Genomic DNA, 127,547 nt, shown 5'->3' with positions numbered 1-127,547 from the left:
TTCATTCAATTTTAATCAATGAGCGACAGGAGTGGGTGCTCATTGACATCCGCCGATCGAGCATCGACGCGAGTTTACACAGGCGCTCGCTGGCCGGCTTACTGCGATAGCATTAGTTTTAGAGCGAGATAGAACACATAATATTATTCTCAATTCTTATTGAATTAAACGTTTAACTATTGGTCAAAATGTAAGCAAAAAAGCATGTCAAAAAGTAAATATTTTTTAAGTAACAATTGTAATTGGTTAACTAGTTTTAAGGATTTTGTATATATATCGTGTAACTAAAGTAAAACATATATTCCACATATTCCTCCCATTCTTGATACTACTCAAGCAGTCGTTTTATTTAATCTCCAAACGCTCAGTCTCTAAAAAAGTATTGGAACTGAGACATTATCAAATGCCTTAGACAGATCCAATAATACGCCAACACATCGATGTACACTGTCCATGTACCGGTGGATCAATTCTGTTACCAGTAAACATGCATCCTCTGTGGATTTTGTTCGACGAAAACCAAATTGACGATCACAGCGTAGGCCCTTAGATTCAAGATATGAAGTGAGTCGGGAATTGACTACCTTCTCCAAAACTTTTGATACGACACTGATCAATGAGAATGGTCTATAGTTTCATTTATAAGATAAGCCTATTTGTTCAAAAACATATGTCTGATTTCTATACAAAAAAAAACCAGAAGGTTTTAAACACAAGCCCTTCTGTAGAACTGCATCTTTTAGTAGAAATTGTTACAGCATGTCTGTGAAAATATATATTAAATTGCCCAATGAATTTAAAGAATTACCTTTCAAAGTTTTTAAAAGAAGACTGCATCAGTCAAATGAATTATTAAGTTATTTACGTCTCATATTATAATATCTTAAAATTATAATTTTATAAATGATAATGATAGCATTGTGAAATCCGACATGTTTCAGTATAACAGTAGTGTTTAGACAATTTTGTAACATATTTTGCATGTCATTTGACGAAACATATTGGATTATCAATAATATTATGTTAACATCTTAAGAACAATGTTTCCTGCAAATAAAATTTTATTTCATTTAATTTCATTTTTCCGTTATCAAAAACAGGTGGGGCGCATACACTATTTATATCTGAAGTGCTTGAGTATTTCTTTGTAACTGCTTTTTTACACAGTTTGTACACGCTCCCCTTACCAGTGACAGGTAACACATCATATAAACTTTTTATCTTTTAAGAATCCAGCCTACACACTCCAATAACTAGATATTGTTTTAGGGACTCCAAATAATCATGGCGTTTAGAGCAAAACTGACAATAAATCATAATCCAGCGGATTAGTATCGGGACTAAACGGCGGCCAGTCTTCAGCTTTGATGAAGTCCGAAACGTTCGTTTACAACCAAGACTGCGTAGATACTTTAGTAGCTTTATGACCCGGCGCCGAGTCTTGCTTGAAGGACTTTTCTTGGTGAACATGGTGTTGTTAAGGGGCTTCACTACCTTCTCTCTGGTATCTTGATACACTTGTGCCGATGTTTTGATACCTTTTTCACAAAAGTATGGCTCAGTCACTCCTTCATAGTTACCCCACCAAACCATCACTAAAGTCGGATAGTGCCTACTTCGCAATCTGTCGAGTAATTGGGAAGCCTAGAGATTTGAGAATAAATACGGTCATTATGTTTGTTAAAATGTTGCCCAATTGTAAAAAAATCTCATCCGTAAATAATTTTTTTTACCTATTCTTTTTTAAATTATCAGTTAAGAAATCACCAGTACGTCTCCCTTAGGCCCTTTTCATACGTCCCGGTTGCCGGGTAGCCGGCGCCGACTGTCCGGTAACACATTCAGCTTTCACACGACCCGATTTTGTATCCAGTAGCGTTTTAAGTCCTTACCATCCACGCTAGTACAGTCGCGTAGTGACTACGTATTCATTTAATTTTCAATCTTCTCTTAAAAGGAAGTCAATAAATTATTCGGTTCATCTGATTAACATGAAAAGAGTACACTGTGGACTGGATTCAACACCTTATACGCAGACCTACTAAATGCTGAAACCAGGTTTTTCACGTACTTTTGGATTTATACTCTTTTAAATAATTACATCACAGTTTGAAAAACCATCAACAGCGTTTCTATATACGTCTACATACCTCTCCATTTAGCAATTTTCGCATAAATAATGACGAAAAAATCTGGGCGACTCACCGCCGGTACCCGGTGCGTATGAAAGCTTTTTACATGTCCTATACACCACTGTGGCTCCGGCGCCGGCTAACAGATATCCGGCCACACCGGGCGCATAGTGGTAGATCCGGCGACCGCCTTCCCGGTAATTTATGGCGGTACATGTTTAAGCTATCGTACTTGGCCCAATACTTCGCCGCCGGATATATAACCGGGCCGTATGAAAAGGCACTTAGGCTGCAAGTAATAAGTAATTTTTTTAAATACGCAACATGGTTCTAGGTGCTATCTTCATCTCCCGAGATAAAATCTTTTGCTTTCGGACAGGATTTCTTCGAATTATTTTCCTTACTGCTTTGACCACCTTTTTCGTATGAACACTACGTGGACGGTGAGATCTTTTTCTGTCACACACAGAGGTCTCATTGTATCAAACATTTTACTAATACCGAGCGTATAGACAGTTTTAAAAATTGCATTTGGCTCCATACTTAGTTTGTGTAATGCAATCACAGCGATTCGGTTCTCTTTATCACCCCACTCCATTTTAATATTGTATAATGTACGTATAGGCGCCAAACTGAGAAAACTCAATGAACAATCGTATATAAATGACACATTCCAAATTCAAATGTAATATTTTGTTTATTTTTAACAGTATTTACGGCTAGACTAAGTATTTTCTCCAACTATCAAAGCACCACTGCAAGTGGTTTGACATTAAAAGTTGTTTTTTTTTGTACACCTTAATATTGATGTGACTGATGGACCGAGAGTACATCAATTATTACTTACAAGAATGCGGGCGAAATTTTTGTAGGAAAATCCATTTCTAACGCATTTATTTGTTTTGTATTGACTTAAAATATACTAACTTATAGACGACCTGACAGCTCGATAATGCGTAACCAAATTTGTTTTACCAATGTGTGCGTTACCTAGTGATAGATAGCAAAACACTAGGTTATTCCTAGGCGTGGCTGACTGTTTCCACCACTCAATCTAAATCGCTAACAGGAACAATATATTTGTGTTCCTAATTTCTCTCACTGTATCTCCGTTAGAGATGTACTTTTCTGTTGCATCTGTGAGCTAGTATATTTTAAGTCTATGGTTTGTATAAAAATATTTTGATATAGATATTTGCAATTGGTCTGCTTCAATTAATTTGTTTCCATCTTCCTCGTAGGAGTAGTATAAAGTACTGTGTATCACTCGGAGAACGTGAGATTCTACTTCTCGGGTGAATTGAGACGCTCGACTTCGGGTCGTGCCGACATATTTCACCTTCGTTAGGAACTTCCCTTGCAGAATAATGCACTTTTTTCGGTACATAACTTCTGTCACAAGTACGTAGTCATAAACGTAAATCATTTAAGAACATTTAAAAGAATTGAGTCTTAGATAAATTGCATCCACAATAAAATATATGTCTAAAATCACAATTAATAACATTATCATATCCGAGGTAAAAGAGTATAAAAATGCAACTTATTTTGTGAGGTAAAATATATTTATTTAATCAAAGTTATCTATAATTTATATTTCTGCTATTTCACATGAAGGTTTTTATGCCTTTGCGGTTGGTCTTTTGGGTTGAACGGTAGGTACGTATGCTTCTTGAGAAGTGTTTTACCTTAATTATATATTTATTTAAAAAAAATATTCGTTTAAAGCCAGGTCTGGCAAGTAAAATTGTCAAAGGGTTTCTTTAGAAACATTAATGTTAGGTCCTGTAGATTTATAACGGTTCCTCGGGCCTTGCGTTTTCATAGAGCAATAATGTCGAAGATCGGTTCTGTCTCACTGCGAGTTTGTACAATAGACAACTACTATTATTACTACACCGGATATAAGGAAGCTGCTAATGGCTTAGAGAATGTATACCTACTTCTAGATAGAGCCTCTTGCTGCTAGACAACCAATGAAAACAGGCAAGGTTTATTACCTACTTTAGGGTGTGTGACAAGGTACGTATTACACTGGCGATTTATCACTTTATTAGTATGTGTGCATTGCTCAAATTAGAGGTTAACTGTCAACCTCAGTAGAGGTTACCGTGCCTTTTTTCTGTTGCACTCACACTTACTTGGAGATACGTTTATTGATATTACGGTAACCTCTTACTTGCAACCAACCATGCATTATGGTAAACAGTAAATATAAAACTTCAATTGTGTATTTGAATTAAACAAAAACAGGTAACTGTAAATAAAAAACAATAATATACCTGTTTAGACCTGGCAACCCTTACGTTGCGGCTAATTGAGAACTGGCATTCATTATTTTTCAATTTTTATTTACATGATTTCCTTTAAAATGACGTAAAATTTTATTAAAAAAACATAATATAGTTGCAATTTATATCAATAAATTAAGTACAGGTAATGAATCAGGAATGTTCACACATTTTATTTTTAGATTTTTGTATTCTCTATAGAAAATTTAAAAATTGTGTGTAAAATTATTTCGATAATTAAATTACTTTCCGAGATATGGAATTGTAAACATATGCGCATGGTGCTAGTTTTGACCGGCCTGTGTTCGCTACGCGCGAATATTCAAAAAATCATTTGTCTTCCGAGCCGTAGGTATGGGAGCTCGCATTATCGTGATGTAAGATGATGCGACGTTTCGAGTATTTTTTTCGGAGTTCGGCTATCATTTCTGGCAAACAAACCATGATATACCACTCAGCGGTAACCATTCTGCGTTCCTGTAAAGGAATTGTAGCAACATGCCCCTTTTTCGAGACAAACGTAGCGACCATTTTCTTTGACACGCTGCGGGAGCGAACCACTTTCGTTGGTTTGACCTCGTCTTCGAATACCCAAACTGCTGACTGATGTTTTCCGTCAGGTTCGTATGAATAAATCCATGATTCGTCACCTGAGACGATATTATAAACAGCATTTGACTTCCCTCCGTTAAAGCGTTGCACAGTATTCCGGCACCAATCGACACGAACCGCCATTTGCTCTTCGGACAAATTGTGGGGAACCCAGCGGGAAACTAGCTTTCTTACACACAGCTTATTATGTTATATCGACTGAATTGCACTCATTTCGATACTGATAACAGCCTGAATCTGCTTGTATGTCTCATGACGGTCATCTAATATATAGTTCGCACAGTTGCGATGTTTTCAGGCGTGACCGCTGTTCTTGGTCGACCTGCAGAAGAAACAGTTCTGAGCGACACACGACCGCGTCGGAACTCGACATACCAACGGTATATTGTCGTTTGACTCGGTGCTTCAACATCATAAATCGAAACAAGTTCGCTGAGACATTTATCTTGAGATAAGCCGCGACGAAAATTGTGATAAATTATGGCACGGAAACGCGTGAGCTCCATTTCTGTTAACGACATGTCAACTTTAAACCAACATAGGTTTTGAACTTTTTTTTTTTAATTATATGAATGTCATTAAGGGTATGTTCCGATATGCACTGCGACCACTGTACAACAGTAGACACATGTAGCAGTACGGAAACTACCTACAAATGTTCGAAATGACACACTCACACAAACATGCGCTTCGAAGAGGCACCTAAGCAGTTTTCGCGGTCAATACGAGACGAGTGTCACACTCACGTTGTTATTTTTTTACGCGATCTTTTTAAAAATGCCAGCGTGTTGCGTGGTAGACGGCTGTTTGAACTTCCTTGTTTTTTAAAAATACATTTTTGAAAAATACACACATTGTGTATTTTTTAGGATTGTACCATAAGAATATTTTCAGTTTCCAGGATAGTTATATTAAATATTTTGATAGAAGCTCTTTAGCCTTGAAGATGGACTGTTCTTTAAACATACATAGCTGGACCAGTTTATCCATACTAATATTATAAAGCTGCAGTGTTTGTTTGTTTGTTTGAACGCGCTAATCTCTGGTACTACTGGTCCGATTTGAATGATTCTTTCAGTGTCGGGTAGTCCATTTATCGAGGAAGGCTATGTTTTTTTTTTAAATTAGGGATCCGTAATTAAATTGCTATTTTGTAACACAAGGTGTAAAATCTAAAACCTATTTTTGCGTGAGCTGCAAAAACTATTGACATTAGAACAAAATAATGTACAGGCTTTAATATAGGCAATATTTTATTACTTATAAAACTATCGCGTGAATTATACTTTATATGGCAAAACAACGTTTGCCGGGTCAGCTAGTTATAAAATATACTGGTTACTATTTAAAACAGAACGCAATCCCGTATACTGTCAGCCGCATTTTTTAACGCAGCATTCAAATGAGTGTGTTAAAGTTTTCTATTTCTTTAAAAAAAACTGTACCCCTAGTACTGTCAAATTAAAAATATTTTAATTAATATTAATTGTAAAAAAACAATCCTGCGTAACTTTCAGCTCGTATTGAACATTTTTAATACAGTCTAATAAGGTTAATTTTTGCAATTCTTTCATTTATTTATTTATCCAAACTAATTACAGAAGTTTACAACTTTGGGATTAAACTGTAGGTATTGTTTATAAAACGTTAGGAACTCGAGTGGTTTAGACTGATCACGTGATCAAAGTACTTCGATCAAAGTGCTCACAATAGAATATGGCGACGATTTATGACGTCATATATTTCCCTAGGGTACTGCGGCAGTATACTAGCAGTCCATAACGGAACGAATCTTTCTACAGTGAAAGCACTGTGCAGTGCTCGCAGTGCATATCGGGACATACTCCTAAGATTCCAAGAGGCCAGTATTCAAATTCTATAAAAGGTTTTATTGTAACTCAATCCGAAATATTCAATTACCGATCATTTCAGTGTGCCCCTCGTATAATATTATTTTAAAATAAAAAACAAATAAGGGATCGGGAGATTTCCATCAGGAGCGAAGTTCGTTATTCCGATCATTAAAAAACTGTTCAGCTTACTGAATACGAATATACGAATTGTTTATAATTACAATATCAAAATGATTAAAAAAATACATGTAAGCTTACCTATCAAAAGAATTAAACTCATACCAAAGAATTACCAACCCAGTTATGAGTTACTACTTACTTTGTATTTTAAAAAAACTCGTTTAGTGTATTAATTATTGAAAGCTGTCATTTTGTTATTGTATTCGTTGTTACACCCATTCTCAGTAATAACCACAATATATTCCTCCGGATAATTATCTTAATCGGACATAAAGTACCTAATCTATTTATGTTTTAGGCTACCTATCATTCATGCTATCAAACGTTCTTCACGATATTTCACTGTCTCACAAGAACGTGAAGTAGAGTTTCCAACAACGAGTCATTTCTTAGTTTTCAGAGTCATTTCCTTTTTTCCGCTCCCGTTTCTTGGGATTGTATATTGCGAGAAGCGCGACACCTTTCGCAGACTTACCCAAAGCTACTTAAAAAATGACTATTTCATATATGACATTAAAAAGCAATGAAATGTAGTTTACCTGATTTATCTTGAAAAATCCTACTGTAGTTATAGAACAACCTATTGAAGATCCTAATTAGTAAAAAATAAAAAACCGACTTAAAACCAAATAGTTATACTATTTTAATAACGTAATAAAGATTTAATTTAATACACTCATATTTTTTCACTTTCACGGCCTTACAAATAAAATTGGTATAAAGTTATAACTGATGATAAACAAAGAAAATGCAAAATGTTCACAATATCGTTGACAACACTGTCTATACTGGTCTATACAATGATAATTCTGAAGTTTTCCGAATGACAAGCTGCCATGCAAATAAACGCGGGAAACGTTATACTACTTACGTCCGAACAAACCATTCGTAAGGAAAATGTCTATTTGTAAACATTTTGCATATTCTTGGTTTATACTTAGTTATAACTTTATGCCAATTTTATTTGTAAGACCGTTTATGTTTATTCTATTATTATTGATAGGTTTGAAACCGGTGTCAAGCCCTAAACAAAATAAATGTTCAGTTTCCATTCTCCATAATTCATTCTAAATGTACCAACCATCTCTATAGCCAAACGTCAAAATCTTATGTTGATATGTTATCTGTGAAAGTTTGTCATTTTTTCAATTTTAGCAAAAATAATGAATTTAAAACATTATGCGCTCCGGTACTCACTAGGCGATTACGTAAATATTGTTTGAAATTTTTAATTTAAATATAAGAAAGTCATGTGTTGTGCCGAAATGTGAAAACAACCACAAAATAAGGTAATAAAAGAGTGAGTGTTGATGACCTGTGACGTCATACAGCGGCTGCGCGCCAAATAAATATTTATGTGGACTTAAGATGTGTGTAAAATATACACTAATTGGTAGTTCGGAATGAAACAAAGACCAGTGTATTTATATACATATAGGCTCTATTGTGACGAGAGTAAGAGTGTAAGTTTCAAGATATTTCCATACCCAGTAACATTCTTTATTGTGGCAAGTTTTATAGGCAACCTATCGCTAATGGGTACATTGTATACAAGGTAGTATTCAGCGTTCATTTAAAATCCGTTTTTCAAACAGATACCTGCAGAACAGCAATGGCATCTTGTACTATATGTAGTAATATGTCTGCCAATTCATATTTTTTCCAAATCACATTCGATCAGCAATCAAGCAAGCGAGCTCGATAAAAATTTAATACTTAATAATATATTATCTAAAATAGGATAAATTGTAATATTACGTACATTACTGAATATATATATATGGATTAATAAGTATTTAATAATATCTTTAAAAAAAACAAATATCTACCTACTCTACTTGAACCAGCAGAAATAACGGTGACAGTGTTACGCGACGAGAAGAAAACTTGTTATAAAAAAATATTTATCATAATGATTCACAATTTACAACTTATATCTAAGACATTGAAGTATCGACTAACTGCTATAGCTCTAGCAAGAGCTTATATTATGCTAAGGAGTGTACTTAACTAATATAGATAACTAAACATGGGAACAGTAAACAATATATTAAACAATGCTAAGGGTCGTTACTAATTACGTACTGATTATGATTTGGGAAAAATACATAAACAGAGTCATTACGATATAAATATTGAATATAATTAAGTACTAAGAGTAAATAATAAGTGTAGAAGAAATATTATGTATTAAGAGTAAATAATAGGAATGATCAATGTATAACTATCGTAAGGCTACAACTATCGTAAGGCAATACATAACATCGTAAGGCAATACATAATGATCTTTGCGATGGAGTCGTCATATGGATGTCGTCTTCGTCTTCAGAGATGCATGATGTTGTTGGTTGAGCTAGCGTAGACAACGGGATTGCAGCGTTTATATGTGTTGCACGACGTCGGGAAGCAGTTATTGAAGATCTGTATACAATTGCTGGAGTTGCGGCGGCGACGTAGATTTGTTCTAATAAAACCATTGGGCCATCGTTGACAGCATTTGAAAGTTATAAATGTTAGCATTATTATGCCGATAATGAAATAAATCCATGAGAGACTCGATTGATGCTTTTGTAGAAAATTTTGGGATCTTATTTTTTCTAATTAATCGGAGTTCTTGTCGAGATGGTGTTTAATTTGCTTTAGTGAATCTAATGGTAAATCACTGATTGATATTGGAAGCAGAGTTGGAGTTTTTAGATTCTTCATTTCTTCAAAGCAGTCCTCTGTTCTAATATCAGGAATGATGATTGGGCTGGTGATGTTTTCTTCAGTTGAATGGAATGCTGATAGAGTGCTGTAACCAGTATGCAATTTGCATCGATCAGGTAGCGTTAAGATTCCAGCTCCATGAAGCTTGTGATGGCTGAGTTCTTTCTCACATTGCAGAACACATTGAGTATCATTCGACAATATGTATAACCATTTGTTGTTGTTTAATGCTTGGAAAATATTGATGTTGGCAGCGAATGTCGTTGTGGTGCATATACTTGGAATTGTGGTTGTAACACTGTATAGAATTTGTGCTTCACATAAGGGTCTTGCGGCTGAATCATAGACGACAAGCTTAGTACAGACGCTTTTTCCTGTAGCATACGTCTTGCATGTGTCCAGTGAGCTCGTAGAGATGTACTGTTGTCCATTAGGGTTAGTGGCTAGGTATGTATGCTCTGGGATGATGGTGGTATGGTATGAGGAATTAGGATGTTGGATTGGAATAGAGTATATATGATATAATGTATAAGGTTCATTTTGGACTAATGGAAATTCTAGTATATAAACTAACCGATTTGAATAGACATATGCAGATAATCTGGAGGAATCTAAAATTGTATGAATGTTTTCTATGATTACAGGGGCTACTAGACGTCTGTTAGTTCTTAAGTTGCTTGTTAGTAGAAGTTCTGTATAAAGTTTTTGAAGATATATTATTGAAGGGTAAATCGTATTAGATTTTGCAAATAGTATACTAGAGAGACAATCATTAATTTCGCTATCTAAATTTGTAACTAATTCTAAAATTTGTAGAGAGATTGAAGATATATCTTCACTGAATTTAATATCAAATAAAATAGTTTCAGTGGAATTTATGTACTCGTTCAGTCGATTTATGTTTTCATTTATAATTTGTTCATCGATTGCAATTTTAAAAATAGTTTCGTTAAAATTTAGGATCGTTGATGATGTTATTTGAATCTGATTTTGCATGAGTGTTGATAAGTCTAGTTCACGTTTCTCAAGTGCATCGATGCATTCGTTGTATCTTTGCGCATCACTTGCATCTGGTGTTCCTATAAGCCATTTAAGAAAAAATTTAATACTTAATAATATATTATCTATCTACCTAGGGCATCAAACAACTCTTTTTTGTCTCGAATTTTTACCTAAATACATATTTAATTCTGATAATCGGTTTTCGATTTTTCCTAAGTTTGTTTTTAGATATGATTTTGTTGATTGCACATTGGGGAAGTTGGGGTGTTTATTTGATATAGATTGGAATTTATTAGATAATCGGAGCAGAGATTCATGAGCGATAAATAGTGGTTTAAGATCTAGATATAAGACAAGTTTCCATGACTCGTCTGAAGGAAAAATTGAACCTTCTTCTAGAAAGAATAAACTTGAATGAGATGGTAAAGGTTGGGTAATTTTTATATTGGTTTCGGCAGCGGCGATTGCCCTGAAAGAGACGAAACAGTCTCGTTAAATTTATTTGATTTAAGCCTATATTGTATAATAAAAGATTTTATAAATTTGTACGTTTTGTATAAAATAATATATAATATAAATTTTATAATAGAACCGATGGTGAAACTGATATAAGGATTATTAATAAATTCGTTAAATGAATTGGATTTTGGGGGAAGGTTTTGGGCTGTTGCGAGATGGCTGGCCCTGCAACGTATATGTTGTAATTAATTTAATTATGATAAGATATAACTTTTATTAGTCTAAAATTTATAAACAAAAATAAAAATATGAATTAATTTCTAATTGTTTCTTGGGTAGCAAAGGGTCTTAATCTATTTGCATGAACTAGCTGATTTTTGCCAGCTTTTCGAATAACATAGTTTTCATTAAAACCTACACGTATCATTTCGTACGGGCCGTCCCATTTAGCATCCAGATTGTTAGGATTTGGATTTCTGAGCATTATTTGGCTACCAATTTGGAAGTTAATTATATTTTTGATTTGACTGTCATAACGCTCTTTGACTTTTTCCTTCATAGATTGAACATTACGTAAGGCGGAGTCTCTCGCAACCTTCAGGCGTTCATTTAAGTCCTTTAAGTAGTCACATGCTGTATATTCTGGAATAGATTTTATTGAATAAAATTGACGAGGTTTAAATCCGAATAGAAGTTCGTGTGGGGTAAAGCCTGTAGAATTATTAACAGAAGTGTTATGACACATGATTGCAAAGGGTATGATTTGATCCCAGTTTCTAAGATTTCTGTTGTGATACATGCGAATATGATCACGTAATGTGGCGTGAAACCTTTCCAGAGCACCGTTGGTTTGTGGGTGATAGGCTGTATTAAACGTGTGGTTGGACCCCAAGAATTTCTTGAGTTGTTTCATTACATTATTCATGTATTCAGAGCCTTGGTCAGAGTGGAAGCGTTTAGGTACACCGTAGTGTTGGCAAAAATGTATTAATTGTTTGGCAACGGTAAGAGCTTCTTTATCTGGAAGTGGATATGCTTGGTCATATTTTGTAAGTTCGCCCTGTAGCGTGAGAACATACTTATTATTGCTATTGCTTATGTCGGAATAAGAAACTAGGTCCATAGAAACTCTTTCGAAAGGTTCAGTTGATTGAGAGGTTATAACCATAGGAGCTTGAAAGGATTTTCTTTGAATTTTATTTCGTTGGCAGATAAGACATGAGTCAATATAGTTTTTAATATTGTTCGTCATTCCTTTCCAAAAATAGTCATCACGGATTTTCCGTGTAGTTTCAATGACACCGCGGTGTCCTGAAAGAGGTTCATCATGGTACATTTTAAGAATGTTCGAAATTTCGTCGGGACTTGGAATACGGACTCTATTCTCACATATTGTTATATGACAATCGAAATATTCGGCTAGATATGCCGTTATGTGTAATTGTTCATTTCCGTTGAGTTTACATGTCTTATCATTTTTGAGATCTGGTACATAAAGTACTTTTATATCGTTTCCTTGAAGGCATGACATTAAAGATTTAAAATAGCTTTCTGAGTTCCAAGGATCAAAATGTGTAGGTCGTGTGCAAGAAAAGTATATGTTCTGGTTTTCATTTGAGATTAAGAGATCGGTGTCATAAAGAGATCTAGATTTTTCGAGATATGGGTTTATTTGTGAACATGAGTTTATAGCTTCTTTATAGATCTCGTTTAAGTCGGAGAGTTCACAGGATATGGGAACAAAGGTGTTTTTGTGTCGGGGGTCTAGGAGTCTATCTGGTGAAAGTTTCAGTTTTGGGGTATCGAGATTATGAGATGAGATTTCGGAGAAACGTTCGTAATTAGTTTGTAGATAATCTTCAGAAGTGATTTTGGATCTGAAGTATTGATCTTGTGGTCAATTGTGTTGGTGTTAAAAATTGGTGGTCGTGAGAGCGCGTCAGCATTGGTATTGATTCTACCAGCTTTATTGATGATTTCATAATCGTACTCTTCTAATTTCAGTCTCCAGCAAACAAGACGGCTACCTGGGTCTTTGATTGAAAAAAGCCAGGTAAGAGGTTTATGATCAGTCACAATTTTGAATCTTCTACCAAACAAATAGGGGCGAAAGTGTTTTACTGCCCATACGATTGCTAGTAATTCGCGTTCAATTGTTGAATAGTTGGATTCTGCTTTGTTGAGAGTACGTGAAGCATACGCGATTGGCAAATCTTTACCAATTTCACCTTGAGAAAGTATTGCTCCAATTGCATGAATAGAGGCATCGGTTGTTAATACGAATTCCTTGCTAAAATCTGGATATTGCAAAACAGGAACGGTAGTGAGTATATCTTTGCAAGTGTCAAAAGCCTGCTGTTGTTCTACACTCCAAATGAAAGGAACGTCCTTTTTTAGAAGACCCGTCATAGGTTTAGTGATTTTACTAAAATTTGGTATAAATCTGCGGTAATAACCTGCAAGACCGAGGAAGGATGAATTATGTCTTTGCATGATTTTGGGATTGGAAAATCTTTGACGGCCTTAACCTTTTCAGGATTAGGCTTTACGCCTTCACTCGAGACGATGTGACCGAGATAAGCAACTTCTTTTCTCAGGAACTCGCATTTATCTGGTTGAACCTTTAACCCATGTTGTCTCAAGCGACCAAAGACTTCGTTAAGTTTCTGCTCATGTTCTTGGAGGCTAGATGCAAAAACTACAATGTCATCAAGGTAAACAAAACATCGTTCACCTTGAAGACCATAAAGAACGCTATCCATTGCCCTTTGGAACGTGGCAGGGGCATTCTTCAAGCCAAATGGCATTCTTAAAAACTCGTAATGTCCGTAAGGTGTGTTAAATGCGGTTTTAGGGATATCTGTAGGGTTAAGCTCTATTTGATGAAAACCTGAAGCAAGATCTAGAGTCGTAAAATATACTGAGTGTCCTAATTTATCTAATATATCTGTAATATTAGGCAAGGGATATGAATCTCCTTTTGTAATGTCATTGAGCTTACGATAATCTATAACAACTCTCCATTTTTGTTTTCCAGAGGCATCTAGCTTTTTGGGCACTACCCAAATAGGGCTACTCCAAGCTGATGTACTAGGTCGTATTATGTTTTGATCTAACATTTTGTCTATCTGTGATTTTACTTCTTGTTGGTGTACAAAGGGAAATCTATACGTTTTTGTATTAATGGGTGTCTCTGATGTTGTGGGAATTGAATGCTTGGTGTGATTCGTGAATGTTAGGGGGTCGCCCTCAGTGTAAAATATGTCTGCATAGTTGGAAACAATCTTATCTAATGATTCACATTCTTCGTCGTTTAAGTGATCACGTCTAATAAGTTTATTACTCTTTTCTTTTGATGAGAAATTGTTATTGTTTCCTGTGTTCATGGAGTTTACAGAGTAACTAATTAGGTTTGTTTGTTCATTAAATGAACTGACATTGATATAAGGAACGGAAATGAATTTGCTTTGATTGCTGGAGTTTACACAAGTAATTAGGAATTTGTTATCTTTAATGTTGACGAGTGCATTAGGGATAGTCAAATCGTCGCCAATTGTTTGTTTTTCAACAATAGCAGGACCGTCTCGAAGATGATTAGCATAGCAATTGATAACTGTTTCTGATCTTTGTTCTATAAATTGTTTAGTGTCTTCCTTCTTTGGTATTTCATCAAGGAAAAAGAGTTTAAAAGACTTATTACGTATTCGCATAGTTTTTGATTGGACATAGATGTTAACATTGAATTGAGACATGAAGTCATTCCCTAGGATACCGTCAGCTATTATATTGAGATCGGCTATATGAAATTTATGTTTAGGGAAATCATCAAGAGAAATTTCGGAAGTGCCGTAAGTTTGTATTGTAGATTTTGAGTTAGAGATGCCAATAATTGAAACTTTATTAGAAGGATTGATCGTGTTGTTTCCGATCTTATCTCTCTTAATGATAGATATAGCGGCACCGGTATCAACTAATAATGTTACTGGTACGCCATGGATATGAAATTTGCAATGTAAAAGATTTTCTGGAGGAACGTTTAGCGAGGAAATATTGTATGATTCAGGTGAAATTTCTTTGTTTATTTTTAATTTAGATATTCTCTTTGATTTTGGATTTTGACTTGATTTAGATTTGAGTGTATTGGATTTAGGAGTTTCATGAGGTAGTAAGTTATGAGAGATATTATTTTTAGAATTTGTTTCAGAGTTAGTGAGTTCGGTATTGAATTGGATTGATTTAGTGCATTCAGATTTAGTATTTTGAAACCGGCTAGTCAAGTCATCTGTTTGTGTGCATGCATCACGAAACTGTCTCCGATAGACTGAATTTGTTTGTGAATATACATTACTTTGTGACTTATCTGTTTCGGTCAAGATGATTTTCGTTTGTCCCCGATGGACTGGATTTGAAGGGTATTTTAGTTTGTTTGATAACTGAACCTTCTTTAAAGTTGTAGGTTTTCCAGGTTGTTGTTCAGTTCCTGTTGGATTACAGGGTTCCAAGACTGTGTTTGGGCATTGGAGCAGGGTACTAAAGCGGTTTCCAAGGATAAGCCCATCTCCTCGGCCGCTTGTGAGTTTAAATGATTGATATGTTTTGAATGTTTGTTATTTTCTTGTGATTGTGTAGGTAATGTACGGTGACTAAATGTTGAGGGATGTATGTGGTTCTTTTTTAAATTGTTATTGTAAGCTCTTTTTTCGACATTCAGCGATTAGATGGCCAGGTTTTTTGCAATAATTGCAAATTTTTATATTACTTATTTGGAACTGAGATGTGGGTGTGTTATAACTATATTGTGAGTTTTTGTTAGGTGAAGGTATGGAAATAGCAGGCCTAGATACATTTCTATATAAAGACTGTCTAGCAAGATTCATTTTCCGAATTTTGTCTTCTTGTGTAGCGAAGTTACCCGCGTCTGATAGGTTGGTAAAAGCCCTAGTTCGTAGCATTATACCTATATCGGAGCTAAGACCATTTACAAACACATTTAAGGCTATCTCTTCGGTAGTTGTCTTACGACCCTCCAGGGTATTATCTAAAATTTCCGTTGTTAGTTTTTCAATTATTTTACTTCTACATAGGTCAACGCGAAGGAAATAATCCGTTACTGATTCATTGGGTTTTTGAAATAAGGATTGGAGTTCTAGGGTCAAGTGACCTAACGTTTTTGTTTGGGAATATTTTTGAATTAAAAATGCTTTTAAGTCGTCCCAAGTAACATATTGTTTAACATGGACGTCAGAGGAACCGGGACCTTTAATTTTATTTAATGTGTAAATTAAAAGAAGTTGTTGCTGCTGAATTGAGGCTAACAAGAATGCGGCGTCGCAAGAACGAATGAATCGATACACTTCTGAACTTTGTGACGTGTCGAAATCAGGAATTAATTGTAGTAGCACCTTAAGATCTACTTCTGCATTGATTTTGATTTCTGGTTTACTCATTTTGAAATGTTTTGTTAGTGATATAACAAAAATTTATAAATCGTTTAAGTTTGAAGTAGTAAGTAAGAGTATGCCTAGATTTAAACAATAATATACGTAGATAATATTATTAATAGGAATAGGAAACAATAGGATATGGAATCAGAAAATAGAGCAACAAGTTAAGCCACTCACCACAATAACAGTAAAATCAGGAGCTGCATGGTCCGGCGAAACGTTTAAAAGCCTGTGGCTACCGTACGTTTTCTGCGATGGGCGATGTGTGTCCCGCTGCGTTTGTACGTTGGTTTCGTCTTCCGTGTTTCACGAAGTGGATCACGCGAGATCCTACCGACTGCGCCAAATTTGTTACGCGACGAGAAGAAAACTTGTTATAAAAAATATTTATTATAATGATTCACAATTTACAACTTATATCTAAGACATTGAAGTATCGACTAACTGCTATAGCTCTAGCAAGAGCTTATATTATGCTAAGGAGTGTACTTAACTAATATAGATAACTAAACATGGGAACAGTAAACAATATATTAAACAATGCTAAGGGTCGTTACTAATTACGTACTGATTATGATTTGGGAAAAATACATAAACAGAGTCATTACGATATAAATATTGAATATAATTAAGTACTAAGAGTAAATAATAGGAATGATCAATGTATAACTATCGTAAGGCTACAACTATCGTAAGGCAATACATAACATCGTAAGGCAATACATAACAACAGTACATTAAGGTTTGTTTATTCTATACTATGTATGAATATTAAAGTGATTTAACGAATAACCCTTGATACTGAATTACTTCTTGCCCTGAGAAATAAATTATAGTAAGAATAGTTATACAAATGATTTAAGTTTTCTTTAGTGTTAATTCCGCAGTCTCGTGCCAGATTTTGGCGAGACAACACGTCCTGAGGATGCCTCGTGTAGAGGCGAAACACATGTCGAATTGTTTAAAAACAAATATTGGCGGAATTAACACTAAAGAAAACTTAAATCATTTGTATAATTATGGATTTCCGCAAAGTAACGCCTAATTCAATAGTAAGAATAGTACTTGCACGATACGTTGATGATACCTGATTACGTTGGATGGGAACCAAAGCGCTTTTTTTTCAGCTAGAATAAGCGTGTAGACTATTTTTGCTTCGGTTTAATTATTTTTTAATTTATTTCATGAAAATTGATGCTAGTCCTTCAGTCGGAATAATAAAATGGTAAGTAGTAGCGTGCAGACTATTTTTGCTTCGGGTTTGAAAGGCGCCGTAGCTTGAATGACTGGTAGGTAACTCACATCTTACTGGTTTTAAGTTTGTTTTACAAGAATCCTGATTGGCTGCATTGAGTTCAGCATCACTTAACATTAGGTGAATATTCTTCTTGTCATAAAAAACGGAGGCATCACACGTGTTGTTGTTTGAACGGCAGTACTATTATGTTCGTGTGTGGGATTGCTTCCACTGTGGTCTAAACTTATTACAAATTTTATGTGTAATAATTTTTTTGTAAACAATTTATTATTATTATTAAACCCATCACTGTCCTAGAAATTTGTGTAATAGATAAAAATATTAGCAGTAAGATATAATGACAATGAATAATAGGTACTAAGTATTTATAAACTTATTTTTCAGATTGGCATATTTCGTTGTTTAATTTGTTTGTGTAATAAATAAAAAGGAATAAGAGATAAGTTTTTTATTTATCCAACGATTATGTAACATGTTGCAAGAAAATAGGTAGGTATATTGATATAGGAAAATAATTCATCTAATAGTAGGTATGTCATATAATGGAGTCTATTCTTGTTTAGCTTCCATTTTGTTCTGCCTCCATTTCTGGTCCTGCAATCATTTAATTTAGTTTTTGTAAACTATAAACTGATGAATACATAACAGATTTACATCGTAAACACAACATTGCCAAAATCTATGTAGGATAAGAGGCACTGTGTACGTACAAGAAAATTATAGCAGTTTAGTGAAAAACATAGCCTTTTATAATAATGATAAAAAGCAATTAAGAGCCATTTACAACTACCCACATCAAACATGAATAACGAACTACGGTACATTACATTTTTTATAGTAAAATAATTTTGTTTTAATCTGCATTCATTGATTATAAATTATTTTGAATTATGTAAGTAAAATCTATTTTTTTATGTCATTAGTTTCTGTTGTATTGAAATGATTAGTGACTGGCGATCAAAGATTTGTAAATAGCGATATCGACATCTCGACACACGTCTCGAGCTAAAACTTTAATCTAGATGTTTATCTCTAAACTGTTTTTATAATTATAGTAATAAACATTTGGCGCTTAAAATGAAGACAGGCACACAACTAAAAAAATAAAAAGCACCTACTTTCCGTAATGTCTACACGTCGTCTCGCCGCTCATAATAAATGACCACAGCACAAATTACCAGCTGATGAAGATAAAACAAATTCGTGCATGAATCATGATAAGAAAATCCTAGAATTTCGAGCTTATGACACACCTGTTGATGACGGCACAGTATTCAGAAACGTAAGGCCCCTTATGAATGGCGGTAATAAATTATTTGAAAATGAATTTACCCCCAATTAAAAAACAAATATTTCCCAAGACGTCACAACCCATGTACAGGAGTATACCATGGCACGTACCAACATAGCCAAGTCGTTCGACAGTCGATACGAAATCGCCCTCAACCGATAGCGGAACTTCAAGGCGCCTTGATTTTTCTTGCGCATTATTTTAAGTATCGTGTACATATTGCAAACGTGCAAGCAAAAGAATAAAGCCGCTAAGTAAGGCACCTGTAGATAAAAAAATATTAAATTTAGTAAATTAAAATGCAATACGCGGGCAACTGAAATAGAAAATTTATTCAGCGAACACAAAAAATACAACCATATACCAATCTACAAGACATTAAGTACAAGAATACGATATTAGATGGTAGCGATTTAACAGACGTTAATAATTATGATTGATATTACGCTAATTGCGAGAGGCTTTTTGTTCCGTTAATTCTCTCTTATGTTGCTAAGTTATAATATCAAGTGTATAACAATCTTTTATTATTGCCGAATATGAAGCCTCGATGTTATACAATCTTTAGTCATATCAAACCGCCGATACACCTTCTCAGAGACTTGCCGGCGGCTATGTATAAGATTCGTTTGCAAATTAATTCCGTGAGAGTACAGTTATTTTTAAATATCGATGTAATCGCTAGCGTTTTCACAGCAGTAAACTAGAAGAATTGTTCACGAAGCAGATATAAATGATCGACTCAACATAATGTCATCTATTCGTCTCGTTCGCAACAGGTGATTGCGTCAATTCATCTGTGCTCCTGTGTTCCTCTACAGTGACAGAACAAGATCCAAAAAACCATCTCGTATGTTGTAAAACCAGACCATTAAAATAAAATTGCCACATTGTAGACTTCATCTTCAAACTAACTTCATCATCCATTGAGAAGTCAAAAATAAAATCTCGCTGGCCGGAGGGCGCGGAAGGGAACGTGCAGCTCGCACAATCAGCGTACATTGCGCTTTAGTGTGTATTAAGGGCCCATTTCCTGTACTACGAACGCTCCTGGCCACACGCAAGACAAGTTCCCACCTACAACCAATCCGCGTTCAGTGCAAGTGCAGCACTCGCGATAACACATGTATAAAATAATCACGTTGCGCCGACCAGATCTGTACGTGACAGGAAAAGGGCCCAAATTCCCTGCGCCAAAGTATAAATACCGGTTTAATTATTTTGACAGTACGAGAATGTTGGGAAATTTTATTTTAATTTTCAGATTTTTTATCAACATGACAGTGGCTATATAGTTGACTAGTCTATAAAACAAATGCACAGCAAATAATAAATACTGATGGAAGATTGGTCTAAGATAGACGGAGCGAGCACGAGCCGAGAATTTAAATGGTAGATTAAACTTTAAAAATGACGTCACTTCAATTCTGCGTATTTATCGATATCTTCAGACACATTTCGGGGCGTGACGCAATGACACTAGACCGCACGAAAGGGCAACTAGGGCGGACTGAATGACTGCATCCAGTAGAGCTCTAACAGATAGATGTGATGAGCTATTGTGTTACTATCTCTGAAATCAACCTGCACGACCTCACACAATAGTGTATCAAGGATTCGCTTATATTCGCGCAAAGTCGTGCTCGATTCATCCAGCGTAGACTAACCGTTATGCGTTGAGATTCTTAACAATAACTTTGCGCATTAGTCTTAATGTTTAATTTATCTACTATTTGTGTGAACAACGTACATAAAATCACAAGCGTGGAACATGTTATCATAAAACAAGTTGTCCAGTCAGAATTAACTTTGTCCGCCTTCAACTGATGGTAGGCGATACTCCCCAATATTTTGAATTTAGTTTAACTTCGAGCAATGGAGTGATTCACATTATTTAGCAGTTTAAAAAAATCTACTCACCCAATTGAGAGAGATAGTAGTGGCGCTCAGGGTTCTTAAATATCTAAAATTCTGAGCGGAACAATTACCTTTTAGCCTTTGACATATTATGATGTTAAGTCATTTATTTTAGCGCGCCCTTACAGGCCGCAGCAATAGGAAGGAGAAAAAGGGTCTTAATAAGATAAAATTTCTATCCCACGCGAATTTATTCATTCCTATTAACCGAAAAATGCTCAAAGTACATTACTGGCATGAAGCCGTTTATCCGATAGGACATATTGTTTTACCACAACATAAGATACAATGTTGACTACTAAAATTTGAAAACAATAAATTAGAATAACATATAGTTACATAAAAATTAAACGATACCCAATGTGATAGGAAAATTATGCATTAATAAATAAGCTTATATTAAAAACAAAATAAATAACGTAAAAATAATACTACAGAAAAATAAAATCAATTAAAACATAATATTGTGAAGGTACAAAACTATATAAGATACAAATGCATTCATTGTAAAGGTTGATAAAAATAATTATGAACACAAAACATATACTTCGTTGTTTCAATATTTTCGGGAGTATTTCATCTTACATTTATATTAGTGAAAGATCATTTTTGTAAGGCATAAAGCAACTAGTTTTGATAAACAAATACCTAATAATATACACGATTAGTTTTTAATTACCAAAAAAAACTGACGACGGGGAGTGAGCTGCGCGGGGCGAGGATAGGTCAAGGACACGCTTGCCAGAGATTTATTATTGAAATTATGAATTGCACGAACACCTGTCATTGTAAATTTTCAAGGAATTAAATCTTTCAGTAGTTACCGACGGACAAGTCTTTTTGGTAATTGTAAAATAACGGTGTATATTATTTCTTACGAATTTAAAAGATCAAATTGTGAAGATAGATGATGAACACAAAACAATTTTGTAATTTTTTGTTTAAATTTGCAAAATAAACGCATGAGAAATTACAACATGGTATAAAATTATAACAACCTTTTTTGTGATTATTTGATATGTTGTTCAAAATATTAAGAAAATAGAACAGAAGCTGTTAGGCATTTGTTTAATTTTGAGGAATCAAACATTGCGTTGTCAACTTGATGTGAATTTAGTTTTTTTTTGTTTATTTAGCTAAGAAAGCTTTAAATTTAGATTCAAGCTGTAGTATAAACATGTGGATTAAAATTCTTTTCTCGACACCAATTAAATTGGTTCAATAAGTGAAAAAATGTATTTAAAATTACTATTTTGTGTATCATAATAAAACAAATAAATACGCCTTATTCATTAAAATCAAACATCGCATAACCACTTATAGTAAATACTTATCAATTAATTTTATGTGTCTCCAATTAAAATATATCAAATATAATTTTTGGCAAAATTGTTTAACAGCAATTATGTTTGGATTTATCATGAATAAGGCTGAAATTTTACTAAAACCATTACAAAAATGTTATTTTAGTTGATTAAATGACGGTTTATATTTCAAAATTGTTCTAATGTTAAGTGTAAAATTAAAATACTTAATAAATATTTTGCTAAATTATCAATATGAAACATAAACCGAAATTAAACCAAATAAAATTAGCCTACTTAGTATATCAAAAATCGATCTTAGGTATATAATACAAGAATATCAATGACGACATTATAACACTAAAATATAGTAAGAAGGTGTAGATTCATAGTTTACTTTTTATTTGCGTTAGTAAAACCTCTGTTTTAGTTTATTTCAAATATATTAGAACAGTAACGTAAAGTTGTGATACCAAACATTGGGAATGGAGCGACCGCCGTCGGGCTATTTAAGTTATGCATTTGATTGTATCAAAATTTTATATACTAAAAAAATTACGCCCGCTGAGTTTGTTGCGCCCGTTCTTCTCAGGTTGGAGGCGAAAATTTTCGAATGGGTTTTTGCCTTTGAATGTGTTATATCTTCATTAAATTAAAGATATTTGAATTTGAGTTTGTCCCTACTTATTGTTAATAACTCTTGTGAATGGACATCTTTATTGTCGCATAATGTCGTATTTAAGTTCTTCATCACACGTGTATGCAACTCAGAATAGCGAAGGGTCGTTGCACTCAACACTAATATTTCTGACTACCCTCCCTCGGATACGGAAATATACATTAAGTTACCAAAAGCAGCACAACATTAGGAATGTTCAAGGGTTTATTCCCGCCGAGCAAAATAATCGCTTTAAAATCGCATTGCCACTCTAATTATTCAATATAAAGTCCTTTAAGATATATTATGTTTCAAATGAGGCTCTGACTCTAGACTTGACAAGAAAATATCTGGAAGAAGGAACATGAAAGAAGATCGTTGAGAAAGACAAGATCGAGAAAAACTTATCTAACGTTACGTAGATAAACAAGTAAAGTAAGTACTAAAAGTCTTTGAATGGCGCCCACGTATCGGAAGACGCAGTGTTCATAGACCCCCAACAAGTTAGACCGACGATATGGTCAAGATCAGCGGAATAGGTTGGACGACGGCATCGCAGGGCCATTATCATGGAGATCTTTATCCATTATTGGACGTCTTCCGCAGATGATGAAGTACATGTAATGAACTCTATGTGTTGCTGTGTGTCAAAGACTTGTTAATCGAAGTCTCCGAAAATAATATTTACTAGATTGAAGGTAACGGCCTAAAAGACAGTAAAAAAATATGATCTCAAAAACCGTTTTTGAGATCTTTTGCGTTTTCCTTTAAAATGACCATCAAGAAGGGGTAAGAACTTTTGAAAGATCCCGATATACATTCTGTATGTAGGTAATATACATTCTTAACGAGAAGTAGGTAATATTTTAAGAAATTTCGTACTTATTAAGTTGAAAATGAACCTTTGTGCAAAATTACAGTTTACTAGGCACTGCAGGCAGGAAGCGTTTGACATTATTATGTTATGAAATGAGCGCGATTGTATTGTATCTACACCTTCCATCTAGTTGGTATATTGTACAAGTTTGTCCGTTGCAGTAAGCGTCGCATGCATGGCGCCCCGTCTCAGCTCAGTACCTGCTCGTTGAGTTTCTGCGGTATCACGATCACGGTGGTCACCATGTTTCCAATGCCGAGCGTCAAGAATGATATGCTAAGTGCTGCCATCTGTTGTTTATCAATCACACAAATATATAAAAGCATCAAATCACTGCATTGATAGGGTTAACCTTGACTAGCTAAATAATTAACCTTTATAACGTCATAACAGAGATTATAAAATGAATGCTATCATGAGAATAAATTTTTAACGGACTTTTAAACTAAATCATTTGTATGTCTTGGTCAAATTCATATTCGCAACACTTGTCCATAGACTTACAATATACTAGCAGATAGACAAAGCTTGCGAGAGACAAGAACATCTCTAATGGAGACAACAAAACCGAAAAGTTTAGCGAATCTATTGTTACTGTACAATATTTTGATTGACTAGTGGTAATCAGTCAGCCACGTTTGATATTAGCTTCTTAATATTTTGATTGACTAGTGGTAATCAGTCAGCCACGTTTGATATTAGCTTCTTAATATTTTGATTGACTAGTGGTAATCAGTCAGCCACGTTTGATATTAGCTTCTTAATATTTTGATTGACTAGTGGTAATCAGTCAGCCACGTTTGATATTAGCTTCTTAATATTTTGATTGACTAGTGGTAATCAGTCAGCCACGTTTGATATTAGCTTCTTAATATTTTGATTGACTAGTGGTAATCAGTCAGCCACGTTTGATATTAGCTTCTTAATATTTTGATTGACTAGTGGTAATCAGTCAGCCACGTTTGATATTAGCTTCTTAATATTTTGATTGACTAGTGGTAATCAGTCAGCCACGTTTGATATTAGCTTCTTAATATTTTGATTGACTAGTGGTAATCAGTCAGCCACGTTTGATATTAGCTTCTTAATATTTTGATTGACTAGTGGTAATCAGTCAGCCACGTTTGATATTAGCTTCTTAATATTTTGATTGACTAGTGGTAATCAGTCAGCCACGTTTGATATTAGCTTCTTAATATTTTGATTGACTAGTGGTAATCAGTCAGCCACGTTTGATATTAGCTTCTTAATATTTTGATTGTATATATTAAACTACTATCTAACGCACACATTGACAAATCAATATTTGTCTCACATTGTCGGGCAGTCGGGTCGTCTATATGTTACTATATTATAAGTCTATGCACTTTTCAGTTTCTGATATTTGAGACTTCAAAGTCTCAAATATTAATCAATATTTAATTCAATTCAAATCCTACCATCAATTGAATAAAACGCCCGTCCATTCTGTCGTAGCATTCATTCCATATAATAAATATTTCATACACTTGCACGCTACCTAACGCTTCACACCCTTTTATTTGTATGCAAAGAGTTTCACATAAAACACCCGGAACTCGGTTCCCCGGTTTATTTTATCAATATAAATCTAAATAGGAAGGTAATAGAAATGTTATATGTAAACAATTTGTTATTTTAAATTAATAACCCTCACTTCTGGGATTATTTATACTCATTAAATTTGTAACCAAAATTTATGAACGATGCGGGACTCGAACTCGCGACCTCTCGGATTCCGTCTGAACCTGAGAGTTGAACGAGACATACCAAGAATTACGATCCATGCGTCAATCGAACGGTTGGCGCAGTTGGTAAGAGCACTCGGACGGACGCGAGAGACGTGGGTTCGAGCATAAATTGTGTTTCTATAATTTGTATATTGTTATATTATACATTATATTCCTACGTGCGATTGTTACGCTTCAGATATTGAGGGATTTCAGAGTGACGGGTAAACAGTGAAAAATTATCGCCAAACGTTTTATTTAAAAAAGCATTAGTTTAGTTCAAAAAAGACTAACCGATAAAATCTAATATTTTTATTGTTATAGTTAGTTAGTAGCAAATTGTAGTCTCCGCAGTTAGATATACTGAATAACACCATATTTACGCGGTGCTTCACGTCCGCCATTTCCGTTAATACTAAACTACTTACTAACAGGTAGTATATAAGTCACGTGTTAGGCGACCTGTTTATCACAGCTATGTCACTTCTAGTACCTTCTTATTTCGATATCTATGATTTTATCAGTTTGGAAAAAATTTAATTATATAGCTGATATAAGTACACAATATAAATTTGACGTAGTCGTTCGCGTGTCACTAACAAAAAATACTTCTAAGTTCATACAATAAATAATAAATTTAATATACTGCCAACCAAATGCCCCGATTTCACCAATGACACTTTAAACTGAGTTTAATAAAACTCAGATAACTGAGTATGTTTATACATAAACTAGTTCAAATGCCAGTCTTGATCTCGATTAAACACAAAGCGATTTCACCAATACCTTATGAGCGTGCTGACGTAAACTGATTTTACATGTCATAAACAATAGAATACATCAAATACCTGTGAAAATTGTCATCGATAAGTATGAACAATAAATAAGTATGGAAAAAAAACAAAACAAACAAAAAAATTTTAAATACCAATGTTTCTATTTAGATATCCACAGTGACAGCTCTTGAACGCGACCAAACTTCAAATTTCGAACGTTGAAAATTCGGCGGTCAGCGTTTAAACGCGTTTAGGTAATAACTGCGTTTAATTTGTGTTGGTGAAATCAGAATTGAATCTGTGAAAACTCCAAAATGTTCCAATCGCTTTCTACTACAATGGTGAAATCGGGGTAAGTCCCGAGAGAGATTAGAGCCCTCTTAGGGAACAATCTATATCAAAATATAACAATCACATACCTGCCACGTAGACTCCGGGTGATAACAGAGGTGGTACAGCGTGTACGCTATGTACAGTTGGAACATGTACCCTCCGAAGAGGAACGGCAGCAGGTAGGACAGCCCCCTCCACATCCACGAATGGAATCCTTCTATAGTAATGTCCATGTTATGCCTCGCTCCCAACGCTTTGAGTCTGTACAGCACCCCGCTCTGATATCTAAACTGCATGTACTGAACGACACCTAAAAACGGTTTATAATAAATCTACAATTGATCGTGTTAAAGACTTTTGGAGGGAAGTATACTGAATTTCAATAATAATCCATTAACTAACTGAAAAATTATTAGAAACCAGGCACCAGGTCACCTCCTGTGGCTTAGTCTTATATTGTAACGAAAACATGTTTACATCCAATATAGGATAATTTAAATTAATACAATCCGTTCTTTATTACTTTCGATGAAATATTTGATTATATATATTGGATGCAGCACCTAACAAAAAAAAAATATTTTTCTCAAACATGCATGGAAATCTTGTCATTATTTTCGAAGAAAGAACACGCGAAGTATTGTATTTTCGGACAAAGAAAATCAAATCCATTGCAGGAGCGTTTTTTGAATTTGGAACATTACCACGCCCCTGCAATGTTGTATGAAAAGGCGTGCTGGGGTTATTAAATACTCTTCGATCGGATCTCTTTTGTCATTCTTGGCATACCTTAGTCTGTTTGCGTTTGCCTGTCGGCACAGATGATAAAAAAAATTGGCGACAAAGCTGAAAATTCCTCTTGATTTGTTATTTACATACCTACTTAATAAATATAAATTTAATAATAATTAAAACGAGTTTCCACGTTTGATTGTACTCCACCAGATTTAAGATCAGAAGCCAAATTGGCAATGGAAAACCTGCTTCCAGCGAAGTCAAAAGATAAATACATGAAAGTATATGAAAATTTTATGAGTTGGAATAATGATACAAATGTGAACATTTTCTCCGAAACAGTATTTTTGGCGTATTTTGATGAGAGCATCTTCTAAAACTAAAAAGCCATCAAAAAGCCAAAAACATTTTGGGCAATTTATTCCATGCTGAAATGTACATGTTAAAAACGGCATAAACTTGAAAAGTTATGGGAATTTACCTACTTACTTTGAATTTATATTATATATAAAAATGTGTTTTATTTCCCTGCATTCTTTTGAGAAAAGCACTATACATGCCTCGGCGGGAAATGGCAATTGCCTGTCTCGTATTTAGTGAAGTCCTCGCCTACGACTCTGTCTTCAAACTCATACTCAACCTGCAATTGCCTACTTCCCGGCCTTAGCAATAATATACTATTGTATATTATCGAAAGGAGGCTCTAAATTTTCCGAGATTCAGTAATTTTAAAGATACATTTATAGTGACGATTCAATAGCGCTTAGTTTTAGCCTAATTGATTAAGTTTATTTAAATTTGACTTTGACAAAAAATCAAAGGTTCAATGGAATTCAATTAAGTAATCTGTTACCAAAATTACACTTTGCTCAGACTTTACTTAATTAAACTTAGCTGAGTGTTAGCTTAGCATAATCTTTGATCTAGTTTTTATAGTCATTTGACAGCTAAAAGTATGCTGAGCTTAAGCTACGACAGCCCGGCAAAAGTCAAGTCCGCGTTTTATCACACTCTAGTTGTGATAAAACACGTACGTTAAGTTTTACGTAAGTAAAGTCTGATCAAACTCTATGCACGCTCTAGAGACCTCAGCCTTAGTCCCATCCCAATTCAGTAGTTTGCGTGATCGCCTCAAGGATAACTTTCAACAAGTCCAATATAATTAAAGATTACCAAAACAGTGCTACAGCTAATAATAATACCCCTCACCTCCATACCACCACACCTCAGAAGGTGAGTAGCGCTTCCGCGCGCACTATAGTCGTCGTTATTAATTATTACATTAAAACCATAATAATACTCACTGATATAAGTGATAAACCACATGAAAGTATGCTTAAACTCCTCCCACGGTTGATTCTGTGGCCATATCAATAGAATACCAGCTACAACTGTTGATATGAAGTGGTGGAGTCGCCACCAGCCCTTGATCCTGGAGCCGTTCACCTTGAGTATGCTTTCCCGTATGGTTAACGTGCAGTAGTACCACACCAGGAGAAATATCAATATCAATTGAAGAGGCCTGTTGACGAAAGATACATTATAAATTATATTGCGATATTAGTAATTATGAAGACACTGGAGAGGGTTATGCTCAGGGTTTCTCTGCGAGATTGAATCAGAACTTAGGAGAGCCGTAGTAGAACCAAAGTCACCGACATAGCCCAAACTATTGTGAAACTGAAGTGGCAGTGGGCCCTCACACAAAGTGTGACGGTCAGATGGCCGTTGGGGCAGTAAAGTCCTCTAACGGCGACCACGTACCGGAAGACGTAGTGTTGTTAGGCCCCAAAATGGACCGACGATCTGGTCAAGATCGCCGGAATACGTTGGATGAGGGTAGCGCAGGACCCATCTTCGTGGAGGTCTTTGTCCAGCAGTGGATGTCTTCCGGCTAAAATGATGATGATGATAAGTACATATTTAGCGCTTCGTCATGTAGCACTTTGTAACATGTTATAACATACACACACCAATATTTGTGACGTCCACTAATTATGTTACAGTAACTGTAATCTGTTAGATCCATCATACAAGTGAACGTGACTGGTCCTCGACTAACTTTCTTGTACAGCCATCTCGAAATTTCGAGCGATTGCCAAATCCGTGGGCATCTGGAGGGCAAAGCCAAATTGGCTTCGAAGAATCTGAGCGTTATTAATAGAGCACGGCAAAACTACAAAGCGCAGGTCCAGCCACACATGGACTATTGCTGTCATCTCTGGTCTGGCGCACCCCAGTATCAGCTCGATACATTTGACCGCGTGCAACGCAAGAGCAGCTCGAAATGTCGGGGACCCAGTGCTCTGTGAACGGCTGGATCACTTGGCGTTGCGTAGAGACGTCGCTTCATAGTGTGTCTTGTACCGCATCTATGACGGGGAATGTTCCGAAGAGCTATTTTACCTGATTCCTGCCGCCGAATTCCACCTACGCACGACACGCCACAAGTTAGGATATAATCCCCACCATCTGGATGTGTATTATTTGGATTTGTATGTCCTCCACGGTGCGGTATTCAAGGAGCTTTCTTCCTCGTACTACAAAGCTGTAGAATGAGCTTCCTTGTGCGGTGTTTCCAGGTCGTAATGACATGGGTCCGCTTAAAGAATAGCGCGTAGGTACACTTTATAAAAGGTCATCCGCTCCTGTATTTCCTCTGGTGTTGCAAGAGAATGTGGGCGGCGGTGATCACTTAACAACCCGTACGCTCGTTTGTCCCCCTCTTCCAAAAGAAAACAAAGAAAATAAATGGCATAATATTATGAGCATTGTTTGCGATAATCTAAAGCTATCGTCTTAATAAAAAATTTAAATAAATTTTGTTTGGTCGCCGCTGCTATAAAATAAATCATATTGAGAGAAGGTACGCGTAATATTAATAACAATATGCAAGTTTTAAATCATATCATAAAATATTCTCGAGTCTTACCTAAAGTCTATACACAGATTGGCAACAGCCAACACAAACGCAATGGCACTGAGGATCAACTTGAACTTCTCATACTCATCTTTGTACTTCAATCTGTAAAAAAAAATATCAATTTGAAAAGCTTTAATCATGGACATAAACAGTTGTTTTATCCTTGGCTGGACTTTGAACAGTATGTCGGAGAAACCAAATGGAAAAGTATTGTTACGTGTCAGAACTACTGAATTGGAAAATACAAATGCAGTAAAATACTTCTAAGTACAAGTAAGTCGTTATCATTGACGTACAATAAGCAACTTAACTCACAATGGCCTATTAAAAGGTCGTCAAAAATGTCCCAGCGGCCGCGGCGTTGTATATATAGGTACGTATAGGTACATTAAGTTATAGAGATAACATTCATTCAAATTAAAACACCTTATCTCGTGGCAGTAATGTTAAGATCTATTGTATACGCTCATTAGAATTTAATTTAATTTGATTATGGTGCGAAAGTGACGGACACGAAGTGACCTTTGTAACAATATTTTTGATTAAAACAAATATTTTCTTTAGGTACAATGACAATGTCAACCTTGTTTTGATGAAAGGCTTGATCCCATAGTTGTAAAATAAATAAATATGTTTAATAGTTTGATGTTAGGAAAAAAACAAATGACATTTAAGTTCTTGGTTTGATATGACAATTGAGGAATGACACATATACATATATTTTATATTGCTGTTATACCTATCTAAAAATAACAGATTGAATGATAGCTGCTATCATAGAGACTAACGGCCGTTCCCAATATACTATCTACAGATAGAGATAAATAACTACCTTGTACTGTCAGTAATCATAATAAATAATCTGTGTCCTTCAAGTCGCATGTTGACAAAATTAGCAAAAAAATTAACCAACATATTGTATTTGTCCTCAAACGCGTATCAAAAACAATAGGTGAAAAAACAGCGCTAATGGCATATCATGCATTCGTGGTTTCAGCTTTAAGATATGGATTGGACATATGGGGCAACTCGGTGAGCATAGGGCATTTATTTATTGGACAGAAAAAGTGTATCAGGGCGGTTTGTGGAGCAGGCCCCCTAGATTCTTGTCGACCGCTATTTAAAAAATTGAAAACTCTATCGCTGCCATGCCTATACATTTATGAGATAAGCCTATTTGTTCAAAAACATATGTATGATTTCTATACAAAAAAAAAGCCAGAAGGTTTTAAGCACAAGGTATCCAAATAAACTCATAATGCCCTTCTGTAGAACTGCATCTTTTAGTAGAAATTGTTACAGCATGTCTGTGAAAATATATAATAAATTGCCCAATGAATTGAAAGATTTACCGTTCAAAGTTTTTAAAAGAAGACTGCATCAGTGGTTAACAAATAAGTGCTTCTATAGTTAAAATGAATTTTTCAATACAAAATGAATTAGTCTATTTGATAATAATATATGTAAATTAATATACTTTTATGACATTGAATTTGTTAATATTATACATAGGTACTAAATGAATTATTAAGTTATTTACGTCTCATATTATAATATCTTAAAATTTCATTTTATAAATATTATTGATATCATTGTGAAATCCGGTATGTTTCGGTATAACAGTACGAGTAGTGTTTAGACTATTTTGTAACATATTTTGCATGTCAATTGACGAAACATATTGGATTATCCATTATATTGTTAACATCTTAAGTACAATGTTTCCTGCAAATAAAATTTCATTTCATTTCATTTCTGAAGCTGTCCCAATATACCCGATAAGTCATTCTTATCGCCTTATATTGGGACGCGTGAATTGCAATTTCCATACAAACTTCTTTCGCTGGTAAGCTATACGTCGTCTCATCGACAGACAGCGTGTACGGCTAAGGTGAGCTAACGTCGATAAGTTTATTGGGACAGAAAAGTTAACGATAGTTTCGATTTATATCACAAGTAAGAGATAGACTGAATTTCGGGAACGGCCGTAAGTGATATTTATCACACCTAGATAATTAGAAGCCATATTAACTTGTATTTAAAATAATTTTAAGTATGCTGGAACCACTTAACAAAGCAATATTTATTAGAATTAGCAAAACAGCGTGGGAATAATTTAATTTTCATTATACATACTTTTCAAAGATGTTACCAAATAGCCTAAGCCCACTGCTCGATTCTGCAGGTATGTGTTTTTTTGATAAAACTAATTTTAAAATAATAATAATATTGACACACTTTTTACACAAATTATCTTGCCCCAAACTAGGGAAAGCTTGTACTATGGGTACAAGACAATTATATATTTAATACAATATACTTACTTAAACATACATAAATACATATAAACCATCCATGACTCGGAAACATCCATATTCATCAAATAAATGATTGCACCTACCGGGAATCGAACCCAGGACCTCTAGCTTAGTAGCAGGGTCACTAACCATAGAACGTTAGGAACATAAGAAGCAATGTAGAAGCGATAGGTTATCTATAAACAATTGGCTGTAATTCCCTGTAATTAATGGTAGAATAATTATTTTTCTGATGTAAATTGCAACGATATGTTTTTTTTAATAAATTTTAAAGGAAATCATGTAATAAATTGAAAAAGCTATGGTTGCCAGCTCTCATTCAGCCACACCATAAGGGTTGCCAGGTGTTAACAGGTTATTGTTCATTCTTTCCAGTCACCTGTTTTCATTTTTTATATTAGTGTATCATAATAACATGTCTCAACAGTAAAATACTTCTAGTTAGGTTACAGTAACATTCATTTAAAATTATTTTTATCAAAAAAACCACTCTTTTTATATGCCAATACGGGACGAGACGGGCAGGACGTTAAACTGATGGTAATTGATACGTCCTGCCCATTCCAATGCAGTACCGCTCAGGATTCTTGATAAAGCCAAAAGCTCACTACAATCATTATTGTGCTCGTCACCCTGAGACATAAGGTGTTAAGTCTCATTCGGCCAGTAATTTCACTAGCTATGGCGCCCTTCATACCAAAACACAGTAATACTTACATATTTCTGCTTCAAGCCGGCATCCTGTGCAAAGGACCCTCTCACTGGTACACATACCTGCTGGATCTTGTACTACAAGATATACCCCTCGCCAAACTTCTAGTATGCTCCGATGTTGCTGCGAAGCGTTGCGCAGTTGCAGAAAATAGGGTCTCGGAGGGGCGATCGCAACATGTAGTCACTGCACAAACTGGTACGCGTTCAAGTTCAGAGCCAACTCGAAGTTGGCGAGGGTTATAAAAAGGACCTTGATTCACTGTCCGTTATACATATCATAATATGAACCATAAATAAACTAGTCATTATACCACATTAACTCACTTATCATTTTTGTTGAGTATAGAAACATTAACATTGCCCAGTATGATTTTCAAATACATGCTATTCTGCTTTGGTAGTGTCGCTTCTATCTCGTGTAGCATTGCTTTTCTCTTCATTATTTCTTTTTCCAATTTCGTTGTTTCGTCATCTTTTTTATGACCATTTTTATACAACCTGTATATAACAAAAGAAGTAGTAGTTAATATAAACTAAAAAAACATACTTATATAAAAAAACTAACAAAAAAAAATAAATTAATAATTAACATCAATTCCTGCCTAATAGACGACAGATGAAAGTTATATAAATTAATAAAAATCTTATTATGCAAATTAAAAAATTTAATAATTTTATTAATGTAAAGTCATCGGTCCTCGATATATTTACTAAGTTTGGTCGAAATCTGGCCGTTAAAAGTGGGTCAAAATCGCGCCCAAAAGAGTCGGTTACAAATAAACATACATTGAAGATAAAAGAAACGTGTAATAATTGTAATTATAAACTACATTCATACATAGTATATACCTAAATCCTAGGGGAGTAGGCAGTCATTCCTAATCTGTATAGGTAGGTAGTGGCCATCGTCGTATCTAATGCCTTTCATATCTATGGTGCTTTTAACCTGGCGCCTTTTAACTGTTCCGGACTAGGATTCGCATGTCCATATTAGCATGTCCCAAAGTAAAACCACAACTCACAAAGCGTCTACTGAGCTTAAGTAGCGCCAAACTCAATTAATAATAGGAATCTTGACGAGCCTTAATTATCCCTTTAACAAATAGTCAATCATGAAAAGCGTCGCTACCTCCCAAGGCAAGCAAAAATACTCGGAACAGTGAGGTCGCTCAGGGAAACCTGTGCAGACCCTAGGAAATTTCTGCGCTACTGGGCAAAATTTAGATAATATTCTTAGTGCGGTCACAGGAGCCCTTGGAAATCGATATTTATCGCAAAAAGGTGACTACTTTTTTTAACTTTTATTAATATTTTATTTCACAAGTAGACAACCGGATGTTGTCGTGCTCGTCACTATATAACCTAAGTCCTAACTAATGCCTCACAAAACATCCACAGACTAGGTTTGCCACTTTTTTCACGGTCGAATTGGTAATTAAGCGATGACAATTGAGCAGGAAAATAAATAAAAAGTGAGTCATTCCAAATATTTAAAATTTTCACATTTGCTTGTTATACATGGCGTGTGTCAATCCGCGCTTTAAGTACGAAAACAACTAGCAGCGCGCGATATCATCGCCGCCAGTTTCTTCAGTTTGGGGGTTATTTTTTCCGAATATTTTGGGGAATCAAAATCTTTTGGAACAAATTTTTTTCTGGCGTATATTTGGTAAAAGCTGACACAAGTTTTTAAATACGAATGCACTAATTTAATTAGGTTCCGAGCCACACAGTGGCATACGTGATAGAACAGGCCCAGAGACTTGAAATTTAGGAAAATTATTCCTTTCGTATTTGGATATTACGAAATGTCATCCGCAAGGGTATAGCTAATGTTATTATAATGAATCCCTTGATATACCAACAACTTGTTATGAGTATTATTACGTTGTGATAATGAAGGTGAACTTGATTTATATTAAGTCATAATTTTTCATTTTTATCACTTAACATAATCATTGAACTTTTATTTTATTATTCCTTCAGTCACTCTTATTATCAGTTTTGATTAATGATTATCTGTCATATAGATTATTAATCACATTCGTTTCATATACTGCATTGCATACAATAATTGATAGTCAATAAGGTACAAAGTTTTTAAATAAATTATAGGTTATATAATAAGAAATAAATATAATTATTAATGTGACATATAGTGGATGAACATAATCGCACACATCTCACCTCCCTTCATTAAATTCATGCATTTCTTGTTATTTAAATAACAAATTTAATGTTACTTGAAAAAACTGGGGATAAGTATTTTTTAATGAGCCACTGCCGCTGATTTTCGGATGATGGTCAACACAGGCATAATAAATGTGGCTAGTGATAGTAGGATCAGTGGCGGTCTTATGAGGTGGCGAACAGGGCAATCGTCCGAGGCCTCGCTCTTGCAGGGGCCACGCGCATCAACTCAAGCAAATTAAACAAAATTGCTTATTTTTTTTATCCTCATTTACTTGATTAAGGTTATAACATAAAGGTAAATCAAAATAAAATAGTTAACTATTAATTCATTCAAAACACAATTGAAAATTCGTTATGTAGTACTTGAATATCGCACCTCGAAATACTTGATAATCGGTTTCTTAATCGCATCACACTCGGGTCTATTAGATTGAAAATTGGAGTATTGACTAAGCTGAAAAAATTGAAAAAAAAACTGTGATTCTAAAAAAAAATTCTGGTAGCAAATTTGAGTCAGGTAGTTCACAAAGGTAACGAGGTATGGAAAAAAAGTAGGTAAAAGAAAATCTTCGTGGATTATATAAAAACAATGAATGTGATGATGAATTAACTACATCATTGTCTCTTAGGTCACCGGTGCCGCTGTCAACGCTATCCAGCCAATAACACGAATCTGAGCTCGAATCTATCTATGACTGCTGAAATGGAAAATTTGAATTCTCAAAATAACAGCGAGAGAAATAGGTAAGGAAAATGATATTGACAGACAGTTCAAACAAGTCAAAAGACGACGTAAAAAAGGCATTTTTATGAAGGGAAAGATGAAGCTCATGAATAGAATGAGGAAGAAATTTTCAAAATTATAGTATTTTAATGTCATTGTCGTCAATGTGCGCGTTGCCACCTTAGGCTCTTAATATAAAAATATTAAAGGAAATTAGTGATTGTGAACTTTTGAAGCAATGCAGTGACTTGCAAATATCTACGACATTAGGAGAACACGGGTTCTCTTTTTTATAAAGGAAACGACGACATTATCATAAAAAAAGTAACTGAGGTTAACTCCACTATCGCAATAGTCCTGAGAATTATTACTACACCTGTTACAGTTGCGGCTACTGGAAGGCTGTATTATTAAAACATATTTTAGGAACTCTATTACACAAGATCGGCTGTCAGCACTTGCCATTACTTCAATCAAAAGTGACGTAGCTCATTCGTTAGATTATTGTGCTTTCATTAAAGATTTTAGTCTTAGCAAAAGCCGCAAACATCAATTTTAAAATCATCTCTGTATTTGTTACTTTGTAAATCTTTCAATGTTAAACATTTTAAAAACTCAAATGTTATTTATTTGTATAACTTTTTTTTTGCAATTCTCCTCAAACATGACCAATACCGAAACCCAAAATCAGACCTACTTTCGCATCACATAGTTTTCACAAAGGACATGGGCCTCGCAAAGTCCTGCCGCCCGGAGCCTCGAAATAGGTAGCGCCGTCGGACATGTCGGAAATGTCCCGCAAACGCAAATTGCTTTCTGGAGTCTTGGCTTAAATCACCTAGACTAAGAGGAAGATAACCTCCATAAAAAAGATCCTAGTTCCACTGTGGGAGATGTGCCAAAGGAATGGAAAAGTAAATTTTAGCGCCACCCTCCACGAACCCTTATTAAAAAGCTAAGCAAGCACCCTTTACGTACCGCGGGGGCCATATGGCACAATCGTCATAGAACACCACGGTTCCATATGCACGACAACGTACAACAACGAAATCCACACGACCTCATTCGTTTTCTTCCGTTATTTTGTTATCAGAAATTGTTTTTTTTATCTTGAACTTATAATAGGATAAAAGTCCGTTAAATTTTGCAACAAATTAAAACAAAGACATTAGGATGTTGGCATACAAAAACGGGAAAAGGGTGCGAGGACTTCAGTCTTTATCGGCCGCCGACGTGATAGTCAAGTGCGCAGAATTTTTGTTTTTTTTCGAAGTTTTACCCAATATTTGGTAAGTTGCTATTTTTATAATACATGTAGACTATATTTACAAGACATTAGAATAGTTATAACGGTATGTTATATACTTTTTGTCCATATAAATTCGACTTCAAATAGTTTCCATTTAAATTTTTAATACGGACTTTGAAGCGTCATTTCCTTTGTCTGTTTTTTATTATTTAATTATTTTGGGATATGTTGAAATACTTTTACTTTACTTGAAAAACTATCGCAAAATATATTTCAGTAGTTATCTTGTCCAAATATAGCATAGTTACATTTTAAAGCACACACAAAACCAATCTCGCTCTTCAAGGTCGATCAAGGTCAGGGGATTCTTCTTTGGCGTTCGGTACTAATATCTCAAATTATTATTATTAGCGCGCGTAAAATTCAAGCGCAAAATCGCTCGGTAATCAACCGTTTTGTAGCTCGGAAGTGGGATCGATTTGCGAAGTATTAAAGTGTTATAAATGCCTCGTACTGAACAGGTTAGATTTAGGGGCCACTTTTGGTGATACCTCACCACCGTATTTTACAGTTGTACTTTAGTGCGCCTAACTTAAACGTGGAAAAATATCCACCAAAGATGACCCCCGCTCGGTTCAACCAAAAATCATAGTAGCCGAAAAATGGTTCAACAATGGAAAAATGTTGTTGTCAATAAACAAAGATATCTACTAGTGGTGTGCATAGCATTTAACACGAAAAAAGCATTTGTCATGTGCTAGGTTCCCAGAATGCTTACCGATGAACAAAACAAATGGGACTTAACATTTCTCAAGCAGGAACTGCTACAGCAAGCGCATGGAACATGGCTTCACCATTCAGAAACTTTAGGCGAGTTGTTACAGTGGAAAGAAACTGTTTTTTTAGATAGTAAAAGGGTGGTCGTGATTGAATATCTCGATCATGGTGCTACTGTTATTGGCTCGTGGCTTGTGTTGTTTTATCAAGATAATGACATGACTCACTGATGAGTTGTTGAGAAAGAAAGCATTTGATAGTTATTCAGGTGCAAGTGCTATTTAATAAAACTAACTATTTGAAGATGTGTTGCTATGGCATCAATTATCAAACTTTTATTTTTACAGAAACACCCCATATGTCAGCAGTTAATAATTTCTGCATGGTGTTATATAATTAACATTTTCCAGAATTACTAGTGTAAGAGACAACAGTGTTTGTGACAGAAATTTGAATGTCAGAAAATAAAATCTAAATATATAAATTATAATCTAAGAAGTAGAAGCAACTTCCTGCTTGGAGTGAACTTATTTATAGTTTATTATAAGATTATTTTGAAAGTTACAGCTTTCACTTTTCTAGATTCCCTGTTAAAAACATACCAAGTAATCTTTATTTTATTTGATACATTTTAAATTATTGCAATAATGATTTGCAAGTGATGTGACTTGTACTAAAGTATTATAGTGAATAAAGTTATTCTAATATGAAACCCCTGTGTTACCATCTAGCTACTTATATACAATATACAAATTTATGCACAAGTACCACAAGGGTATTTACATTGGCATTATACAATGATATTGGTGAAACATCCTGCTTTTAATCAGCAGAATGATATTAACTAAGATATGTTGGATAAGAACAAATATATACTTTTAACTAGATAAGGAGACATTAGAGATATTCTTTTGATGAAAAAACATCACAATATGTGCTCAACCTGGTTTAGTAGTATGAATGCAATAATAGTATGTATCGAAGGATGTAGAACAAGTCTAATAATTTGTGAGAACAGTTCTGTTAATATACATAAGATACATAAAAGCTTTAAGGGTAAAGGTATTAACTTTGATAATAAAGTCCCAGCTACTGTTTAGGCATTATCTATAAATAAATTTAAATGTTTTATTAAAAAATGGCTCTGTCATAAATGCTACATCTCCACAGCTGAATATTTAAGTGATCCCACAACCTGGGACTAGATCATGATTATTTTATAGCAATAGCAATGACAGTACAATATTGTATATTTCATTAAAAAGAATGCTGGGAGAGTTTCTTGTGCCGCTACTTCTCTCTCAGAGCACCATTTGTTTCCCAAGCGGTATTAGTGTCTAGTATATTAGGACTGACATCAAAAAATATTCTAAAGGAATCAATTTTAAGAAAATAATGCCTTTTATGCCTTTTTATTAGTATTTGATAGTATACAAGATAAAATTAATAGTCAAAACACAATAAAAGCATTTATGAAAATAATTATTGATGCAGGAAGGTGATCCATAAGATGTCTGAATCCAATATTATAAAATTAGATTAAAAATCTGTAATTTTGTCATCAGGTGCTGATATTGAGGCAATATTTAGCTGCACATAAGCACTGTTTAAGCATTAGCCTTTGCACATTATCATTTTTTATATGATAATTTACCAAGAGAGATATTCAGATCTAAATTATTTATTACAGTTTAAAAGTTTGTACCAATGGAGATAATTTTAAACAAGCTTCATATTTATAGAAAAGTTTTACAACCTGACAGTAATATTTAACCTGATAGCAATTTTAATACATATAACAATATTTATGCTAATACTGAGTATTACAATATTATATATATAATATCTTGCTATTTGGTTGAGTTCTTTCTTGTGGCAGGCTTTTTTGTGTAGTTTATGGGCATGCTTTTAAAAGTCCCCATAAGAGTTCATGAAGAGATTCAAGATTTAGAAATTAGTCAAAGATGTATAAATAATCATACTAACAATAATTGATTTTGTGTATTTTCTGCTAATATTTTCAGGGATTTTCACAAGGACAAGCTTGTTTCAAATGATTATTTATACTAATTACATGTTGTTATTACATTATGCTAATCTGACCTTTTGAGTGCACTAGTAATCAAAGACATGCGATATCTCTGGTGATTTAATTCCTTCATACATGATGCTTGCAGCTCTCCAACTTCCTCTAATTTTGATAAATATTCTTTGTTTACAGTCTGTAACAAAAGTACTTCATTAGAGCATAGTTATTGTCATACACACAATAGCTTCAAAGTCAACCAATTGTATAATATAATAGCTATTTATAAAAAGACTATATGTAGATATACTATTAACAATTAGCTTAATAATGATTAACTTTCATATTCAAAATATTTATTACAAATATCACAAAAAAATGTACATAGCCGGACATACCTCTAGCTTTTTATAGTCTGTTATTAAATCTTCCCATTCTTTTAAGCACTCCTGTAAATCCATGTTTGTAATTCTTCACAATAGCAAAATATGTACAATTAAGTTACAAATTTCATTACAAATGTGCCGAAAACTCCGGGTACCTATGCGTAAACTTCGCTACAAAACCAAACGACTATTTTAAGTAAATTTAATAATATATCAACGAATTGAGTGAGAACGTCACCTACTAACTTGAACTTTGTAACAAATACATCTAATTAAAGATAAAGGTGTTTATCGAATCATCAAATGTATGTAAATATTGTAATAATTTGAGGAACATAAAAGTTTTTGCCCAGTTTTGCCTAAAATAAAAATTTCTGAAGCGTGGCATTGACAGCTTACAAGTGACAATTGACATTTGTCAATAATTGTAGAACAAAGTACAAATTTTATTTGTAGATGTAGAATGAGAATTTTTAGTCGAATTGTTCTGTCACGGCTTGTGACAAATCAATGACAAACTATCAACAAATCGCAGGATCAAACTAAAATCAAACCATTAAGCACACATTTGGGCATACTATGTTTTTCCCACGGCCAGCTCTACGTGGCTTTTTTTTTATTATAAGTAGTGGTTTAGATGCACTTAAATCCTAGGATCAATTGTGCCCCTTGCTTGCGCTAAAGAGCCTACCCTCGACTTCCTATGTCTACAAAAAAACAATGAGCTGGAAAAATCGAGGTTAGGAAACGTGTGCCGGGATTTAAATTGTCCTAGTGGTCTCAAGACCCTTCTTCTTCTTCCTTTTAAGAAGCGTAGGATCCTCAGTGTGAAGGTGTTTTAATACATCCCGGCCTGATTCTGTCAATGGCCTCGAATTCCAGAAGGATGTGTATGGGGGCTTCAGCGGCTTCGCAACAGAATCTCTACAGGTTTGATTCACTGAGACCCATTCTGGCTAGGTTCGTTCACGTGAGGGCCTTCAGTTGTCTCCTGTCCAAGCTTATGTATTGTTTGGCACGCTTACGTTGCCTAGCAGCATCTTAGCCTGCTGATGTCCTGGTATCGAGGACCAGTGACTGGCTGCTTCCAGCATTTCTTGATTCCTTAGGGAATTGCGGATAAGAGATTCACCGTCTCCGCAAAAGGGTTCTGGGGCTTTGAAGGGACATGAGACTCCAACCTTAGCTAGCTGGTCAGCTATCTCATAACCTATTATGCCTTTGAGCCCCGGTATCCAGGCGAGGGTAACTTTGTTACCCTGGCTAAGGATATCCAGTTTTCTTCTGCATTCCCACACCAACCGTGAAGTTATTGTGTAGGATAGCAATGCCTTGAGAGCAGCTTGGCTTTTACACAATATAGCAATGCTCCTTGACTGGTAATTCCTGTCGAGGTTCATTTGAAAGCACCTGTCTAGTGCATATACTTACGCCTGGTATACAGTTGCTGCCTAAACTAAGGCTTCATGGTAATTTGTTGCTAGGTGGTAAGCTCCAGCTACGCTACCACTATTTGGTGTGACTTTCAAGGCTTATCGTGGTGTCGCAGTAGTCTTCCTTGTTGCTAATAATGAGCCCCAAAATTCTGGGGGAATTCTGTCAGGTGGCATAAACAAGGTGTGTAAGCACTTTGCTAGTAGCTTTAGATCACGCTGGTTTGCATTTACAGCTTATTTGCAGTTCTAAGCCCCTTTTTTTCTGATTATGGCCATTCTGGTAGCCGTTGTTATACTACGTGGCTTGCTCACGCGCGTTTACACAGCAAAATCTGCATGATTATGCTGACTGAGTTAAATCGCTTAAAGTTTAAAGGAGCATTTTGCAGTACCTACGTATAAATTTTGCATTACCATCAATCATTATATACATTATACACACATCCGTACCTGTCTATCACAAACTATAGCGTTTATAATACCTATTAGTGAGATCATTACACAGTATAGTTTTAACACTGTTTAGTTCGACCACTTTTAACTGGAGAACGGCTGGACCAATTTTAATGATTTTTAAATTTGTTGGATTTGTCTCCGTTCCGAATAATAATAATAATAATAATAATAATATTGACACACTCTTACACAAATTATCTTGTCCCAAACTAGGCATAGCCTGTACTATGGGTACAAAGACAACGATATATTTAATACAATATACTTACTTAAACATACATAAATACATATAAACATCCATGACTCGGAAACAAACATCCATATTCATCATATAAATGATTGCACCTACCGGGATTCGAACCCGGGACCTCTAGCTTAGTAGTCAGGGTCACTAACCATTCGGCTATATCGGTCGTCAGAATAGCAGAATAATAGTATAAAAACATCGAAAAAATTTAGGCGAAAATAAAATACGTTCTTTCGTCTAAAATCATTATCACAATTTTCTATAGGCTTATCTTTTTTTATGGAAAAGGAGGACAAACGACCGTATAGTGTGTGTGGTGTAAAGTGATCATCGCCATCATATTCTCTTGCAACACCAGAGGAATCACAGGACCGCTGCCGGCCTTTATCTCTAGATCTACCGAAACGAGATTGACAATTTTGCTAAAAATTGTGAATTTAACTTTGTTTGTTACGCTTTTATGCCGGAGCTACTAAACCGATTTTGATAAAATTTGGGACAGCGACTAGAGCTTATTAGAGATTAATTTTAAAAACCTTTATCTACGCGGACGAAGTCGCGGGCATCAGCATATATATAGCATACTAATGCTATATATATATATATATATTAACCCAAAAAATGACATGACTTTTTCGTGGAAGTCGGATTTGTACGTGGGAAGTACGTGGAAGAAAAAACAATCAAACACTAAAAATAATATATATGGCAAAAAAACGTTTGCCGGGTGAGCTAGTATTATAATATTTGTACAATATATTAGTAATAATAAATTCATTCCTTGGAAAATAAATCATTTGCAAAGAAAAGGCGGTCTGCCAGCGGCAAAGTTATTTTTTGCGTTCTTTTAATATCATTATAAATATAATAAAATTACAATATGCAAAAGGCCCTAAAGTATTTACAAGAAAAAAATATCTCTGACTTGTTGTCACCATTTAAACCAACTCTACAACTAATATAATTCCAAATAATAAACGTGTAATCAAGCCATTGATTACCCCGGTAGTACTTCGATGTATCAAAAACCGTAACAAGCTAAAAAAAAAACTCTAGGAAATACCCAAATAACACAATTTTAAAATTAACTTATTATCGACATAGGAATTATTGCAATAATCTAATTAAAAAGGAAATATAAGAGTGAACTTCTTACTAAATCATTTAAAAACACAAAGTTACTACGGAAAAATGTAAAATATATAACTTACACAAATAAACAAAAAAAAAACAGAGTACAGAATTATTAATTATTAAAAATACTCCAGATCAATCAGTGAATTTTGTAGATGAGTGCTTTGTGAACATTCAGCCTAAAGTAAAAACCTTCCCTGTCGTATGGCCCAATACGTCTCCAATAGCACCCCAGGAAAGTAAGTATACTTTCCTGGGGCGCTATCTGATTTTAAGCCATTCAAAATTCTTTCCACTTCCACTGGATCAGTATCTAATAGTACAAAATAATTTATTTGTGGAGACGTATTGGGCCGTACGTAACTACCTATGTAATAAAAAACAGAGGGTTAAGATAGCATCCTATACTAGTAGCGACGCAGATGTATCATTTGGCGTACCTCAGGGAAGCGTGTTAGGCCCAACATTATACTTAGTTTATATTAATGACCTCTGTAACCTCCAAGTCACAAACGCAAAAATCTTCTCCTATGCCGATGATACTGCTGTTGTCTTTCATGGGAAGACTCTGAAGCAAAAGATAGTGCTGAGAAGGGCATGTCACAAATGTATGACTGGCTAAGACTAATTGTGTATATCTTAGCGTATCCACTCGTTCACAACCAAATAAAATTTTTAATATCATAATACATTCTTCTAAAAAATTTTAAATAACTGTACATGTCCAATTATTGAAAAAGTCTCACATACAAATTATCTAGGTGTCATTATTAATCAAAAGCTGAATTGGTCAAAAGTGGAGCAACACATTGAGCACGTCACTGGAAGAATTAGAAAACTGGGATGGATATTCAAAACACTGAGGCTTAATAGTCAATGAATCAGGCACCAGCAGAAATATTTTGAATGAAATTTATATTGCACTAGCGCAATCTGTGCCAGTTAATTGTATCCCCATGTGGGGCGACGCTGCTAAATGCAAACTTATTGAATTGGAACGTGGAAAAAGGAGCCTAATAAAAGCCATGTATTTCAAAAAGACACGATATCTCACTGAAAGACTATACAATATCAGTAACCTTCTCTCTGTTAGAAAATAATATATTATTGCTGTAGTTCTAAAAATATAATAACAAACTCAGTTACGCTCACTTTTGCGCTTGAAATAATATCAACATGGCTTCTCACTCACATAAGTAAGCGGGGTTGTCAAGAAGCTTTTGAAGGAGAAATTTTTTTTTACTTGTTTTAAGTGTAAGGAATTGAACCACTTTGTCTGTGTTGACTTAGATGAGAATCTGATGACTCCTTAAAGAAGTTTGTCGTGGAAATGCAGCTGTGTAATGCAGGTTCCAAAAGGAATAAAAAATTATAAAACTCCTATCCGCAATGTGACCACAACTAGAGGCAATAAAAGGCAAGCCGTTAATTCCCCTCCGAACATTAGCTGTGACAATCTTCTAAAGCGTGAAGATGTCAGTCGTTCAGGAAATAATACAAAAACAATTTAATGACATGTTGTCTAAATTGAATAGTACTCTGATTGAGGCTTCGAATACAAAACTAAAACCTATTCAAAATGAAATGTCAGAAATTATTAAATCTATGGAGCATATGAATGAACGATTTGAGGAAGTCCTTAATGAACATAAAACACCCAAGAGGCTTTGGAAACGCTGAAAATTAAAAACATAAACCTAAAAACAACAGTTTCTGATCTAAATGTTAGATTGAACCATTTGGAGCAACATTTCCGAGCTAAAAATTAAGAATTACAATGTGTACCGGAGAAGAAACACCAAAGCTTAATTAAGATTGTAACTAAAAAAGGGAAGGTTATAAAATGTGACATTAATGAAAAACATTGTAAGCTGCACAAGGGTTGCAAAGCTACAACGTGATACAAATCGCCCTAAGTCAATTATTGTAGAATTAACTAATTCTAGACTACGTGATGAAATGTTAGCAGGCATTATAAAATTCAATAAAACGAACCCTAACAATAAATTAAATAGTAGCCTTATTGGAATCCCCGGTGTGCAATCTATGATATACGCTGCAGAACATCTATCCCGTGCTAATAAATCTCTACATGCTGCTACCAGATTAAAAGCTAAGCAGATGCAATACAAATTTACATGGGTCAGAAATGGGCGTATTTAAGTACCCAAAAATGATGAGTCTGCTTATCTATATATATAAAACAAAGTCGTGTTAGTTACACCATTTATAACTCAAGAACGGCTAGACCAATTTTTCTGTTGTTTGTTTTTTTGGATTTCTCTTAGTCCGAAATAGGATAATCTATACTAATATTATAACGCTGCAGTGTTTGTTTGTTTGTTTGTTTGTTTGAACGCGCTAATCTCTGGTACTACTGGTCCGATTTGAATGATTCTTTCAGTGTTGAGTAGTCCATTTATCGAGGAAGGCTATGTTTTTTTTTTTCAAAATTAGGGATCCGTAATAAAATTGCTATTTTGTAACACAAGGTGTAAAATAGAAAACCTATTTTTGCGTGCGCTGCAAAAACTATTGACAATAGAACAAAATGATGTACAGGCTATAATATAGGCAATATTTTATTACTTATAAAACTATCGTGTGAAATATACTTTATATGGCAAAACAACGTTTGCCGGGTCAGCTAGTAAGTAATAAAATATCGAAAAAATCACGAAAAAATATTATTATAAAAAAGAATTATTTTCTGATACATTTTGTATGGATTGACATTTTCATGACATCTCGAGAATAGAAAGAATTCAATGAAGTTTTTTGTTAGTTTCACGCTACATGAGTAATAAAATACAACTGACAGTGCACGTCATGTTATTCAGGTTGACTGGTTGGTGTGTTTGTTTCGAGTGTGCGAGTGACTATTAGCTTATTGTGCCGATATTATCATTAACAATGTCACGACTAAGACGATCAAATTATTCCTGACAAAGACGTAATGCAACTAGGATTCGAAACATTGCGAATGAAAGGACTGAAGAGAAGAACCGTGTTAGTATTGATTGACGTGGTGCTATGAATCACAAGAGGAAAGCGTAGCAGCCCGTAAAACGGATCGGCTGGAAATACGAAATCATCCAGTAAAACCTCAGAGATCAACAACTTATAGATAATTTTCGACGCACAAGAAAAAATTTATGAAATACTGATTTGAGTCAAGCAGCGTTTCGATACGATTGCAGTACTTATACTGTACTGTAGTACTGCTTGCATACTAGCTTTCGCATTGGGCCGATGGACGTTGTTTGCGAGTATTCTGCGGAGAAACGCAAGAATTGTGCTGCCATGTTCTAGAAAACACTCAAACATACAATGTTTGTTTCCAAATGACCTCATTTGGGGCAGACATCTAAGAACGAGGATTTAATCCGACATTCAAGGTATTTATTCACCATCGTATTGGATCACTGCAACCTCTCGAAGATGCACAGCTTAAATTTTTACAATTATACTTCATGGGCAACATGGACAAATAACTCGATCGATGTCAAGAGATCAATACAGCAATGATAATAGCAATTCTTCAGATCTGCAGGTACTACTTAATCGAGTCGAGTTAGCCCGCAAATCTTTAATTTCCGATCCGTCTCGCATTCGCCCTGACCATTCAAATCTTAAGGCCAATCCTTGAAAGTTTGTGGTATGAATCAAGACAATCAATTTCCGAAGTTCAATCTATATATATATATATAAGTGACTTCCACGTATAAAGTCACTCATCACGATATACACGATATCTCTGGAACCACTAGAGCTAAAGACTTGAAATTTGGTAGGAATATTCTTTTCACCGAGTACAGGTCAGCTAAGAACGGATTTTCCAAAATTCCATCCGCAAGAGTTTTTTTTTATTATGAACATTTAGAGACTGAGCATTTGGCAATTAAATAAAACAACTGCTTGACTGTGAGGAATATGTGGAAGATATATATTTATTAAAAAGTTACACAATATATATACAAAATCCTTAAAACTAGTTACCCAATTACAATCGTTACTTAAAAAATATTTACAAGTTTATACTCATTGATTAAAATTGCATGAATAGCGATCGAGTCCCGACGCTTCACTCGTCAGTCGAGTCCGCTCGGCCTTGCTGTGCGGTTGTGTAACGCGGAACATATGACTGATCACGTGAGTATGTCTGCGATCGTCGAGAGAAAGTACGATGCTTGAAACTTCACTGAGATGACTACTGGTGATCTGTATGATTCTATGAGTTGATGTACAGCATTATGAAATGGTTCTTATCAGAGCTAATATTACGTTATATAAAATAAAATGTTCTTGTCAGAACGAATCTTTCGGCATCCGCTTATTACAGTTATTATGCACGATTACTATTTCTACGATCTATAATGCTACGTTACAAGTTAGGTATAAGACATTTGTATTAATTGATATTATTGGTTGTAGGTACAGCTACAAACAGAACAATGTCCGTCGGGTCAGCTAGTATATGGATAAAAGATACTAGCTTCATAGACAAAATTATTAAGGCTTTTCTATTGTTATTTTTTTTTTCTGTATTTTTATAAGTCGTGTATCACTGCAGCTTCATCAGCTTTTATTTCAGTAAAATTCTATAATTTAAAAATTTACTTTCAGAATGTCCGAGGCTTGTGCACAAAAACACATAGCTTCTATATTCAAATTTCTTGTAACGATTACGATCTTGTAATATTGGTTGAAACATGGCTCAATGACAGTATTTTATCACATGAGCTATTTGACGATAGGTACGCGATATACAGAAGAGATCGAGAAAGCGGTAATTTTTACAATAGAAAAGAGGGTGAAGGTGTTCTAATAGCTGTAAAAAATAAATATAGGTCGAAACGCATGTGTTGTTGGGAAAGCAACTGTGGACGATATCTGGGTCTCCCTCGATTTTCCTTAATCTAAATCTCAAAACCGATTGACTCTGTGTGACGTATACTTACCACCACCAATTAATCACAATATACTGGATCACTGTTTAGATAAATGGAATTCTATATGTGAAAATAACCCTAACTTAGTCATAGTGGGTAACTTTAATTTGAGTTGTGTAAATTGGTCATTAATCAGAGAAGATAAAGTTTGCTATATTCTTCCGAGTTTGGGTCAGCATTTGGTTGACTTAACTTATTTATATAAGCTTAAACAAGTCAATGATGATGTCAATGAACAGGTAAAATCTTAGACTTAGTGTTAACAAATATTGATTGTGAAGTTTCCAAGTCATTTAATCAAGTAAGTAGTGTTGATCTTTACCATCCCCCGTTGGAAATTGAACTATCGCTGATAAAAGAAAATAACCTTGATTATATGCAAAATATTCAAAAACCAAACTTTCACAGAGCTGATTACGAATTTATTAACAAATACTTGCAAGACCAGCAATGGGATGATATATTTAAGGAAGCTAAGGATATAAACACTATGTTGTCGTATTTTTATATTATTTTACAAGAGACTATTCGTAAATTTGTGCCATTTATACTTAAACATAAGAAAATGAAGTTTCCCCCCTGGTTTAGTCGTAGTCTCATCATGTCTCTTAAAGAGAAATATACTATTAGGTGGCGCTATAAACTATATAAGAATCCTATGGATGTAATAGCTTTGAAAATTGTCAGTGATCGCGTTAGTCATCTTGCGAGGATGAATTACAATCGATGATAAGTACTAATAATATCGATCAAGGTATTGTTACAAATAGTAAGTTATTTTGGTCATTTACTAAACAAAAAAGGGGTGGTTTGAGCTTGTACCCGGCTAATATGACTGACGGAGCTACAGAAACGTCCGAAGGCATCTCGATTTGCAACTTATTTGCAAAATTTCTCTTGCACTAAACTCTAACAAGCAAACTAATACCTCTGTAGTTGAATCTTCCGCATATATAAAACACCTCAGTGATAACAGTATTTTTATTACAGTTCCTACTATAACTAGTGAAGAAGTACTAAAACTTTTAAAAGGTATTGATCCCAATAAGGGTGCAGGTCCAGATGGAATATCTCCACTTTTTATCGCATCTTGTGCTTCAGCTCTAGCTGTACCATTATGATCTGTTTTTAATAAATCACTGGTATCTGGCATTTTTCCGGATGAATGGAAATCAGCTATGGTGGTACCTGTACATAAATCAGGTAGTACTACTCTGATCTGTAACTACAGACCCATCTCAATTTTGTCCACATTGGCTAAGGTTTTTGAATGCGCTGTTTATCCTTTGCTTCAGAACCATATGAAGAATTATCTCTCCTCCGATCAACATGGATTTTCTTGTTCTAGATCTGGTATCTTTTACTGAATCTATAATCAATGCAATAGATTTATTTATTTGTAATTGTTTACTCATTTAATAAAACATTTCAATTTCAATTTGGATAGATAAAAGTAAGAAAGTAGATGTAATATTTACCGATTTTACTAAGGCGTTTGATACTGTCCCACATGATATTCTCTTATGTAAATTACGAGCATATGGATTTACTGGCTCTCTCTTTAATTGGTTGAAATCATATTTACAGGCTCGCTCGTTCTTGGTCGTTGTTAATGGTTTTCAATCTAATGTATGTCAAATTACATCTGGCGTCCCTCAGGGCTCACATTTAGGTCCCATATTGTTAAATATTTTTATTAACGATATATTCAATTGTTTTTGACATCTTCTGTGTACATATATGCTGATGACTTAAAATTCGCAAAGACTTTTGATTCCCTGATTGATTGTAGGCTTCTTCAGGAGGACTTAAAAGACTTATGCAATGGTGTGAAATAAACGGTGTAAGTTTAAATAAGGAAAAATGTTACCAAGTAAAATTTACTCGAAAATGGAGCAATGTTACATGCAAATACCATATAAAAGAACATTCTTTAGAGACATTGGAAGTTATTAAGGATATTGGTGTGACTTTAGATAAAATAATGACTTTTCTTCCCCATTTAGAAAACAAAGTAAAAAGTGCTTCTAAAATGCTCGGGTTTGTTATACGTAACACAAAAGTTTTTAAAGCTTAAAAATAAAAAAGCTCCTTTATTTCAGTCTGGTTAGGAGTATCTTGGAGTATGGTTCGGCTGTCTGGCGTCCCCACTATGCTACGCATATCCTAAGACTGGAACGTATAGGGCCGGTAAAGCCAAGAAAATTTCTTCTTACAAAGAAAGGCTGGCCATCTTTAAAATGACCACTTTGTATGAACGTAGAGAAGTTCTGGATCTTCTGTCATAAGCTATTGAACGGCTTTATCGACTGCCTCGAATTGCTAAATGAATTTAGTCTAAGAGTACCAGTAAGAATTCCACGTAAGTAAGCCTATTACTCCACTTTGTCCTCCACTTCGTCGAACGATTCTAGGTACCAATTCCCCAGTCCCTCGATTATGTAAAATTTTAAATTCTTATAGCGTAGCTGATATTGACATATTTGCTGATTCCTTAGCCAAATTCCGCAACACGATCCGATGTCAATGAGCATTGAGCACCCACTCTGTCGCTCATTGATTAAAATTGAATGAATAGTGATCGACCCCGCGACGCTTTAGTAGAGTACGCTCGGCCTTGCTGTGAGGTTGTGTAACGCGGAGCATATGACTGATCACGTGAGTATATCTGCGGTCTTCGAGAAAACGTGACGATGCTTGTACTTCGATGAGTTTACTACTGGTGGTCTGCATGATTCTATGACTTGATGTACAGCATTATGAAATGGTTCTTATAAGAGCTAATATTACGGTATATAAAATAATATGTTCTTTTAAGAACTAATCTTTCGGCTTACGCTTATTACAGTTAATATGCACGATTAATATTTCTACGATCTATAATGCTACGAAGGTATTACGTTATAAGTTAGATATTAGACATTTGTATTAATTGATGTTATTGGTTGTAGGTACAGCTACAGTATATAAGAATGATTTATTGTTATATTATTATAATAATTAGTAGGTTTTCGAATTATAGGTACGTCCGAGAGATAGCTTATAATAAATTCGTGAACATAATTCACAATTTACACTAAGATGGCGGCTGCAATATTTATTATCATTTTTATGAGTGTGGTTTAATGCTTTTCTAGGATGTATTTTTATATTTTTTATTGGACAAAATTCGTGAGTGTTGAAACCAATACCAGCGAGTATTGTCAAAATGAAAATTCAAGAATGCGGCTGCAAAAAAGTATCAAGTTTATCATGGTTTTCGAGGGTGCTGAAATAGATAGTGCTGTCAAAATGTAAATCCAAGATGCCGGCCGCATGAAATTGACAATTTTTTCGTGAATCAAAGTTGCTACATGAAATTATCAACTTTTTATCATGGATGTTTTCATGATTCTCGAGGGTGTTGAAGCCGATAATGCTGAACTTTTGTAATAAAATTATGGGTTCACCGACACTCAAAAATGATACCGAAATATATTTTTGCAAAAGTGTTCAAACTTCTGACCCATATTTTCAATTTATCTCTTAATACATTTGGAATATTTGCCTATTTGGAAGGAGGCCCTTATTGTACCTATCCATAAAAACGGCCCCAGAAATAAAATTGTACAATATCGCCCTTTTTCAATACTGAATTCATTTGGAAAGCTATTTGAAAAATTAGTATTTAATAAAATTAGTCCAATTATTATGAAACAAATTCCCTTAGCAGAACATGGATTTGTGCGAAAACGCTCAACAGTAACAAATTTAGCTCTTTTTTCCGATTTTATTTTTAATAGTATGAATGATGGATACCAAGTAGATGAAATTTATACAGATTTCCAAAAAGTATTTGACCGCGTGGATCATAGGTCTCTCTAGCTCATGCTCTAGGAATTCGGGGAGATCTCTATAGATGGATAAAATTGTACATTACCAAACGAAGGCAAGCAGTAGTTACAGGTAGTTTCAAGAGTAGTTATACAGAAATTCTGTCTGGTGTACCACAAGGATCTATTTTCGGGCCTCTCTTTTGTAACGCTTACCTATTCGATATTGATTTGTGGATAAAAAATTCAAAATATTTCCTAATTGCCGATAGCAAAAAAAAAATCATAAAAGTTGGTTGCCTTATTGACTGCGTTCGATTACAATGAGACTTAAATAACTTGTCGGAGTATTATAACCTAAATAGAATATCGATAAATGCTTGCACGTTTCTTTAACACGTAAAAAACAAAAACATAAATGTGAGTATAAAATAGATAATCACTTAATAAAATCAGCTACAACAGTAAGAGATTTGGGAATATACTTAAATTATAAAATGACTTTAACTCATCACATGGACATAATTAAAGATAAGGCCCTTAAGCAGTTGGGCTTTGATAAACGTGCCTGCAAAACTTTTTATAATATGAAATGCATAAAAATTTTATTTCGCACTTGTTAGAAGTCTACTAGAATACAACTTACATACAACAAATTGAAACCGTACAAAAAAATTCATAAAATATGTAACATAAATATTTAGGGATGATATCATTCCTACACGTCATACGATGAAGCATGTAGATTTTTTAATATAGAACTGGAACTCCGCCGAAACCAACAAGATGTAATGTTTCTACATTCTTTATTGTCAGGCAATACAATTTGTTCTGAATTATTAAGTGCCTTATCGTTTAATGTACCACAATATAGAACACGTCATACGAAACTCCTGGTTGCACCACGTACCAAAACGAACTATTATAAGAACTCGATTATTTGCAGGATTCAAAATAATAACAATAATTACTATGATATTCTAGATATCTTCTTGTTAGAAAAGGATAAATTGAAGCGTGAAATTATTAAATTACCCCAGTCTAAAGCAGTGCCTTACTCATTTGTTTATTATCTACTAACCACACACATACGCTTTCACACCTACACACAAACATACACATAGTAAATAAGAAACACAAGAGGCAGTAATTGTTCTGTAATATATCTTGTTGTAAAATAATATTGTCAATATGAGTGATTACTCATATAGGCCATTATAGATTTATAATGGCCTTAAGAATTATGTTTTATATTATTGTTTATTAACGTTTACTGTAACGCTGTTGATTACCAATTAATAAATACCCATATTGATTTTGACATCATTTGAAAAGGTCACATCCGCCATCTTGGATCTTGAAATGGGTGTCATATTTATAATTGACACCAAATTGACAGTCACGAAAACAATAATTGTCCCGTCAGACATGTTCGTGGGATGACTGCAGGGAAGAGTTCCATAAGACTGTGGTAGCAGTGAAACTTCAACGGACAAAGTTTTTAAAACTTTTTTTCAAAGTTTCCCGTTGATATTTCGAATAAGATCGAAGATTGATCGCGTGGATCACATAATATTACTTCAGAAGTTAAATGCACTCGGAATTTGTAGAAATCTGCACAGATGGTTCACCTCATATATCACGAATCGTATGCAGGCTGTTGTGACGGGTAGCGCTAGAAGCGACTTTGTGTCAATACCATCAGGTGTGCCACAAGGCTCTATCCTAGGCCCGCTTTTGTATAATGCCTATTTATTCGACATAGGAAGCTGCTTTACTACAGCCAATATTTAATGTTTGCAGATGACAAAAAAATCTTCCTCAAAATACGTGACATTGATGACTGTTACAAGTTGCAAACAGACCTGAATGCTTTGTCTGAATATTATAGTAATAATAGGATTGTCCTTAACGTTAAAAAATGCCACTACATAACATTGACACGTAAAGTAAAATCCATACTATTCGATTATAAGATAAACGGCGTATCAATATCTAAAGTGAGCTCCGTTAGAGACTTGGGAGTCAAAATTGATACAAAGCTTTCTATGAACGACCAGGTTAATATCGTAGCAGATAAAGCATATAAGCAGCTCGGATTCATCAAGCGCGTAACAAGTAATTTCAACAACATAAAGTGCATAAAATGTCTGTACTTCAGTTATGTTCGCAGTGCACTTGGGTATGCAAGTAACATCTGGTCACCTTACTATATCATACACACACAAAGGATTGAATCCATACAAAAGCAACTCCTAAAGTATCGAGCGTTCAAGCAGTTCAAAAACTTTTCATGCTATGAAGAAGCTTGTAAGCACTACGAAATTGACACTTTAGAGAATCGAAGAAAGCTAAGCGATATGATGCTATTGCAAGCAATCCTAAATGGTAACATTGATTGTCTCTCCTTATTAGCGAGTTTTTCATTGAACGTCCCATCATTTAGAACTCGTCACACGCACCTTTTGGCTGTACCAAAAGCTAACACCAACTACACACAAAACTCTGTTCTGCAGCGTCTGGCTCTCACCTACAATAAAGCTTATTTTAATTTAGATATGTTTTGTTGTCCAAAATACAGCTAAAAAAAGAAATAAGAAATCTACATCGACTGCAATGATGATCTAAACACACACATACACACTCAAATACACTACACACAAACTTATATACACGCACATACACTCCTGTAACCTTATTTTGTAAAGTTTACCTTCTAAGTAAGCATCTAAGAATAGTAATTGCAAATATTTTGTTGTCTTATTCTGGCTTGTTTAAATCATAAAATGTTACCTCTTTTGTTTAATACCTATATACTGTAATCAGTTTTGGCCTTATTTTTCTACTTTATATTATAATTATAAAGTATATAAATTGTGACGCTGTAGATTACATGCAAATAAATAAATAAATAAGATATTTCAACGAAAATTAAAAAAAAAATATTTCTAAGAAAAACATTAAATAAAATGTTGTTTAAAAATATTACATAACAGTCATCATGTAGACTGCATATTATGCGTAATAACGCTATTATTATTTACTACTTTACGCTCTGCTATGCCCCATGAGGAACTTCGTTCCAAAACTCCTTTTTTAAAGCCTTTTTTTAACAATTGCTTCAATGGAGTGTACCTACGCACAGGTAAGTATTTTTTCAACAAGGCTTAGTTTCCATACTGATACATATGTCTACTGTGACTTTGATGTGTAATAAAAAAAAATACTAATGATTTCCCGCCAATTGTTTTTTTTAATTAATACGCATTGCAACGTTTCAAAAAATATAACATTCGAAATTCATATATTTCCGATTAGCTCAGGACACTCCTTTTATTTACTTAGGGACGCTTTTAGATAATAATAGTTTCTAACTTGCAGTTGGTTTTTAGTCTGGGCATCCCTAGAACAGCTCCTCGTATGTGTCGCTACAGTGGCAATGCAGTCTTGGTCACCTAGGCCAATCTTGCTAACGCCGCTTTTATTTGATATTTATACCTATTAGCCAATTATAATAGTGTCCTAAAAAATTATATAACATTGATACTTACTTCTTCCATGTTATAGTGAAACTGTTCTTAATATGTAGTTTTTGACTTCCAATAAGTGAATTTATATCCTATTTCAATAAAAATATTTGAATTTATTGCTGGTTAGGGGATACACTTATGATATAATACGAGTGGAAATAGTTCAAGCCGGCCCACATTCTAGCGCTCTACAAAGCGCAGGTCCGCATATGGAGTATTGCTGTCATCTCTGGTCTGGCGCACCCCAGTATCAACTCGATCCATTTGACCACGTGCAACGAAGAGCTGCTGGAATTGTCGGGAACCCAGTGCTCTGTGAACAGCTAGATCACTTGGCATTGCGTAGAGACATCGCTTTATTGTGTGTCTACTACCGATTTTATCACGGGGATTGTTTCGAAGAGCCAATGAGAATTTCAACATGGAAGAGCTGGTTCTTCTCCCTCCCAGAGGTGAGAGCCGTTATTTTTATATGTTTCGTCCAACTCATTAAATATATATGTAAAGTTTCACATTTCTGAATTTTTTATTAAAAACCGTTTAACTCTTTTTTGTGAATCCTTTATCTAAATTTTTTTTTTTTTTTATGGAATAGGAGGACAAACGAGCGTACGGGTCACCTGGTGTTAAGTGATCACCGCCGCCCACACTCTCCTGCAACACCAGAGGAATCACAAGAGCGTTGCCGGCCTTTAAGGAAGATGTACGCGCTTTTCTTGAAGGTACCCATGTCGTATCGTCCCGGAAACACCGCACACGGAAGCTCATTCCACAGCTTCGTGGTACGAGGAAGAAAGCTCCTTGAAAACCGCACTGTGGAGGACCGCCACACATCCAGATGGTGAGGATGATATCCTAACTTGTGGCGTGTCGTGCGAAGGTGGAATTCGGCGGCAGGAATCAGGTTGAACAGCTCTTCGGAACACTCCCCGTGATAGATGCGGTAGAAAACACACAATGAAGCGACGTCTCTACGCAACGCCAAATGATCCAGCCGTTCACAGAGTACTGGGTTCCCGACAATTCGAGCTGCTCTGCGTTGCACGCGTTCAAATGGATCGAGCTGATACTGGGGTGCGCCAGACCAGAGATGACAGCAATACTGTGAGGCCGGACCTGCGCTTTGTAGAGCGCTAGAATGTGGGCCGGCTTGAAGAATTGCCGTGCTCTATTTATGACGCCCAGTTTCTTTGAAGCCAATTTGGCTTTGCCCTCCAGATGGCCACGGAATTGGCAATTGCTCGAGATTTCGAGACCCAGTATTCCGATACTAGGCGAGGCTTTAAGGGAAGTGTTCTCGAAGAGCGTCGATACGGCAAATGGGGTTTTTTTAGTGGTAAACGCGCAAACTTGAGTCTTCCGGGGGTTAAATTGGACAAGGTTCAACTTACCCCATTCCGCGACCTTCTCGAGAGAGGACTCGATAGAAGACACAAGTTTCTCCCGGCACTGGTCGACGTTTTTCCGAGAGAGACCTGCATGGCCCGTGTATACGGCATCACCAGTGCTGTCGTCTGCATAGCAATGCATGTTGGCGGTGTCCAACATATCATTGATATGCAGAAGAAACAGCGTGGGAGATAGCACACAGCCTTGGGGAACTCCAGCGTTCACGGGCTTGGGATTCGAGCAATAACCGTCGATAACGACCTGTATGCTGCGCCCAGTGAGGAAGCTGGAGGTCCACTTGCATAAGCTCTCGGGAAGCCCAAATGATGGAAGTTTTGCGAGGAGCGCCTTGTGCCATACACGACCAAAGGCCTTCGCTATATCCAGACCAACTGCCAGGCCTTCCCCCTTGCTTTCAATAGCCGCCGCCCATCTATGTGTTAGGTATACCAGAAGATCGCCAGTCGACCGACCATTGCGAAAGACGTACTGCCGGTCGTTGATCAACTGGTGACCCTCAAGGTATACCAAGAGCTGGCGGTTAATTATGCTCTCCATGATTTTGGAGAGTAGGGAGGTAATCGCAATAGGCCTGTAGTTTGCCGGATCCGAACTGTCTCCTTTTTTTGGGATCGGATGGACAAGGGCTGACTTCCATGAATCAGGGACTACGCCTTTTGAATAAGAGTGCCGGAATAAACGCGTTAGCACCGGCGTCAACTCAGGGGCACACGTTCTAAGCACGATTGGAGAAATGCCATCCGGCCCGCTCGACTTCCTGACGTCCAACGAAAACAGAGCTCGCCTAACAGTTTTCTGTCGGAACTGTACTTCAGGCATGGAGCTCTGACACCGCGGGATGGTCGGCGGTGTTTTTCCGTTGTCGTCAAGAGTCGAGTTGGAGGCAAAAAGAGTGCACAGGAGATCGGCTTTCTCTTTTGCCGTATGGGCCAGGGTGTCATTCCTCATGTGCAACGGCGGCATGGACGGCTGGTTGAAGTTACCAAGAGCAGCTTTCGACAACGACCAGAACTTGCGTGTTCCGGTCAGGTAACTGGAAAGCTGCTCGCCAATTTTGACGACGTGCTTCGATTTCGCACGGGCGATTTGCCGCTTAAAAAATCTGGAGGCACGGTTATATTTCCTCTTCAGAACTTTGCAGTTCGGATCCTTTGAGCCCAGCGCCGCAACCCAAGTTCGATACGCCTGTTTTTTGCAGTCAGATGCTGCTTTAACTGACGCATCGAACCAGGGCTGTGATCTGCCACCGATCGGTACTACAGAGCTTGGTATAAAAATATCCATGCCCTGCAGTATCACATCGGCTACTGCAACGGCGCAGGCACTAGGATCATCCGAAGGGAAACAAACCCTGCCCCAAGGGTAGGATGCAAAAAAGGAACGCATCCTATCCCAATCTGCTGACTTGTAGTGCCAAACGCGGCGGGTCGCTGGTGGTCTGCGACGTTGGCGTCGGATAGGCACTACACTCCTGACCAGGCAATGGACGGACGTTCCGAGAGGGGCGTCGACAGAGACCTGGTAACCATCGGGATGTGTAGTCAGCAGAAGATCTAATAAGGACGGCATGTGGCTATCCACATCCGGGAGCCGCGTCGGCGACTCAACGAATTGGGACAGACCATATGCCAATGCAAAATTATGCACAGATCGCCCTGCGTAGTCTGTGGTACGTGATCCAAGCCATTCGGCATTGTGCCCGTTGAAATCACCCAAGACTACGATTTCAGCGGAGGGGATCTGAGCAAGCACGTCATCAAATGCCGCTTGAACGCAGCCCATGAGGTGATCCGTTTCTGCGTTACCACTATGGGACCTGTAGACACACGCATAGATGCGGACGCGGTCCTCTAAATCTACGCGGAGCCAGAGAGTAGACATACCCCGGCATGACGCATGAAATTATGCTCAATTTTGTACCTGGGGTACGTTAAATATGACGTATCGCTAGGTCGAGATATCTGCGTCTCCGTAAGGAAACACAAGGCCGGCTGCGACGTCTCAAGGTGGTGGTGGACGGCGTTTAAGTTGGAGTGAATTCCCCGGATGTTACAAAAGTCCACATTAAGCGTGGAGCGGGGTGCCGTGGTGTTGCTGCCCTGTTTGTCCTGTGACATACACTACACACAAATTCCTTTATCACACTAACGAAAAGATTAAGTTTTCTCTATACTTATGAGTGGAATATAATTGTGCAAAGTGCAATCTTTTACGGCAACTGAGGATTATCAATTCCACACACTTAATTATCTATACATAGGTAGATACCTACAATGATTTTATAGTATTAAAAGAGGTAGATATGTCACTAGCGCGCCGAAAATCATTCGCCTAAATGGAGTCAATTGGTTGCTTTGGTCGTAGTCGTTCTCTCGATACGAAAATGGTACACACTTGTTAGTTGTTGACAGAATTACTTACAATTTGATATAGGTACAACATTAAAATGCCGTCTTGTGTTATGGGAAGATGCACTAATTACGAAAGTGAAAAAAAATCATAGAATTACATACCACAGTTAAGAAATCATGAATTATATCATTTTATTTGATTTCATTATTTATCTAACAAAATATATATGTCGCTATGACAACGCCGATCGCCGCCAAGCCGATCAAAGATTAACGTACAGAAATGACAAAATATTGATGCTGTCTGTTGCGGGATGATCGAGGTATAATATTTTAAGAAATGATGTAAAAAAGTCGATATTGCAGTGAATGTAATAATTATTAATAAACAAGTGCGTATATAGGTAGCTGAACTATCAAACTACTAAAACAAGTTTTAGGGTAGCGGATGAAGACAGTGCTATTTGCTTACGTAGGAGTTTTTTCAGTAACACTGTCCCTTTCAGTATATCCCTTGCTAACTGCAGAAGAATCAATGAATCATTCTCTTCTTCTCCCATTACCTTATTGTAATAAGCCCTCAACAAAAAGACATTCATACATAATATAAGATACAAAAACTAATAATTGTAATCTCAAAACTTTTTGGGAGCCGTCGCGTCGTTATTAAAATTGTAAAAATGGTACCCTTACTGTAAACACCTTTCGGTATTGTTTTGGTGTCTGTATGTTTTTGATTGAATTGATATCATCAATGTGGTTATATATTATAATCAATATTAAATTATTTTTTTATAACATCAATGACAAATCATCTCCCTAATTTCAATGCAGTTTTACTACTTTATAGCTTTTACTACATGAACTCATGAATGAATCGTAATTTAGGCATAAATCACGGTGTACGGTAAAAAATCACATCTAATCTATATACAAATACGAAGCAATTAGCAAATTAGAGTTATCTCTTTTTCGCTTGCGATAATTGCATTTACTATCCTTCTTTGACGTGTAATCTTAATATAGTGTGCTATTGCAATGTTAAATTATTCATGTGTGCGTTAGTGCATCATTTTCAAACACCGAATGTTGTCTACGTAACCTATCTATACTTTTAAATATCATTGGGTACCTACTACAATTAACACGAACAGGCAGTAGTGCAACGCGCGACAGTACCATTATTATGTATACAAAGGATATAGTCCGGTCAATTTGGACATCCAAGGTTACACAAATTCACATTAGGCTGAAAATAGGGTAGGATCGTTCATTACACTATTATAAAAGAAATGTGAAACGTCCTCATCGATCCCCTCGTATCCCCTCATCGAAGTAGTCCCTCCTTTAGCAATGAATAGCACCATAAGAGTTTACGATGAAAAAGTACCAGTTGATCCTGTATTATTGTTCCAACGAATGAGTATTAATGCGGCATTTCAAGATGAAATTGAAAAATATTTTAACTATGAATTGGCTCCTTACCCTTTATCATTGTTTGATGACATTTGGATGCGTAAAACACAAAAGTCTTCCTTCGTCTTTATAGATAATCTCTTCCTTCTTTTTTATAGATTATCTAATCTACAGTTTTTGTCTGAGCTATTTTTACGATAAATATTACCGTTTTGCTGAAAATCGCGAAAACCCCGTTTTTGTAACCTTTGACGAGGACTTTTCACATTTCCTTTATAATAGTGTAATGAACGATCCTACCAATTTTCAGCTTAATGGGAATATGTGTAACGTCACCCCTATTTTTTAGTCTAATTTGAACGGACTAATATATATACGTACAAAAGTGTACAAGGGTGTCTCGCTCGTATTCTAATAAGCCCAAGTTTAGGATACATTTCTTTAACAATTAGAAACATGTCAAGAATTTCCGATGCATACCTGTTTATTCAGTCTTCTTCGCCAGATCAGTTAGTACTATTTTTAAAAAAATTCATTGGTTATAGAAGTTTACTACATTATCGCTTATGTTATTAAAAATTAAAATTAATCCGAATGAAGATGTTCAGATGGTCCCATTAAAATCGATTCAAAACTAGGTAGCAAAGATGCCTGGCGGCCATTTAAGGCTAAATTCATATGACCTCGCGGAACTACTAACCGCGCGACTCAAGGTCTTGCAAAAATTGAAAATAAGATTATTATTAATTTAAACAAGAGGAAAAATTGTTTGGACTTTAGGCCTTCTAACGATATAATATCGTATCCAGAAACACCGTTCTTATTTTTAGTTTTTACCCATACAACGCAATAGCTCTACCCTGAGTACGATACAAGGCGAACTTGACTTTTGCATTGGGCTGTTTGTTCTCAAAACAGAGAATTATCGAATCGCACCACTACACTGACACCGCTCAAACACATACACGAACTTAAAGTTAATTGCGGGAATCAAATGAATTTGATACTTTTGAGTTTGTATTTTGTTTTTTTTAATACCTGTGTATTTTTGATAATTGTTTGATATATTATTAATTTAATATTATAATTGTTTAATATTAGAACTTTTGATGGCAAGTCTGTCGCATAACGTCGTGTGCAGTTTTTTTTAAATCCAAGATGGCTGCCGCGAAAAATTATGATTTCAGTAATATGGGTATCGTATCCGAGGTTATCGAGGGTGCAGAGAACGATTTTGGGATCATTTTTGAAAACCCAGATGGCCGCCGCGCAAAATTATGATTTCAACAATATGGATACCGAATCCAAGGTTCTCGAGGGCGCAAAGAACAAATTTGGGATCATATTGAAGTGAAACTTCTTTGCCCGCATGAGAGTAAAATTTTTACGGATGAAACGGAATAAATTGTCACGAAAATGAAGGACGTTTTTATCCAAGAAGAGGGGAGGGAGATTGAGTCTGATTGAGATAGAGTGAGAAAATTTGAATGTAGCCTGAAGCAGACGGTACAGCTATGAAGTAAAACAACTTCGCTACTAGCGTCGTATCATGCAGGTTAAGCGCGCGGCCACGAGTATGTAGAACATATTCCCTGCTAGCTTTGTATCGTGCAGGTTTAATGAATAATAATAATTATTAAAACATCTAATAATTTCTAATATTGAAAAAAATCAATTGGCTTAGAGAACAGATTAGGATAATTATAATTTCACAAATAAGTTTCACTTCTGACATGTGTACTTTGTACGCAAGCCATTTTTTGTGTTGTCTGGTGCTTTGGACGTAGCTGAGGACTACTCCCCTAAAAGTGGAGTTGAAAAAAATACTGGAGACATACCTTGTGGGGTATCGTTGGATAGGTATTTGAAAGTTAGATTCAGGTTTGATACATGATATTTCCTTTGGTCTTTTGAAAATAAAGCGGGATTAAGGAAGATATACGTTACATTTATAGAATACCTCTCCCGTTCTCGTTTGGTGAAGACGTGTTTTAAGTTGTGAGCACGCGTTCCGCAGCTGTGCTTAAGCCGACCAAAGATATACCGTTGATATACTGAAGTCTAGAAGTGACATTAAACCAATTATAATGCTTCGTTCTCCGGTAAAATCGTCATCTCTAAGTGACCTCACTGAGACAGTCTCAATTAAAGATAAACCTATACACATTACACGAAAAAGGAAAGCTGAACCAGTCCTAGAAGCAATAGAGACCCTTACAGCAGATATGAATTCTCAATTTAAAAAAATGCGAGAACAATTTACTTCCAAGTTCGGTGAACTAAAGATGGAGATGGCGACGCGGGATGCAGCAAATGAAATTAAATTTCAAGAACTTGCCACTAAAGTAGAAGATCTACAAAAGATAAACAAAAAAAACGTCACTATCATACAATATATGCAGGGACAGTTGGAAAACATTCAAAGATTGCAGAGGTTGAATCATGTCGAAATACGAAACGTTCCTGTGACTCCAGATGAAGATATACTACAAGTCGTTAAAAGCATTGGATCCAAAATTGAAGAGAGTATCCATGATGGAGACATAAGAACTGCCCACCGATTACACAACAAAAACAAGGAAAAAATGCATATAATTGCAGAGTTTAACAACACCACCAAAAAAGAAAAGTTCCTATCATCTTTTAAAAAATACAACAAGGCCCATACAGACTGTAACTGGTTCCATAATATATATGTCTGAGCTGTAACACCTAATGCTAAGCAATTGTATTATCAGGTTCGAATGCTGGCAATAACAGAGAACTATAAATTCTGTTGGGTGAAGAATGGTAAAGTTTTCATTAAGAAAACTGAAGAGTCAACTGCTATCCTCTTACGCAGCACCCAACAGCTGGACTCTCTAAAGGAGACTGGTAATGAGAATATCTTGTGACTAGCCTGTAAATCCAAAACATACGCAGGATATCTAATCATTACTCAACCTGTCATATATTATAGTTTTATAGTATTAATATAAGTATAGTAGTCTTTACATTTTTTAATATTACACGTTTTAGTATTAATATAAGTATTTCCAATATTATGAAAAATATATATCTATGCTATATACAACTCGAGGTCAGATACCCTAATGATAAGATGTTCAGCCATTTAGATGGCACCGAGTACGGTCTCCTCAGCATCGTCTGTATCACAATGGCAGAGGTCTTAATGCCAGCTGATATAACTTAATTATGTCCTCAGACGTAGTTGACTTGGCCTTGTACATTGACCATTTGTCAATATCCAAGGCCGTTATTATAGAGAATGCAGAGGAGTATAATCGGTATTTCACACAAGGCAAGAACGACTCACTGACTCTAATGACACAAAATATTAGAAACGTTTATAGGAATATTGATGAACTAAATGTTTTGTTAACAAGAATGAAGTTAAGTATTGATATCATCATACATACAGAGTGCTGGCTTTGTAGTGATAGGACAAACCCAGTGCTTTCTGGATATAAATCGTACTAGACATCACGACTACTAAACCAAAATGACGGACTAGTGACGTACGTTAAAACTGAATTGTCTTTTTCAGTAAGCGAGCCCCATCTCATTGAGGCGAACTATCTGACTCTTCACATCTGGTGATACATGCATAATCTGTATCTATAGGCCGCCAGCTTTCAGAGATACAAGCAATTTCATTTCATCACTGGATGCATTATTGATACAGCATAAAATGCATAACAATATAATTATTGTATGGGACATCAATATAAATATCAATCCTGATAATAACACTACCAAAGGACAAGCGGACGAATTTTTATCCCTAGTTGCTAGCCATGGTGTTCTACCAGGACATACATTTTCAACCAGAAACAACAGCTGCTTAGATCACATTTTGCTTAAAACTCGATGTGACAATATTGTGGCTGTGATTAAGACAGACATTACGGATCATGCGTCAGTCCTACTTAACATCTCAAAAACTATTATGCGACATAATATTGAATATAAATCTGTAAAAAAAATTAATTATGAAGCTGCTCTAGCAGAGCTACTAACCACGGACTGGAATTTCATTACTGATTCTGCAGATGCTAATATAGCAACGATTATGTTTCTCAGCTACTTGTCAATCAAAATCAAATGTAATCAAACAACATACTGTGCTAAAGAGAGTTGCAAGCGCTAAAAGAAAAATAAAGCCCTGGATAACCCCAGGGCTAATAAGATCAATCAGGAGGCGAGATAATCTGCATAAGAAGTGTCGTAAAGCTCCTAATAATAGTGAATTGCAAAACACTTACATACTATACCGAAACATGTGTAACTCCATCCTCAAAGCAGCCAAACGGAAATATGAAAGGCAATTACTCAATAATTCCGTACACAAAACTAAAGATATGTGGGATAATATAAAACGAATTTGCAATATTCGTAGGGGTAAAACTAACGAATGTAAGGAACTATTAAGCTTATCCTCTTCTATCGATTCTGTAAATATTGTCAACAAATACTTCGCCACAGTAGGATCCTCACTTGCAGCAGATACATCTGCTAATCTCTCAGCAGAACTAATGGTGAAAAAAGACAATGAAAAACCTACTCAAACTCCTGAATCATCGTTTGCTCTCTTTCTTGTAAATGAATCCGAAATTATCAGCACAATTAATTCACTCAAATCTCAAAGCGCTCCAGGATGGGACAGAATATCAAACGACTTTTATAAAAATACTAAATTTGCTATTTGCAAACCCATTACACACATTTGCAATACTTGTTTCTTGACAGGAGTTTTCCCCGCTGCATTGAAAAAATCTATTATATGTCCCATTTATAAAGGTGGAGATAGAGATAGTGCTTCGAACTATCGTCCAATTTCTTTGTTTCCTGCACTATCCAAGATTATAGAAAAGATCATAAGAAAAAAATTGGTGATATACCTAAAGAGTAAAAACTTGCTATCGAATAATCTGTTTGGTTTCCGCCCCAAAAAATCAACTTTTACCGCAGTAACAAAAATAATCTATGATTTAGTTAATAACCTGGATTCAGGTAAAAAGTGTTTGGGCGTTTTCCTAGATCTCACGAAGGCATTCGACACTGTCTCTGCTCCCAACCTTTTACATAAACTAGAGCAACTCGGTATAAGGGGTTTTTCAGCTAAAACTTTTTGAAAGCTACCTTGCAAAACGCAAACAAGCGGTTAAAATTTACCAATATCTAAGTGACGAGTTCTATGTTGACTGTGGAGTTCCACAAGGAAGCATACTCGGGCCAACGCTCTTCACTATATATATTAACGAATTCTGTAACATGCAGTATGTCCCCTTCTCAATTTCAACCAGAAACAATCCTGATCAGGACTATCAGATTAAAATACATTCATGTATGCATTTTCCTGGTCGATCTGACTATTGCAACTGTCCAAATATTCAAAAAGCGGACCATATTAAATACCTAGGAGTCTACCTAGACAAACACCTGAGATGGGACATACATATCGATAATCAGACAAGCAGAATAAGGAAACTAATATATATTTTTAAAAGCTTACGACATGTCGCAGATCCGGAACTTATAAAAAACATTTATGTGTCCCTAGTCCAATCGCTATTAATATATTGCCTACCGGTATGGGGAGGAGCCCCGAAATCACACCGAATAAGTATAGAACGGGCCCAAAGATGCATACTTAAAGTAATGTTTTTTAAACGTTTTAGACATCCCACAAAGCAGCTGTATCGTGAAAATAGGCTAATGAGCATGAGACAGTTGTATATTTTACATGTGCTTCTATATAAACACAATGAACTCCCATATATCACAATACGTGAACAAATTAAGCAAAAAAGGCTCCGAAATAATGTCTGTCAAATCCCATCAAACAGAACAAAATTTACTAATAAACAAATCCCTTTCTTATCAAATTCTCTATATAATAAAATAAATAAAGATCTAAATATTTTTGAAATTACTACAAATAAACTCAAACATGAAGTTCAAAACTGGTGTCTAACAAAAGACTATAGAGAAACTGAAGAATTGCTAGAAATTATAACGTAATACATTTAAAACATAACATGACTCTTTTTAGTAAGTAAATCTACTTTAGGATCAATAAATAAAATCCACCTAAAAAAATGATGAGAAAAAATAATAAAAAAAAAAATAATAATTTACAACTTATAACTGCATCTTGTAGCATCTAGTAGCTGCTAATACTGTGTTGATTCATGTCGGTATCAACTCAATGTTTTATTGAGGGTACATGTAATTTTGATACAACAGCGAAGTACAGATTATTTCGTGCAATGATTACCTACCATTTTTATTAGAAACTGTGGTAATAATGTAGTGTGTTTGATTATTAATTGGTAGACATCCTGTTATTTAATTAAGTATAACAAACCAAAGATGTGAATCAGGTTAGCTACCTAACTACCCAACTGGCGAAATGGTCGGGGTAAGTACCGAAAGTAAATTCTACTTTACTAAATATCACATTACACGTATTATTTACATAACATCAGTTGACCTAAATAATTAATATACGATATTATATATTAATACTTATATTTCAATAGGTTTACATATTTACTCATTACTACTCATACCTTTAAATTATATTTTACCTACTTAAATGGAATACTATATTATATTACTTAGTTATTTTTCCTCTCAAAATTATTACATATTTGAACTATGGAATAACAGACCGACACACGGGGAGTAATAATATCCTAAACACAGGGAAACTTAGTTAGGAGTTAGAGCTCAGCCATGTACTAGTAGATTTTCTCTATCCACTCCAGACTCCAGCAAAATATCCATTTTCTGGAAAGGCACCAGCTTTTATGTCTGTTTCACATAAAACCTACTGTCTGTATGTGCCTAGTTTCTTTAAGAAGTCATAGCAATAAAAACTTCGTACCTACTTGTCTAGATGCACTTACCAAACTTAAGTATGCAGGCTTCTTCCTAATGTTTATATCTAAAGGTGATGATCTTTTGAGACAAAATAAAATATTTGTATTTATGTAATATATAGGTATCATATGTCTTTCAAATGAAATTTTGAGATTTTTAAATTAGATTGGTAACGGAATGTGTTTTGTAAATATTGTGGGTGAAAAGTCGAAACGTAAAAATTTCTATATTTTTAGGGAATGAAGAATTAATTGAGCATGTGGGATATTGTTAGACAGGCCTTTTATAATGTAATTTAAGTTTATGAATGAATTCTAATTTTGGCCATGTAAATGACACCCATGAAGAAAATTTTGTAGATTTCATAGGCGCCATCATAGATTTCGATTTTGACCTGATAGTCATTATTGTTGATCCCAAAATCCATGAAAACGACACCCATGAAGAGAAGTTGGTAAAATTCATAGGTGCCATCTTGGATTTCGATTTTGACCCGATATTCGTTATTGTTGACCCCGAAAACCAAGAAAATGACACCCATGAAGAGAAGTTGGTAAAATTCATAGGCGCAATCTTGGATTTCGATTTTGACCCGATATTCGTTATTGTTGACCCCGAAAACCATGAAAATGACACCCATGAAGAGAAGTTGGCAAACACAATAGGCGCCATCTTGGATTTCGATTTTGACCCGATATTCGTTATTGTTGACCCCGAAAACCATGAAAATGAAGAGAAGTTGGTAAATTTCATAGGCGCCATCTTAGATTTCGATTTAATATAGACCTTATATTTAGAGATGAAAATAAATCACTAATTCTTCAAAAAAATACAGAAACATAATTTTTTGAAAATCTGACTGCGTACAAAATATGTAAAGTATCAAAGACAGTAATATTGTAGAGCTTATAAAAAATATTCATGTTCGTACAGCGATCTTTCCGAGTACGAGCTGCTACTTACAACCGACACAGTGTCTACCCACGACGGCGGCCGAGCGCGGACTAATGTTGTTTCGAAAGATCTCTCTGTGCAATGCGTACGGAGGGACAAAATAAAATAACCCTTAATGCCACACTTTAAAGCTCATGCTTATCAGAAAAATATATGAATTTAAGACGATTCATTTATATTTTTTTCTGAGATTATTTATAACATATTCATTAATTTATTTCCCGTGTTTTTGAAAATATTATATCTGCTTTCCTTACGTTATTTTTAAGAGACAAAATTATTTAAGTAGTAGCAGAAAACTGATCCTGAATGAAGCCCCATTTCGTCAATTTTGCGTGAAGAGGTAACGGATAATCTTTTTTACGACATAAAATATCAAAATTTTTAAGCAAATATTTCCCGCTAATTGGAGATAAAGAAGTAATCTATTTGTGGCAATTTTTAGTTTTGTTAGATTTAGTTTCATTTCATCACAAACTCTACCGAAAAATATCTTATTTTTGTCGGATTTGTATACGCGTCCTTAAGCTGCGCAGTAATTTCATCTGTCAAATAAATGACTATAAAAATCACTGCCCCCTATAAATACTAGACAGGCTGTTACATATGTTTGACAGCAAATTTTTTGTGCCTATTTGAAGCGCCACTCGCGAGCGTCCAGAGAACTAATTTTGAGGTATGTAGACAAATGGCTGCGAAGGAAATACAATACTCTGAAGTATTTCTCCATTTTGAATTTAGTTCGTTTTCTGTGCTATTTATACTTCAAGAATCAACGTATAATAAAGTACACAATTTTGGTAAATAGTTTCCCACCATCTATCGATGTTTGCTGAGGTTGTCTCATCACTAGTTTTAGTTACGCAGACTCTCGCTACATGGCCAACAGTGCCAAAATATCAAAGCAAAGCGCGAATATTAAGGCACAAAAGCACTTTGACAGGCGCCAGTCCAGTGGTACGAGGGCGGCACTGAACATTTCGGGAATCAAGGAAGGGACACAACATTATTATTTATTAATGTATTTATTGCTTTTCGCTATTCTCCGCGAAATTTGACACATTTTTCCATACGATGGAACCAATCATTGAAGCAACCATTCCATTCGGAAGTTGGGGTCTCCAAAATTGTTCATGCAAGATTATTTAAAGTTGTTGACTCATTCCAATGTCTAAAATTGCCTGAATTTCGCGGTATGTCACATGTCGATCTTCCTCAATCAGCTTACGCACAGCATCAACGTTTTCTTTGGTGACTGCAGTTTTGGACGACCTTGACGGGGATCATTACTGAGCTTGACACGTCCACGTTGAAATTCAGCAAACCAGCGATAAATTGTGGTTTTAGATGGGGCTCCATCACCAAATGCAGAAATTATCCGGTTAACACACGGTTTTGTGTTAAATCAGTTCGAAAGTCATAATAAATCATCGCTCTAGAATTTTCTCGAGTCAATTCCATTTTCTCAATGACAAAACAAGTTTGACAAGACCGAGAATCTTTATTTAAATAAATAAATGGTATTCGATTTTTAAAACCAAGGAGTTTTCAATTAAAAAGATTTTAATATGACAGGAACAGTGGAAATATTCCATTCCCGATACTTTTAGTGCAGCCTATGTATATAGTAGAGGTTAGAGATAAAAATTAAATTAAAGATTACAGTTAAGTCAAGTTAAGTTTTACGTAAGTAAAGTCTAAGTACGCTCTATAAATCTGTCCTTGGGCTTTAGTCTCTTCAAATTTATACTCATAATAATGCGGAATAAAGACCTTAGGTTTCAATCATTAGGCATTTTTGGCAATATTTTTTTCGTGACATAAGGTCACACAAAAATGCAAATCCAAATTGGATCAATATCGTCTAACATCTAAAGCAATATTGTTCCTAATAATTATTGTAATGGAAAGTTATTAGGAAAGTGGATCACCGAGTGACTGAATGACCACAGGAAATATGTATTTTTAAATGTAAAATATTATTATCATCAAAGAAATTATCTTATATATAAAAATGAATTGCTGTTCGTTAGTCTCGCTAAAACTCGAGAACGGCTGGACCGATTTGGCTTATTTTGGTCTTGAATTATTTGTGGAAGTCCAGGGAAGGTTAAAAAGGTGAATAAATAGGAAAATGCTGCTAAATTAAATAAAAACAACAAATTTGTTTTTCCTTTGATGTGTCCATACATAATTTCTATGAGAGAATTGATTGACGCACGGTTTGACAGTTCTGCTGTGAAACAATTTCTCTACGACAGCAGGGTGCATATTTTACGAAATAATTTTTGATGTTATGATATATTATTGACAAATTCATATAAAAACATTATTTTATTTATTATAATACACAGAATAACGTCTGTCGGGTCAGCTAGTAATTAAATAAAAATTCATGGTAAATTACATATTATTTGATTTATTTACAGAAAATATTAGATCAAATTCTATTAAATTTTGGTAGTTAATTATCATCTAGATAAAATACAGTGGTTATACAGGCGAACCTTTCAAATCGAATTGAACTGAATTCATATTATTGGTTACTAGTAACTGTTTCATTCTACATATAAATGATTAAGCAATTTCAAAACATTAATTTAATACTATTTCCATGAAAAAGTTTAATACAAATACTTATTAAGGCATACAATATAATTTGCAAGCGTTAAAATTTTCTCAAGGAGATTATATTGGTAGATCACAATTTGTTTTTTATAAGTGTTAATAGAATGAAATGTGGGTAGTTGTTAAATTAGCTAACACTAACATCTAGATTATAACAAACAAAACAACTTGAGTATCCCTGGAACGTTGACTGCGGCGCGGGCGTATGGCGTTCAACATCCACTACCTTTCTTATAATCTCCTTTAAGACACCTTACTACTCTAAATTGTTAAGCAAATACCATGCAGCACGACAAGGTATAATGAATACAACAATATCTATTAGCACTCCAGATATTCAGTTCTATTAATTTACAAATATTCAGAATCATGTCCAGCTATAAGCAGTGATTTTGGGAATTATTATCATGTATACTTGAATAAGTTTTGAAATATTCTTCCGTCTCATGTTCTTTTCAAAGTGCTAAGTGCTGTGTAGCCCCTATCATTATAGTACTCTCTATACTAGACCCCTAAATATTCTAAAAAACAGCCAACCAAATTCCACAAAGGTAAATAAATAACTAAATTTGCAAACATTCATCAGTAATATTATTATCATATCGATTTAGCTACCTCGACACTTGATACAAAAATTATCGCAATAACCATCAAAATTTATCACGCGCATCACTTTACGTAGAACTTATTATAATAATTCAACACAACTAGACACATTTATTAAGGCTATCGTAAAACATAGGACGTTGCGTAAAAAATCACTTACATGCAATTTTATGTGCTACAATAGATTTCGTTTGAGACATTAATTAAAATATTGAACATATAAATAAATAGTAAAAAAAAATAAAATATACTCTAACTTATAGTTAAAGTTTTGAGTTGACAAAACTTAAAATAAGTTTCGATAATCATTAGATACAATGACGTGTCTCATCTATATCCGACAATCTTGATGTGACCTCTTATAAGTACCGCTTGAGAATAGTCTCTCCATAGATTCTCATTTAATGTTGTTGGTTCAAGCAAACAAACACAATGACAATCATATAAAGCGAAGGCGAAACGATTAGTTATTTACAGTGATCATGTTTTCTAATGTGATTGTCATGAAAAACCATCTGTTATCAAATTTAAACTAAATATCAATAAACAAGGTACACCTTCAAGAGACACACACGTAATAATAAAAACGAACCGAAATATTACATCTAAACAATCTTATAAAATATAACTATAAAATAAAACAGAATAATGAAATGTTAAATTATAACACAGCTTTTAACTCCTCACTTTATTGTTCCAAACGGGTCTGTACGGACTCTACGTTACATGTTATTATGAACACTGAAATGAACTAATATTGTACAATACAGCCGACTGTGGAATGTGATTAATAAATAATATTATAAATCAAAAAGGGAACAATGTTCATGAAAGACGGACGAAGGATCGTCAATACACCGAACCGGGTCAAAACGAACAGAGGAAAAACAATATAAATAAACTATCAAAAAATTTTTTTTTTCGTAGAAATAATTTCACGTTTAAATTGGAACGAATAACAATATGTACCAAGGCGATTTCGCATTAAATGTGAAAGTAAAATGATAAAAATATCGTCATCGGTGAGTTTAAGTAACTAAAATGGCAACGCTCTTAGCGACACTCCCAGACCTTGATAGTGCCATCTACACTGCCCGATATCACATATGGCAAGTTCTTATGGAAATCTGAAAAGAAAAAAGTGTAATTAGAAATGAATTATATTATATGAATACGTCAAGTGTGAGTGTCGTGAGTGAGCTTGTGATAGTCACCGACGCTGGTCGCGAAGTGCTGGTGCGCGGCCAGCACCTTGTGGCAGCGCGCGCGGGCCACGTCCCACACGCGCAGGCTCTTGTCGTCGGCGGCCGTGAGCAGGTAGCGGCCGCCCGGGTGCCACGCCGCGCCGCGCACCCAGTTGTCGTGGCCCGCCAGCGTCACCAGGCACGCGCCCGTGCTCACGTCCCAGATCTGTCACCACACCGCAAACATATATTGGATTATTATATCATATAAATATATTATCAGGATCTATAGATTATTGTTTTATTGCGATTAAGTTCGCGACGTCACAGCTGTTGCGATAAATACCGTGGAGTGGCGGTTGACAGCCCCATTCGCCGATCGGCGCCCGGACGGAAAGGTTATCTGTGCTCGTTACGTAACTCGGTCGATAATTTAAATTAACGGTTTTACAGTTTGTTTAGTATGTTTGGTAGTTGATTGATTCATTTTGATCTCGATAGTAATTTGGTTAGATTTCATCAATAAAATGTGATTTGTGTTAACATATTTAAATATAAAGAGAGTGTTTGTGATTGTGATCTTTTTTTAATATTCTCCACTTCTGGTTCCTAAAATCATGAGTGGGATACGCCTGTGTCCACAACTATTTGTAAGGAAACAATCGGCTATCGAATACAATGCCTAGAACCTCGCGTAGTAGGTCTTCGGGAATAAATTATCGTGATCGTATACGTAGGCGTTGTGCTGTACGTTCACAACAGCGTGGTGGCTCACGTGAACGATCGCATAGTCGGTCTAGGTATAAGAGAAATCTCGGTACAGGTCTCGAAACCGTTCGGACAAACGACCAAGTTCGCGTGGACATGGCCTCTGGTTTTCATCAGATACTGATTCATAAGGCCTCTATTCATAATACCGGTGTCGTAACCCCGGAAGGTCATTATGAATATGTGAAGATGCCGTTCGGTTTATGTAATTCTCCTACGGTCTATCAAAGAATTATTAATACCACTCTTCGAAGATTGATTGAAGCCGGCAATATACTATGTCTATGTCGATGACGTGTTATTGATGATTGAGACTATTGACGGGAATACGTTGCTACGCGAAGTTTTGAAAACGTTGACAGATGCTGGATTTTCAATCAATCTCCAAAAGTGTTCGTTTCTGACACAACAGGTAGAATATCTTGGTCACGTAATTTCTCACGGTCAGGTTAGGCCGAGCTCAAGTGGCAGCTTTGATAAACTCGCCAGTACCAAGGAATGTAAAGCAAACTCGTCAGTTCCTAGGGCTAGCGGGGTGCTGTCGTCGGGGTATCGAGGGCTGTCGTCAAAAACTGCAAGTATTTTTCATTTACTAAAGTTAAATTTGAGTGGGGACCAGAACAGGAATCTGCCCGTCAATATCTCATTGAAAAACTGACCACTGAGCCTGTACTTGCAATTTTTGATGCAGCTTTGCCTACGGAACTGCACACGGATGCGAGTAGTGTAGGATATGGGGCCGTGTTGCTTCAGATGATGCGACCACTCCTGCACTGCATGACGTCGCAGCTGAAGACGCTCATCCTAATCGTCTGGCATGGCGCTAGTTATGCAGAACTCTAACCAGTGAGATGCTAAAAAACAACCAAACGGAGCAAGACTCTCGTGTCAACCGGCACCGAAAATCTGCAAGGGTTTTCAAGCTTCAAGACCTGGTGTTTGTGATAAAGTATTCCCAGAGCACGGGCAAGTTGTACTCCGGGATGAGGGGACTCTATCAGGTCACCAAAGTTATATTATTATATATCAGGTGACAAAGAACCCGATATTTGTCCCATTTAGAATGTAAACTACAGGATGTTCAAAAAGTGCAATTTAATTGGTCTCTAAAATTTTTTTTAAAGATGGATCAATATCATTTAATAGACGAGGAACTTATTGGGCTTTAATGTTTTAAGTGTTAATTGTGATTTTCCTAGTGATAATTATTTTATTTGAGCCACTTCGATCACCTGATAGAAACTGAAACCAGCCGCCCATAGTTATTTGCAATAGTAAAAGTAAATAGATGCGTTACCGGTGAACCTTCATGTGGGATGCTCTAAACTTGACTATAAAATATCAATAAATTCATTATATAAATCGGATGTAATTCCAGAAAAACATTCCAACCCACAATCATTTCGAAATTGAGTTAAGAACACAAAACTGGTCACGTGATTCATGTTAACAGACTGACACTCTTTAAATGACATCATGGCTTAGTAGCCCAACCCACATGTATGGAATACACTAATATTTATTAAAGTTTAAACACGAATTCCTTAAAATGTGATGTTTGTGTCCTGTGCGTCATGCGGGTACCTTGACGAACTTGTCCCGGGAGCAGGTGGCCACGAAGGGCCCGGCGTGTGCGGCGCGGCGGTTGTCGGCGCCGGCCGCCTCGTTGATGGCGGCGGCCGCGGCCTCGGGCGCCCACGACACGCACTCCACCACGTGCTCGTGCTCGCGGAGCTCCATCTGGCACGCGGCACGAGGACAACACGATTACTTACGTACAATCATGCTTTAATGTATCAATTAAAACATTTTAAATTACTGTTTATTATTTTATGGACTGATTCTACGCAGACCACCTAAAATTGTATATTTCTCTTCCAACACCGGAGGAATCACAGGAGCGTTGCCGGCCAGGAAGGTGTACCTACGTTATGCTACGTGCTTGTCTGTGTTAATTTAAGATTAATAAGATACTATTGTACCAAAAAAAGGATAAAATACGGCTATCGGCCATGTTAACTGAAACATGAATGACGTCACGCCTTAATTATCATCACTGGTCGGTTGAAAAGTTGGTTGTTACATGTTGATTCATCATTGATTTTTGAGTTGTGACGTAATATTTGGCCAACATAACACACAATTCAAAGAAAAGTCGTAAAAAAAAAATTATTATTTAATTGTTAAAATATAGTTTTATGAAACTACTAGACATGCGTCAACATTTTATAGTTGAATGTTTCAATGTTTTATAGTCTTTTTTTAATCTCCTATCTGGTCCTATCTATTCAATTTAATTATAAATTCTATATTTATTATTTTTCCTATTCCTCTAAATTATTACGTGTTCAAAATAACTGATTCATTAGTTTCTTTTGATATAATTAAATAAAACTATCAAATTATTTACCTACATTTATTAATATCAATAAGGGACGACGCGAGCAGGACGTTCAACTGATGGTAATTGATACGCCCTACCCGTTACAATGCAATACCGCTCAGGATTCTTGAAAAAACGAAAAATTCTGATCGGCACTAGAATAATTGCGCTCTTCACCTTGAGACATAAGATGTTTAGTTTCATTTGCCCAGCTACTAGCCACGACGCCCTTCAGACTGACACACAAAAATGTTTATACATTACTGCTTCACGTCAGGAAAAGGTACCGTTGTGGTACCCATAAGCTAGCCAGAATCCTGTGCAAAGAAGCCTCCCCATTTCAGCCGGAAGTCGTCCACTGCTGTACAAAGGCCTGCTCCAAAGATCGCCATGATAATCGGTCCTGGAAGTCTTCTCCTGGTAGAATACCTAGATACAAACACTATTGTAGTTAAATGATTTGATGTAAATGTTGACCGACCTTGCACTCGTTGGTCTCCGCGTTCCAGATCCTCACGGTCTGGTCGTTGGAGCACGACGCCAGCAGCGCGCCGTCCCACGACACGCGCACCATGCGTACCCACTCGCGGTGACCCTTGTACGTCTTCACGCAGTACCTGCACATATCATATAACAATCATGTTGCGATAACTTAACTGCCTAACTGTCAATGCCAAAAGGACAAATGAGCGTACGGTTACACCTGATGTTAAGTGATAACCACGGCCCACATTCTATTGCAACACCAAAGGAATCACAGGAGTGTTACCGGCCTTTTTTGAAGGTACTCATATCGTATCGTCCTGGAAACATCGTACAAGGAAGCTCATTCCACGGCTTGATTGTACGTGGAACAGAGTTCTAGTTATGTAATTATATACTTAACCAGCAGATGCGCGCGACTTGTTCCGCGTATAATTTGTGATTTCCTATGAGATTATTTTCCTGCTGGAAGCGCAATCAAACCTATGGACAAAAGTCCTACCGCTAGTAAAAACTGCACCTCAGTTCATACCTATAGAGGTCACAATTTACATTATAATTTTTTTTCGAATAAAGAGCTGACACTTCAATTTTTTCCAAATTTCATTTTACATATTATTGTTATAAGCCTCCACATAGGTACAACTGGTCGCGAAAGATACAATTTCTGAGATGTACACCGGATATTTTCAAAGTTTGATTTTGGCTTTATTATTGTAATAAGATTATCAAGTAGCATAACATGTGAATCAGAAGTTGTTGCTATGTTTAAATTACGTAATTTAAATAGATTAATTGGTAATCCGACGGTATGGAAAAAACAATTGATTCTATATATATTCTTATAAAACTTCCCTGTAAACAACATTTCTAGTTCTTCTTTCAGGTTGAAGAAACTAAACTATCTGGTGAACGCCAAATCAACTGGCCATGCGAGAAAACAATCATTTCTGAGATCTATACAGGCTACTTTCAATATTTGGCCCTGTGCTTTATTGTCTTCGCGTAGCATAGTTTAACCGGAAATTACAGACGTTTAAATTCAAATTGGTAATTAATTAGATTAATTTAATAACTTTTTATTTTGTTTTTGTGCAAATATTTAGGGAAACTTTCCAAAAAAAATTTGAACCCATCTTTGAAGTTCTGTTTTTAGAGTTATATATGTTTAATGATTGCTACTTACCCAGTGGCAACTTCCCAAGCCTTTATAGTTTTATCCCGGCTTGCCGAGTATATAATATCACCACTGGGCGAGAACGCGACGGATGACACATTGTGATCGTGTCCGTGCATTGTCTTGATACACTCGTACGTCTGGTTGAAGTCCCACAGCTTGATAGACATGTCCGCACTGCATGACACTGTAATTATAATTTATTAACATTATTAAACCGTTACAATTGGTTTTTTACGTGTAAAGAATGCTAAGCTAAAATATGACGATAATAATATGAAGTATGCTATCCCATTTATTTAGAATGCTTTTTAAAATCATTACAAATGTAAGTTTTGCTGCATGAACTAATATTACCTACTATTGGCTGCAAACAACGCAAAACTTCGGAATAAATAAATTATGTCAATATGCAATCATGAAATTAAAAAATTAATTATTCTAAATGTCTGAAAATATCAAATATCGTCTGCCTGTCTGTTTGTTATTTGGCTACATATGGGTCTGGGATGACATGGATGAATATAGGTAAAGGAGTGTTTAACTAAGTCTGGTATTGAATTCAAGTATATTCTCAAATCGAGAAAATTTAATTATTGAAATCAACTTAAATGACATTGGCCGTCAAAATTACAGCAGAACGTCTATTGTAGGTTAGTATTAAATTTTACAATTAGATACCAGACAGTATACTAGGACTCACTGGGCACAAATTTAAGAAATTTTTTTCCACCTTCGCACGACACGCCACAAGTTAGGATAATATCATCCCCACCATCTGGTTGTGTGGCGGTCCTCCACAGTGCGGTTTTCAAGAAGCTTTCTTCCTCGTACTACAAAGTGTTGTTATGATGTGTGTTGTTGTAAATAAATATATTTCTATTCTATTCTTTATCTTGAACCACAAGAAGTAGTAAACCCAATTGTCTTTATGTTTCACTTTAATTAATTTTCGATACAACTCGAAAATTGTTCCGTTCCCTTCACTTATAAGGACAAAAACCACCTTATTGACGTAAACTCCTTATAACTGGAATTATTTTACAAGTTTTATTTTCACAACGCTTACACTTCTTTAGTGTGTCTCTTGGTAATATAATAAGGTAATATTTTATTTATCGTAATACTAACCAAGCAGCTTCCCATGATGATCAAACGCAACATCCTGAACGGAATCTGTGTGTCCTTTCAGGGTTCGTTCAAAATCACCACTCTCGAAGTCCCACACCTTTATGGTTGCATCCTCGCTTGATGAGACCAGTACACTGAACACTGGGTGAAATATTACCTGAAACACAGTAGAAATCTATTATTAGATGTTCTATATCTATTATATATATTAACCTACTATTATTATATATAATAATATCACAATTCCCAGCACGGGTTTAAAGGCTCAGATTGACATTGGTAGGAGAGATTACAAAGTGCTTGAAAGTAGTTCTTTTTGGGTTGCTAACTTTTTCGTCACTATTTTTTTTGACAATCCCAAACCGAAAAATAGAAACAAAACTGAGGCAATAAACTGTTAGAATCATTTCCAAAACTTTAAAATCTATTTAGTAACAAGCGTCTACTATACCAGTCCTACATACGCCCGGTCATGACATACGCAAGTCCGGTATGGATTAACACAAATCAAAACAATTATCGTAAACTACAAACTGTGCAAAATAGATCCCTTAAAACCATCTACCGGACCCACCCGCGTACAAATCTTAAACGACTTCATGTAAAGAAAAATATTCCAACAATAGAACAACACATACAAGAGATATCTCATAGCTTCGACAGAGGGCTACGCTGACTGAAGGACGGAATAAACCCCGCCCTCCGGTCGACTTGTAGTCGTAAGTCACTCACAGAGTACTGCCTCAGCATAAAACGTTATAAACATGCATTACCACATCACAACTGGTTAGAGCTCACAGAACACTAGCGTATACACACACACACACTCACGCACACAGAGTTCTAGCTAGGTCTGAATAAATGTAAAACCAATATATTGTAAATTGGTTTAGTTATAAGAATTAAATAACGGCGAAAACTGGCCTCCTATTCCCTCTCCCTCCTTCCCTTTCCCAAGATCCTCCCCCTCCCCCACACCCCTCTTATATTTATATATTATATATGTATGTATACATATCAATGTATTTATTTACCTTAGTTTTTAAGTTAGTTTTAAGTTCTAGTCATTAGTCTCAAGTTAGGTTAAGTGATAGGTTACGATTAATATTACGTTATATCAATAGCAAATAGCCAGGTTTTCCCAGTTTCCTGGATTTCCCCCCCACAAACCTCTTAATACGTAGATAGGGTTGTAGAAATAAGTTTTCTGATACCTACAAGGCTTAATTGTAAATTGCTTTAATACCAAATATAGAAATTTTGAATTTGATTTTTTTTTTGAGTGAATGGTCGTATTCGGAAAGGTTTGGACCCGAGTCAAAGAACCCTGCCGGGCTAAGATGCGCAACGCGACATATGTCGCGACGCGAGAGACAAAAGTGGTCGACATCGGTTAATTTCTCGTTTAGCCTAACATGCATAGGCACTAGTAGTGACAACATTCTGGTCGAAGACTTGGGCCTTGCCACGTAGACAAATCGATGTTGCCGTATAACAAGGAAGAATGAAGAATAAATGGTATTCTAACGTTGCAACACTGATTTCGTTCATTCTATTTTTTTATCTATAACTATTAAAATGACATTTGTTACTGAAATTTACTTACTCTGATCACAGAGTACTTTTACTTCGGGGCGGGCAACTGTCAATTATGGCTTGTTAATGTTATCGCAAAGTAGATTTTTATAGTAGTGAAACATTTTCTTGAATTTATAGTGAAATTACTCGTTAACGTTATGCAGTTCCTCATTGTTGTGGAGTGTTTTTTTTTTAAATAATAAAAACCTTGGCTAAAAACACTGTGTCGTTCGAAATTTGCGCCGACAAAATATTCAAGGTTATGTAGTGAATATTTCAGTGAAAGTGACTATGGACATCAAAGGAGATGTACAGGTACGTCGGTTTTAAATAAATATATACATTTTGGACACAGAGCGTAACGATCCAAATACTAAGTTCTCTTTTAATAACCGTATAACTTTTATTTTTCAGTTGTGGAACATCAACACAAAGATGTGAATAAAATTGCAGTTCCATCTGTATCTTCTTGGAATGATAGGAGATAGATCAATGAGATTGCTAACTCCTATGTCCGGAAACATTTATTTCAAGGCCAGCCATCAGTTTCCTCTCTTAATGAAGAAGATATTTTACCTATTAGTGAAAAAATACATTTCTCATAAGCTCGAAATAAATACAATGTCAACAAAATTAACCCAAACGTGTTTTCTACTGAAATATTGCTGTGTTGTGGATCATACGCCATAGTAGTTACACATTTTTTTTTTATGGAATAGGAGGACAACCGAGCGTACGGGTCACCTGTTGTTAAGTGATCACCGCCGCCCACAATCTCTTGCAACACCAGAGGAATCACAGGAGCGTTGCCGGCCTTTAAGGAAGGTGTACGCGCTTTTTTTGAAGGTACCCATGTCGTATCGTCCCGGAAACACCGCACAAGGAAGCTCATTCCACAGCTTTGTAGTACGTGGAAGAAAGCTCCTTGAAAACCGCACTGTGGAGGACCGCCACATCCAGATGGTGAGGATGATATCCTAACTTGTGGCGTGTCGTGCGAAGGTGGAATTCGGCGGCAGGAATCAGGTTAAACAGCTCTTCGGAACACTCCCCGTGATAAATGCGGTAAAAGACACACAATGAAGCGACGTCTCTACGCAACGCCAAGTGATCCAGCCGTTCACAGAGCACTGGGTCCCCGACTATTCGAGCTGCTCTGCGTTGCACGCGGTCAAATGGATCGAGCTGATACTGGGGTGCGCCAGACCAGAGATGACAGCAATACTCCATGTGTGGCCGGACCTGCGCTTTGTAGAGCGCTAGTATGTGGGCCGGCTTGAAGTATTGCCGTGCTCTATTAATGACGCCCAGTTTCTTTGAAGCCAATTTGGCTTTGCCTTCCAGATGACCACGAAATTGGCAATCGCTCGAGATTTCGAGACCCAGTATTCCGATACTAGGCGAGGCTTTGAGGGAAGTGTTGTCGAAGAGCGGTGATACGACAAATGGGGTTTTTTTAGTGGTAAACGCGCAAACTTGAGTCTTCTGGGGGTTAAATTGGACAAGGTTCAATTTTCCCCATTCCGCGACCTTCTCAAGAGAGGACTCGATAGAAGACACAAGTTTCTCCTGGCACTGGTCGACGATTTCCCGAGAGAGACCTGCATGGCCCGTGTATATATGGCATCACCAGTGCTGTCGTCTGCATAGCAATGAATGTTGGAGGTGTTCAACATATCATTGATATGCAGAAGAAACAGCGTGGGAGACAGCACACAGCCTTGGGGCACTCCAGCATTCACGGGCTTCGGGTTCGAGCAATATCCGTCGACAACGACCTGTATGCTACGCCCAGTGAGGAAGCTGGAGGTCCACTTGCACAAGCTCTCGGGAAGCCCAAATGATGGAAGTTTGGAGAGGAGCGCCTTGTGCCATACACGATCAAAGGCCTTCGCTATATCCAGGCTAACTGCCAGGCCTTCCCCCTTGCTTTCAATAGCCGCAGCCCATCTATGTGTCAGGTATACCAGAAGATCACCTGCCGACCGACCATGGCGAAACCCGTATTGTCGGTCGTTGATCAACTGGTGACCCTCTAGGTATACCAAGAGCTGACGGCTAATTATGCTCTCCATGATTTTGGAGAGCAGGGAGGTAATAGCAATAGGCCTGTAGTTTGCCGGATCCGAACTGTCTCCTTTTTTTTGGATCGGATGGACAAGGGCTGACTTCCATGAGTCAGGGACTACGCCTTTAGAATAAGAGTGCCGGAATAAACGCGTTAGCACCGGCGTCAACACAGGGGCACACGTTCTAAGCACGATTGGAGAAATGCCATCCGGCCCGCTCGACTTCCTGACGTCCAAGGAAAACAGAGCTCGCCTAACAGTTTTCTGTCTGAACTGTACTTCAGGCATAGAGCTCTGACACCGCGGGATGGTCGGCGGTGTTTTTCCGTTGTCGTCAAGAGTCGAGTTGGAGGCGAAAAGAGTGCACAAGAGATCGGCTTTCTCTTTTGCCGTATGGGCCAGGGTGTCATTCCTCATGTGCAACGGAGGCATGGAAGGCTGGCTGAAGTTACCAAGAGCAGCTTTCGACAACGACCAGAACTTGCGTGTTCCGGTCGGGTAACTGGAAAGCTGCTCGCCGATTTTGACGACGTGTTTTGATTTTGCACGGGCGATTTGCCGCTTAAAAAATCTGGAGGCACGGTTGTATGTCCTCTTAGGAACTGTGCAGTTCGGATCCTTTGTGCCCAGCGCCGCAACTTAGAATTTAGAATTTAAAATGTTTTTCATATATTTGATGTTACGTAATTTGAGGGAAAGTATTATGAATAAAAGAAAATAATAACAACGGTGTATTAATTTTATTTTGAAAACCTATAAGAATGAGAACTCATACATATTATTATTATACTCATATTTATTCAATATTTACTGTATGAATGAAGTAATTGTATAAATATCATCCAATTTGCTAACCATCTTTCATCATTTTCAAAAACAACACCTTACACATTGTCTTTTTGATTGAAGGATATTATTTTCTATCATATCCTTCAATCAAATAAGGGACAGTTTTATTATTTATTTCTTGAAAGTGCATGCATGTGGGCACTAAACTTCAATAATTGATTCGAGCCTTTAACATCCATTAGAGGATGCACCTAAATATTATGGCCTTTAGTTACTTATAAACAAGCTACTTGACTGTACATCGAGATCATATTGTTCAGCATATTGGTAATCTTTTCATTAATAATACCCTGCCTTACTCTGCCGTGCTCTTGTGTGTACACTAGTTCCTATACAGTATTGATATGGGCATATTGATTTTTGAGGAGTCCTTTAAATCACATATTCTGATTATGTCATTATTAACTATGTCACTAATTTGTGTTTAGTAAATAGGAAGAGATATGAGTTTAAATGCACCACAATTATTACAGTAAGTAATTTCCACACAATATGAAGAATGATAATTATTGATATTATTAAAAATACTAGAATCCAATTGTGTAACAAAACTTTTTAGTTTCATCCCAAATTTAATTATTTCCTTACTTTGATGAGGTTTACTTTTCTTATTTTTTTGTAGTTCAGTGAGTTAATCAATTTATCAAAGAATAAAATTAGGTCTGCCGTCTCCTTGCATTCTTAAAGTATATCTTTATTATCTGTAATAGGTTATGTTCATTAGCAATAAGTATATTCTTAAGGTGCTATGGATATTACAGTTGATATAATTAGGTGTCAAACATAAATTAATTAAACCACAAGTAAAGTATATTATCTTTATTTGGAACAAACAATAATAACAGCATTAGAAATAATAAGGGCCAAATACTATTTGTGGCAATACATGGTGCCGCACCCTGAGATTTTGGCTGGTGAAGTAGGTACTGTACTTTTAATATTTATTGGCAGCAAATAAAAAACACTAGTAATTGGTAAGTAAGCTAAAATAGTAATGTATGAAAAGAATTTGAAATTTTCAAAGTTATTTATTGATTATTCTGGTGTTAGATAACTATATAATGAAAGAAACAAAAACCCTCCATTGGCAAGAAATTATTGAATAGAGCACAGTACCTATATTACATATATTGTTAAATTTTAAAGAATATTATTCCGTTCCTACGTAAGGACACAACTCCGAAAAGTGTTTATTTATCAAAACAGGATTACTCTACTCTTACGGTGGACAGGCAGGCCACTGAAGATCTTAGGCTCCTTCCAATTCTTCGTCATGTTTCTTCACTACATAAAGGGCAAAGACTGGTTTTCTTCACAGCATAAAATACATGCATCTTATTCGTTTACTTACGTTGAATTTTACACGCCTCTCTTCGTATACGGATAAAATAATGTTATGATAAGGAAATCTTAGTTACCTCCTTATTTTTTTATTTTATTTATTATTTCATTGAATTGAAATCAAAAAGAAGTATATCACTCTTCTTGATAATTGAATTAAATTACTATTCCTTACAAAATGAATACACCTTATAAAATTAATTTTAAAATTAGTTTTTCTCTCAATTACCTACTTGAAAATATCCTCGACAAACGATATCGTCCACAAGATTGTAGGACGACAAATCACTCTAATTGTCGAAATTCGATAAAATATGTGATAATAATGCCGTCGCGTTAGGGTTCGTAGAGAAAAATACGACAGATATGTTAAAATTACTTTTATATCTACTTTTCACGTAACGAGACGAAATAAAAAACTGATTGCTGGTGAAGATTGGCTGGGGCATTTTCTTAAACATCATCCTGCACTTTCTATACGAGCTCCTCAAGCCACTAGTTTATCTCGAGCTACATCTTTCAACAAAACATTCAACAACACGTAATTTGTTCTTTGCCAATATGAAAACCGTATATCAACGCCATAATCCTGTGATATTTGGAACGTAGATGAAACAGGACTGACAACGGTACATGTTCCTAATAGAGTGATAGCTCGTCGAGGAATCAAGAACTTGGGAAAAATGTGTTCCGCTGTACGAGGTACGCTGGTGACGGTCGCGGTTGCTACCTCGGCCCTTGGCAATATGATTCCTCCATTTTTTATTTTTCCACGGGTTCACTATAAAGAACATTAATTCATCCGAGGTGGACCAGTGGGCTCAGGTGGCGGTGCTAATTCTTCTGGGTGGACGATAGAAGACAATTTTCGAAGACAAGTTTGCTAAACACTTCGTGAAATACGCCAAACCCAGAAAAGTAAACCCGGTTTTATTACTTCTTGATAACCATCACTCGCATTTGTCTGTAGAAGTGCTTGATTATTTCAAAGAAAACGGAGTTACAATTTTATCATTTCCTCCCCACTGCAGCCATAAGCTACAGCCTCTAGATATGACAGTTTATGGGCCAATACATATATTAATATGGAAATATTACAATCATGCAAGCGATAAATGGTTAGCAAGTCATCCGGGAAAGACAATAACTATTTATGATATACCTGAGTTGGTAAGAACATCATTGAATTTGAATTGCCATTTGCAGCTACAATTGATAATATTCAATCTGGATTCCGTGTGACTGGGATATCACCATTCAACGAAAATATAATTCCTGACTTAGAGTTGAGCGGGTCATATGTGACTGACAGGCCAGCACCAGATGTGTTTCCTGCACTAACATCTTACAAGGTTACTAACAGTGCTGCACCATCACTTGACCTAAGCAACTAAACTGATCCATGTAATTTACCTAACCAGGGTGATGCTATTTCTTTTGAAACTGTCACACCATCAACTTCAATCGCGGTTTGCGACTCAAATTGCCTAATGTTTAAATAATTTAACATCATTTTCCTTTGTATATAACTTTTATATTATGTTACTTGCTGCTACGGAACCCTTCAAGGGCGAGTCCGACTCGCACTTGGCCGATTTGTTTTTCCATGATGCAATCAGATGAATTATTAAAACTGAAACCTTAAACAAGTATTTATTGAGAGTAGTAAAATACTTTACCTTAGTAATGGTAGCACGGTGGCCTTCGAGACAGAACTTTTCGGGCGGCCGTGGAATCCATTCGCTGGGCGTGCGTTTAGCGCGTGTCGGGGCGCCTTCCATGAACTCTTTCTGGGCATCCGAGAGTTTAGCCTCCAACTCCATCACCTGCAACCACACGCGATACAACTGTAGTACTGTATTTATACATAGCACATCTGCATTACATTTTATAAAGAGTTTATTGACATTTAAAAGTACCTCTACTGAACCAATTTTATAAATTTTCTATTTGCACCAAAAAATCCGTTGGTAAATCTTATTCAAATTGTCTTCTCTGCACATACTAATATAATAATATACATTAATAATCTAGTACTTGTATTGTGTTGTTAGTGATAATAGTATCCGGGACTCGTTTTTGGCGGGTCCCTCGCATTTCAAATCACTCTATCAATGACGTAATGAATTTATTTCAACATCAAAAACAGGGAAAATTAACCTTCTTATAATCCGCACTTTGTGATTCTCACAACAATAATTATGAACTGTTTTTGCTGTCGAAGCTTACGAAAGTAGGTACCTATGATTAATAATTATTGTCTGGGCTTGGTTTGCACTAAAATATAGAGCTTAACTGTCTCATTTATAATGACTTAGCGGACATTTAAAACATCGCTAATATACGCTCGTTAAAAAATGGTATTCATAATCGCATATTAGAGCTAAAACGCTCATTATCTCTTCGATAAAGCTGACGTGACTTATAGTAGCTAGGACCCTTCTATAAACCTATTTTAAGCACTCGAACGCAAAGAACATGGCCGACATCGATCAGCTGTTCGTTAAATAATGTGATAAATAGCTTCCCGCTCAAAGTTGTTAGATATCCGTCATAGATAACCGACAGACTTCAAAACTTTGATTTTTGAAGTTTGAAATTATTTTAACATCGACTTTTGACAACTGACAAACCACTGACATTGAAAAGATGTCTGTTTCCATTGACAGTTCCTCAATAAATTAGTTAAAATAATGTTTTTTTGTACGAAATGGCAACATTGCGTACTATAGAGACGTATTAGTTATAGGAGATTTATCTAACGAATATGAATAAGGAATTTTATCGAACGTTCGATAGGCTTAAAACACGTTTTAACTAATATAGCTTTATATCCTCGAAAAGCGTTTTATTATGAATAAGGCAGTTAAGCTTTGCACGTAATATTTATAACCCAACTAGGTACGGCCTTTCTGCGTATTTAAAAAGAAATATGTTTCATGTTAATGTTAAAAACTAATTTCTTAGTAAAAAATTAAATCCAATTGTCGAATATATATCTATATTTAAGAAAGAAATTTTAAATATTCAAAGATGAATAATAAATTGCGTCCATTAATGAAGAGCGATTGAAATATGGACACAACGAGACGTATTTTAATTACAAGATTAGATCGCCATTAAATCTTTTGAAAAGAGGTTCGCGACCTAGAAGTCTCCGCGCCGATCGATAATGTACATACCGCGACACTCGTGAGCCAAATTACACGCAGAGAGATTCTGTCTTTCAAGCGACGAAGAAATTTTGGACAATTATAAAGTTTTACTTTTGTTTTATCTATCATATTGAAAATTTATTGATGTAGGCTTATTTTGCGGAAATCTATGATTATCCAAATGTTTTGAGTATTCTTAAGTATTGATTCCGTCAATATTTGTCTTCAAACAATTCGACACGTGTTTCGCCTCTACACGAGGCATCCTCAGGAGATGTTGACTCGCCAGACTCTGGCACGATAGTTTGGTGACTTAGGCGGAATTAACACTCAAGAAAACTCAAAATGTTTGGATTAGCATTTTGAAAATATTCCCCTACCCTGGAAGTCTAGTCTTGCTGGGAGTTGGGGTTTAGATCCGCTAATTGGGTGTTTGGCCTCCTCTTGTGACACCGAACAGTCTGGAGTGTCATTATTTTGAATTTTATACTAATACTATTCTTTTCTGTGTCGAACTGGTGATTCCACCCATCTGACACCCATTTCGGGGAGGATCGAAAAACCCGTATCTTTAACCATAAAATTCCAAACAATATTGTCACAAACATTATCAAAATTTATTATTAAATATTGCATTTTTATTTGCTTATTATTACGTCAGTAATTAGTAATAAATATATTACTTAAAATACCTTTATATCGCATTTATATATGTGATATCATATCCTATTTGAATTTGAATATTATGCTTCTTACGTTGGTCCTGAACGATTACATAATAAAAGTATACCCGCAAGTAAAGTTAAAAGTACATTATAAACAAACCTAATATGCGTCTGTATGTGATAGTAATATTGTGATGTATTCTAATGCATATGTATTTAAGGCAACAATGAAGTAATGAAATAATCGCAACCATTTGTATCTTAAATAAGCAATTATTCACAGTATAAATGAAAACTTTATATGAGTTTGAACCTTGACCAAGTAATATAAAAAATTCAAAGACTTAATATAAGAACGACACGCCACAAAAGAGTATGTTTTTGTGTCGAGAGGAAAGAAGCACGACATAATGACAACATTCGGTTAACGTTATGAAACAAGTATACTACCCGGTTAAATTATCTCTGGACGTGACGTCATCGACGTCGCCGCTTTGTTACGGTGTGCAAAACATGCATCACTAAATAACATCCTAATATTAATAAATAAACAACGATTTATTTTGTCAGTACTACAGATTTATGTACAGATGTTGTGTAGTGACGCTGATTATTATTATAATGATGAAAAATCAATGGAAGCATCCGGGCTAAGTCAAAAAAAAAGGTTTTATTTTTCTGACAGAATAATTATAATAACGATCCGAATCCCGACGTGTACCTAACGGTAATAAAACTGCAAACCGTACTGACGCAACATGACGAGCGCAAGGGGGGTGAAAGGGGAGCGGGAACGGGCTTCACGTTTCAGCGAGGTACAGAGGTAATGGGGCGGTGTAGTATGTTGTTGTTTTAAATTGACAGTGTAACTATTAATAAAATTTTGAATACTACAACACAGATCGCACAGACATCGCTCAGGCTGAATTTGATAAAAATAAAAAGTAAATATGTAACGCTTTGTTATGTTTAAATACTACAATCTATTATTAAGTAGTTATTATTATTATTATCAAGGTATATATATATATATATATATATATATATATATATATATATATATATATATATATATATAGATATATATATATATATATATATATATAGATAGGTACTTACCTGCTATTATTACATTACATAGCACATACAAATAATAGTAGATATTTTATTAATATTAAACGTATTAGGTTTGCATAGTTGTATTAAATTAAATATTTAATAAATTATTTTGTACTTATTAGTTTTTGAAGTCAGTTTTTTTTAAGTTGTTTTTTTTTAAATAATTTAAATTTTAATGTTGGTTGATTTTATTTATTTAGCATTTATTTAATTATCAATTTAATTCTTAAATCTAGACAGTCAACTGACTACACCAATATGGGTATCAAGTTGTAACACCGGTACGGGCTGGTCGATTAAAATGTTTTAAATTCAATTATTCCAGTGATTTCTTATTAATACGATCTTTTATTATAATGTTTGAGCCAGTGAGCCAGAGAACAGTGAGTAGTGATAATAGTTGTTAAACATGTAATTCTTTGTTCCTTACCTTCTTCTGCAGCCTGATGACCGAGGTCCACTTCTTCTCGAGTAGTCCACCAAACTTGCGGTCCATCTCGCCGCTCATCTCAGCCTCCTTCTTGAATGCTTCAAGCGCGTCAGTGTACCCATTGCTGCCCAAGTAGTCGGCGATAGCTTTGTTCCTGCAATGTGCGAAATACAAAATGATTATATCTTATTTTTCAACTATTGAAATATTTTTGTTGTGGAACAAATATACATCTATACCTACTATTTGATTTGAATAAAACTCATTTAATGAAATCAAAATTACTAATTGTTTGAAGTCGAGTTAATATCAACGGGGTCATTACACCTAAAAAAACACCGCCTAGCTTGTTTGATGGCGTAAGCATTGAATTATTATCGCCTAGAGAATACAATGACCTACTAATTTGTTTTGTTTTGATACAGATGATATTATATAATGATGTCATTATACGTTTCGCCAATGACAAACAAGCACATGTGCATTCGTTTAACAATTATTATATATATTACACTGGCTGCGACGTCCGTCTGCGTGTAGATACGCTAAAAAGCAACAAAAATACTGTCTCTATTAAGTATGATAAATTATGTAGGATTTACGCTGTCCCGACCTCTTGCGCACGAATTAAATCTATACACTGTAGTATAGTGTTTGCAGACATGCAGATAAAAAATCGATAAAGTTCTTCGGTATAGTTTGAGAAACACACAATCTTAAAAAAATATAATATTCATATAAAATATTATCTAAGTAATAGGTATATAAAAAATTCCCGTTCGAGTACGAAGCACTAAAAACAGTAGGTAGTAGAAGTATACTAGACCGCGTGTGGAGTCTTCAGATTGTGACGTGCTGAACAGAGAGAATATGATATTGTGACTTATGACAAAGAATATGTAATATAATGTACAAGTACAGAAGACTAACTTCGCAAACCAATTAAAGAAATAGGAAATCTTGCGGCCATACAATAAGGAGCTTTCTTCCACGTACTACAAAGTTGTGGAATGAGCTTCCTTGTGTGGTGTTTCCGGGACATACATCATGGGCACCTTTAAAAAAGCGGGTAAACCTTTAAAGGCTGGCAACGCTCCTGTGATTCATCTCTTGCTGCAAAGGAATGTGGGCGGCAGTGATCACTTAACACCAGGTAGGTACGTTCGTTTGTCCTCCTTTATCCATAATAAAAGGTGTAATTCAAATCACAAGGCGCTATTAACCTACATTTTTATTCACCTAGAAGGTGCCTCTGTATCGCATGACTCTTACCTCTTCTGACAACGTTAGGATTGTCTTCTTTAGTGGTCTAACTTTTTTTGTGGTCGGCTCTTAATCTAAATACGAAAAATGAAATACAGCCATTGAACTTACTTAGTATAGGTAATAAATAGGTAATTTCATAATAATAATGATCACTTTAAATTAGATTAGGAAGCTTAATAAATTTAATTTGTATCACAATGACCTTTAATATGCTCTGCTTTTTAATGTTTCTCCATTTTTTAAATATCCTTCGGATCTGTGAAGTAGTCTCGTAGTAGTCTCGCCGTGAGTTTCCTACCAGCTGGCCTACTCTGTAGAGGCCGCCGCTCGTACTTAGATTTCAATACCTATACGGCGACTGAGACATGCCTGCTTATGAGGTGCATTACATCAGCCCCTGAATGAATGGCTTATGCACCTTTTCTAAATGTAACTATAAGCCCGTCATAAGAATGTAAACGAAGTAAAAGTGCAACAATAAATGCTGTGGTAATTAAACTTGTCAACGAGTAAGTAATAAACGAAATTTCTCAACTGGTTGCAAAAACTCAAAGTACCCACTTCCAGTGAAACGATATCATAGACAATCAGTTTGCCGCTCCTATTGTTCGAACATTTTTTGCGAGCGAGAGATTCACAGTTCACATCTCGCAATAATAACCAAGTCTCATAAAGTAATCATTTAAAACGAACGAATTGGCTTATTGAAAGTTATCAAAATCTTGTGAAGAGAGTTAAAAATTATAAATCCAAAAGTTTATTTCTGCGATCCATCTTGTACAAACATAAAAATCACTACATAAAATAAATCATCTAACGGGGATAGAAAAGGAAAGCGAAACTATTGTTACTGTAATCCATTGGTTACAGGTATAGGTCTACTTGGTTTTTTGAATGTTTCACATAAATTTTGAGGTTAATTGAAAAAATTGTGAAAACAAAAGTTGTAGATCTTTTTATTACCTACAACTTTGCCATTGGACGTTGTTCCATAGGACTCACAGTTTTGCCGGAAATCGAGATAAACCGTTTTTCTACCTTAAAACACCCGCCCTTTCGTTATATTCTCTTCCTTTTCAAATAGGTTTTATCCTACTATTATTATTTTCACTTTTTATCATTTTCAAAGTCTTCAGCACTGGTCTATTAGCTCCTTAGTATTTGAAACTACTAGGTAACATACACACTGACACATCAAAATTGGTCACGCATTATCGTTCGGGCTGTCAGTACGTGTTAGTCTGTCTTTCTTACGCGTGTCTAAACGCTAGTATATATTTAAAGTATATAGTTAAAACTTTCTATCAAACATGTTTCTCTGGAATCTATTGTTTTGGATAATGTTATGTTAAGGCGTGCCCGTTCCACTGGATTATCATAAAAGAAAACCTGTCTCGTTGGATGTGCTCCATTTTAACTATAATATACTGGCAGCGTTGTTCTCTAACAACAACTTCACTTACAACAAGGATCGTATTTTGTTTGATTAACGCGAGTGTTACACTTTTAAATAAAACACTTTATAAATGATTATAACGCGTGTAATAGTAACTGTGTTTTGACACTTGATTTATTAGGGTAAAAGTTACATTATTATTATTTTAGTTAATCCGACGTTTCGTGACCTTTGCAGAGCACATTTTCAGGGGACTGCGGATGAAATGAATCAAGATAGTATTTGTCATAGTAGTCATTATGAAGTTTAGCACCGTTTGTTGCCTCGGAGGTGGTATTTGATGCAGACAGATGGTCTTTGGCATAATTTACTGACAATCGAATGTAAAACTAATGTAACAATAACACGAGTTTCAATACTTTAAAAAGTGTTTTATTTAAATACAACGAGGATGTCAATTCTTTTTGTATATGATAGCATAAGCCTGCAGTCTACAAGCTACAAGCTTTCAGCGGGCTTCAAACATCGGTTTTTGTGAAGTTGGTAGGAAGAAAAAGCTTTCCCGAGCTTATTTATCCGCGTAAGCTTGCGTTATACGTCGTTATAGTTTTCTATAAAAAAATTGTACCTTAGTGCATGTACACTCAGCGGCACAATTGCCCACCTTGATTTTTTACGATTTTGGTTAAAAAAAAATTGTGGCCTTACTTGTGAATGTTATTTTATAACGAAGTTATATTGAAGTAAAATGAAAGATAATAATGTTTTTAATTATTACGTTTATTTATAAAAAAGTCTGAAAAACACTTTGACCGTAAATTAACAAATGTGATGAAATGGCTTAAAAATAAAAAAAAAATGCTGAATAAATGAATTCTAATAGTGCGTATTTCCACCTCTAGCCCTCATGACTTCCATCAAACGGTTTGGCATGCTGTCGATGACATCTTTGATCTGTTGTTGTGGAATGTTCTGCCACTCCTCAATCACGGATTGTTTTAATTCATCTATGGTGGGTGGAGCTGGTATGCGGCTTCGAACGTCTTTTTAAATTGTCCCATATGTGTTCAATAGGATTTAAATCTGGGCTCCGGGATGGCCATGTTAATTTTCGAATGCCGACGGTATCCAGGTACGCGGTAACAACTCTAGCAACGTGGGGGCGAGCGTTGTCCTGCATTAATAAAAAATCTTTGCCAATAAATGGAGCAAATGCCATTACATTATGTTCCAACACTTCTGTTACATACCTCTGAGCATTTATTCCACCTTTTTCAAAGATAACCAAGTCGGTGCGTGCTTCGTAAGTAATGCCGCCCCATATCATGATAGAGCCACCTTGGTAACCTACTGTTTCCACAACAGTACATGGTGCAAACCTTTCATTCTTTTTTTTTTATATGAGAGGGGGCAAACGGGCAAGAGGCTCACGAGATGGGGAGAGGTGAGGCAACCGCCCATGGACATCCGCAACAACAGGTGTATCAAGAAATGCGTTGCCAGCCTTTAAGGTGGGTATGCTTTTTTCTTGAAGGTCCCTAAGTCGTATCTGTTCGGTAAGACCGCTGCCGGTAGTTGATTCCACAAAGTGGCTGTGCGAGGCAAGAAATTTCGAAGAAAACGCGCGGTTGTGGAATGCCAGACGTCTACGTGATGCGGATGGTACTTTGCACGTAATGTCCGATGGTGGAATTCGGCCGCTGGAATCAACCCGACGAGCTCCTCTGAGCACTCCCCGTGATAAATGCGGTAGAAGATGCAGAGAGAACCCACATCTCTACGCAATGCTAGAGAATCAAGCCGATCGGAGATGACTTGATCGTCGATGATTCGAGCCGCTCTTCGTTGTATGCGGTCAAATGGAAGAAGCTGGTACTGGGGAGCACCCGCCCAGAGGTGAGAACAGTACTCCATGTGAGGCCGAATTTGCGCCTTATAAAGTTGCAGGCGGTGGCTTTTAGTGAAGTACTGTCTCGCCTTACTGAGTACACCAAGCTTTTTAGAGGCCAGTTTGGCCTTCTCTTCCAAGTGACCACGGAACTGAACGTCGCTCGATATATTAACGCCAAGTATGCCAATACAGGCTGTGGCAGTTAGAGGAGTGATCTCGAATCGAGGGGATACGACAAAGGGAGACTTTTTAGTGGTGAATGCACAAACTTGTGTCTTCTTGGGGTTGAATTGGACAAAATTTTGTCGGCCCCATTCCGAGACTTTGCAAAGCATAGTCTCGATTTCAGACACAAGTTTGTACCGGTTCTCGTCGACGCTATCCCGGGACATGTTGGCACGGCCGGTGTAGGAAGCATACCCTGTGCTGTCGTCTGCATAGCAATGAATATTGCTGATTTGCAGCATATAATTGATATGCAGAATAAACAGCGTAGGGGATAGCACACAGCCTTGCGGGACACCAGAGTTTATGGGTTTTAAGTCGGAGCATGCACCGTTGATAACAACCTTGATGCTCCGATCAGCCAAAAAGCTAGTGACCCATTTGCACAACTTCTCGGGAAGCCCATAGGATGGCAGTTTCGCTATAAGCGCTTTATGCCACACCCGATCAAAGGCCTTCGCTATGCCCAAACTCACCGCCAACGCCTCTCCCTTTGACTCAACCGCTTGCGCCCATTTATGGGTGAGGTACGCAAGAAGATCACCAGCTGAGCGACCCTGACGGAAACCGTACTGGGAGTCGCTGATCAGCTGGTGCCCCTCTAGGTATCCCAAGAGCTGGCGGTTGATGATCGACTCCATTACTTTGGAGAAAATGGAGGTAATGGCAATGGGGCGGTAGTTGGACGGATCTGAGCGTACACCTTTCTTAGGGATCGGGTGCACTAAAGCCGCCTTCCATAATTTCGGGACTACGCGTGATGAGTAGGAGAGCCGGAAAAGACGGGTAAGGACCGGCGCCAGTTCCAGCGCACATGTCCGCACCACTATTGGGGGAATGCCATCGGGCCCGCTCGATTTGTGAATGTCCAAGGTGAGAAGCGCCTTAAGCACGGCACCATGCCGGATTTTTACCTCCGACATATATGAATCGCACCGCGGAATATGCGGTGGTGGTGCACCTTGGTCATCCAGACTCGAGTTGGACGCGAAGAGGGAGCCCAGTCATGGGCCAGCGAGTCATCATCCCTGTGCAGTGGCGGAATGGCTGGCTGGCAGAAGTTTCCTTGGACAGCCTTGGCGAGCGACCAGAACGCACGAGTTCCCGAGGGAAGGCGTGCAAGTCTCTCACCAATTCTGCCAATGTGCTTCGACTTCGCGTCAGCAATAACTCTTTTGAAGGACCTGGAGGCATGATTGAAGTGTTTTTTAAGTTCGCTGGAATTCACATCCTTAGATACCACCGCATTGACCCAAGCCACGATCTCTGCAGTGGGGATCTGCTCCAACACGGAATCTGTAGCCATTTGGATGTGTTCGAGGAGCCGGTCAGTCTCTGCGTTACCACTATGGGACCTATACAGGCATGCGTAGATTCGCGGATGGTCATCGCAGTCTTCACGCAGCCAGATGATGGATAGGTCCTGTCCTTCAAAAAACTCAGGCGTCGAGAACAGACATCCTCCCTGACGTAAACGCACACGCCAGCCCGTGGTATAAAGGAGTGTTCCAAATTATACCCCGGGTAGGAAAGGTAAGTTGAATCAGCCAGGGAGGATATCTGTGTCTCGGTTAAAAAGATCAGGGCCGGCTTCGCCGTCGCCAGGTGAAAGTGGACGGCATTTAAATTTGAGCGAAGCCCCCTGATGTTGCAAAAGTCCACAGCGAGTGTGGAGGAGGGTGGTTTGAGCCTCCTGCTCTGTTTGCCCCGAGTCAGCGCAGATTTGCCCCCTCCAGAATACGCGGGGCAGCCTGGGCAACTACTGTTAGGTACAGGCCCTAATGTGGACGCCCAGGGACGGATTCTCTAGGGCTGCATAGCCTGGTACCGTCCCGGAGTAGTCTCTTTTTAGTCTGTGCTGCCATTTGTATTTGGGAGGGGGGGTATAGGCCTCCGGATACCCCACTCACTGGACGAAACACAGCGGCATAGCCGCTATTTCACGCCGGTTTCGAGTGGGGGAGTGGTATTTCTCCGGACGTGCCGGCCCAATTCGGTTGTGTCCGTGAGGACCCAACATGGCACTACCACTCCTTCTTCCTCTTGCGTCTGTATACACGCTGGCGTCCGTCAGGACCGTGCAAGCATATTCTTGTCTCGTCAGTAAACATAACATTCTTCCATTATTCCATATTCCATTCGGCGTGCTCTCGAGAAAAACGAAGTCTATCTCTTCGGTGGCCTACGAGCAATTGTGGCACTCGAGATGGTCGAAAAGCTCCAAGGGCATTCTCTCCTAGTCTTCTTCTCTCTGTTCTTTCACTCACTTGAACATTGCGAACCTCACGAAGTTAGTTTCGTGCCTCAACAGCTGTAGTGAACCGATTTCTTAGAACATTGGTCACAAGAAATCGGTCGTCACGAGCGGAGGTGCATCTTTTTCGGCCCTGTCCTGGTCTTCGCTCATAAGAGCCAGTTTCCCGAAACCGTTTCAATGCATCCCTTAAGGTGGTACGTGCGACACCAAGCTTCCGCGCCACGTAACGCTGACTAAACCCTTCGTCGATAAGAGCGACGGCTCTCGCCACTGAATTAGCATCAAATGGCATGTTTGTGATGTCCAAACACTAGCTTTAAGTTACGAAACCAAAAAAACCTCTAATTGTTTACTTTTAATGCCACTGAAGCAATGTAAGCAGTATGGCAACGATAACGATAATGAGACGAAGTTCGATATTTATCCTATTCACAACTAATGCGTAAAAAAAACAAAGTTAAGTGGGTAGTTTGTAATTTTTTCGTCACTACATTTCTTTCACACTTGACTTATTTATACCCAATAACTTACAACTGTGATAACATCAAAATTTGCCACTTTAAAAGGGTGGGAGGTTAATTGTGCCGCTGAGTGTACAAACAATTATACCATATACCTTTTTCTCATACATACATAAGCCACAATAGACAAAGGTGTATTACATGCGAGTGAAGCCAAGGGACACAGCTAGTTAATATAGCTAATAAGGTACGAATATGTGATAGTCGTATGGATTACTTATAAGATATAATATTATGATTGCGGTAGGCGAGATATTAAAACAGGCATAATATTATATCACAGCGAAAGTGGTTCTGGACGTATCAGTAACTGTCTGTGACCACTTGAGAAAATTTTACTTTCACGAAATAATTCCGTAGATGGCCACCGAAGGGCAGTGATGTAATACGAGTGAGTATTCACTGATACAGTTTACAAATGTATTATTATTTACAAACAATGCTTCCTTTACCGGCCATTGACTAATTAAGCGATAAAATAATAATATTGATTTATATATCTAATATATAAAATTCTCGTGTCACGGTGTGCGGGACCGAACTCCTCCGAAACGGCTTGACCGATTCTCATGAAATTTTGATTGCATATTGGGTAGGTAGGTCTGAGAATCGGACATCTATTTTTCATCCCCCTAAATGTTAAGGGTGGTCCACACGATTTTTTTTTTAATTTTTTTGGCATTTTTTTTTTAAATTTGTTTGATTATGAGTCAGCATTAAAAAATACATACATACAACTTCAAATTTTCACCCATCTACGATCAACAGTTACTTTTGTATCGCGATTTTAATATTATTCTGTTCCATCCACAAATCCGCTATAGGGTTGCAAGATGGCAATGGATCAATACTTACAATAATTATTGTATTACGATAAATTTGGTAGGTCTGAGAATCGGTTGCATCTACTTAATACACCCCAATTTTTTTTAATACTTTTTATTAGCAATACAAAGTTGCTGGGTCAGCTAGTATAATATATCTATATTGGACATAACTATGTATAGATAAGATCTTGTCATTAAACGGTGACAGCAATGTATCCGTAAGTTAAACTAAGGAAAGACAGGTTATTAAAAACGGCCGTTATACTGTCTTTATGGCTTGTCTTTGGGTTAATTATTTATTTATTATTTTGTTAGTCTGAGTTCTTCCTAAGTCGCCGTTACGGTGGACTTTAGTGCGCGCTAAGCTTAAGCTTACTCAAAGCGATGTTTATATAAACGGACTTCGACTCAACTAGATAAGCCTGACCAAAGTCTAAGTTCGTTCCATAGATCTCAGCCAACAACTGGTACTGGAATTTATTTATATAGAGAAAAAATAGTAACAGATAATGCTAGACGTAAGTATTTTAGAAATATTTGAATAAACTTAACTGTTACCTAAATATTTCTCACTAAAACAGAAGGTTTACAAAAGTTGGGCTTATTAGTTAAATCTTAAAATCAATGTCAGGGAAGTACTTGTTGGAATTTACACACATTCTAGTCAGTGGCACTCTTTGGCCCGACTTAGTAGATCGAAGATCATCTTTAGTTTTTTTTTGTTTGGTGAGCTACCAGCGCTATTCAAACATTATCGAATCACATTCATAGAATTAATTTTCAGAAAATAAATTCGTATTATGCCTTTTAGCGTATATTTGAGGCAGGTTATTTTAGGGTTAAGAGTTTAGCCCCCCCAAACACACTACTGCCGCCAAACAAATACTTGAATACTAAGTACAAAAATATGCAATTCCATTAATTAACGTGCAAAACTTAGATCTGATGTAAGTTGTTTAAATTCATTATGTAATAACGTACTCAAACATAATATATTTAATACGCCGAAACGCACTTTCCCCACTCGATATCGTTGCAAATTTTGGTGGACGTGGGTATTCCAATTTTCCGAACAATGGAAAGAATGTCAGTGTGAGAGACTTTCTGAAAGGGCAATGGAGAGGTCTATGGTCAGAATTTCCATGTGAGATCGAATCAGAAAAGAGGAGATTCATAGGAGAACCAAACCTAAGTCACCGTCATAACCCAAATGATTGCGAAACTGAAGTGGCAGTGCACATACTTCGACGGATAGATGGCCAGTGGGGCAGATAAGTCCTCGAATAGCGACCACGTACCACAAGATGTACCAACAATATGGTCAAGATCGCAGAAATACTTTGGATGAGGGCAGCTCAGGACCGATCGTCGTGGAGATCTTTGGGGAGGTCTTTGTCCAGCATTGGACGTCTTCCAGCTAATGATGATGAATTTTCGGACATCTGAGATAATCGCTATCTCAGCAAAGCAAAGAAGTCCTGTGAGAACAGCTGCTAGCATCATGTTGCAAACTGCAGAGAAGAATACGCTATTTTGGGGTCCTCGGGAGAAATGTCCTTAAGCCATTATTTTAGAGTATCGTGCTATATTTAAATTGGGCGACAGGACTCCAATCGAACAGCTATTCGGAACACTCCTCGTGATAGATGCGACAGAAGACGCCCAACTTCAATGAAAACAAAAACGCTCATTACGCAACATCGCCACAATTTAACGTTACACACTTATTACATAAATATTTTGACGTTTGTCGATTATGTAATTATGTAAAACGAAATCACCGATCAAAGTCAGTCGCTGGGGCCGCTCTTAAACATAAGCTGGTTTATTGATTACCAAACTGCACATAAATCGGTGGTTCCGTGCGGAAATACTCTTCAATCAGCGAATAAAAAAGTCAAAGCTTTCAAATTTATAACTAAAATAATAATGTTTTGAAAATGCATGAATTAAATGTATGACTGTACTAGAATACGAGGAAAAATTATAATAATAATAATCTGTATTTGCATTTGATCTTGTATTTGGATACGAGAACGTAGCTAAAGAACGTGAGGCTTTATTAGATAATAATAGTGAATAGTCGTCCGCCTCGCTACCCATAATAATAAAAAACTCTAAGTTATATGTATAATTTTCACAATGCAAGTCCATATCTTAGCTTTCATTATACAAATATTCGTACGGATCTCTAAAGTGTTGATACAAAATATATCAAGTCATACTTTTCGCTACTAATATACCTACTTGAAAGATTATTTAAATATCGGTTTAGTAGTTTTAAGAGTTTGTATGGAACCTATTTTTCAATATTAGTATAGTTGGGCTCGGTATAGATCTGTAAGTGATTGAAATACAAAATTCAGTCTTAATCTAATATTAAATATGAGCATATCACCCCTAGCGCCCTAACTATAAAACTAACACAAGATCGAAGTAATGTTTCCTTTTAAAAAAATTGTATCACAATAAGATTTACGAAAGTATAATTTATATTAACACTTTCACTTTTATTCTAAATAAATTTAATAGCAACACTAAAAATTTATAAAAACTGTAACATAAATAATTAAATAAGTTTATGTACTAAAATTATTTTAAAACAAGTTTTGCGACGGTATTTTAATTAACAAAATGGAAAACCGAAAAAAAAGTGAAAGAATCAAGTCCCTCGATCTGACCCACTGTGTGCCATTGGTCACTTTAATATTTAAACATTCTTAACATTACATATATATTGTTAATTAATGGAAATTATTCTGTTTATTAAGTCTTTAAAATAGCACTGCACAGAAATATATCTTTTAACCTCGTTTAATTATATAAGTACGTAGAAAATTTTATTTTATCTAGTTAACCGATCTGAGATACGAATATTTAGTTTCATTTAGTGTTTGCAACCACAAAAATATTTTATACTTTTTCAAATTATTCCGACATGGCATAGCTGAAGAAAATCAAACTTACATAAAACCTTTAAAATAATATTTTGAGTTATGATCTTAATTCAAATAAACAACCTGCAAGGTGCTTCTAGACAATAAAGACGAAAATAAGGTAACGAGTTACGAACAGCTGACGGCCTGGCGACTTCTCCAAACGAACCATCCGATTATAAACTAGAGCGTTTCGTCCAATTAAGCGTATTCCTATGAAAGACACGGACCGCATTAGCGTAAAACGACGCAATGTGAAACGTTACCTTTTACGGCCAATTGTTACCGTCAGCATCGAGGTGAAGTGTATCTGTTCGCTGCTTGCAGTAAATAACCGAAAGGAGACGCATTACACAAGCTTAACACAGAACAAAAACGTTTTATTGAAATGCAAACTTCTTTAGCCGCGTTGGGCACTTTTTGGTCATAAATCTTACGGGTTGGCGTCACCGACATGCTCATGGCCGGCGCACGCGATAAATAAATTCTGATGGGTGCAATCCTGTGAGTTCGCGTCACCAAAATGCTTATAGCAGTATGTATCTATACAGCTGACGTATTGTGCAACATAAGTACGGTGTATATCTTATAAGTGAAATAGAATAGATTTAGTGAAAAGTTCAATATACACTGTGCATTGTTGAAATAGTGTTTTTGTTTGATTAATATATTATTGGAAATAAGTTTAAAATATATTGAAATTATTATTTTATTTACTCTTTATACTTCCATCTTCCTAGCATCAGAGGAACCAGAAAAAAATATTGGAAACAGCGATAGTAACGAGGTAAAAACAGTGAAAGTTTTACCTAACACATACATAGAAAATGTACAGCGATGATAAAACTATATGTATGTATATAGAACGCAACACAGAGAGATCCAGCGTTGACTCTACGTTGTCAATGCCGTCTCCGTTTAGTTAAATGTAGCGTACGCCGTTGGTCGATATGATGAAATATCCGTTGTTAACCTTATTCAGCCAAATTGGATTTCGTGTTTCATTTAAATAACATTAATGACATAATGTGTAATAAAACAATATTGTTTTACGAAACAATTAGGCTTGTGCGTCGAGTGTAAATGTGCTTTAAATAATAAATCCGTTACCCCTGTTTATTCATCTAGATACGTTTAAAGTCAAGGTTTGTTTGAGAATGAGCAGGCTTGCTGTTGAATGATAAGAACCGCCTGTTAAAGCAACTTTACTGTCAAAACGTGACAAACAGTTTCTGGATAGGAATTTACAAATTTATTCAAAGTATTTTTTAAAAGTCGATTGATATAACTTGATACTTCCTCTATTAGCAGTCGAAGATGTAGACTTAGTCGATTAAAGTTTCTCAGGCCTTTCATGCAGTAATCCTAAATTCCGAATTTGCCCAGCTTGAATTTTATAGACTAACTAACACTAATAACTAACATTAATTTCAAAAAGTCTTTGTCCACTATTTTCTGAAAACCCTTACATGAAACTAAACTTACAAAAATTACCTGTACGAAATAAACTTCACTTTTGTTTATGGAAAAGGAGCATACGGGGCCACCTGGCGTTAAGTGGTCACCGCCACCCACTTTTTCTTGCAACTAGAGGAATCACAAGACCGTTACCGGCCTTTTTAGGAAGGTGTTAAATAATTATTCGTCACTACTAACTAAACTACAGTAACCATGTACCAAAGAGCCCAATTAAATTACGACACTCATATTTACAATAAATGCATTAATATAAAAATACATAAGTTTAACAGCTTTTTTAAACCATTGACATACTCATACTAGTGGTACTCCGTAGTTCTTATCAATACGGCGCAGCTGGTGTCAAAGACACCTGCTTCCTAAGTGTTTATCTTGTAACAAGTAGATTATTATACTCTAATATTTAAATATACACTATATTCCGGAACCCGCATTGTAAAACTAAAGGACACGTCAGTAAGTTTAATTGTATAGTTTAATCATTCGGCTTTTAGATTTATAAGGACACAGTGTTATGCAGCCGATTATTTTGTCTTTAGTCCATTTTTACACGCTTTTTATTAGCTTCACCTGTATGTATGTTTGTTTGTAACCGACTCATTTGGGTGCGATTTTGACCCACTTGAAATGGCCAAATTTCGTTCAAACTTCGTAGATTTATCGAGGACCGATGACGATACATTAATTTGCAAAATTAATTTTTTATAATTTTCATCTATAAAGGCAAAAAATGATGTTAATGTTAAATTTCAAAACAAAATTTTAGTTGGGTTTTCTATAAAAAACGTGTTTTTTAGTTTTTTAAACTATTATTTATTAAATAAAACTAAATCGCTCATCACTACCCTGTCAGCGAGTACAGTAACTTACATCTATAACGAGACAGGGCTATGTTTGCCTATTAGTATTACTATTTACATCATGAACTGTTCATTGTTCTGTTCATGTTTATTAATTGGGCACGTTGCAGACTGGATTCACAATAATGAAGCTTGAAGCTCCAACCAAGTGAACATCTAGAATGACCATTAACATTTGCGTCGCTGTATGTATCAAAATGGATGTCGAATTTCCCGGAATGTGAGCACAAAAATTAGACCGGTTATTTCTTCAGCTTCTTTAAAACCGTTACAACAAGATTTATAACAAATGAATTGTAGAATCACCATTATGATGCAAATACAAACTTACAGTCGATGACCTGAAAGAGACCATCATCTCCAACCCCAAAAACAATTAAGGGGAGTCGTTCGTCCGGATAGATCGTGGGCTCTCTTTTCTGCGGCAGTAAAAAAGGCGTCCATATTGGCTCACCTAAAGTTCTTTACCCGAAATTTTTCTTCCTAACTATTTGTAATCCGAATGATCATTCTTCCTAAAAATTTTCATCCTAAAGTTTTCATTCATACTATTTGTAGTGCTACCGGCGATGCTCATAACACTAATGTTTCCGAAAATTGTTATTAATAACATCATTAATGTAAATATATTTAAACTCCTGTTTTTTATCATAACGCTTTTATCCTTACTTACCATAATATTTTCACTCATACTCAAACCAAAATAAAAGTCTAACCTCCCTCTCCCTAATTTGTTAATGGGGGGAAACGCCTACAATTGTGTTCCGTTGTTTTAACTGTTCTAACATAACCTAACCTAACCAATTTTAATGAATTGTAGTTGATAGAGCTTTAGTCCACGATTATAGTGCTACCACTCTTATTACAACGTAATACACAGTTTTCAAGAAAAACCAAAATAAAAGTCTACCCTCCCCCCTCCCTAATTTGTTAATGGGGGGAAACGCCTACAATTTGGTTCTGGCACTACCCGGCCGCTGCCGCGGCACGCTACGCTCGGCTCGTCCGTTGTTTTAACTGTTCTAACATAATCTAACCTAACCAATTTAAATGAATTGTAGTTGATAGAGCTTTGGTCCACGATTATAGTGCTACCACTCTTATTACAACGTAATACACAGTTTTCAAGAAAAACCAAAATAAAAGTCTACCCTCCCCCCTCCCTAATTTGTTAATGGGGGGAAACGCCTACCATTTGGTTCTGGCACTCGCCGGCCGCTGCCGCGGCACGCTACGCTCGTCCGTTGTTTTAACTGTTCTAACATATCCTAACCTAACCAACTTTAATGAAATGTAGTTGATAAAATACTTGTGGTAATGTTATTCGAATACCGTCAAACCAAGTACCAATTCCTCGGCTAACATTAGAAAGGACTCTGCATGCTTTTTTACTGCATATAAAAGAGTCCACAGTCCGATTGGATGAATATACAATCGTTATTGGTTTTTTATGATAATTACATTTTTTTGCCTTAGAATCATTCCTTTGCTCTCAGCAAGGGCAAGAGCTTGCTCGCGCGTACCCAATCGCTGATGGGTCCATTATGAATAAAAAGAAATCTAAACAAAAAAGATATAGACTTTGAATGATAGTATAAACGATGGTTATGTTCAGAAAATATAGGAAAACAAATAAAAGTATAATAGATGTTTTTTGCTACTGACATTATGAAGTTGAATGCTTCGGAATTATTAACATTAGAGACAATTTAATTAGGAATTGTGATTGTTAGGATGAAAAATGTTAGGAAGAACATTTTCGGATTTCCAATTATCGGAGTTGAAATTTTAGGTGAACTTTGGCGCACCCGTAAAAAAGTTGTCATATAGTCAGCTATATAAAGATGTTCAGACATCTGTTACATGTAGAACAAATAAAAAAAACTGCGTTATTACGCAAAGTTTCGTGCGAAACAGCGATACAAACTAACAATTTTTTTTATTTCACCAAGATACCCCGCGGATTACAGAGCCTACGTCCGGCTGCAATTCAGATGCTGGCTTCGAAATATTTATTTGAGCATCCACCATCATCATCTAACTTGAATGTTACCTTATATGTTACCTTTTATACTATAGTTAATAATTCTTTTAAATTTCGTAACACATTTCACGTTCAAAAGAGAAAGATTCGAAGATGATGAAGCCATTGACGCTGCAGTACAGGAATCTTTAGGTGTACAAAGTAAAAAAAATAACGGGTTGCACTCCGGGAGTGCCGGCAGAAGTGAAAACTTGAACATTAACGAGCATTTTTGAATACTTTGGAATGGTTAGGGAATAATTTCAAACGAATTGCTTTATTTATCAGTATAGAAATTAATATAAATAAAAAATATATAAAGTTACCTACCAGCATTTCATCATAATTTCAACGACTGTCTTACGAATTTTCGATTAGGTCACGTGTGCTGACTCGAGTTTAACATTTTATACTACCCTTCCCAAGAAAAGTGCTCAACGCCGCTAAAAAGTTTTCACTTCAAGAGTATTATGCTCAAAGGCGACTTTGTCGAATATAAATTACTTAATTAAGTACTAAAGCACGTTATTTGAAACATAGCGTAGTAGTGTAACACAATAATGAAAGCCTACGACTATACGGAGATTATTTTTTTATGTAATGTGGGTGTTCTCTGAATGACCCAAGTTCATGTTAGTAAAATGTGAATTTTATCCCTCTGCCGCAGGGATGAAGTGGGTAAATCGCCCACTCGCTCTGCTATCGATCGCACTTGGCGCCGACCGGCCACGTCATCTTGCGTCATAGCACATTTAAGACGAGCACACACACAGCTAATAAATAAATAGTAACAGATCCGGTAACCACGCTATGTATGTATGTGACGTGTCCGAGCTATGCATTGCTTTGTTATTTATCAGAACATATTGTCATGACGTCACAGAGCTTTAAATTTAAATTACGTCTACGGACAAGCGTAAATAATTTTATTTATTGCTCTAATATATAAAGCACTATGTATTTTTTTTTTTTATGGAATAGGAGGACAAACGAGCGTACGGGTCACCTGGTGTTAAGTGATCACCGCCGCCCACACTCTCCTGCAACACCAGAGGAATCACAAGAGCGTTGCCGGCCTTTAAGGAAGGTGTACGCGCTTTTCTTGAAGGTACCCATGTCGTATCGTCCCGGAAACACCGCACACGGAAGCTCATTCCACAGCTTCGTGGTACGAGGAAGAAAGCTCTTTGAAAACCGCGTGTGGAGGACCGCCACACATCCAGATGGTGGGGATGAAATCCTAACTTGTGGCGTGTCGTGCGAAGGTGGAATTCGGCGGCAGGAATCAGGTTGAACAGCTCTTCGGAACACTCCCCGTGATAGATGCGGTAGAAAACACACAATGAAGCGACGTCTCTACGCAACGCCAAATGATCCAGCCGTTCACAGAGTACTGGGTTCCCGACAATTCGAGCTGCTCTGCGTTGCATATTAAAGCTCCGTCTAAGCTAAACTAAGTGAAATCTACAATACCGGCTGAAGTGCTAGAAAAATTGGCGTAGAATTTGTTTCACTTCAAAGTAATAGCCATTATTTGCGTCCATGGAATAAAAGATAAAACAATCTAAGTAAAAATATTTTAATAGGATTTTTATTATAGGTACATGACGCAAAAAGTTGAAGCAAAATAGCTATAAACTATTTGAATATTAAATGATATAGATACCCAAGAGGACACATTAGCAGTAAATTGTCTCGACTGTTTTCTACTTAATTTTTAAACCTAGAATTATTTTTTCAAATACCAACAATATAATTAATAATTAAGTGCTAGAGTACTTCAAACCAGTACTTAGTGTTTCAAACCCCCTAAATCATATAGGTCGCAAAATAAAGGGTCAGTATTCAAATCCGACAACAATACGCGGAAAAATTAGAAAAGTTTCCCAAATTTCATTCTTCAATAACTTCTTTGAGAGAAATATAGACTTTATTTTTTGAGTTTTTTACTCAGTATATTTAGTCGGAGTTGCAGTTGGCCTATCACACTGAGGAATCTTAAATCTGAGAAAAGCCTCAGCTAATGTTAGCTCTTAATAATAATAAGACAAAGATGTATACCAAAAATACAAAATATAAACCATACCAAATTAAAAAATACCAATTGATAAATATACAAGCTGAGTGCTACTTCAATTATAGAAGCAAATAACATTCTTTATTAAGAAGCAAACTAGTACATTAAAAAGTAAAATTTTGATGATAAAATAAAAATGAAATCACAATTATGTCATAAGTTAAAAGTTGACTCACAGTAATATTGAATTACATTAAATGAGTATATAATATATATTGAGGCTCGTCTGAATGTTATAGTTATGAAACCCCTTATATTTTGTCATCATACATTTTGTCGTAAAATGGAGCTCAACATTGTGAAGGTCGTGTTTCGTCGCACTCTTTTCGCTTTCTTTTTGAATGGAACAGTAAAAAACGTAGTAGCAAATCGATATCCAAGGTTTTAGTTTCAGAATTGATTAAACAATAACGACGGTGTACGGGTGCGTGCTGAACGGAGACGAAGGGGCAACTCGGTGAGGGTTATTCACTTCGATTATAATATAGGGTTTCATGATAGCCTCGTTTTGTGACTTGACGATTTCTGATATTTTCTGTTACGCTTCGCTTTCACACCAGGCCAAATGCGCTAATTAATTGAAACTCAAATTATTAACGCTCAAAATAGCAAAAAGTTAAAAATGATAAAAATTAATATATTCAAAAATACCTTATACAGAGTGTGGCAAGCTGTACATACAGACGCTATAGCATCAGCTGCTATTAAAATGTCTAATAAAAAAACAGAGCCCATAGAAGGCATGATGCAGCGTCGAGCGCTAGACTAGACTATACATAACATAAAGCCCGCTCCACATTCACACGAGAATTCAAATTCAAATAGTTTTATTCAAAATAGGATGTGACATCATTTATTGAAAGTCAAAAACTACCACAAATTCCATAAAAATGCCTCTGACCTGAGAAGAATGGGCGCAACAAACTCAGCGTTTCATCAAAAACACATACAAAGTAATATTGTACAATTAAACTTACTATTAAATAGCCTGAGGCGGTCGCTAAATTCTCAATCTGTGGAAACATTAAGAAAGTCATCTATGTTGTAGTAACCTTTACCACACAAACGTCTCTTAACAATTATTTTGAATATCGTAATACTTTTGTTTTGAACATTTTCTGGGATCTTGTTGTAAAAGAATATACATTGCCCCACGAAAGACTTACTAACTCGACATAGCCGAGTAGTAGGCATAACAAGTTTATGTTTGTTCCTCGTGTTAACATTATGATTGCCCCAGTTTCTAGCAAATTCCTCAATGTGCTTATGAACATACAGAACATTATCAAGAATATATTGAGAAGCAACAGTCAAAATTTTTATTTCTTTAAATTTTTCTCATAAAGATTCTTTAGGACTTAGGTTATAAATAGCGCCAATAGACCTCTTCTGCAGCACAAAGATGCTCTCGACGAAAGTGTGGAGCGGGCTTAATAGAATATGCAATTGCGGCATGCGGCAGAATGACTACTGCGGGCTGCGAAGAGCGGTCTGCGGACTGCATTCCGAGCGATCCGAGCTACGAACGGGTCTTGGACCTTCAAATTACGTTGCTTGGCTGCTTGATGATGGGAGCGCTAACCTCGCATTACTACTTATCTATAATTGGTCATCTATAAGGTACACTTAGAGGGATGCTGCTCTGACTGCTGTTGATGCATCCAGCGTAATTTATAAATCATTAGGCTCCTTCCTGCTAACTGCATTGCATATTAACTGTAAATTAGAACTTTACGCCATTTTATTGATTGCTGTGCGATTTTACTCCGTTGGTTTTATAAGAGAAACTATTCAGAATTAGATTTAGATTAAAAATACAAAACTTCTTAAATATACCTCAATTTCCGACGATTCCGAAAATAGGTTCGATACTTATACAAAATTTATAAAACCATTTACATAACCATACAATAAGGTGTTTCAGACATTTGTGTATTGTTTTTACATTACAATGCGATATTTCTTTTTAAATTTTAAGCCGTACAATGCAAAAGCCAATAGGTAATGCGACTAAAAAAGAATGTTCTAAGTACGTACACTCTGTTCTGCTATCATGTCACACATCTCATATGGTGAAGATAAGTTATGCAAATAACAATTCTCAAGAAATAAGTAATATAATTGCAAATTAGGAATATATGTGCCTGTGAATGAAAACGTGGGCTCGATCGTTTGATTCTCCAAGGCGAAAATGTAAATAAAATTACAAGTCACATAATACTAAATAAATAATCTCGTTGTCGATATGTTCCGCGATATTTCTCAAATGAATACAGACACGTAAATTCATAAGAACCATAGAACGATGCAGTGTAGTGTAGCAGATAACATACAAATTCTAACTAAATAGCGGTGCAAGAACTGTGCATGACACGTTCACATTCGGTGAGTCATCTCTGTTTATGCTATTTGGTCAATTCGTGAGTCGCGAGTCGATTCATATTACATAATGAATGAATAAATTCATTCAAACAATACTTTTGCAGTTGGTTACAAACTTAAATTTCATCCTCACCATTTGCGTGTGTGGTGTTCTTCTACAGGGCGGTTTTCAAGGAACTTTCTTCCATGTACAAATATACATATGGTATAAAAATTCCATTCGCGGTTTTTCCAGGACAATACGACAGGAAACCTTCAAAAAAAGCGCGTTCATATTCGCTAAAGTCCGAGAACGCTGCTTTAATTCATTTTGTATTGTTAGAAAAGAGTATACGCGGTAAATATTGTAATCCAAGTTGTATAATATGGTAAGGAATGTAACAGCTAATGAAAGATGTATAACCCTGTAAGTTATCTGTACACTTATATATTTTTTTACTTTTTGTATGTAATTAGTATGCGATAAGTGTTAGTGTGCGATTGTTGGGTTTCCGAATTTTTAATTAAAAAAAAAGAAATCAGGTGACACGTACGCTCGTTTGTCCTCCTCTTTTATAAAAAGCAGTAAAATTATCTTTTTGTGTTCTCATTTGACCGGCCCAGTTGCGAAACGGCATTGTATTTTGTACTCTTCCGTTCCGATTTGAAAGGTGTGGGCGACAGTCCCGTTAATCTGGATGTCATAACACATTAAGCCATTCTCAGGGTTATGGGCGCGAAGCTATTCGAAGGCAGTAGGTATAACACATAACGTAACAACTGCCAATAAAAAAATACAAGAAGCTCATGCGATAAGAAAAACGATATCTTCATCCACAACTAAGTAAGAAAGCTGAAGTGAAAATTTTTGTTTTATTTTGCGTTAGATTTCGGAAATCCATTATTATTTAAAAAAATATGATATTATATCTATGCATAGGTTTATTTTCACATTCAGAATTCGATCTCGAATAGTACTTTGAAAAACTACGAATGCAAATTTCATACTGCTTCATGATGACAAAGTTAAAGATACTTCAACACCTCATCGTAAGTACGTATGAAAAAGGCTAGAGTTCTGCAAATGCGGGAATTGGCACTCTAGACGTTTCTGTCTTCCCATATTGAGGATATTACATGAATATAATATATGAATATTTATCAGAAACGTAACAGTTATAAAACACGAAATTCTTTTCTAAATTAGCATATTTTATGATGACAGGTTGGATCCTAAGCAATTTTATTGAACCGCTTTCTATGATATCTCAATTAAGTTGCATAAGAACGGATACGATCTTTTTTGATCGATTAATATTCATAATAACAGCGGGTAATGGAATTTTGGCTGTATTTAATGTATATTTTGAATTTAATTTAAAAATAATCTTTTCTAGAGGATTGATATCAAACGGGACCTTACATAAACTGCGTATGTTGGGAGAGGCACAGATCGCCATTTTAATGACGTCAGTTCCAGGAAGATACTGCACCAATCAAAAGTACCGTTGGCACAGTGGCGACTACTTGATGACGTAACGCTGTCGTTAATATATCAATGTTCTGTTCCTGTTCCTACCCGCGGTAGTTACAGCCTACAGGACGGCGTATACGTACACTGGGTTAATAAATAATACATATTACCTGTTATGTATAAGATATCTCCTTTGCAGCGTATTCTTGACAAATATAGGTATGGGACTGGAATGGAGAGCCCGTTGGTCAACTGGTATAAATATTGATCGTATATAGGGCCCTGTTCAATACCCACTGAGAACATTACAATACTTTCCATATCTGGGTATTTATACCACATAATATTTTCGTTTTGGATGCGGTTAATTAAATTAGATTAACGGAGCAATAACAATGTAATCTCATTTTGTACAGAACCTCACAAGTTTATAAATTGTGCGCTGTGACTCAAGGACAAATATTTAGCATTTTAAGATAACAATGAATAATTTTGAATAAATCGATAGAAGCAACAATATATAAATATCAAACAAACTAGAGGCGACTATTTTCCCGCAGTGTCCCTACATAACAAGATCACGCCCATAAATCATAATATCCTCCACACATACATATGTAAAGCTACATGACATTTTTGTGTTTCATGTGAGTGTGTGACGACGTTCCTTACTTCATAGTGCCATCACATTGCGTCTTCTGTTAGTTAAATACTCAATAGTAAATTTCAACAACAAAATCTGTTGTCACCCAGCTGGTTAGACAACTTTGGTACAAGCTGATTCAGCTAGGAAATAAAAACAGTATATGACGTAATTTAACTTATTTTGTTACACAAGGAAAACGTGTGGCTTATGGTTTTACTCGTAGTGATAAAATTGAATTTGATAGGAATATAAGTATTTTAGTTTAATACTATTGATTCCATACAAATAAATATATTCAGGGAGATTATTTAGTTTAGTAACATCCTAAAATGAATCTGTTGGGAGTCGAGTCAATAATGGACGTTTTTTAAGACGTAGTAAGTTGTAATATGTGGTAAGTCTGCTTTGATAACAACACTAGCGACACTCTGCCTCAGGATTAGATCCCCTACAATGTGTTATGGCGAGTATATACGAGCGAGCATTAAAATCATATTGCTACAGATATATCACTTTTTGCATGCGGAATTCAATCGACCTTTAAGTATTCACTACGCCAAACACCATTAGCGGGTTGACAGTAAACAAACATGTAAGAGCTGTTGCGATTGCTCTCAATTACGAAGGCAATTAGAGCTAACGTGGTTTCTTCAACAGAGCTTAGAATAGGTCGTGTTTTTCCTTTCACTTGGCCCCCGACTATTCATAAAGCAATCTACGACCGGCCAATCCATGAAAGGGCACAGGTTACTACTTACAGACGAGTCACGACACAATACAAATCTATATCAAATGTTTATAATAATTTGTGCAATAAATATGTTTTATTAGCGTAAACATAATTACTTTCAATCCATAAATGGGTTCTTTGACTGCGTATTAAAAGTTCAATTATTATATTAATTACGGAAATAATATATATATATATAGCGTTCTTAAATAGCTATAGATAGATAATACTTTTATGAATGTTCAAGTATCGAGTAACATTTTGCCGGCCTTGATTTGACAATGGTATGATAACGAAGATTGTGTGTTTACGATTGTGCTTATAGAGATATTGAAGGTAGAGAGTTCACGGTTCTCACCAACGACTAACAACAGTGGCGGCCGGGGTCGACGACTTAAAATTATAGGAACGCTGTTACTTTCAAAGGTCGAGTGAGATGTACCCACGATGTACTCGTAACTGGCGCCAATTCTATTTGCAATACGAATAAATATCATTCAAATTTTCCGCATATTATGGCGTATAATATCTAAATAATTTAAAGTGAAAATTTAACTTGAGACTTGTACTGTGTTCAACAAATTTAATATTTAAATATAATATTTTTCATGTCATTGTGATTTACATTATGACTCATAAGAAGTTTATATTATAGGAAGAAGATTATAGTTAACTTTTAACCCTTCACCTGAAAAAAACAGGTAGGTGGTATGAACAACATCGGCAGCCTTTTATAGAGCATCAATATATTTTGAAGGTCCCATACATTCAAAATATACTACTTGAACTTGGTATGGACTTATATCGAACTTAGAACAAAAAAAATATTAAATCGTTGAAGCAGAGCTGAACCAAAACCACCAACTGCTTAATTATTTCCCATACCTTGAAATATCTATGTGCACAAAAGATAGTAACAGCCTTGACGTGCCGTGTTGAAGTGCCGTGTTTCTTTACTGATCGCTGGTGTAACATCCACACAGAGCGAGACATTTGCATACGGAAGGAAGCCCATACGATTACACAAACCCATTCGAACACGATATTCATTATTGCAGCACTAAATTAAATAATATTATTTGAACAGCTCAGTTCCGATAGCATTTTAAACTAAATTAATTCAGAAGAAGATTGAAGAGAAATTGAATACATATTAATACACCTTATACAAATATTAAACTCATAAAAATCACTAAGTATTTATGTTACAAATGCTATTTCCCAAAGCTGCTGTTGTGGGAATGCCATCTTTAAGAAATTCAATCAATGAAACACCATATTTTAAAGCTTGACGCCATTGACGAAAAATAGTAACGTATAAAATTTGCATTTCGAAAAATTGGTGGTATTTAATTTATTGATTTAGTGAAAACTGAAATGTAGTACAGTATTGTTGATTTAGGATCACGAGAAAAAGTCGATATAATTATCGGTTGGTTAAATTATGCCACTGCGACCGTTCATCGCGAGCGAAGTACTCGCACGGCTCACCTAGTATAAAATATTCGTAATAATTGAGTGTTGCAAGGATATGTTACCATCAAGTTACCAACATGTTATCTATGTCCGCCATCCTATCGTGAACAGCCGCAATATTGCAATTGATAGTCAAATTGCCACATAAATTAAATCTTCTCAGGAAAATAATCCGCAATGTCTGTTAATACATTAATTAAGAGCAGACACCTAAAGAAAACTTAGTATCCTATTCGATTACATACTTATAATTATACACTAACCCCTTATTCATAATGGTCCGCTGGGTTAATCATTTATTTATCAAGGGCAAATAAACTTAATTCAAATAGGCTGAAACTATGCGCTTTTGAGCCGTCACTATATTTCTTTTATATTACTGAATCTACCCTATGTTCGGAAAAAGTAGAGCTCGTGAGAACAAACATACAAGAAACTTAACGGACACTCTTTCAAATCAAAATGAGTATTTTACAATGGCTGTAATATACATACTGTACAACAAATTAGTTTGTAACGTTTAATTCAATAATAGAAATAAATAAATAGTTCAAAATCGCGCCCAAATAAGTCGGTAACAAATAAACATACAGACAGATGAAGATAAAATAAAGCGTGTAATGAATAGTGTTCCAAGTTAAAAGCGTCTAAGATTTGCTATCTTATATAAGTAATAATCAACCTTTACAGCTTGAATTCATTGGTTGTGTAAGGATGCTTCGTGAACATGATGGTCGTGATTACTGTCATGATTAGTTTATTTATATATTATCATATTGATTTATTAACTATAACAGGTCGACCTGGCACTACAAGTAGCTCCCGTTCACAAATTGGCGCATGGACCAGCCATCATTCCTTCGCACATACTTGACGGAAGGAGACAACCCGGCTCACGACGCGCCGCAAGCAGTCATTAGCATATAAGCCGCAATTCGTCCACTGCTGGTGGACTGAAGGCCTTCCCCAAAGATCTCCACGACAAAATCATTGATGAGTACTATTTTGAACAATAACCGACCCAATGATCTCCAAGTTTGTCGAGAGGACATAATATAATTATATAATGTATACATATAAAAGTAGTTGCGCTAATTATGTACCGCAGAAAGCATTACGCATCGACTTCCGGTATTGAAATGTGATCTGCCAAGGAAAGTAATATTGATATCGGCCCGCTTCTTATACCTATTATATATATTATGCTACAAACAAGGCCCTTTACGTAAGTGTGGTATGAACGACAAACCGCTACTTGGGTATGTACCATAGAAATCTAAATAGGTACGTACTAATAGTAACATGTCGCCCTACACGTGCCCTACAGACCACCACAGACACAAGTAGTGATTTAGTATTAATCAATATCTGAAGTGTTGCAAGTCTACGTTGTATGTATGTACTATTGTATGTATCTGGTCTGGCCACAAGTTCTGTTACAAAATATATGTTTTTTTATGTAGTAATGTCATCTTAATAAAACTCATATGGCTTTATTATTATATCAGAGCAAGACACACCAGTTTCGGTCATTTTTAAACCAAACAATGAGAGAAAAAATATTTTTTTTTTCTTATTTTCAATAGAAAATTCACCCGTCAATATATCAGCTATTTCAAAAAAAAAAGTTCTGCTTTCTGTTCGTCAATATCTCTACTTTCCGATAGTATAAAAAAAATATAAATTACAAAATGGTATCAAAAGGCGGTTCATAGAGACTGTATGAAACATGTTATTTCGTAGCAATAATATTACGGATTACAATTAATCAAATTAATCAATGATAATGACAAAATGGATAGCATAACACTAATTTATTATACTTTTTACATTTATAAATAGATTTGATGGTACAGCACTGGTCTAAATGTAAAAAATTGTTCAAACAGTACTATTTTATATAAAATAAATATTTCTATCACCGTCTTGTTTAGATTTCTATGGTACGTATATATAGCTGATTCGTAATGTATGTGGTTCAAAAGAAAGTTTCGTAATCCCCTAGTGGCTGGTAGGTACAGTTTCTTCGTCGTATAACAATACAACTAAGTTTACCATAGCTACCTATAGTTATTAGGTACTCCAATAGTGAATTATATTATATATATTGTTAGCAACACAATATGATATAGATTTTCTACCAATTATGGTGGCAGTGTTGATATTTTTTGATAAATTCCAAATGACATGTTTGAGGTTCATCCATGTTATACTGCCATGTGTTGATGGAATATGATCTTATTAGTCAGGGGCGTCCTCGACACCCCCAAATGACACAACTGTCTATGACTGGACTAACTTATAGTCCACTGGTGTAGTTTTATGATGCCTTATAACTCTTGTTGTGATCCCACTTAAACATCAGCTAGTCAACAAATTTTTAATTGTTCCAAAACTTATGGACGGGACGGGATTCAAACCGGTGAGGAAACGTTAGGAGAATAAATGAGACAACGCTCTTACTTAATTATTGAAGTGATAACTTCATATGGGAGGGTAAACCACTTTGTAACGTAAAGCGTTACGGCGCCAGTCTATCTGGCTTCCCTCTCTCTCACGCATACGGCAGCGGTAGGCAGGCTCCTCCTCACTCACTCTAACCAATTATTACTTTAATAGGATGCAATAATTATACTAATGAATATACATAAAATTTAAGTAATAATCTAAGCTTTTCTTCAGTTAAACAATTTCAATATTAAATAGATCAACTAATTTTAGTTTAAGTTTGTTTCATATAACATTTGATCAGGTAAGTAGTTCATTATTTAAGAAAAAACATCACATAACTTATTGGCATTTTAGTTTAATGTGATCTAAGAGAATATCACAGAATAAAGTGTAATTGATTATTTCATGTAGCATAATACTCACAGCTCGTCTCTTTGACGTTGCGACAAAACCATTTTCATTGTGGTTGATTGAAGATTGTGACTGTTCCAGGAATTACTGCACTAGAGTCTCGGGAATCACGCGGGCGACGGCGTAGGTGTCGCTTCCATTATCACACCTGTGTACAACCATAGTATTGACTCAATGAATATATCCAAGTTACACCTCCCTCGCACAGTCTACATTCACAAAAATCTATTTCAGTAAAGGTGTGGCGATTGCATAATAAGGTTACAACAGAAGGAAAAAAATCAAATGAAAACTTAATTTAAATTTCAAAACTCAGAGATTAAAGTATGAAATTGCCGTTTTATTTTAACAGGTACTTCGAAATGACATAGAACCTTCATTGTTTGAGATTTTCGAGTGAGACTTTTTTCACATGGTACCTATGTAGTTATTCTTTTAAAAAATGTGCAACATTCGATTATCGACTTTCAGTTGTATTTTTTATTCAGCTTAGACAAGAAAGACTTCTTCAAGAAACTTCGAAAATTCGAGTGATTTTTGAATGCGAGTTCCGACGCGACAGAAACAGCTCGCAATATTAATGTTGCGTTTGGAGAGGACTACTAATGAACGCACCGTGTGATTATGATTTAACCGCCTTCGTCATAGAAACTTTGATTTGAAGAACGAACCACGTGGAACACCGCCCACACAGGTGAATAACCATGAATTGAAAGAGATGGTGGAAGCCGATCCGAGCCAAACTACCCAGAATTAACAGCATGGTTTAACGTTACCTTACCAACAATATTGGCTCATTTGCGTCAAATCAATAATATAAAAAATATCAAAAAAATGGGTGCCTCATGATTTGACTTATCTGCAGAAAGATACGCGTTTTGAAACTTGTGTGGCCTTGTTGAATCGATACAGAAATGAAGGAATATTGGATCGAATTGTGAAATGCGATGAAAAGTGGATTTTTTACGATAACCGTAAGCGAAAAATGTAATGGCTGACCCCAGATCAAATGCCGCAACAGTGTCCTAAAGTAGAGCTCAGCAATAAAAAGGTAATGGTAACTGTTTGGTGGTCTCAGCATGGTGTTATTCACTATACCTTTCTCCGATCTGGTCGCGCAATAACGGCAGATGGCTAGGTAGGACAATGATAGCAAAACTAGCAGTGAAACAGCCCAGACTCATGAATCGTCCGATTTACGATTATTGCTCCATGATAATGCGAGACCTCATACAGTAAGAGAAACCGTTTTAACTCTACAGGAACTGCAATTAGAAACCATTCGTCACCCTCCGTATTCGGCATACTAACGGACTACCATTTTTTTCGAAATTTGGACAATTTTCTACAGGATAAAAAGTTTTCTTCTCTGGAGATAGTACAAAATGCTTTCACATCGTTTTTCGAAACTAGATCACCGCAGTTCTACCGCATTACATTAATGTACATTAGACAATAATAGTAATAATTTTGATTAAATAAATACTTATGTTAAATTAAAAAACAAACGCATTTCTAATTTTCAGTATAAATCGGCAATTTCATACTTTAACACCTAATATATTGAATTAATTTGTCATTCCAATAAAAGTAGTTTAAAAAGTTGGGAGTAAATTTATCGCATCTATAATATTTTTTTTAAATACAAACATTCATTAGGTTCCTCTAAATTTCACCTTCGCACGACACGCCACAAGTTACGATATCATCCCCAAGATCTGGATGTGTGGCGGTCCTCCACAGTGCGGTTTTCAAGGAGCTTTCTTCCTCGCACTACGAAGCTGTGGAATGAGCTTCCTTGTGCGGTGTTTCCGGGACGATACGACATGGGTACCTTCAAGAAAAGCGCGTACACCTTCCTTAAAGGCCGGCAACGCTCCTTTGATTCCTCTGGTGTTGCAAGAGAGTGTGGGCGGCGGTGATCACTTAACACCAGGTGACCCGTACGATTTTGTGCTATTTGTAAATAAGTTTCAGTACCTCACTATTTCATTAGTATTTAATACAATTTAATATCATAAAATCACTGATGTAACATAATACAATATTATAATAAAATACTACAATAATTAGAAGTTGACTGTGATGGAATATGGGAAGCATAGGAATAAATGTGTAGCGGCCACATTTGTAATTATATAATGTTGATTGAAACATTGTTGTACTTACTAGGCTAACATTTACCTAAATAAGACACATTTTTGGCTTCTCATGACAAGCAATTTTAACTATCCTATGGCTTCTACGTCAAGGATGAAGTACACAAATAATTAAGTTTACCAACTATAATAGGGCAATGCCCCTTATCTACTGAATTAAAGCAATTACATATTTTTATAAATGGTTTGGTATTAAGCCATTGGATAATCATATAGATGGGTGTACCGCAGGGCTCAATCATGGGTCCTTTTTTGTTCCTGGTTTACGTCAATGATTTAACATACCTTATTCAAAATAAACATGATATTATACTGTTTGCGGACGATACATCTTTGTTATTTAAAATAAAACGCCAGCAAAAAAAATAATTCTGTCAGGTTGACAACAACATTGCTGAAGTAGTAAATTGGTTTAATGTTAATAACTTACTTTTAACGAAAGGAAAACAAAATGTGTAAGGTTTACACTTTCAAATATAAAGCAACAACCAACACCTATAAAACTTAATAATGACAAACTTGATGTAGTAGAAATGACAACATTCCTAGGCATTACATTAGACTTTAAGCTACAATGGGGTGCTCATATAAAAAACTTATGTAATCGACTTAGCTCTACAGTATTTGCAATAAAAAAAATTAGGCAGCTGACAGATGTTGAAACGGCTAGACTTGTATATTTCAGGTACTTTTATAGTGTCATGTCTTAAGGAATTATATTGTGGGGTAGGGCTGCAGATATTGAAAATATATTTGTGCTGCAGAAAAGAGCGATTCGAGCAGTCTATAAAATGCGTTCAAGGAATTCATTGAGAGAAAAGTTTGGTAAAATAAATATTATGACAGTACACTGCCAGTACATATACGAGAACCTCCTATACACTCATAAAAATATTAGCCAATTTAAAAAGAATAGTGATATACACAGTGTCAATACTCGAAATAAACATAAACTTGCAATTCCATCTACTAGGCTCCGTAAAATTGCAAAATCTTTTAAAGTGGATTGTGTTATATTTTATAATAAACTCCCAAATGAAATTAAAATATTACCTATTAAAAAATTTAAATGTGTCATAAAAAATAAATTAACATCTAAGGCCTATTATAATGTGAAAGATTATTTGAATGAAAAAGATAGTTGAAATTAACGTTCTAAATTTTGTTAATGAATATTGTTATACTCATTTGAAAGCTATTGTAACTTTTGTACTTCATCCTGACTTGCACTAAATAACTTATAAAGTTTTACAGTGAATAAAGATTTTTTTAACTTTGACTTTGAAAGACATGCCTATGAAAGACAAAAGGAAAGTATTTAATATGTGCATCTAACATGCTTATTATATGGTTGTCAGACATGGGCATTGACTGAGCAACTAGCCAATAAAATTACAATTTGTCAGAATGGAATAGAAAGAAGTGGAAATGGACAGATCCTATAAGAGAAAAGACAGAGAAATTGGCAAGACTAATAACTGAATGGCAACCACAAGACAGCAAAAGAAATAGAGGTAGACAGCCTATGAGATGGGAAGGACATCAAGAAAATAGCAGGGCAACTATGGACTTTTACAGCAAAATACAGGACAGAATGGAAATCTTTGGAGGAGGCCTTTGTTGTAAGACAAGCTGTACCAAAGTAAATACTGTTTGCCGATATTATTTAGAGGCACTTTTTACTTCATTTTAGTACCTAGTATGTAAAATTAGTACAGCAATAAAGGCTTTTTATTTATATTTTATTTATTTAATACAACAATAAAGGCTATTATTATTACTTGCAAAAATATCTGTTGTGGACCACTGTTTTTGTTAAATAAAGTTAAATCATATTATTACATAATAAGATACCATTATTCCATGGAATGCAAAGAAGTGACTGCAGACAAATGAAAACTGAAAGTAGAGCTAATAATTTTAATGTTGAATGAAGTGTCAGTAACATACTTTGATCTCGAGGTATAATTGAACATATTGTCAAGTTAGTTTAGATTAGATCTTTATCACAAAAGAAGATTTAAAAAAAAGAGAAAATGTCACTCATAATATGTAACATTAATGATTCTTCATTGAAACCAAAACTTTGATTAGCATCGCTATTGAGTCTCATTAGCCGAGTAATCTCACTTTCTATAAGCTCCTTAAAACTAAAACACTATAAAAGGCTTTTATTTTCTCAAAATTGATTCCTTTAGAATTCTTTTTGATGTCATTTCTTATACTACTAGATACTACTACCGCTTCGGAAACAAATGGCGCTCTGAGAGAGAAGAAGCGGCGCAAGAAACTCTCCCAGCATTCTTTTTTTTTGCGCTCTTTTCAATAAAAGTATACAATATTGTACAGTCAATATATGTCAATAATGCTTTCACATACTCATTCATGGCAGAAATACCCCTCAATACTATCCAGCCCACATTGAGTGCAAATCAGAAGCTCAGCCAATTATTATATACATGGGTTTGACAGAATGTTTTGAGGAAGACTCAATGAGGCTGACACACAAAGAATTAAGTGTTTCTATCTGTCTGATTTTGCAATAAATATCTGCAACAAATGCAGATGATTTTGTAAGTTTCAGATCTACTGCTAACAATGAAGATGTAGTATAGTTAGACAGTAAAAAGGTTTCAGAGTAACATTTGTTCATATCTAAGGTTGATAGCTACATCACATTAAATGATTGTCTAAAATATTTATTTCATACTAGCTGCTCCCTGTGTCCCCTCGATGTGGTACCTTACAAGCAGCTAAAATACTGTCTGCATCTACCATTATAATATGTATCCTATATATTGTCCTGATCTCATGTAATATTCATGCAAAATTAAATCTATTCAGTAATTTTTGTGTTTTGCCCCAAAATACATAGACAAACAGACAAAAACTCTATAAATAACATTTTTGTTTTGTTATTATTTGTAGAGCACACAGTAAGTATTCTTTAAGAATAATATTATATGTACTTATTTATTTTGTTACGATTTTAATATGTATATGTGAAAATTTAAGTTTTATTAGTAGGTACTAAAGAATAAAAAATTATAGTGCTCTATGTGCCCAAGCAAAAAATTAGGGTAGTTTATGCATTTGTTATATTTTTTAACTTAATTATCTGTATTTAATTTACTTTATTTGGAGGTAAAAGCAAAAATATTAACTGGTGTTGGAGATTGAAGAGTCAAAATTATATATTACATTACAACACAAACGATTATTATAAAATTTTATTATACAGTAAATTTTTATTATATTATAATAAAATTTGATTTCTTCTTTTTTTCACAAAAGTTAAGGAGATACGTGTGTGTTCAAGAAAATAAATTCTAAATATAATAGTAATATGAAAAATCCATAATACTCAATTTGATAATAAGAGTCAGAATAACTAGCTTGATTGCAGTGAAAATTGCAATTCTTTGACTTTTAAACAAGAAATTAAACCTGGAATGAATATTCTTGGCACAGTAATCTGTATTATAAGGAAAATATATGAAATTGGCAAATAGAAAGACGGCCATATTGATCAATGTCCAAAACGGTCATTAGGTTTTTAAAGTGAATGAAAAAAGAGACTGAATAACATTTGATACTTACGAAAATAAATTACACAAACAAACTCTGTCTTTAATAATATCACTCACTTTTGATACACTATGACAAGACCCAAGGCATAAATCCGTTTTCGTCGCAATAAGCTAGGGCTAACCGATACGCGCTCGTATTTCGATAAACTGGCAAGTGGCAATTAAATGGCAATGGCAATATTTGACTTTAGTTCTAACTTCTTTTTTTTTTGGGATTTTATGACCTGGTAACTAAGACCTTTAAGACAAGTCTTTTTTCTTATCTAAATATGTATACTTTTCATTTCACATTTCACTTATCACTTCACTTTATATTGTTAGAATTGTATTCTTAATATAGTTCTAACTACTGAAGCAAACTAAACCACAGAGAAAATTTTCATTTCAGCGAAATACCATCTACACGATCAATCTGCTCAATTCAAGTCAATCAAATGCAGAAGTTTGTAATTTTATTTTAATTTAGCTAATAGTAAGGTATTAGATACTTTAATTTTAAATGCTTTTTATTATTTGATTCTCATTATGAACATATAAAAATCAAAGATTTGTGAGTCCATCTTAAAAATATAATAAGGCAAGATAATTTTTGTAAAAGTGTGTAGGTAGTGTGATTTTAAATAAGTCTTAATAACGAGCATGTGAACATTCTGTATGATTCGATATTCTTTATTCTGTTCTATTACACCTTGTTAGCGTACATACTACAAAATTCTACGTCTCTTTTATTCATGGTTGGTTTTAAATAATTATTTGTAATTGAACTTCTTTAATACGCAGTGTCAATTTTATTAATGTCCTCCACTCTATATATTGTTTTGCGTTATTCACTAGTAGACAATTATTTAAATTTCGTGACCGTGCTACTTTAATTAATAGTTCCCTATTAAAGAGATAATCCTGGCTGCATCGTCAGATTATTAATAATATCATATTATTCCACGTTAGGTGACACGAAGTCTTTCTTATGTTACTCGTCCGTGGGCGCGTTATGAAAAAATGATGAGAGTGGAATTTTAAGATGCGCGTTTATCACTGTAACACAAAAGTAACAGGTTGAAGTTGGTTATTAAAATATGTATTTTAAACATTGACAATTAACAATTATAAAACATTTGACACATATCTGACACTTAATTGACATTGCATGTTTCATTTGCGAGCTGTAACAAGAACAAAACAAACCAAAATACATTTAAAAAATATTTAAATCGTATTTAAATAGGTTTATAACTGCAAAATTACTTTAACATAAAAGCAAAACATAAACGGCCTTACAAATAAACTTGATATAAAGTTATAACTAGGCATAAACAAAGAATATGCAAAATGTTTACAATATCGTTGACACTGTCAATACAATGATAATTCTGAAGTATTCTGAATGGCAAGCTGCCTTGCAAATAAACGCGGGAAACGTTATATGTCATAAACCAATCTTATGCGAGATGTCTATTTGTAAACATTTTGCATTTTCTTGGTTTATGATTAATTAACTTTATGCCATTTTTATTTGTAAGGCCGAATGACGCTTGTACCTTTTTGGTGTTATTGAAGATAAACTTCTTTGAATATTACGTTGCGTGCGCACAACGATATCGAAAAGTAAATGTTTTGGTAAATGTTTTCAAAAATTTTGGGCTCATCAAACTTAGCCCCCCAAAAAAAATTTTCAATATCGCATATCGTTAGTTCGTAGTTTGTTCTTAATTGTTCGCTATAAATAATTGTTTGTTCTTTTGTTGTTTATTTAATAACAATCACTAAAAAAATGGGGGGAAACGCCTACTATTTGGTTCTGGCACTCGCCGGCCGCTGCCGCGACACGCTACGCTCGGCTCGTGCGTTGTTTTAACTGTTCTAACATAACCTAACCAATTTTAATGAATTGCAAATTTAAAAAAAAATAGAGAACAAACAAATGTTTATAGAGAACAATCAAGAACAAATGGCGAACTAACGATGTAATAAAAAAAAATCTGGGGGCCTAACTTTCTTGAGCTGAAATTTTGCCGTTGCGACATTAATTTTTTTGGTTTCTTCGTCCATTATTAGGACAGGCAAAGGGTTCAAGCCAATACAGTCGTATTCAATAATATTCAATAATTTATTTCACGATTTTTACAAAATTGTTAAAAAGGCATAAAAAATCTACAAACGTTGAATAGTACGACAAATAAATAATTTTGAGGATTTTTTTTATTACGCCAAAGAAGTATAACTTCTTGCGTGCTTACATAAGTATACACACACTTTTATTGAAGTTATACTTCTTTAGGCGCGTTATGAAAAAATGATGAGCGTGAAATTTTACGAAGCGCGCGCATCACTGTAACACAAAAGTGACAGGGTGAAGTTGGTACCGAAAATTTTCTGACGTTTCCGACATTCGTTATTATTTTTTTGGTTTCTTCTTATTAGGATAGGCAAAGGCAATAGGCAAGGCCCGTACAGCCGTATTAATTAATTAATAATTAATTGTCAAAGCCATCGTTGCAAGATTTTTACAAAATTGTTCTTTCTACAAACGTAGAGCACGAGGAATAAGTAATTTTAAGGTTTTTAGCATTTTTAGGCCAAACAAGTATAACTTCTTCCGTGTATACAATATAAATAAATACACACAGACTTTTTTTTAATGGAAAACTAATACATATTATATTTATATTAGATTGATTAGTGCCATTGCCAAGTCAATCTATTTATTTGAAACATAAAAGATTTTTAATATTGACAACACACACGACGACATTAATGTGCCCCCAGATATGTAGGTGCAGTACCAACATATCTGGATTCAATTCAATTCTGGATTTAGAAATTATGGACAACGATATAATCATCGGTTGCAAGCTTGCAGCTCTAAGCTCTGTGTTTCTATATTTGTTTTTTTTTTATCGTAAAGGAGGACAAACGAGCGTACGGGTCACCTGGTGTTAAGTGATCACCGCCGTCCACATTCTCTTGCAACACCAGAGGAATCACAGGCACGTTGCCAGCCTTTGAGGAAGGTGTAAGCACTCTTTGAAGGTACCCATGTCGTATATCATTCCGGAAACACAGCACAAGGAAGATCATTCCACAGCTTTGCAGTACGTGGAAGAAAGCTCCTTGAAAACCGCACTGTGGAGGACCGCCACACCAGGTGGTGGGGATGATATCCTAACTTGTGGCGTGTTGTGCGTAGGTGAAATTCGGCGGTAGCATTTAGGTGAAACAGCTCTTAAGCGATGTCTCTACGCAACGCCAAGTGATCCAGCCGTTCACAGAGCACTGGGTCCCCGATAATTCGAGTTGCTCTGCGTTACACGCGGTTAAATGGATCGAGCTGATACTGGAGTGCGCCAGATCAGAGATGACAGCAATACTCCATGTGTGGCACTTGCGCTTTGTAGAGCGCTAGAATGTGGGCCGGCTTTAAGTATTGCCGTACTCTATTAATGACGCCCA

The 127,547-nt window shown here is 35.7% G+C and overlaps 2 protein-coding genes across 4 annotated transcripts; both read right to left on the bottom strand.

The window, feature by feature from the left end:
• Positions 1 to 18,373: 18,373 nt before the first annotated feature.
• Positions 18,374 to 41,260, bottom strand: LOC126975945 (transmembrane protein 120 homolog). Of its 3 annotated transcripts, XM_050824068.1 has the most exons (9): positions 41,136 to 41,260; positions 40,902 to 41,060; positions 40,581 to 40,699; positions 33,859 to 34,032; positions 30,512 to 30,604; positions 28,884 to 29,101; positions 26,931 to 27,154; positions 19,342 to 19,494; positions 18,374 to 18,534 (listed from the first exon to the last, which is right to left on the bottom strand). In XM_050824068.1, exons 2-9 carry the CDS (start codon positions 40,962 to 40,964, stop codon positions 18,490 to 18,492), a joined length of 1,089 nt encoding a protein of 362 aa, XP_050680025.1. In that variant the 5' UTR covers positions 40,965 to 41,060; positions 41,136 to 41,260; the 3' UTR covers positions 18,374 to 18,489. The 3 variants fall into 3 exon arrangements, with proteins under 3 accessions (XP_050680025.1, XP_050680026.1, XP_050680024.1); XM_050824069.1 differs by lacking the exons at positions 19,342 to 19,494; positions 41,136 to 41,260 and adding an exon at positions 24,188 to 24,277 and having other exon boundaries at positions 40,902 to 41,090; XM_050824067.1 differs by lacking the exon at positions 41,136 to 41,260 and having other exon boundaries at positions 40,902 to 41,086.
• Positions 41,261 to 71,874: 30,614 nt separating this feature from the next.
• On the bottom strand, positions 71,875 to 124,276 carry LOC126975943 (lissencephaly-1 homolog). The gene is made up of 10 exons (XM_050824064.1): positions 124,108 to 124,276; positions 118,361 to 118,496; positions 91,042 to 91,195; positions 87,352 to 87,498; positions 79,836 to 79,992; positions 78,714 to 78,891; positions 77,526 to 77,661; positions 76,246 to 76,401; positions 73,924 to 74,119; positions 71,875 to 73,836 (listed from the first exon to the last, which is right to left on the bottom strand). The coding sequence occupies exons 2-10, from the start codon at positions 118,396 to 118,398 to the stop codon at positions 73,763 to 73,765; spliced, it is 1,236 nt and encodes a 411-aa protein (XP_050680021.1). The 5' UTR covers positions 118,399 to 118,496; positions 124,108 to 124,276; the 3' UTR covers positions 71,875 to 73,762.
• Between the last annotated feature and the right edge of the window lie 3,271 nt (positions 124,277 to 127,547).

This window comes from Leptidea sinapis, chromosome 38 (assembly GCF_905404315.1).
Source record: "Leptidea sinapis chromosome 38, ilLepSina1.1, whole genome shotgun sequence".
NCBI lineage: Eukaryota > Metazoa > Arthropoda > Insecta > Lepidoptera > Pieridae > Leptidea > Leptidea sinapis.
The sequence above is the reverse complement of the archived record's forward strand: the minus strand, read 5'-3'. Positions and strand labels throughout refer to the sequence as shown.

What these genes read in the sequence shown, in the direction of transcription:
- LOC126975945 (XM_050824068.1), bottom strand. Translation starts at nt 40,964, where the DNA reads ATGGATTTACAGGAGTGCTTAAAAGAATGGGAAGATTTAATAACAGAC. An exon ending in AATCTGTGTATAGACTTTAG is followed by an intron (nt 29,102 to 30,511) that starts GTAAGACTCGAG and finishes TTTCGTCAACAG; the next exon opens with GCCTCTTCAATTGATATTGA. An exon ending in CGAACGACTTGGCTATGTTG is followed by an intron (nt 18,535 to 19,341) that starts GTACGTGCCATG and finishes AAATGATTGCAG; the next exon opens with GACCAGAAATGGAGGCAGAA.
- LOC126975943 (XM_050824064.1), bottom strand. Translation starts at nt 118,398, where the DNA reads ATGAAAATGGTTTTGTCGCAACGTCAAAGAGACGAGCT. An exon ending in TCATCATGGGAAGCTGCTTG is followed by an intron (nt 78,892 to 79,835) that starts GTTAGTATTACG and finishes TTATAATTACAG; the next exon opens with TGTCATGCAGTGCGGACATG. An exon ending in CCCGGGACAAGTTCGTCAAG is followed by an intron (nt 74,120 to 76,245) that starts GTACCCGCATGA and finishes GTGTGGTGACAG; the next exon opens with ATCTGGGACGTGAGCACGGG.